The sequence below is a fragment of the Dermacentor variabilis genome, chromosome 1 (genome assembly GCF_050947875.1).
Source record: "Dermacentor variabilis isolate Ectoservices chromosome 1, ASM5094787v1, whole genome shotgun sequence".
NCBI lineage: Eukaryota > Metazoa > Arthropoda > Arachnida > Ixodida > Ixodidae > Dermacentor > Dermacentor variabilis.
Genome location: NC_134568.1, coordinates 107,512,966 through 107,657,144, shown reverse-complemented (window position 1 = coordinate 107,657,144; position 144,179 = coordinate 107,512,966). Strand labels below are relative to the sequence as shown.

Here is a 144,179-nt window from a genome sequence, read left to right as displayed (position 1 = left end):
GTAAAGATTGATGCAATTTTTGGTACGCATGCAGAAACGTTGTCACTGTCACAGCGTTTTTTACAGTGGAGCTGTTAGAACTTCGCTGGGTTTCTCTTGACGTTCGCAGCTACGCCGAGCTAGGGGAGAGAGAGCTGAGAGTGAAAGTAGAGTATAAAAATAGCATCGAGCAGCATAGCGACGCGGCGAGGGTGGGTGGAGCTTAGCGGGGGAGAAGGACTGGCGCCGCGGGGACAAAGGTGGTGTGACGTCATTGCTATCTGATAAAAATCCGCGCGCTCGCTTCGGCGATCCTCCTTCTCGCGGTGGAAAAAAATTATGTGTGGCTCTGCTATCGCAAACAGCAGACACCAGCGAAGCTGGGGGAAGCCCAACGAAAGCTAGACTAAGTGTGCAGTTTGGCACTACTTTACTGGCCTTTCCCCAGCTCCACTGGTCTCTGGTGTTCGCGATAGCAGAGCCACGCATAATTTTTCTTCGTTCTTTTTTATTTCACGGGCTTTCTTTTTGTTGAAAAAGTGTTCACGAATCCTAGGTTACTTTGAATGCTGTAAGCGACCATTTGTCAATATCATCCACAACTTTTTCATTGACATCAAATCGATTATGTAAACGTATAAATTCAGCTAATTAAACGTATTCGTGCGCAATCAACGAGAAATATTCACAGTGGCCACTATGAATAACACCCATCAAGATACAGTGAACGCCGTTCACGTAGCGCCCTCTGGTAATTTTTACTTTTCGGCGACATTCAATCAAGATAGCAGAATACAGCAGAATAAATTTAAAGTGACGTACTGGTCATTGCACGTTTACGAGTATTTCACATCGCTTGCCGAGAAAAAGCTCCAAGATATTTTTTTTTGAAAACAACAAAGTGATAAAATATGTTCACTGGCTTTCCGGTCTGCGTCGTCAACCAATATTTTGAATAAGCTCGATTATCCGGGCTTATTCGCGGTTCCGCCACAAGCGTCATAAAGCCAGTGTACATAGGCGGAAAGTTTTCATTTTTCCGAGCGGGGCTGGGGCACGACCTGCTTTCCAGACCCCACTCATGTATGCATGCATGCATGAATGTATTGAAGGCCCCTCGCCTTCGCTCAGGGGGTACGCGACCAGCACGACAAAGGACCAGTGGCAAAAAGAACAGAAACCGCTTTAATTTACGATATAATGAAGCACTCAAAAAATTACCGCAGTCTCGCGGCCAATAGAAGAAAAGAACAAGGCAAAGAAGCAAGCAGCAGAACAGCGAAGCAACAAAATGTACAAGCAAAAGGGAGCGACGAAAGAACGACCGTTACAAACCATCAACCACCACAATCTTTCGGTCGATAACAGAATGCATAAAGCAAAGAAAGAAGGGAAGCACCGAACCAGGCGCGCAGACACAGTCCCAAAAGCGAACAACAAGAGCACTCTTTCACGCGGACACAATGCAAAAACGCTTTTCCCCCGCTCGGCAGCACGCTCGGAATAAAACTTAGACGGACCACGCCCCACCAGCTCCTCCCCAGGCCCGCGCCCCCAAAAAGCCCGGAGTGCTGTCTCCGCTGGCTTCTTATCGGGCAGCCGCCTTCCCGGCAGCACCCGCGCAAGTTCTTACGATAACGCGATAGGTGCGCATGCTCCATGCGACGAGTGCTGTTCTGGTGCGCGTTTCAAAGGCTTTCCCCGTGCGCGGTGCAGAGGAGGGCCCAAGGGCCCGACACTATGTATGTATGTATGTATGTATGTATGTATGTATGTATGTATGTATGTATGTATGCATGTATGTATGTATGTATGTATGTATGTATGTATGAACGAGAAGACAGGAAACCGAGAGTCCAATTTTTATTGGTCATATCATAAGAAGCCAATCAACAAAGACACCAAGGACAGCGTAGGGAAAATTGCGCGTACGTATTAATTGAATTAAAGAAAATCATAAATTAATGGAAATAGAAGTGGATGAAAAAACATCTGACCGAGGCACGAACCCATGTCTTCGCTTACGCGAGCGATGCTGTCCTTGGTGTCCTTGTTTTTTGGCTTCTTATACTGTATAGATATACAGGGTGTTTCAGCGAACACTTTCAAAAATCTTTAAAAGTTGCCTGTGCCTTCGAGTCGCCTCCGATTAGACCGGCTCATAAACTAGAATTGAGCTATCTGCCACAGGCAACCTTTAAAAATTTTGAGTGTTCGCTGAAACACCGGGAACACCTGAATATACCGGGAAAACGAAGGACACCACAAGTGTACCACAGCAATCTACTTAAACCCTACCGGCAGAGGGAGGCCATCGTGAACATGTCGCTTAACCAACCTGAGGAGATGCCTGTCGACTATCCGGAGTTAACATCAATAACGGCGACAAAAGACATTCACGAGACCATTGACAAGCTAGTAGAGCAGGCTGAGTTGAATCCCAGTCAAAGGGCTGAACTGAGGGAACTCGTGTTTGAATGACACACCAAGCAGGACCACTGCGATCGTTCACGATATCGAGTTAACCTCATCGGACCCAGTTCGTTCGAAAGCTTATCGCGTTTCACCTTGTCAACTTCAAGTCATGCCGCTGAAATAAGATGTTAATATAATAATACTTGGGGTTTTACGTGCCAAAACCACTTTCTGATTATGAGGCACGCCGTAGTGGGGGACTCCGGAAATTTTGACCACCTGGGGTTCTTTAACGTGCACCTAAATCTAAGCACACGGGTGTTTTCGCATTTCGCCCCCATCGAAATGCGGCCGCCGTGGCCGGGATTCGATCCCGCGACCTCGTGCTCAGCAGCCCAACACCATAGCCACTGAGCAACCACGGCGGGTAAATAAGATGTTAGAGCTAGGTGTAATCAAGCCAGGAGAGAGTGATTATACCTCGCCTCTTATCTTGGTTGAGGTCCCAGGAAAGGAGCCGCGACCGTGTATCGACTACCGCAGGTTCAACTTAATCACTAAGGACCAGACCTACCCAATAACGCATATCGAGGAAAGGCTTGAGAGAGTGAGAAGTGCTATTTTCATCTCTACGCTAGATTTAGTCAGATGGTACTGGCAGGTTCCGTTGACCGAGAGGGCAAGCAGGCTTGCGGCGTTTATTTTTCCGATGGGAACCTTTCGACCGAAAGTTCTGAGCGTTGTATTGAACAATGCTCCCTATTGTTTCTCTAGCCTTATGGACCAGGTGCTACGGGGAATGGAGGACTTTGCACTTCTGTATCTCGATGACATAGCAATCTTTTCTTCATCATGGGCGGACCATATGCAACACTTGCGAACCTTGTTGTGTGGTCTACGCGAGGCGAACTTAACTGTAAAGGCTCCCAAATGCCAATTAGGGCGCGCGGAGGTAGCTTATCTAGGTCATGTAATAGGGCAAGGCCATCGTCGGCCTTCAGAGGTTAAACTGACCGCAATAGACAACTTCCCGCAACCACGCACCAAGCGGGACAGCAGGTCATTCCTTGGTTTGGCAGGTTATTATCAAAGATATATCCCGCGTTATTCCGAGATTGCAAGTTCTTTAACAGATGCTCTCAGAAAAACAAAACCGCAAACGGTAAAGTGGGATGGCGCAAAAGAAAAGGTTTTAGTATGCTGAAGAAAGCACTAAGTCAGCCAGTGTTGAACGCGCCGCCCGACTACTCTAAGCCATTCATTCTTCACTGTGATGCCAGCGACCGGGGTATGGGAGTGGTGCTTTGTCAAAAGCGAGATGACGAAAATGAGCACCCCGTACTCTACGCCAGTAGAACTTCGGGATCGGCTCACGTATGGGGAGTGCTTAACGCCTGCGTCACCTCCGCCGTGGGTCGGCACGGTATTGTAATATCTTCTGGATCGGCCCACTTTAAGCTTTCAGTTCGTGAGGAAGCATACAGTGCATCAGAAAAGGAATGCGCCTGGGTGGTACGGGCAGCGCAGAAGCTAGCTTACTATGTCGCTGGTTCAAGGTTCACCATAGAGACTGACCACTGTCCCCTCACATGGCTGCAGTCCATGTCTACAAAAAAAAAAGAAAGAACGGCCGTCTTTCGCGCTGGAGTTTGGCTCTTCAACAGTACACCTTCGATATTAGCTATAAGGGTAAACTTAACGGCAATGCCGACGGTCTGAGTCGTTGCCCCTAGGGTAGCGAAAGCCTGATGCTCACTCTGGTTTCCGTATCATTTTTACGTTGGCATTTTTTCCCTACGTTTCTTTATTATCGCGAAGTTGTAGTTGATTGTTAGCTGGTTTTAGTAACCACGTCTTAACGCTTTCAAGAAATGGCTGTTTTTAGCGTTCAGGGGGGGGGGGGGGGGGGGGACGCGCGAAAGGGATGCAAAGCAGTAGCAGGTTTTCTTTTCTTTTTTTTTTGTAAAGCCTGGTGTGTATTGGGGTAGGGTGGCCTTGTGCTCGCTTGCTTTGTAGTTGTGGGTCCGGCACTGTTCTGGAGCGACTGCGTGCCCGAACAGGAGACGAAAAGTTGCAAGACCGGTTTGCAAGTCCAGTTTCACCGGACCGGATTAGGGAGAAAAGGCATACAAGAGCGCCACGAGGATTGATGAACGACTCCAGGGAATCTACAAGCTACGAACCAAGGGTTCGTGGCCCCGGAGGGAAATTCTGCTGCTGAAACACCGATCCCTCGCCCAGTGGCTGCTGGCCCCTACGCGTTGGGATCTTCCTCCCCCGCCAGAGATGCTATTACGACTGGCGTGTAACACCCCGTGCAAAAAGGATGGTCGAAAGACCCTGTCTAATCGAAACGGAGGATGGGTCCCTAATTTGCTATGGTTGTCTCGAGAGGCTGCCGGACTGGCGGGCGCCCCGCAGTGATTTCGGGCACCTTTGTGTCTGTGCGACTCAAGGGGAGAACCCTTTCCGCAAACTGTGCGCCTCTAGGGGGGAACCGTTTCCGCGAACTGTGCGCCTCTAGGGGGGAACCCTTTCCGCAAGCTGTGCGATTCAAGGGGAGACCCTTTCCGCGAACCAAACAGGACCCACGGGTTGCCACCAGCGGAGGCAAGCACAAGCAACGTCGCCTCGGAGAGGGGGAGCAGCCGTAAAGCACCGACGGGACTCAGAACATGTAACGTGACGTTGACGTGAGCAAACTCCCGCCTAGGATTTTATCAGGCCTATTTAAGCGGCCCCACAATGTATTTTAATTCATTCATTCTCTTCTTATATATCCTTCACCAACCATGGAATAAACAGTGCAAGTTTCGCACTGGAAGTCGTCACGCCCATGCCTGGTCGCCATGGTCTACCGGACGCCTGCAGCCTGTCGACAACGCCACGCTACCCAGTAGTAACGCCGGTCGAGGTTCGAGTAACCGGCGTCGCAACACTGCCTGCCTGCCTGCGTGCGCACGAGCTCCCACTGAGGAGCTGCCCCACTAATGGGAAACGACAGCGTGTGGTTTCATTAAGGGAGGCCGCAAGCGGCGTTCGAGGACAGTGGCACGCGGGAGATCGACTACCTTGGCTGTGCAGGCGACAGAGTGATCTTCTTTAGCTCTGGACACAAGTTCGCCCCTTAATATATAGTTTACTTTTATAAACCTGTGTTGACTAACGTCGCTATATTTCTGGTGGAGGTGCAGGGTATGATTCCGATTCCCACAGACCGAAGATAGCGTAGTCCTGATCCTCGGCGACTGGAACCCATGGAACTGATGCCAGTGCACCAACTGACCAGCCGTCGTCTTCGAGGGGATTCGCCAGAATTCGGACCTCTTCTCTTCGCGGCAGAGGACCCAATTGACACCGCTATCATGACCAGCCAAGTTACACCGGCACAACTCATCGTGAGCCAACCTATCACACCACAGGCCTTCCACGGCGACTCGTTCGAAGACGCCGAGACCTGGTTGGACCATTTCACGATAGTGGCAAGGTCGAACGAATGGAGTGAAGAAGGCAAGCTGCGCAATGTGTACTTTGCTTTAGAAGATTCTGCACGAACGCGGTACGAAAACCACGAGGCTTCTCTGTCGTCTTGGGAAGAGTTTCAGCAGTAGCTGCTGGCTACGTATGGTAGCAGCGATCGCAGGGAGAAGGCAGAAACTGCTCTTCGGCACGGAATCAGCGCACTAATGAAAGCGTGGCCATGTACATGGAGGACATGTCCTGCCTATTCAAGCTCACCGACCCCAACATGAGCGAAGACAAAAAGGTACGCCATCTCATGCATGGAGTAAAGCAACGGCTTTTCGCGGGTCTCGTTCGCCAGCGCCACGCACCGTTGCCAAGTTTTGATCGGAAGCAACAACGATAATACAACAGCGACCCGATAATACCCGGCAATACAACCGCGACCTAAGCTGCGCGTCCGCAGATATCTTTTCTGCGTGCACTGAGAATAATCTGCAGACACTGCGAGAACTCGTCAGGTCTGTAGTTAGGGAAGAGCTACGCAAGATGCAGTCTCAAGGAGCTCCTCCGGAACCATCTATCGTCGATATCGCCAGAAGCGAAGTGAGGTAAGCCATACGGGGATCATAGTGTGCACCACTACCGACACGACCGACGCCAACGTACTCCGACATGCTGAGGCGACCCGCCGTTCACAGTGCGCCTATCGTTCAGAGTGCAACGATCGTTCACAGTGCGTCCATCGTTCACAGTGCGCCCATCGCGAGGCTAAGCAAGTACGTACTGATAGCACGTAGTGCGCCCCGTATGGCTGAGACAAGGCCCAGAAAAGTGATGTGTGGCGTGGCACCTACTGTTTTTTTTATTATTATAGGGTTTTACGTGCCAAAACCACTTTCTGATTATGAGGCACGCCGTAGTGGAGGACTCCGGAAATTTTGACCACCTGGGGTTCTTTAACGTGCACCTAAATCTAAGTACACGGGTGTTTTCGCATTTCGCCCCCATCGAAATGCGGCCGCCGTGGCCGGGATAACATCCCGCGACCTCGTGCTCAGCAGCCCAACACCATAGCCACTGAGCAACCACGGCGGGTATCACCGACTGTAGGCCTCTGTGTTTTGACTGCGGAGAAGCTGGTCATCTGTGCCGATTTTGCCTGTATCGTCAAGCCGGTCTTAGAGGATTTCCTATGAATGCACCATGCCCCCGAAACGGTGAAAGACTACCCGACATCGAAGGGTACTTATGTATGCGTGAGAGTTTCAACGCACCTCGTCTTCACCAACCGCGGTCGCCATACCATATGCGTTACCGATCGCCAAGCCCACACGTCTCTTCTAGCACGGCTAGGCATCGTTCGCCTAGCTCAAAGCACGACAACTGAAGCGAGCGACCTGTGGAGGCGATGCCACTGACAATCAGACATGCGAAGATCCTCCAACGCGGTACTGCAGGGTGACATCGACGATTTGTTCCAGGTAAAGAAGTGCAGTAATGAGAAAATAGCTTCAGACTTGCCTTTGCTTACTGATGGGTACGAGCTGAATGCGTTAATTTTTACCGGGGCGGATTATTCGGTGATAAGCTATGAACTGGCGAAGGAGCTAAAAAAAAGCTTTTACGGAGTGGAATGGACAGCAGGTGGTCACTTTATTGTGCCTCTGTGCAGGTTCACCGCAAGAGTTCGGACACGAGGATTTACATACGTTGGTGACTGCGCAGTACTTTCGAAATGCTCAAGGGATGTTATATTTGGGATAGATTTTCTGAAGGCTAATGGTGCCATTATCAACTTACAGAAGTCAAGCGTATCATTCTCGACCGAACAAGCTATAACCTGGGAAAAATCAGAACCATGTATCACTCCAATGCGAGTCGTCAATGACGATGTAACTGAGCCTCCACACAGCAGTGTAATCGTTCTCGTCAAAAATGACACATTCAACTACTACCAAGGTACAGCAGATAGCAACATGAAACTTTTCATGAACAGGAGCGTGTGTGTGGCATGAGGACTCGTTCACCTCCGTAACGGATGCGCAGATATCTTCCTCAGTAATTTTGGGAACGAGTTTCAGCACATCGCGAAGGGAACAACTATCGCCTTCTTCAATTAGTTTTCTGAAACGACAGAATTAGGCAGCCTAGAGCTAGCATCAGCGGATGTGCCAACGACCCTCAAAGTCCGCCGTTAATCCGAACCTTTCAGTGCTTCAAAAACAATTTACACAGCCTGATACAGGATTTTAATGAGTGTTATCTAGTTCTTCAAAAGTGCAGGGCACGACTATTGCAAAACACAGAATTATAATAGCGGAGACAACCAGGCCTGTATGCCAACATGCGTATCGAGTGTCGCCGAAGGAAAGAGAGATTATCAAGAACCAAGTACGCGAAATGCTCGAAGACGATGCCATTCAGCCTTCCGACAGTCCGTGGACATCGCCCGTAGTGCTTGTTAACAAAAAAGACCGTCGCACTGCGGTTTTGTGCATATTACCGTAAATTGAACAGTGTGACTTAAGCGAAATGTGTACCCCCCTCCCACGCATTGATGACACGTTAGATCGGCTACGGTGTGCAAAATTTGTCTCCTCCCTCGATCTGAAAAGCAGATATTGGCAAATTGAAGTGGATGAGCGAGACAGCGAGAAGGCAGCATTTGTCACCCCGTATGAACTCTATGAATTTAAAGCTCTCCCAGTTGGCCTCTGTTCTGTGCCGGCAACGTTTCAGCGCATGATGGATACTGTACTTTCCGGTCTAAAGTGGCAGTCTTGCCTAGTATATATCTAGATGACGTGGTCATCTTTTGCGCAACATTCGAGCAACATATAGAGCGACTGCGGTTAGTGTTAGAGGCAATCCGTTCAGCAAACCTAACAATTAAACCGGAGAAGTGTCGGTTCGTATATGAAGAACTTCGATTCATTGGACATGTCTTTAGTGCTCAAGGTGTTCCACCAGATCCCGAAAAGACAGCAGCCGTCGCAAAGTTCTCGATGCCCAAAGACAAAAAGTCAGTACGGCGCTTTTTGGGTCTATGCGCTTACTATAGACGATTCATCAATTTTTTTTTTCAAAAATAGCAGAGCCTCTAACAAAACTTACAAGAGAAGATGTACTCTTCGTGTGGCAAAGCGAGCAACATATTGCGTTTAATGAGTTAAGGAAACGCCTGCAAGCACCTACAATCCTTGCTCATTTTGTCGAGACAGCTGACACAGAAATACACACGGACGCCAGTAATGTCGGTCTCGGTGTAATCCTGGTCCAGTGGCAAAATGGCGAAGAAAAGGTTATAGCATATGGTCATAGCCTACGCTAGCCGGACCTTATCGAAAGCAGAGACCAACTATTCAGTAATTGAAAAAGAATGTCTCGCCGTCACCTGGGGCATAAGTACATTTCGTCCACACTTATATGGCAGACCATTCAAAGCAGTCAGCGATCACCATTCACTTTGCTGGCTGGCGAACTTCAAGGACGCATCTGGAAGACTAGCAAGATGGAGCCTCCGATTGCAAGAGTATGACATTAGGGGCAGTATACAGATCTGGAAGAAAGCACACCGATGCCGACTGCTTGTCACGCGCACCAGTAGACGCAGCACCATCAGAGGAAGAGGCATTGTCGAGACAACTCAAGTAGCGGAACGTCAACGCGCTGACGAACAATTACTATCGCTTATAAACATCTCGAAGGATTCAACATCCAAGTACCCCGTATTTTTTCCAGAGGCCTGTCAGCATTCTGCCTCAGAGGAAATGTCCTACACAAGAGGAACTTCAAGCCAAACCGCGAAAAGTTTTTGCCTTGTAGTGCCTACAACTATGCGCCAAGAAATCCTACAAGCATGTCATGATGAAGAATAAATTTAATTACTGTAGAATTATGATGGGCCTCTATAAAATGCACAGAGTCATTCTCATCCCACCTTGACTTGCTTCCTATGGAGTCTCCAGCCCCTTGGCATAAAATTATGTAAATTTCACATATTTACCAACGGTCGGTCGCAATTCGTGATTGAAGGGGCGAATACTAGTTCACCTTCCCGGCGAAACTGCAGCCTCTTTTTTTACAACGAAGCTGTTAGCCGCTTGTTAGTCTGCATTTTTCGTGTCCGCGTACGTGGGCAAAAATGTGGGCCGATCCCGGAGGTATACAATACCGGGTCGAGCCGCGGCGGAGGTGAGGCAAGCTTCAAGCACTTGGACAAGTGAAGCGAAAAGTACATACATTCTTTGGAATCACGTATACAACCATACACAACAGCATTCGTTACAATAAAAAGCAAACACAAAACAAGCATATGAACCACACAATTGATGATAAAGCGCTCCTGATAACCATGCGAAACACGTAGCGCTCCCCGCGTACGTTTCCCTGTAAAGATTACCGTTCCGCAAGCTGCCGCGGCGACGGCAGCTTGCGACGCGGGGAGTGACGTCGCTGGCCTCTCGTATATAACAGAACCAGCCGTGCAACTGATTTCAATTGTTTTTGTTGTAGCATGCACCGCTGTGGGTAGGCAACGCATAGTTAGGACTCCAGAGGAGCAGCACGAATATATACGAGGAGCGGCAAAGGGGGGAAAAAAGCGGCAATACGACCAGCGGCGGCGTGCTGTCAAAATTACCATTACTCTAAGTTACCATTACTACCAATACTTTAATGCAATAAAGCACGGCCTACTCCTCTCAGCAGTTGTAATGGTGGTTTTCAACAGCGTCACTGGACATCCACTTTCGCAAGCCCGGGCCGGGATGGCGAGTCTCCTTTTTTTTTTTCTTTGCAGAGAATCCGAGTATAAGTGCTGCTGAGCATGACTGCTACTAATTTTGAGTTCAAGTGAATCCGGCTTGGTCTCATTTCGATTGCTGAGTGAATTACACATATTTATGACCTCTGCATGCAAGTACTTAATAAAGGGGAAATTAGACATCCACCCCTTCGTAGCAATTACTACAAAGGAAACCTGTACGGGTTCCTCGAAAGAAAAGCCTCGCAGTTGAAGAAAAATTCGTCTTCGGATTACATCTACGGCGTGTGAAATACACGTTAATTACATGTCTCAGTATTGCTTCTCTTTCCAGTAGGCAATGCTAACGACTCATAAAATAATAATTTACAACATTTATTAGGGATGAAAACATCGCCACGTACTTGCATGCATAATAGTTCTGCGGAAACCCGCAAGATGGAGAGAGTTAATTAATGAAGGGAAAATTATACATCAACCTGTTCGCAGCAATTGCTACAAAGAAAACCCATACGTGTTCCTCGAAAGTAAAGCCTCGCAGCTGAAGAAAAATTCATCCTCGTCCGGGACTCGAACCCAGGACCACCGCTTTTCCGGGGCAGCCGCTCTAACATCTGAGCTAACCAGGCGGCTAGCAGATGGTAGGGCGAAGTCGAATTTCCCCGTAGTAGGCGCCTATGCCAGTGTAAAACGACAACCGATATCTCGTGCGCCGAAAGATGGTTTGTTAAAATTTTTGGACTCGATCTGCGCAAGTCGCGTCGTGAACATCATTGCCGCGAACGCAATTTTGGAGGCTTGTGGTTTTGCCGAACGTTTAATTACGACATCAATTTGGCCGCTAAGGTTGACTAAATATGAAACACTAAATTCTTGGCTTGCGTTCTGCGGCGGCAAGAGCCTGAATTTTTCTGATGTGGCCGGAAAGAAAATAGTGTAGCCTGAATGCAAATTTGAGTGACGATTGCGGTTGCCATCGGGTATATGTGACCAAGAAGCTTCATGAAAGCAAGCAGGTCATTTTTCGGCGTGCCACACCATCATCCCGGCAAGCGGACGTGGTGCACGTGCGAAATAGATCTAAAACGTCACACGCACGGCGTTCGCGCATTAATCGACGCATATCTACCAATATGGCGCAATATCGAGTGCTAAAATGTATAACGACACTGATGAGCTACACACTGAGCAGACTGAACAACCTTATTCATTCAGCGCGGCTTTCCTTCCCAACCGCCCCATCAAATGAGCGCCAGTTAAAATCATCTTTAGCTGGTCCGCATATACGCAAATTAAATGCGTAACACTCTTGTAAAACATCAGTAATACATCGTTTAAAATAAAACGGTTTTAATTTTCTTGTCGCTTTGCTACAGTTATGCCACCAAACACACCCACACTCCAAAGATGCCGACGCTGAAACGGATTATTTAGGCCTGGATTGCAGGGCTAAGCGCTAGCCAACGCATGTCTATGGGCGTCTTGCACTGGAGTTTGAGGTATAGTAGCGGCGCCTGGTGGCGGCGCGCGAAACGTTATCTGGGTAGTACCGGCTTGGGTAGTATTGAGCCCTGGATGTGCCGAAGCACGTTTATAGCCCGAGTTTTGCGTCGATTCGCACTTTTTTCTGCCCTGTTGCGAGTGCGAAAAGGCTCGTCACTTCCCACAGAACATGCCGACCACGCTGCGAGCTAGCTGCAGCCTATAGTTTAATGAAAACGGACTCTCCGTGAGACGTAATGCTGGAAGCAGAATGAATCGGCGCCGCCGATCCGGAAAGACCTAGCTCAGCCTCGAAAAAGCATCACCGTCGTTACTTCTGGGTCGTGGGCTGCCATGAACAAGAAGGCCTGAATCCAAACATCAGATTCTACCCTTTTCCTTCAAGGCCTCACGAAGCGGAGCGTCGGGCGCGCTGGATAGGAGCAGTTCGTCGCGCTGGGTAAGCGAAACTTCGCGCCATGCCGACTGCTTCGCCTGTCTTGAAGATTGCTTGATTATCTGCGTTCTAAAATTCGGTCTTTTGCGCCTACAGTCCCGACGGCAGAGCGACATATAGCAGCAGGCATGGCTGGTGATTCACGATTCGAGACCCGGCCACAGCGACAATTAACAATTCGACTGGTGCGAAGTGGTGAAGTGACCAGGTGTGTGCAAATGACCACAAATGGTCGGGCTGATTCGGTGACAATTCACTACCGCACTACGAGCACCACAGGTTAGAGAGTTCAATTTGCTCAACCTTGACCTCAAGCCAGCACGTTGAGGCAGCGCAGCGAGGTAGTATTGATTGCAGCACATGGATGTTCGAGCGCAGTGATTAAAAGCTACATCAAATGAGCAGCGCACGAGCTCGCGCTGCAGCGCGATTCGCACGTACGTCACTGCGAGCTCATATGCATTGCATCAGTTATTTATCAGTTGCTAAAGGGACAGATGGCCGCTACTACAGTGCAGGCATAACTACTTGTCTAGCGGCATGCAGCCAACAAAGATTGCAGGAAGCCCGCCGTTTCGCGGCATGTCGAAAGACCGCTGCCGTCGCGGCGCGTACCGTCGTGCGCTCGAGCAGTTCCGTACACATGATGTCTGCTTGTCGCTGCTGTTAATTCATTTATAGCAAGCATTTCCTCGCGTTTGTGCGCCTGAATTTAGCAGCGTGCAGACCTTACCTGAAGTTCAGCTTCGTACGCGACTCGCTTCACTTGCGATTGACACCGCGCTAAAACGTCGCCGCTTATTTCTTGAAAGGCATATACGTATTCGGCGTTGCATAATTTATTGCCTTTACGCAGCGCGCCACCCTGAAAAAAATCTTCGGCGCCTGATATTCGCTGCAAGCCATGGTACAACAAAACCGAAAGTGGAGGGTCCGTATTGTAAACGTGCTTTCCGAAGCAGACGACCGAGCTTGGTACTACCCAGTTCAGGACAGAGGGTGTTTTTAGCACCATTTTCGCAGCGCCCCCTGGGCAATGCAAGAGCCCCATGGACTGTGAGATTGCCACTGAACAAGCACATCCTGCTAAATTTGGCAACTTCATTCGAAATTAGTGCTTTGGCGCAGGTTGCCACAGGTTAGCGCAGCTCGATGGTTTGGCGCAATACGGCGCAATATGGCGCAAATGGCACACCATAGCCACTGAGCAACCACGGCGGGTTTTATTCATGGGTGGAAACCTCATCCACCGAACCAAGTAGCCACGCAATGTAATCTGCAGCTAACAGTTTGAACGCTTCTCAAATTATAACAGCACAGCTTTTATCGTAGCATAACGGTGCCCACGCTGTTACGGTCGTCGCGTATGTTTCATTGCTCCTAAACCGCAGCTTAGAACTAGAGGATAATACTGCAATAAGGTCACCTTTGTGAATGGAACTTTCATAAATACACAATTGATCTCCGAGGCTGATTGTAGGCTCCAACATGCGCGCACAAATCGCGCTGCATGCTTCGTCCGCCTCAATGACAGCAGAAAGTCCGGCCATACCGACTTAAACCACTTCAGTACGTCTCACAAAACCGTTTTGCACGTAGGAGACGCCACGTCACACTAAATAGACCGCGCGAGCGCGAGGACAAACACCAAAAACCAGCGCCGAGCGTACACCTGCCATGCAAAACGGCGCGGTCACCCAAGCCAGCATGCCGAGTGCTCATAGATGGCGCCACTGCGTAGCATATACGCTGGCGCCCACGAAAAAACGGCGTATAGAACACCTCCAATCTCCAACACTTCTCCAATCTTGTGTCTGAATAAAACTTCCCTATGTTCGAAATTGGGAAAACATTTACACTTTGGTAGTTTGTGCAGCGGCAACGCCTACAAATGTTTAAAGAAGTACTAACATCACATTTGGAAAGAATCAGCGTCCAAATAATTTACAAGTCGAACACGCTTATAACCAACTCAATAGTTTCCTAGAAAAGTCATCGTTGCATCAATAGTTAGTTATAATTAATTAAATTCTGAGGTTTTACGTGCCAGAACCACGCTATGATTATGAGGTACGCCGTATATAGTGGGGCACGCCGGATTAATTTTGAACACCAGGTGTTCTTTAACGTGCATCCAATGCACGGTACACGGTCGTTTTTGCATTTCGCCCTGAAATGCGGACGCCGTAGCTGAGATTTGATCCCGCGCCCTCAGGCTGTTGGAGTTGTAGGACGATCCCAGCGCTGACATCCAGTCGTTGGATCTGGAGGACAATCCCAATTGCTGTCCCCCAGATTTTTGGACCTTGCCGTTGGGTGCGGGAGTTGGCCGAGGTTGAGGAGGACTTTGAGCTGAAAACTGGAGGTTTATTTACATTATTTACGGTGAGAGTACACAGAAAATAACAGTCATAAAAGTCATTACGGGCCGGCAGCAACTCGGACGCTGCGGCCCGTGGCAAGAAGCTTGAAAGAGATGAATGAAGGAATGCTCCTTTTTCTGCTCCCGGTCTCTGGCTTTTAGCCCCTTCGGTGTCTCGAAGTCACGTCACGTTCGGCCAATAGGCGAGCCCGCTCAGGTGGCGTCATTTTCGGCCTATGGTAGGCGCCCGTGCGAATGTAAGTCACACCCGGCGCAGAGCGTCGCTCCTTGGGCTCCAATTGTCCGAGGGATTACTTGTCTGCGGTATTGTCTTCCTGGTCTGCAACTGCCGTTACAAAGGCGGACGGGGGGGGGGATTGCTCCCAGAGCTTCACGGTGCATTACGGCCGTCGTTGCCTCGCGGCCTGCAAGCGCCGTCACATTAGGCGGATGGGGGGAGACGGGTTGTCTTCGAGCGAACTTTCAGAGCTGCAAAGCAGCGTTGCTCGGGACCCACGTTACCTGGAACCGTGCCAGGCTCCCGCTACACTTTCGGGAAGAGTCAAGCAGTGGGACAATAGCTCCACATGCGGCGCACGAGGTGGGGGACGCCAACTTGTTTGGACGTGCCGCGCCTCGGGAACGTGGTAGATGTGCTTCTGCGCTTCTTAATTAGGCGTGACGCGATTCGATGTGGTCTGGTGAACTCGAAGGAGGCTCAGGAAAAGGTCCCGTATCTAACAGGGCTTAGCAGCACAACGCCGAAGCTACTACGACACCATGGCAAGTAGTTCGTTATATGTGAACTCGCCCTTCAAAACTCGCAAAAATTAACGACACTGAAGCTAGCGTCGGCAGTTACGATTCGACACCCTCGTCGCAATATCGGATTTTAGTATCTTCTTGTTTCTGGCACGTTTCCACATCAAGCTGCAAGTTTTTCGTTGAAAACATCCAAATGACGAAATGCGGCGTAGTAGTTCTTTCAAAACGGCGCCCAGCCGGTTTAGATCACCTGCCATTTCGAAACTATATACGAGCGCAGCCGCCGCCATTTTTTCGAGAGCGTGTAATATACTTAACAATCACCTGGACACGAATTAATTCTTAACTCCATAGCGAAGCATTCTAGTTGGCTGGAAGCAGAAACTACTGCGGCATGCCGCCATCTTACAAAGGTGTTGCCGTTACGGCTGCAACATCAGCGACATGAGCGCCACGAGTTGCGAAGTCACGTTTTCTGTCGCTTCTGCTGAAAAATGACGACTTTCGAAAGTTACAACGCCATCGCGAACCATTAGAGAGTTTTAGAATAACGTTTGCAACCAAACGTGAACTCGTAACGTGCGTAAAGATACACTGCGTTTTTTAATGCGAACATCGCCGGGATTCATGACGTAAAGCCCCTTGATAATTTTAAAGCACCGCCACTCTTTGAACTCTGCCGCCGCCGCGCGACCTCCTCGCCTCCTCCTCGCCCCTTGCGCCCCCCCCCCCTGCCGGCAACCAGAAGTTTTGCCCCGTTTTTCTGCACGACGATTGGCCTCCCTGCCGTGGCCCTTAGAAACACGCGGATCGTGCGTTTTGCTTGCGTTTTTCTTTTTCATTCGCGCCATTTTTCTCACCTCGGCTGGCTCGGCGCTTTAGTTCGGCGCAGCGAACGTTTTACGCTGTTTCCTGCCCTATGTGCAAGCGCTATGTCGTGCTGTTGCGCATATAACTGCAGCAAGAAGCTTCAAGATGGTTATGCCGTTTTTATGATACCACAAGGAAAGCGTGACGGCTTGCGCAGGAAGCAGTGGCTGCATAGCATTGGCCGAAAGAACTTTGTTGCGACACAGAACAGCGTTGATTGCGAGCTGAGGCATCTTTCTTATTGCTCGTAGCAAAGCATCCCGTAATGCTGCTTTTTTTTTTTCATTCTTCCGTGGAAGAATGAAAAAACGCTGCTCACCAGCGTTCTTGTTGCGGCAATTTGTACGTTGCATAAAAATGCGGTTGCACTCAGTATGCTTAAAATGCTGCGGCGGCTCCATCACCTCGCACGTCGTCAACTCTTGTTATTCAGTCGGAAACGCAGCACTATAGATTCTGCTTTCCGCTGTGAACAATTATATGCGAAGATACAGCCTCTTGATGACACTTTTCGCGATTGTTAGGATCCGCTGCCTGTTTTACTAAAAATTGAAATAGCCACTTGTAGTGGAGCTATTATTTCTAGCTTAGATCGATCTGTGCGTCAGTCAGATATAATGAATGCAAGCCCTGAAAAAATAAGTGGCAAATATACCTGTGGTATTGCAGGTGATGAGCGCTAGCTAGTCCACCTTGCGTTTTTTTCAGTTTTAAGGCGAAAGCCTTAGATCTCTGTGCTTCAAAGGTGGCGTGGTGAACAGAAAATATCACGTGACCTAAGGAAGGCCAGAGGCGACCCAAAGCATTCCTGTATAAGAGAATGATTACAAATTAACTAATGATTCATTAGTGATTACGGTGGACTAGAGTGTATTAAGAAGGAATAAAGCGCATGAATAAGGATTAAGGTGTATGAACAAGGATTAGGGAGGATTAAGGTGGGTGCAGGAGGATTACGGTCGATTAGGGTAGAATAAGGTAAACTAGGGTTGATAAAGGAGGATTAATACCGATTAGGATGGATTAGGGTAGATTAAGGTGGATTAGGGTTGATAGAGGTAGATTAGGGTGAATACGGTGGATTAAGCAGGATTACGGTGCATGAATAAGGATTAGGGTGGGTGAAAGAGGATTAAGGTGGACGAAGGAGCATTAGGGTGAATTAGGCTTGAAGGAGTATTAAGAAGGATTAAGGTGGATTAGGGTGCATTGAGGAAGATTAAGGTGCATAAACAAGAATTAAGGAGGATTTGGGTGGATTATGGTTGATGAAGTACAAACTAAGGTTGTAAAGCCTACTGTAATAAACCTTAATCCAGCTTATCCTTCATTCACCTTAATCGGTATTAATCCTTCTTAATGTACCTTAATCCATCTTAACTCACCTTCCTCCTTTCATCGACCTTAATCCACCGTAATCCTCCTTAATCCTTCTTCATTCACCTTAATCCACGATAATTCTCCTTAATGCACCCTAATCCACCTTCATCGACTTTATTCCACCCTGATCCTGCTTAATGCTCCTTAATCCTCTTTTATCTACCATAATCTTTCTTCATTCACTAATCCACCTAACCCACCATAATCCTCTCTAATGCACCTTTATCCACCTTCATTCACTCTAAGCCACCTTCAACGACTTCAATCCACCTTAATTATCCTTAATACGCCTTAATCCTCCTGAATAAACTTAATTCATCTTAATCCAATCACTACTCAATCATTACTTTGTTAATCAGTAATCATCTCTTATACACGGCTGCACGTGCTCTGGTTCGCCTACGGCCTGCCTTCGGTCACGTGACATTTTCTGTAGCTCACAACGCGACCTTGAAACAGACCTAAGGCTTTCGCTTAATAAGCCACACACAAAGGGATGCGCCAAAGCAATATTAGATCAGACGCACAAAGTAAAGCATCTCATCATGTGGCAGAAAAATTGTCTGGAGCATAGAACTCGCCTCAAAGCTCGTTTTACATCATGTTCCTGTGGGTGGGCAGCGCAACCCGGACGAAAGACAAGAGGAAGAACACGATACGAGCGCATACTAACAACAGTTGTTAGCCTAGTTGTTAGTCTGCGCTCGTATCGTATCGTGTACTTCCTCTTGTCTTTCGTCCGGGTTGCGCTGCCCACTGTTAGGAATGGCCTGCCAGGGTGGCAAAGTGCAAGTTACTTCAGCCCGCTGCACGTGTTTCGATCCAAACGGGGTGGTGGCGCACTTCAGAGAACTGCGGATAACCGGCAGCCACGCGACGAGGGGTCAGCTCAGGGAGTTCTCGAGGGGAGGTAATTCGCGGAACCTCCCCATGCGCTTTTCGAGACACCAGACAATGTGCAGCGGCGGAGGCCGCTGTGCGAGGTCCGCTCTGGAATTTAGAGACGCCGACTGGGGTCGGGCGTGACCACCTGACTACGGGGACGCCAGACAATGGATACCATGGCGACTGTGCTGCAAAGGTCGTCGGCCCTCGGAGAGAGCACCGAAACCTGTGCGGCATGTGTGTGTGTAAAACCCCTACCCTCTTCTCACAAAGGCGACCACGAGGACTTTCTACGGTGACGTCAAACGATGACGTCGAACGATGACGTCGAACGGAGTGGTTATAAGCGGCTGTTGTCTGCTGCTAGGGTGTGCTCGTCGTCGCGCTCGTCGTCGAGCTCTGTGCTCGATATGTACTCGTGAGCTGTGTGCTCGTAAGCTGTGTGCTGTACGTTCGTCTTGCGGGCTCCATTTGGGAGTCACGCTAGACTGTGTCGATGTATGCCTTGTTTAAACTGTAAATGATGTAAATAAATCCTACTCGCCTAAGTCCCGACGAAGAGTCAAGGTCCTCCCAACGACTACGACTGCCAACTCTAATACCACCCATAGGAACATGTTCAATCACCAATTCGCCCAGCTTGCCGTGTTAATTCCTTTCTACATCATTATAGCCCGTTCGTACGGCTTTAAGAAAATACCAACCTCCTCATAAACGTCGTCTTCAGCATTATCAATGCTGTTATAAGCATTCCTCAAAATTTTCAACACCACTGGGGCGCGCAACTAGCCCAAAATAACACGCCTCCATAGAATGCTGCGGCCCGTCAGCCAGGAGCCCAGGAGAAAACGCGTGCCGTGCGCAGCAGGCGGGCGAGGAGAATTGAGGAGGAAAGCGCCGCGAGGAGGAGAGTGTCGGTACTTTCAAATTATCAAGGTGCTTTATCGTGACCATGCCTGCGGTCTGGCTGTTCCCTTGCCGAATAAGCGAAGCTAAAGCCCCTCCATCCATAGAGTTTCCTACAAAATTACTAGAGGGAACTCTGGCGCTGCAGTCGTTGTCCTACCATGGGAATGATGGGAAGTACATGGATTTGTCTGATCTTCGTGCTTGTGGATTCAAACGTTCTTGTGGCTTTGTATATTACGCTATATAAATCTTATTGTCGTATATTTCAGCGCAATCTATATTCTTCGAAGTGTAGAAGACGCCGGGGAACGCGTACAATTGCTATTAATTGCAATGATTGAGCTTGTTTATGTGCCCAAATCGAAACGCACCAAGCGTCTCAAAGCACTGGCATGCCCGCGATAAATTCATAAGTGCGTTTCATTCGCTTGTCGATACATGCATCCGTGGCTTAATGGTTTCAATATCAGGCTTCTGTACTAGAGTCCCTGTGTTCGAATCCTGCCGCCGGGCAATTTTAATGCTGTTTATTTAATTATTTATTACGCAATAAACAGTTGAAAATGACGAGTTTACTAAGTCACAAAGCCGTTTGAAGCCAAAAAGGACGAAGTTTAGGCAAATCCATGTACTTCCCATAATTCCCATGCTGGGACAACCGCTCCCATTGTAGCTCACGTAGACACTAGCGCCAGAGTTCCCTCTAGTAATTTTGTAGGAAACTCTATGCCTCCATCAGCTTACTAGTATAGGCTCCATCCAGTGAACAGGCGGCGCCACTGAGCATCTGTGCCGTATACTGTGCCGCACTGCTCAGCGCCGCCTGTGGCGAGCGGCGCGACACTAGGAAGGTGGGAGGACCGCGAGATTTAGACTTCGTGCACGTCGCCGAAACCCGCCCGTATATCCCTGATTCGCCGTTTTTTTGTGTACATGAAGGTGCAAGCGTGGCGCTCGGTGATGTCGCAAATACTTTTTGCGGGTTTAGGTATATTAAAGGAATAGGAGAGTACTTTCATGCTGCTGCGTTAACCAGCGGAGACAGGCTATACGCTACTTCACATGTTCCCTCCGCGAAAGAAGTGGCCGGCCTGGACGTTCACGCGAAGTGCCGTTCGCAGCAGGAAAAACAATTTCACGAGGTCATCCCGCACGTCAATAAAGCCTACTGTGACACCAACGTTGAAGTCACTAAACTGGCACCCTGAAAACGTTGTGCTTCTAATAGGTTAACAGATTTTTAATCGACGCCTCGCTGTTGGCGGTGCATGCCTCATTGTGCTCCTGCGCGTTGTAAACCGCAGCCTATCATTTGATGCCCATGTCACATTGCTACTTTAGATCGCCATACAGCTCGATCTGGACCGGGTACAGCTCGATTTTGCTCGATGTGTTCAGTCGATCGCGATCCGCGCATCGAATTCGAGTAGGCTGTCGTCAGCACCGTCATGCCGAGTGAGCTAACTCGATTCGAATTGTTGGACCGTGTGGCAGTGACCACGCTTGATCGAAATTGAGAAATGTGATCCGGTCGGGCGCAGTCTTGATTGAAAGTGGCTGTGTGACACCACGGTACTCTAATGTTCTCTGTACTTCGTCGTCTGGCACGGCACCAAACGAAAGGTTTTGCGGTTTCGAAGCAGTTGTAAGCGGTCTGTCATCGCTCACTGCTGAACACAGAACCGGGACCTACTTGCCAACGTAATCGGCGCAACTACGAGTCGCTTCGCGGCAAGTCAGAGAAACGAGCCCTTATTTATCAGGTCTTTTTATTCCTCAAATTATTCTCGTCAGCTCGCCGCACATTGTAAACGTCCTGAAAAAGCGCAGGGTTGTTGTCAGGATGAGTTTCGATTTTTTCTCCATTGACGAAATGGTTAGAGCATATCCTGGTACATTCGTTTGGGACCCATTCGGAGCCATCTCCGAATGGCTGAAAAATGAGATTTATTAACCACAAGATCAGAATTTAAACGACGCGAATGTTCGTTTTTCATTATGTACAATGATCTAAGGTTCAGTATGCCTTTTTCACAAGGTCTGATTTCGCTTGCGAATTCGTTTGCTTGTTTATGCGCTTTGCTTTTGCAAGGCGATTTCGCAAATGTAAAGTCGGAAGAAAAATCGCACCACGTGAAACTGCGCCTCTGACGCCAGCAGCCGAAACAAGTATCGTCAATGAATTATAGCGCTCGCCAGAATAAAATAAGCTTCCTAAGCATAAAATATTGTTCATCACACACGCCTGCAGTGTTATCCTGATCATACCAAATACTAAGGCTACATACACTAAGCAGTCGTCAAATCAGCGCAGACGTTGAGCAGCTGACCCTGCCAAAGGTTGAGCAGCTGACCCGGCCATGACCGCTGGCGTCGCACAAGCTGCGAAACACGCACGTGTAGATTTACAAAACAAACGCTTCTCACAAATATGATGACAGAAGCTGACTTAACTCCCCTCACAGCTTCGATCCATTTCTTTCGCCGTTCTAGTTCGTAAGGCCTGCCAGGCAACATGTACCAACTTATCCCAGGCTGGCCTTCGTGGCTGTTAGTCTTACGCAGCAGTATCGCCGTTTCCTCTTGTTCTTTTTCGCACCTCCGTAATTTCGACGCTTGTCCATGAAGCGCATGCCATTGCACTGTCGCAAGATGTATCCAAAGAAAAAGGGGAGAGATAACTAAAAAAGCAAAACGGCCCCAACCGTGGCCGACACGAAGTGAAGTGCGCGTGAATACGCGTCGAGCCGGCCGAGCCGCAGAGTCACCTTCCCAGTACTGTCGCATCGCTGCGGCAGATGGCGCCAGAGTAGCCGCAAACTCGACCTTAGGCCAAGTAATCACAGCGGAGCACGCGCATCACGCGCGCCGCTGGGTTCTTTGCAGCAGCACCAGATGGCGCTCGCCTCCACGCATCCTTAAAAGCACTGCACGCATTCTAAATTGGCATAGAAAATTTAAGACCAGCAAGTGGCGCGGCCTAGCGGTGAAATCTTAGCATTTCGGATGTAGTCTATAAGAGAACTGTAAGTCGGCTGCTATTAATTACAGCATACTTATTGCTTAAAGTTGCAGTTCATATATTATTAGACGCTTGCGGCTTTATTCTATGCGAATTACGAAGAAAGTCCACCCTAACGAGCGGTGCTCGCGTCCCACAATGCATGGCGGCGCACATGCTGTTGTATATGCACGAATTTGCGAGTACGTACCCAGAGGTGTGTGGTCTCCCTGCGAGATACAAAATGCTATCGACTAGTTGTGCCGTAAATTGGTGCCAGCACATTAGCACACGCGTGGCTATGGCAACACGCTGAACTGCGTATCACGTGTAGAAGCGGTTTCAGTTTCGGGAACTTGGCTTGGCTAAAGACACACTCTTGACTGGTTAATGACTAAAGCAGTTGGACAGGAAATCACGTAGCTATTGCAGGAGAAATAATTGATACTTAGTAAGAATGAATCGTAGGGACATCGGCTTGATAAACAAAATAATACTTTCTGCCACAGTTTACACCCTTTGGAGTGCCCCTTCTGATAACGCGCGTGCCGTTCGTTGCCCCTTCTGCCACACAACGATAATCGTCATCTGCCTTGATGCGTTTCCTTTTTTAACGCTGCGAGCCCGGAACTTTCCAGTAATGAACGGCACGCGCGTCATCAGCACCCTTTGGAGCATAGAGTTTCTCACTACATTACCTAGAGGGAAATCTGGCGCTGCTGCGCTGTGGTACGCATGGGAATGCCGGTATATTGTGGATTCGGATTGGCATCGTTCTCGTGGAGACAGGACACCTTGAAGACGCGCTTGGCAAGTACCGTTCCGTCTGTCACAATGATTCATTTTCTACTAGAACAGCACGCGAAAAGCTGTTTTAGTTTTATTATTACACGAAAACATGTTTTGTTTAACTATGAGAACTTGTTATTGTGTGTACGACTACATGTTACGTAAAAAGTATCAGCAGGCCGCTGAAGTTGGAGGACAGACGACAAGGCTCGCGCTCGCTTTGAAACAGTTGGTCGTCGGTTCTTGCTTTTCTTCGCTTGGTCATGCATAGTGGGTGAGTAAAGATGTAATATGCGTGAATGGAAACATTTTATGAAGATTTTACTTTGAGAACGCGTTATTTGCGTAGCCATATCCACGTTTTAGACGAAGCCTCTTGCAACACCAGCCAACACGAGCCTCGCAGACACATATACCGTCATTCCCATGACGGCACGGTGCCCCCTTAAGAAACTCCCATAGACGGTGGCGCCAGATTACCCTCTAGGTGTTATAGTGAGAAACTCTATGCTTTGGAGTGCCCCTTCTGATAACGCCGTTGCCTTCGTTACTGGAAAGTTCCGGGCTCGCAGCGATAAAGAAAGGAAACGCATCGAGGCAGATGACGATTATCGTTGTGTGGCAGAAGGGGCACGCGTGTAAACTGTTCTTATGGCGTTTTTCACTGGTCGATCTGGAGCGGCCGCCGAAATCCTGGAGCGAGCGCTCGGGTTTCAGGAATCCGAATCGGCCAGCGGAGCGCAAAAACGCTCCGCGGCGGATCACACAGGAAGTCTGTGTACACGTCGCACGAACCGGTTCTGAAAACCATGCCCTACTTCCGTTCTGTACGTTTCCACGGCAACCAAACTCGCCGTCCCCCCTGTGTAATTTGACCGTGGCAGTCGCATAGCCCGTCATTTCCATGTCGCGCCAGCAGGGATTGTGCATGGACAACGCGCATAGAAGTCTTCGTACAGCACCTGCGTCACTTCGCAATCGCTGTTGTCCGCGCTCTCGTCGCTAAACGCGAGCGCTGCAGCAGCACCGAACGCAGCCATCTTGCGAAGCAACACACTGTTGTGCGCACCATAAACTCAATGGTGCGCACCAACCGGGTACCGATTTTGCTTGAAGCCGGAAGTGACGCGAACTATTTCCGCCCGAATCCGCGCCTCGGCGGCGGAGCAAGTCAGAGCGATCCGGCGCGGAGCGAGTTGATCCGAAACGACCAGTGGAACGCGCGAACCCGCTCCAGATCGACCAGTGAAATTCGGATTCGTTGCCACGGAGCAAGAAATCCTGCTCCGAATCGACCAGTGAAAAACGCCATTAGAGTGTATTGCTACGCAGTGGTGGTGTAGCAATATAGACGACCGCACGCCAAGTTTCATCCTAGACGCCAGCGCTCGTTTCTCCCCTGGCGGAATGATTTCATCTCCAACGGGTGTAGGCTTCCGCCGCCGCTTCCCTTCACGGTCGCGCGCGCGTTCAGTTCGCGCTGCGCGCGAAACGTCTCGTGTTCGCGACGGCGCCTCTTCGTCTGCTACGGCGGCGCGCGCTGGCCGCATTGTCGGGAAGCGTGCTACTGCCAGGGGCAGTGCACCGATTTCATCGGTACTGCGGGAACTGAGCTGATATTCTTTACTAAACGTTGTGCCTCGCCAAACTCTGAACCTTCATCGGCGATAAAGGAGTTCCACAAACTTCTTTTGACAGCATGCTTCGTTTGTTCTTTCGAATGGCCGGGGTACTGAGCGCGTGCACGTATTTCTTCACTGTGTGTGCTACCGTAATAAGCAGCGACAAGACGCACTAAGATGTGCGCGCAACGTGCTCAGTCTTTTGTTTGACTCGAAAGGAAAACAAAGCACTCAACAATGATAACTGTGGGGGTCGAACACGATAAAACAAACGGATACGATTAAAGGAAAGGTTAAGACAATGAGCTGGAAGTGATTTTTCTCGACAATCATTCGCGGCACCAGACAGACCCTGCTCGCCGGCGGGGAATTGGACACGTCACGCTCGGAACTTCAGTTAGTATCTCGTCATGTCCCCAGCGGCAACGATGACAGCGCTCATCCTGGAAGGCAGTGAAGTGTAAAATGACTTGATCAGGGATGTGTTCATTCGCAGCACGTCTCAGTCGCTGACGATGGTGGATCGAACCCTATCCGCGGGCGACTGATAGAGGGGATGGTGCGGCAGCGATACTTTCAACGAGCCCCAGACATTTTAAATGATGTTGGCGCCCGGGGATCGAGGCGGCCACTCCAAGAGAGTGACTGCGCGCTGCTCTTCCAGCAGATCTTGCACAACACGAGCAGTGCGGATCGGCCACCTATCGCGTTAGAATATATAGTCGTCTTCCAGAAACGGGCCGTCAAGAATGTATGGAATCAGTACGTCATCTATGACTGCCCTGCAGCGATGAACTTACCTTCGAGGCGTATCAGTAGGCGTCGCACAACGTTTAGTAAAACATACTGGCTCATTTCACGCAGTAACGATGAGATCGGCGCCCTACAACTGACAGTAGAACGCTTCCCGACAAATGCGGCCAGCGCGCGTCGCCGTAGCAGACGACGCCGTTCAAGATCCCGCCCCTCGAGCACCTGCGCGAGCTGCTGCCGCCGCCTGACTCAAGCGCTCGCCGTATCGCGATGCAATGCGCTCCGAGTTTTCCCCTAAATGTGAAACAGACTGTACTACACCCTTCGAATGAAATGTCCACGCGCGCACACGTAGGCACACACCGCGCGCCGCACGAAACGTGCCCAAACACGCGCAGTGCAGGAGGCAATCAAGGCGGTGCGAACGAGAGGTGGGAGAGGGGTACCACCCGCTAATAGAATTTTGCTTCGCATGCGGCGCTCTCAACGCCGGCGCAGCAGCGCCGCTCTCGGTGCCGTTCTTGTCCATAGGCAGTCTATGGGCAGTCGGCATGCAATCTATGGGCAGTCGGCATGCTGGCTTGGGCGAGCGCTCCGTTTTGCATGGCAGGTATACGCTCGGCGGTAGCTTCTGGCGTTTGTTTTCGCGCTCGTGCGGTCTCATATGACGTGGCGTCTTCTACATGGAAAACGGTTCTGCGAGACGTACCGAAGTGGTTTAAGTAGGCATGGCCGGACTTACTGCTGGCGTTGAGGCGGACGGAGCACGCAGCGCGATGTGTGCGCGCATGTTGGAGCTTACAATCAGCCTCGGAGATCAATTGTGTATTTCTGAGAGTTCCATTCATAACGTGACCTTATTGCAGTATTATTATCCTCTCGTTCTAAGCTGCGGTTTAGGAGCAATGAAACATACGCAACGATCGTAACAGCGTGGGTACCGTTCTGCTACGGTAGGAGCTGTGCTGTTGTACTTTGGCAAGCGTTCAACTGTTAGCTGCAGATTACATTGAGTGACTTGGTTCCGTGGATAAGGTTTCCACCCATGAATAAAATGGTTTTGGTTAGTAATAACAGCATATCTTACAGTGTGAACTATGCTTGCCCAGCAATGCTACCGTTTACGAATCGCGCGAGCATCCTAAGCAGTGGTAGGTACTGGATTACAGATGTCTTTGTTCTATCTAGCGCATGGTCCAAGCATGCGGCATCAACGTTTATAGATATATAAACCTTGTACGGCGTGGCTATGCATGGTTGTAGTGCCGTGTTAGCCCGTTTTTTCTTTCTTTTTCGAGAAAGAGGATAACCGAATTTTTTTTTTTTCGGTTGTGTTCGTTCCGTTCTCTACGACGCACTCACACGTATTACGGAAATGTCCTAAAAAAAATAGCCATCGCATTCTTTTTATGCGATCCATCTCGGATATTATGGCTTTACAGGGCAAAAAGGCAATACCGAAGCACATAGCTTATATATGTATCATGCTGGTTCACCAACCGCAGTGATCGCTGTGTTGAGCAGCGCGCCATCGGCCTCATGCAGGAGGCTAGCGTAGACATATAGTGATTTCAAGTCTACTAGGCTTGAAATGCGCGAGAACGATGTCGGTGTATTGCAAATATTTGTTAGCGCCTGCCGCTTATATGTTTCGTGGTTGCCTTAGGTTGTCCGTACACGAGCATGCGCTTATGTTTTAGTCGCTACGCCAAGCGATCAGATACTGAGCAGATTTACCATTTCATACTGGCAATACACAGACGCCGGTTCTCTTCGTTGAATTAAAATTAATATACGCAAAATAGTTCACAACAAATACACACACCGCGGCTAATAATGCGCGTCACATGTTTGCGCCCCCAAGAGATATTTCCGCGTAGTGTAGTTACCGATGCACCGAAAGGCTTCCCTGACGACCTTATATGAACGGACATTGCGTAAATTTCGCTAAGTACGATCTAAAACATCTCGAAATCGTTCCGCAACATACGACAGCAATACTTTCAAGCGTGCCGCGCCGGATCGCACAAGCCAGAGAGGAGGAAAGGCTCGCCGCGGACCCTTTCCGCTTCGCTCGTTGAAAGCGACTATAATCGTTATCGCGCTCACCTATCTGTTTTCAGCATGCTTCCAGTAAACGACATCCTCAGTGCAGATCGAAATATTCTGATAAAAACTGTTCCACAACATTCTTCCCGGACACTGACCTGGTAAGCTTTTCATTGCACTAAAAAAACAAGGGTACAATGAAAATTGGGTCAGTCCCTTTAAAGCTTCTCTACGCATCCCATCATAAGAAACCAACAAAGATATCACGGACAGCATAGGGGAAATTACATGTACTTATTACATTAATTAAAGAAATGATAAATTAATGGAAATGAAAGTGGATGAAAAAACAACTGGCCGCAGGTAGAGCAGTAACCAGTCTTCGCATTACGCGTGCATGCTCTTACCAACTGAGTTACCGCGGCGCCGTTTTCCCACCCACTTTCTGAGATATTTATGTTTATCTATTAAAACAAAACCCGAGAGTGTTAGCCAGCATCACCCCTCACGGCCTTGACGGCGGATGTGGAGCATCCTTTTGTCGCATGCGTCACGTGTACGTCATCTTTTTGGGTGAAGGCAACTAGTTAGTGATCCTGAGTAACTCGATCATCATCATCATCACAGCAGCGGCAGCGCCGGCCGCGCGAGGCTGTAAGGGTTGGGGTCGGGCATGAAATAAATGGTAGCTGGCCCATGCCGTCGTCCTACTCATCCACGCTGAAGTTGTTGAAGGGAGGGACTTGTTCTCATCGAGAACGACGAATATGAGATTTATTTACAATATCTACATGAAGGGTGGAGAATGTTAGTTCATCAGTCTAGCATGACTGAAAGATAATATACCCCGAAGAGCCGGAAACGGCTGCTTAAGAACACTCTGTCCTCCCTAGACCCCTAGGAGAGGGTAAACCCGTTCAACCTTCCACCAATGGGAGCGTCCAAAGTCATCGTCGTCAACCCGCCTTTGAGGGAGAGGGTTCACACACTCCCTTCCGCACTTTGGTTTCGCTGAACACACCGAGGTGAGAGGGTTCTTGTAGACAGGAGTCTCGACCCGAGCAGGCGCCTCGATCCCAGAGCTGACCCCGCAGTCAGTAGCCACCGCGTCTGTCCAGACTGTGGCGACCTCTGGGAAAGCACCGCAAAACATCCCCTTCCAGGAGTTCCCCTGCTCCAAGCAAACCGTGAAGGCGTCAGCGTATCGACTAACAATACACGGCCCGCCGAACGTCACTAGACATGCCGGCGTCGTTTGGCTGTTGAGGTGGCGCATTGTCTTTACAAAGCGAGCCGTCGCAGCGGGCTGGGAAGGGTTCGGAGATCGCTTCTCCGAAGATCGCCAGCCCCCGCAGGCCGATCGTAACAGGGCAAAGAAACAAAAACCAGAAAGCTCGCATTCGCGGTTGCACGGTAATAAGTAAACGCTTCTTGCGGATAGAATGGATTCGAATTGCGCGACGTACGCACGCTGCCTCTGAAATCATGATGCGTTCAAGGCATCCATCCTACTGGCCAGTAGTAAGCAGTTCCACTTAAAAGGCTCGGTATAGTGCGTGCGTGCGTGCTCAGACTCTCTATATACTAGCACAACGCTTCGCTGTATAAATTCCCACTCATTGGATCTGCAGCAATTTTTATTTGTGTGCCTTTTTACGTTTTCTTTCTTTTTGCAAAAATGGCTGTCCAGTATGATGAAAAATCGTATTCTTCCCATATGTTGTGCTCACACCGTGCTTGTGCTTCATTCACAGCGCGGTGGTCTTCACATGCTCCACACTGTGCTAAAGAAATTTTTTTTTTCTTTTTTACATAGCCGATTTTAATGGGTCTTAATGCTGCATGTTCTGCAGTTTCACTAAATATGTTCAAGTGACAAACATTGGCAAGCATACTATTTGCAATAAAGTGTACAATTGGGATTTTAGGACGCAACAGGTGCATAATTAGTCGGACAGACTCTAGAAAAGCTTAAATTTCGGAGTGGCTGGGTTCATTCATGTGAATCTGAACACGCTGCTCTCGTTTCTCATGGCTTTTGGACAGATCAATACTACATGAAGCTTCCAGGTGGGTCAAGGGGCAGAAAAATAGGATTTGACCTACCACGGTCGGGCTGGAGCGAGTGTGGTACCTGAAAAAGTAGCCCTGCGCTCCAGACCCACCTTGTTGACCTACATGAATATACGCAGTGGTCATCGCCATATTAACATACAGCCAAGCGTGTGTCAAAGAATATTGTTCTCCTTTCACGAACGCCAAGAACTACAAAATTTGCAGGGATGTAGTAGTCCAAGTGCCTTAATTTCCATGCTAAGAAAATAGGGTTGTCCCCGTTTGTTTTTTATTATGGTAAAACAGTGCAGACAGGACAGCACACCGTCCTGTCCATTTTCACTCGCCCTGTCGTCTGCGCTGTTTCACCATAATGTACATAAACCAGCTAGCCCTGCTCAGAATCCTTAGGTTTCTTTTAATTGCCCCAGATTTGTAACCTTAAATCTGAAGGTAAAAGCAAACTGTGCATCTCATTCGTTATGTAGATTTAATAGTAATTTGAAAACCTCTATACACCCTAACATCAAATTTCCTCTTTCTTACATGCATGGACATTAAACAAATGTGAAATGCTTTGGTAGATGATTTATGCCATGTTAGCATATGCTATACAGTTGAAACTCGATTTAGCAAAGTGATGATGCTCTAATGATTTTGTTAAATCAGGAAGTTAGTAAAATCAAGAAAGAGATTTTTCGGTCCTTCGAAATCTAAAATTGTAACGTAGTGACATGCAAAAGCTACAGCATCACTGTATTTGCTGCTAATCCGGCCATCTGTCGCACAAATCATGCAATAATGAAAGCAACCACAGCTGGCCCTACCGAGGCGGTATTGAGTCTGCTGTTCCATGCAAATAAAGCTAGGGCCGTGACTAGGGCACCTAGATGTTTTAACGCGATAGCTTTAGAGCGCACACTCAAAGAAAGCCCCGTCTGTGCGAAAATTAGAAAGAAATTACCACTTTTTTACTCATTTCAGGAAAAACTTTGTTAAATCGAGTTCAGCCAAGTTAGTTTCGTTAATTCGGGTTGATGGCGTCATTGAACCCTGTGGGTGCCTGCCGGGGAATCGAGATTGCTTCATTAGATCGAGAACTTCGTAAAATCAGGTTTCATTAGATCAAGTTTTAACTGTAGTTTTCCAAAATACCTCATTTATTTAAGATTTACTCAACAGTTTTAATGATAGATTTAGCAAATTTAAATCAGAATTCAGTGGAAATTAGCAACTTTGCTGCCTCAGTTAGCAACACAGGTAAAGAAATATGATAAAATTGCTCATAGTACTACGTATATTGACTTGTAAAGCCTCACATCTTATGAAAGTTTCTAAATCAGTTTGTTCTGAGCATTAACAAAGCTCATGTGTGTCTTTTATGACCGTTTCGTTATACTGGACCCTTGGCAACTTGCTCAGCACTTTGCTGTTTTACCACCATGCAGTTTGCATGGAGTGTTCGTCCTCGACACTCTAATGAGGGTTGGCGACATACTGGTAGGTTGCTGCCATAAGGCTGCACATGCTATAGAAATCCAGCTTTCCCTCACGTAGGTGTCTAGACATGATTTAGAAGGTTACAGTAGGTATGTTTTAAAATCACATGTGACTAGGAGAGTTCAAGTACAACTTAAAATCAAGAGTTGGAAGTGACTCCTATGACCGTTTTGCAGATTCTCTTCATCACTGCTTGCCATGTGATGTGCAAGAGAGACTCCCAAGGAAGAAAAAGAGCACCTGGTTGCAACGATGCTGTGCGTAACTTTGAACCATTTGCAAGAACGTTCCAGTGTGGCAGTAATGCTCCCATGAACCCAGCCAGCAAATGCAGTTTTTTTCGAGTGCAAAGCCAAACCCCCTTTTCAATGTTATGAATAGAATGCGGAGCATGGTGCGCACACATATGTGTGAAATTGACAAAATGGAGCCCAGAAATGTGACTGCTGCTATTACACTGCAACTGCACTGTAAAGACTATTCAGCAAAAACATTTATGTTCAATAAGATCAGTAATCTATAAAATCAGCTATACTTTTGTTCCTCGGAATCTTGCAAATGGAATATTCAGGTAATGTATGTCAGACACACTTTGCAACTTCCTGTGATTGTGTGATTTGAACAAGGGGAAATGTTATAGCCACGACACACTTCATGGGTAAGTGCCAGCCTCGGTAAAACTACAGTGGCTTATAAGCTTCACATTACGTACTCTTGTCAAACAACTGCATGGTCTGGCCACCTTCAATGAACTACTTCTAATTAAGTGCCGAGTATATCATGCCTTGCAAATTACCTTCGTATGCGAAATGGCTGAAATAAAGTTGCACACATACAATGAAACAATCCATCTGCGAAAGACAGAAGTGCTACTATAATACATAGCAACACACAACATATGCAATTTGGGCTTATTTGTAGACCATTTGGGAAAGGATGAACAGGATACATCTATAGACGTACATAATATGAAGGATTTATGAGGAAATAACACAAGTTAGGGACACTCGCAGCACTTCAAGAAAGGGCTTATATAGCTTGCGTAAGGGGGCCACTTTAGCTTTAAGTGCAATAGTGATGGCCTAATTTAGACATCAGTATCAAGAATCTGCTGCTCAGTTGCTTCAGCAAGTTGTTTACTGCATGAATGCTTTAACATCACATTTTTGTGGACTATTTCCTCTCTAATCAACAAATTTATAAATGCAGGTACAAATAACATTTTCTAAATTCATGTTGGTTTCTAAAAAAATATATGATTTTGTTATTTCATTACAGTATTATAGAAATAAAAACAACAAACAGTGATTGAAAGCATTGTTTTTAATGAAATAAGAATGACTATTACATAACTGCCAGCTTTATGTTTCACAAATACACTCAATTTTGACAAGCTCACAACATGGTTTGCTGTTTGACAAAATTCCACCAGTGCTCACATGGCTAAAAAATTTTGTACTCAAAAGATACTTTTCCAAAAGAAATGCAAAAGATGATCAAGTGTCTCAGTTAGGAGAGATGGCATGGAGTGACCCAGAAACAAAATGGTAGTGCAGCAATGCACCACGGGCTCTGACATGGACCGTGAAGTGAATATATAAAATACAAAGAGGCTTAGCATTGCTTCATAGAATGTGCCTGGAGGTGCACAGCAAAAAGCAAGTATACAAACAAAAAATGTGGCATGAATATAATCGCTGCGCACGCTGATGGTCGGCAGACTGAGTTTGCTGGCATCGCCTGTCATACTACAAGGACTTTTTATCGCCTGAGCTCAATGTGGGCGGCCCGTTTCTCACCAACAAATTCTATACAGATCATCAGTGCCCTGCTGGCATAGTGCGACCGCACTTTCACATCACAAAGTGAACAGTGCTCAACCAAAAACTGGGATTTATACAGCCTATTTTTTCAGGACCAACTCGGCTTCTCCCTTGGGGGGTAAATCACAGATGGCAAACAGTACAGATTTAAAGATCACAATGATAGGAAGAGGTGTTTCATGTACACTAGTATGCTTGCTTCCTAGCATATGATTGATAGACAGGGAAGGAATACATGGATCAGGGGATGGTGACGATGCTGTAGTGTGTTGCCTCCATCTCTCCTTGTTTTGGACATGGACATGGGGGAGGTTATCCTTGAAACAACTAATGTCACTCAGCATGGCACGGATGTACCATGACACTAACAACAGCATTCTTTGGCGGTTTCCATTTGCCGAATTTGTTTGCTTTAGAGCACCATTGTGGTCGGTATCTTTGAATGTTTAACAATGGCACCATGCTTATTTCAAGCAAGGGCCCACACTACTTTGTTATGTTGCCCCGATTCTTTCATTCATATTTTTCGTTTCTCAAGTATATTTCACTGGACAGTCAGCCCATTGGATCCTACAAAATGACAATTCAACGCTTTTCTCTTGTGGGGTGGTCTTTTGACATCAAAAGGAGGTTATTCACGGTATTTTTACCAATGGCCTCGCTGACGCTTTTGAACTATGGTAGGGAAATACGTTTCTGAGGCAACAGCAAAGCGAAAGGTGGTAGCATCATCAGACGGTTTTCCAAATCAAGTACTGGTAGTCCTTGTCTGAACACAATGAGGATCGTTGTTTTTTTCCTTGTTTGTGCCCTATTACAATGTTTAATAAGTTTCTGCTCCTTTCAATAAACTATCTATAACTAGGGACACTTGAATAATGAAATTTTAGACTCAATTAGGAATATCTGAGAAAGGAGACATCCGAATAATGAATGGAATATTTTCTAATTTCTAAACTAAGTGAAAGATGAAGCTTGCGCGGAAGTTAGTTTTGTTATCTGGAGCACCACGGCAATATCAATAACACAAGGGAACAGCATGTCAACAGATGCACGTACAGTGCTGTATTCGTTGGAGAAGTGTGATAATACAGCACCCCACATTGATTTAAAGGGATGCACACATAATGAGAATGTCCGAACAGAATCGGAGACAACAAATTGATGTATAGTCTGCTTAAAAGTGAATTTTTACTGAGTGACTGAAAATTATTCAGCTAACTTATCTGCCCCATGTGTTCACACAGAAACTGGTGCCTTTGCGCAACTGTAGCCCTCCTGCAGCAGAAACACTTGGAATGTCCTCACTTGCACTGGTTTTCTCCCTCCAGAGTGTTCGTGTCCCTTATATTCAAACAGAAACAAATATTCCACAATTTAGGATACTGATTTCTTGAATCGATAGCAACAGTTCGATTCATATTTGAAATTTTGAAATTTACACACCCGTATTTATAATTGAGACTTTGCTGCATGCTGGATGGTTTAATTTGCAGCGTAGCAAGTGATCAATACGAGTTGGTTTATGGTAGATGGAACATTTTTAGAAAGTTGCCACTTTGGTTACCTTTTGTGTCGAGAAATGGGAGGGAGCTAACTTTTTTACATTTCAATGTGAACTTTATGCAAAGTTCATTGGCATTCATGTGGTTGGGAAGGTTTTCAGCTTATGATTTTACGATACAGAAGCAGTCATCTATGTACTGAGAAAAAATATGGAGTTAAACGTATGCAGTATTGAGCATTTCCTCAAAGCCATGGTGACCAAAATTGAGGCCTTTGCAAATGTTCTTTTATCTGGCCATAGTATTCAACTCTGAATGAAAATTAAGTACGCAAGAGTTAGAGTTCCAGGAGGTGACAGATCTCGTGCACTAGGGAGACTGGACAACCATCATATTCAAGGCATACAATCAAACTCAGCTAAATGAAGTCTTTTAAATTCCCTGTCAGGCTCCCATAGACTTCAATGTACCAAAGTTTCCTCCACAGCAAATTACCTTTTGAAAGCTCTCCCAGTTCAATAGAACTTCTTGAGGTGAAATCACTCAATCTACCAGAGAAGAAACAGAAACACACATAAAAGCACAGAAACTATATTTATGATGTTATTTAACACTATACTCCGTCTCGCAGGTCATTTGCAGCATTGCCAAAGGCACGAGGCATACAAAGGCAACATCTTTGTGTAGAGGAATATAGTTCCTGGCATAACTGCGATTAATGGCACGATCAGAGAGTTTTGTTTTTGCTCGGTACATGATAAGCTACAGCGATACACGACATCTTAGAACGCTTGCACAGGCACATCATATACGGCAAATTTAGCAGCCGCTGAGCAGATGATATGGCATGGATGAACACATCTCAAGGGGCATTCAGCCTTCCTATTGGCTAACGAATCCTGCAGCTTCCACAGTGATGCAAAAGACTTGTGAAATTGAGTAGAGCGGTCAGGAAAACAAACTCATTTCCCGATTCCAGACCCTAAACAGCCATAAAAGTGCAAAAATCATACAAGACCTGCCAAAATCGGGCAAAACCATGGGGGACACCATTATGTATTATGCTCGGCTACTGCGTTGACAAGCTAGCTTTATCTGCTGTTAGGGTTCACTGGAAAGCTAGTACACTGCTGCTTCACTAATCTCCGACACACTATTCAAGCTCTTTTTCGTCTCTGTCATCATCATCATCAGCCTATTTATGTCCACTGCAGGACGGGGGCCTTTCCTGGCGACCTCGAATTACCGGTGTTGTGCAAGCTGACTTTATCTTATGCCTGTAAACTTCCTATTTCACCACACCACCTAATTCTCTAATGTCCTGGACTGCAATTCCCTTCCTTTGGCACCTATTATAGAAGTCTAATAGACCACTAGTTATCAGCCCTATGCATCACAGTGCCTGCCCGTCTCCATTTTTACCCCTTAATGTCAACTAAAATATCAGCTACCCCGTTTTCTCTCTAATCAGCACCATTGTCTGCCTGTATCTTAATGTTATGCTTAACATTTTTTGTTCCATCGCTCTTCGCACGGTACTGATGCTTTGGCCGGAGTCCAATCTTCATCAGGAAATTATAGTATGGATAAAATGCAATGATTGCACACTTTTTTTTAAACCAAAGCTTTCTTTGCCTCTTCCTTCAACTTCCCACTGCTGCTGCTGCTGCTGCCCGGCACACCGCGACGCCGGGGGGGGGGGGGGGGGGGGCTATGAGGGCGTTGAGCGTGTGTATACATGACAGGAGCGAGTCAGACAGGAAAGACAAGAGAAACTCATTTTCACCCCACCACGTCACAATGCCCTCTGGAGCTCCCAGGGCGTTGCTACATTAGCCTCTTGAAAGCTGTAATTATCCGTGACTCCCCTCAGAAGCATTGCAGAAACTGCAGTGCTTCCTTTTCTGCTAAGGTGGGAGTCCAGAGCGGAGGTAGATAGAACTGTAGGGAGGAGGAAGGCGAAGAGACAGTTCCCATACAAGGGAGTGGGGGGGGAGGGGAGGTGACGTGAGAAGGCAAGGAAACCCTACTACTATACAACAGCGGTTGCGGGGAAACCGGATAAGCTTAAGTTCAAGGTACAGTACGTTGCTGCTATTTCTGAAAAAATAAACACCATGGAAATATGTCAAGCGGACAAACTATGCAGGGTGTGCAAAAGCAGAGCCGCATTAAAGTGCACCGCAGGCTCCAGGCAACACCACGACAAAACAGAAGTGGTTGACTGTCAAATCGACACTTCTGTGCCCGCTGCAGTAGCTTTGCAGCTATGGCATTGCTAGAGGTCGCGGGTTTGATCCCAACCACAGCAGCCGCATTTCGACGGGGGCAAAATAGGAAACGCACGAGCACTTCGATTTTGGGACACATTAAAGAACATCACGAGTGTCAAAATTAATCCGGAGTCTGCCACTACGGCGTGCCTCTTGATCAGATCGTGGTTTTGACAAGTACAGACCCATAATCCAATTCAAGTTTAATGCTTCTGCCACGGTGGGATGTGCCATGCGAGACAATGACAATGCTCAACCCTCTCAGAGGTTATGAAATATGGCGCACAATGCCTCAAGCAAACACCTCTCCCTGTGTGTTCTGTGTACTACGCAGACAAACACCAGTGGTGCACACAAGGCAACGTTTAACATCAACTCACGACTCTCGCGTTAGACTAAACGTTGAAGAAATTAAGCTTTAGCCATCAACATCAACGCCAATTATCGTCAATCAAAGCATCCAGCATGGAAAGCTTCGCTTGCATCGAATCCCACAGTGCGTGGATCTGCATAATTTTTTTTCAAAGATAGCGGTAAGCTCCGTAGCGAGTGCTAATGGCAGTAGCCCCAAGTAAGAAGAGAAAAATTCATTCATAAGAGTGGAAGGCTCGAACATTTGCCAAGGCAGCAACCAGAAGGAAAAAAAAAAACACTGCCAAGAAAATTGGTATCTCAGCTAGGTCATTGTCAATAACACTCAAATATAAAACAAGCATCTCGAAGGTGCTAGCATTGGGTGCATCCGTGCAATGAGAGAAAACCACCCAGCTGAAGGCATGAAGATTTTGACAAGGCACTTTACACCTAGTTTTGTGGAATGAGGACAATGATGATCCCGATCAGTGGAAGCATGACCCAATAAAAGACACTCAACTACATCTGCACACTGGGCTTCAGTGATGACCTCAAGACAAGCGAACGCCAGGTGGTTAAACTAGTTCAAGGAGTGTCATCACAACATCAGCAAAGTGATGTGCGGCGACTCTGAAAGTGTGTCATCCTACAATGCACACAAGACCAATCTGTTTTACGAGATGTTGGCCAGGGCACTTCAATTGAAGGAGCAATGATGACATGAGGGGAAGCAGAGTTAAAAACAGTGCAGAAACCAAGATTGTCAATGTAAGCGAACAGCCCAAACGAACTAACAAACAAATGAACAAGCGAACAAACATTTTCCTTGAAGAGTCTGACGACTGGCTACCAGCAAACCACAAAACTGGAAAAAAGAGGCAAAGAAAGCTATTCACTTTAAAAGCACATCATTGTTCTGCTCTGCACAAATATCGATGGGTTGAATAAGCAGCCTCCACTTTTTCATCGACAAGAGCAGCAAGCCATGCTGCTTTAAAAGCATGTGAAGCCTGCTGGCGAAGAAAGTCTCAAATAGCCGTTTGTGGATGATTCAAGCCACTTTTGTTCACTGGCTCATTGCATTTGACAAGGATATTACGAGGCAAACCCGCAAGGTTTGTTTGGTTGTGAACTGTTCGGCACATGACATGGACATTCTCGAACTCATGAATGTTAAGTGAATTTTTTTCCACCTAAAAGCACTTCACTCATCAGCCTCTAAATCAAGGTTTGATCCAGTGTGTGGAGCATGCCCACCATTCAAGGCTAATTGAGTGCATTTGGCCGTGCCACCAAAGTAAACTTGTTCATGGGAGTGCAGATGATTACGAATGCCTGGATGTCGATGCGGCACGAAGTTATAAACTATATTGTGCGTGTGGAGTCTCATCCTGAAAATCAGCCCCCGACTAGTCCAAATAATGATGCATAAGCCCGCAATGAAGGCGATGTTGGCTAGGAGTTAGCCCCAGGGACAGCCAGCAGTGTTCCTGACAGAGTTGCCATATGGCGTCGCAACTCCACGACTATGTGGACACCAACATGGACTTGATTGACCATGAAGAGCTGGATGACAATGAGATCTTTAAACGCTTTCGTGATGCTTCCATCGCGCATAATGTACACAGCGCATTGCAAGTGATGGACTCCTTTGACACATTCCGCTGCATTCTTGGCGCTCACGACGACGACGTTGCAATGCAGCTCATCAACTGAAAGCAAAGCATTCAGTCACTGCTGGCGCAAAAGCATAAACAGGTGAAATTATTTATGGAAATAAGCAGCTGCTAGATGCTTTTCATTTTGTTTTTTTTTTTCACTCGATTTTCACAGCAATAAAATTCCCACTACAACATTTTTTTCCCACAGCCTGTGAATTTCATTGTTGCGACATTTTACTGTATTTTTAACATCAGGTCAAATAAGAACTGCAGACGTGGAAAGCTGCCTTTCCAGGAAGTGGTAATATAATCCAGCATAAGTGCGTGGATGCTGACTGCACTAGAGAACATGAGAAGTAACAATTAGGCGCAGATGAGTTCAGCATAGAATTTCATACAATAATTACTACAGGGAACTCTGGCACTAGTGTCTAGGGGAGCTGCAATGGGAGCGGTTAAGCCAGCATTGGAATTATGGGAAGTAGATGGATTTGCCTAAATTTCGTCCTTCTGGCTTCAAACAGCTTCGCAACTTTGAAAACTCATTTTCAACAATGTACCACGTCATAAACAATTAAACATTATTAAAATTGTACGATGGCAGGATTAAAACACAGTACCTCTAGCATAGGCACCCAATATTGAAACCATTACAACACGGATGCATCAACAAACGACATGTAAGGCCCTTACGAATTTACCGCAGGCAAGCTAGTGCCTCGAGACACTTGGCATGTTTTGATTTGGCCACCTTGACAAGCTGAACCGCTGCAAGTAGTAGCGATTGTGTGTTTGCAGCGTCCTCTACACTTTGAAAAATATAGATTGCTTTGAAATTTACGACAATGAAGGCATACAAAGCGTAAAAAAACAAATCCACAAGAACGTCTCAATCCACAAGCATGAAGATCAGACAAATCCATGCATTTCCCATCATTCCCATGATGGCTCAGCGATTGCAGTGCCAGAGTTACCTCTAATACATTGTAGGAAACTCTATAGAATTCAGGGTTTGTGAATTTTTGCTAGGCCACAGAATGTTTGCACTCTGCTCCTCCATACTAAAGGGACACAAAGAAAAATATTAAGCTCCAAGTTAGTTGACAGATGACTGTGTGCCAATTTCCAAATTTGTTGCACAGAAAAGTGCCACTGAAGCTCTCTCTGCTGCTTCTCAATTTGAATCACCTATACTGAAACAGACGAGCTGACATAATCACCACGTGAGCTCCCTCTCTGCCACTTTCTGTGTCTCAGCCAGTGTGCTGACATGAAATGACAGGTACCATCGTCTGAAATAGAAGACGCCAAGCCAATCTGCTATTTTCTTTCTTACAAAAGCTCTGTCCTCCCTACAAATGATGAATTTGTTATTACAGCAGCCTAACCTTTTAATCTAGCTTGCCTTAATATGTTATTTTATTGTCCTTTTAGCTGCCATTCAAGGTTCCAAAAATTGGGCTGTTTATGAAAGATCTTGGGCAGCTTCTTGTTCGAGACTTACTGGGTTCTTGAGGTGGGACCCTTTTGTTTTTCATTTGCTCGACTGTTCTGTAATATTAATACCTTCTTGCAGTCCTGTGTGTTGAAAAGAACTATGCTGTTGTCCCTTGTCCTCCACAGAAATTGTTATACTCACGACAACTTTCTGTTGTAATGAAGAGAAATCTACAGCAGTGTAGCTTTTGTATGTGTTACTGAACCAAGTAGTATGACATGGCTTGACAGCAATTCCTTTGGTTTATCAGGGCAGGTAGTGAATCAGCATTGCTTACTACAGTAAAAGCTCGTTAATTCGAACCGCAAGGGGAAGCCACTTCAGTTCGAATTAACGAAAGTTTGAACTAACGAAAGTGAAGGAGAACAACAGCACACTGCAATTTGGAAGCAGTAGTGCATGTCAGAAATGGAATGCTTGAAAAAGTCCGTGATCATAGTCTGCCTTTCTTCCTTGAAGGCAACAGCTAGCACTTTTTGCTCTAACGAGCGAATGTGGCGGAAGGCCTCCTCTTCGCCTTCTTCAAAACTGAAGAAGAAACGGGTAGCGTTCAATCTAGTCATGACCTCCGCAGCGGAAGACCGCACTGAAGCTTCGTCTTCCTCCTCCACCTCGTCACTGGCAGCGACAGGTTCAGCGCTTCTGACCTGAGAAATTTTGTCCTCATATGCCAGCGCAACACACACCACTGCACTCTCGTCCACGTTGACATAGTCAGCAAAGGAGATTTGCAAAGCCCCCAAGATTTGCGACAGGCAAGAAGTCTCGGAGGTCAATGTAGAACGGAGAGGAGGCAAGGCAACGCAGCCTTGTGTGTAGGCAGTAGGCGCATTTCTCTGGCCGTGTGCCAGGCACCAAGCTGCCGGCACGGTGGCGCGTAGTTCGAATTATCCATGGCGGAACATTCTCCCGTTTGAATTAACGGGCTTTTTTATGCATAGACGTTTGTGGAGCTTGGCCGGACCAAATCGTACAGTTTGAATTATACATAAATTCGAATTATTGAAGTTCGAATTAATGAGCTTTCACTGTACTTGCAACAGCTTTGCATTTGCTAAGACATGGAACAAAGCGAAAAAATATTTACTGCAGAGTGGCGCATGTTGGTAGGTCTTATTTTAATATAGACACAATAGTAAATAAGATATATGTTTTTAATTCTCAGCTTAAAGAAATGCAAATACTGAGAGGCTATTTAGAGGAAGGCTGTAGACTGTAGCTTTCCTTTCACTGCCAATAAATGTTTTCCAGAAATTGGAATTTTTCCCACAGTGAGTGGCAGGGGAAATACTGCCAATGCTCCAATTTATCACCCACCCCTTTCAGGGAGAACTCTGCAACTATAATGGTTAACTTCATAAAAAATTTGCAATTACATTATTTTTCTGCAATTCTGAGGTGTTATATTATGGTGTGGGCAAATATTCGAAAGAAATGCAAAGTAGAATATCAGAAAATAGCACATTTATAGTGTGCAGTCGACAAAAATGGGCTGTGGGAGATGCCATCATACTGTGGATCCCACGGCTTTTCGTCAGCACAACATGACCCTCTTGATGCCGTCATAAGAGGAGAGATCCGAGCTTCAGATAGCCACATCATCGCATTTCACCGTGCAAAAACAAAAGCAAAAGATGAGAGTGAAAAAAGGAAGCCGTACTGTCACTATTCATTACTGATGCCTTGGTGCACAGGAAGTGCAGCTATTGGCTGACGCATATTTGAATCGCTGGCACGCATTTCACACAAATTTTGACAGCAGTGTCCTGCGCACTTCTTTGTCTCGGCAATGTTTGGCATGTCGCTGGCTCACCTTTCTTCCATTAATGCATCCAAAGTGCAAAATTGTTGAATGTACCATTCAGAATGAAAAAAAATAGACCAAAAAAAAAAAAAGAGCTTCAGAGCCAACACACATGTTGGAATCTCTCTGAAGTTACTTATGTAAAATGGTTAATTAAATGCTTTACAACTAACAGCGATGTGCACAATTTTGTTCGTTTTATGTTTATGCACTGCATCATTCAAAAGCTATCCCGAAATGCAAACTCCAAATCTGGTGGATGAACAGTGTGAGACGCATACGGAGCAATGTCACAAGGGCGATGTATGATGCTTGTTAAAAGAAGAATAGTCATGACAGATGTATGCACAGGAAAGTATGACACGCATCAAGCAATTTTTTAAGGATTGTGTACCCATCCTGGAGAAATAGCAAAGAACATGCACACCCCCTATGGTGCATACCAAATGGCTAAATCAAAGTAAAGTAAACCAAAGAATCTGTGAAATATAATGCACAATTCTATTAACAAATCAGTGTGCTTCAGAGATATCGGTGAGCCGACTTAAATTGAGGTTTTATATAGGAATCGTAGCAGGACATATGGGGGAGGAGGGGCACGAGATGCACGCCCCATCTGCCCTCACCCCTAGCATACTCCTCTACTCTGGCCATGGCTGCGAATGGCTGTCCATGCAGCTGAGCACATACGCAGTCCATGTTCCGTATCATGGAGGTAATCTGCAGCCAAATGCAAAGGGCAAGTCAAGAAGACTAATGCCTTGACGCGCATGTAACCTCAAGTCTCCAAGACGCAGTGAAGCGATAGGTAGCACGAATTGTTCGAACACTGCTGTCGGCACTCTTCATCACCCTAGCGTTGTGACAGTGAGTGTTCATGGTCACTCAGAGAAAAAAATTGTGGGGTTTTATGAGGCAAAACCATGATCTGATTATGAGGCACACCATAGTGAGAGACTCCGGAATAATTTGGATCACCTGGGTTACCAGATACCATCCACCAGGAAAGTTCTGGGAATTTGTGAAATTATTATTTAATGTGCACTTAAATATAAGTACACAAGTGTTCTCACATTTCATGATCACTCAGGAAGACCTGTTCATATTTGCCTCTGCATGTGTTACACCGAGCTTGTTAATTTATTTAGCAAGTAAATGTTTACTGCAATTTATACAGCCATTAAAACTATGAACCTTACTTTGTGCAATCTCTATGTTATCACCATGGATGCTTTGCCTCTCAGACGAAACTGTGGCTTTCTTTTTTCGCTACAAAGACGAATTATTCGCAATTTTTTACTTTTGTTTTTAATTTAAAGGCACCATCTGATGGTGGCTGCGGGCACTAAGCAGGGCCAGCCATGGCGTCCCAAGATTTACGGAACTGCACAACAACGCACAAAACCTCGAATGCCGTGAGCCATGCCGATGCATTGCTCTTAATGCAATCTTCATAGCAAGCCCCGGTGCTCATAATTGCGCAATTACGGACTGACCTTCTTGCAATTTGTTTATAAGTGCTCACTGATAAGATACCATGCACCAGGAAAGTTCTGGGAATTTGTGAAATTATTTTTACTAGTGCAAATTGAAAACATCGATTAATAAAATTACCGATTTAACAAAGTTTTCCGCTGCAAGTATTACAACTGTTATATTGAGGTTTGACTGTATAGGTCACTTTGCGGGTATACTTTCTTGTAGCTTTTTCATCTATATCCACAAATATATCTACTGACATAGCAACAGACCCAACAGACAGGCAGCCACGCCAAACTCTGGAAAGTAAACAAAGGAAGCTTCACTGTAAAAAAAAAAACTTATTTACATGCGTATCCACCCCCTCCAACCATCTTATTAACAAGATGTCCACCCCTCAAAAATTTGAGGAGAACCCTGCTGGACGTATATGCTTGTCTCCTGCTGAAGGTCCTTGATTGCACATACTGTATTTACTCGCATAATGGACGCACTTTTCCCCAAAAATATGCGCAAAGTTGGGGGTTGCATAGATTATGCGGAGTAACATCTTGAGTGATATTTTTCTTTTCCGCAGCCACCTCTAAAAAGTCCGTTTCACCCGAAATGCAAACCATCGATTGCGATAGCAAATGTGTAGAGAGCTACACGAAGTAAGGATAGTAGCTTTATTAGCCGGATAAACTTGCAAACATTCGCTTCAACGCAAATTGAGCAGTGAAAACGCAGCACGCACAAAGGTAAGAGCCCGCCATCAACTCAGCCTGCAACGCGGCAGCTGCGCAGTGTACAGTTGCTGGCTGCCAGAGTAAAATACCGCGCACCCCGCCTCCTCCCGGCGCCATGCGTGCGATGGAAGACGGCGTGTTTCCTTCCCGCTTTCCTCCGTTGTACGCGGGAGAATGAGCCACGATCGTCGGCGCCCCTCAGGCACGGTTGTGCTATACGCAGTTGCTGCCAGAGTACAAAGCTGTCCCCCCGCCTCCCCCCCTCTCCGAGGCCTTTTGCACGACAAAAGACAGCGCGTGAGATTGAGCCATGACCGTTGGCTGCCCTCACATGCTTTCACTTATATCTACACCATACGGCACTCGGCGACGGCGGCGACGGCAAAAAAGTGCCTGGAGCATCCATATAATTATTATCGCAATAAAAGTAGGAGACGCACTACAATTTGGCGTCCGACAAGGCATTGGACACAGTCGTACCCGCTGAATGCCATATCAGACGCCGAATCGTACCATGTATCTCCTACTTCATGGCAGCAAGTTCAGGGTAAATCATTATGCCAGAAAAAGAAAAAGAAGACCACACTTCTTGAATGGAAAAGTGGGGGCTGCGTTCCTTATGCAAGCGTGTTTATTATGCAACTAAATACGGTATTTCGTCAGGAGACAAGTCCTGTTTTCTTTTGTGGTTGCAAAAGGAAGCGACAATCCCTATTCAGAAGATGCCAACAATAAAATTGCCTTTTAAAAAGCAAAATCCTACAATGATTAAACCCTGGAAAAAGATAGATTTTTGCAGAGCATTACGCATTCGGCGGGCATGCAGTCATATACTGTGCCACTTGGTGGTAGAAAATGAAACAGCAGAACGTATATAGCAAATTCAAGTTTATCAGTGCCAAGCGATGATATACTTTTTAACGTTGCAATTTTTAAACGACTGATGATTCTTTTTTTTTTTTTTTACCCGGGCAGATGCATTGTCACCCGAAGGCTGCGAGACTGGCCGAGTCGAAGGCACTTGATATTCCACTTGTGTACCTGTCAACAAATCATTGTATTCCCAACTGCATTTTTTGCGCCAAGTTTTACCCTAATCTCGTTTCGTTAGGCACTCTGTCAAAAATGCAAAGTATCTCCCAAGCAGATCAGCTGACCTGCAACAGTGGTGGCAGCCATTTTGCATTTTCGTTGGTCAAGCTCACCGCGCTTGCGCGCTCCTCTCTTGTTCACGCTGCTTGGCGAGCTCTCCAGCGGAATGGAGGCACCCTTCCACTCACACACTCGCGGCAGAATATTCAGCACACGCACACTTTCATTCCCGCTCGCTAGTAGAGCCGAGTGCAGGGATTGTTCTGCTAAAACTATTACTATAGTGAACTTGCACTGATTTGACTCCGTTTAATTACTTTTGGTTAATTTGATACCAACCAAATGTCCTGCCCGGTGCCTATACATTTATTTCTATGGGCCCAAACTTTCATTATTTCAATCCTAAAATTGGCCTCGACTTGGATAATTCAAACTTGACTGGTCTGCACGCGTGCGCCTGACCCCAATGGTGACCGTAATAGTGATTCCGTTAGCAGCAGAGTCTGTCTCGGCAGTGATCATGGGACAGTGAATGTCTCGCACACATCCATTTTCACCAAAAATGCTTATTTTTAGCCTGCCCAGCGTGATTTTCAAGCAAATCGTAGCTCACCAATTAATAATTACAGTATTTACCCAATTGTAATACACACCTTATTTTCCAAGATTGGTCTGAAAATTGACTGTGCGGTGCCATTTGGATACTAAATGAAAACCACATTAGCAATCACAACAGCCTAATACCAGAGCCTGCAAAGCCAGTGTCATTGCCACTGCTATCACAAGTTGGCGACAGAGAAAGTTCTTGTATGGCTTAAGACAATAATGATGAGTCGCTTTCAATCATCAATTACGAAAGCGCATTCAAACAATTTTATTTTACATGCTAAGCCAGCAGAACAAGTCATGTCACATGTTTTTGGTGTTCCAGAGAACCACCCATGTCGCAGGATGAACTAGCAGAGCGGTTAGTCTAGGTGTGGGTTATCATCCCATTTGTGATTATTGCAGAGTCGTTTCATAAACTCAGAAGGTCCAACATGTAATGTAGTGGTTCATGGCCAGACAAGCACGTTGTGGTTCATGGACAGTGATAAACTGCTGTCTGAGAGTGATGACGTTGGACATTTAGGGCAAATAAAGTTCCATTCTGTAAAGGTGAAATTTGCTGGTTTCATCTTCTGTATTTTAGTAGCACAAATTTTTTTTATTGATTTAAATGAAAACAGTACACCACAAAACTGTTGGGCCGATAGCTTAAGCAAGTGGAAGCCCCTACTTTCACACATTAATAGCTCATCACGATAAAGATTAAGAGATAATAGAAACAAGCACTATGAAAAATGTACATGTGGAATTATATCCTTGCCAATAAAATGCATTTAACTGCAAGTCTGAAATTTTTAGTCACTTTAGTGCTAAGTAGCAATATATTCCAGATTTTCACACTATAAAATTGCAAAGACCACTGACCACAGACATTAGGAGTGGCAGAGAGATTGAAATTTACGTTGCTCACCTATCTAGTGCTAGAGGTTGGTACATTAAACAGGCTTAATGTCAGTGGGTGGTTGTTTATGATGCTATGGTCGTTACATGACACCCTTAATCCAAATACAAGTAGAAATGGTAGTATGCGGGAGTTCTTGAATAAAGTGGTCTGCTTCAATTGTATGTGCTAGGGAACTTCATAATCCGCAAGGCTCTTTTTAGAGTGCAGCACTTAGGCGGCCGTTCCTGCAGCGAGCACCAGTATCGGCATAACTGAGTGAACAGGCAGAACAGTGAAGGATGAATGAGTAACACAGAGCGCAGCAGGCAATAAAAGGCGGCGATGGCAAAGGAAGCGCGAGGAGTAAAGCAGAGAAGGAGGGTATGGCAAAAGCATGTGAAGAAAAGCATAGTACCACGCGAGACGTGCTCTGTGACAAACGCTACAAAATGGTGCCAGAGTACCACTCGTCGTCTATTCACTCCTCTATCTTTCTTCAGTCACTGCTTTTCACCGGCCAATAAATGTTAAATGTTATCCCTCGACACGACACACCTGCATGTATTGAAAGTTTCTCGAATTTTATCAATAGTTCTATCCGTTGACTGTGTCACCAAAGCGTTTTGTAATCCGATTGTATGCATGACGCAAATTGTGTAGTACTTTTTGGAAGCCACGCAGGCACCAGCGATTACACTGTAACCTTCAACGAGTCATGTATAAAAGCCGACGCGCTTGAACCGCAGATCAGATTTTCGACGATTGCCGACTCCGCTCGCCACTATCTTTGTGCTTGAGTGTTACTTTGTTTTACTGGGCACAAGTTCACCCAATAAAGAGTTAAATTTGTAACTCACACTTTTGACACTGTGTCATTCTTCACTGTCCCTTCCACGTGAAAATATAATCATAATACAAAATAATGTCAGCCAGTTCTTTCTAAACAATGGGCGACGCAACTGGTGGAAGTGCTTCATCTGCCGCAGCTGCCAAACTGCTAAACGCAGCTGCCACTCCCCTGCCTCAGGATGATGAAACCCTATTTGTGTAAAGGAGTGTGCGACTATTAAAATTTTCTAATACGAATAAAATACTAATTCTTAGCTTTGAATATCAAATAATGATATGCACATGCATTTATCAGAAATTTCGGTTAATTTGTAATGTTGGAACCTTGCTATTGAGGGCATGGTTTTCCGGCAAAGATTAGACGTTTAGTGGCTAAGTGTGCTTTACAGGCAAAATTTCGCTAGCAGCACAAAATTATCCTGAAATTCAGTACGAAATCGCCCCAATATTCTTAGAGTAGATAGAAACAGATGCTAAGAACCATGCTTGCTCCCGCACAGTGAACAATATATTAGATTTGATCCAAATATTTGTATCAAACTGAATATCAGAACATTTTCGAATATCCATTTTTTGAAGCGAGTACGAAAATTAAAAAATATAATATTCACACACTCCTAGTTAAAATTATGTAACCTGGAACGTGTATTGGTTCACCCCTTTTTAACCAAGTTTCTGATAAGGCTATTATGTCGAACTTGAAATCATGCTCTGATAGTAATGCCAGAAGTAGATTCTCATTTTTACGAAAACTTCGAATATTACAATAAATTAAGAAAAAAATAGTGTCTGCAGCATTCAGTGCTGACCTGCTCCAGAATTGTCAGAATCGGAGGCAAGCTATATTTTTATTGCAAAAGAATAGGATGTACTTTTGATTTATACTTTGTTTACGAGCTCTGTCATTTCTACAGTTTTCTACACTGAACACATAGAAGGTAGGTGGGCATTCGATTCAGGGGCTTGTTAGAATCTGGAAAATAATGGCATAAAAATCAGCGGTATGCTTCAGCACTGTCCTGCCTTTTGTTTAATTCAACCTGCCAAATAACTAGATCAATTTCGTTGGTCCCATCAGGGTCAAATTAACAAAAATCAATTTATACCCACTTTCTTATGCACGCACCCCTTCTCTGTTTATCCCACCTGTCAATCATATCGAGACAACAAACATACAAGCCCACGTGCAAAAAAACCTCTCCTTATCAAAATCTTTTATAAAGCTGCGCTGTTTGCCATCTGTCATTTAACACATTAGGAAGGAGCCAAGATGGCCCTAAAAAGTCAAGTATAATAAATCCTATGTTTTGGTTGGACGTGTCACTCACTTTGTATATTTAACACAACCAGACAGGTAACTGTCAATCGTTTAGCTTCGAACGTCATGAGGTATTTTTTTTTTCAGTCCAGAAACAAACAAACCACTGCACTACACCAAAGAACATCTCTCAAGGTATCCCCAGATTAGAACATACATTACAAAAATAAACCTTTACTTTTATTCTGGAGTCCAAAGCTTAAATGTGCGGTCAAAGGATGATGTCGCCAAGTATTTCCCATTAGGTGAAATGTCAGCACCCATAATTTTGCCATCGTGACCACTGAGGCTATGTATTGGAGTCCATTCAGGATTGGACCAGATCTGAAACAGCAGAACAATATATCAGCAGTAAAAATTGAAACCTTCATTGCTCACAACAGTCAGTGCTCGCTTTTGCTTTGAAAAGACTACCATATGACATAATTTTACATTAAATCTTATAACACAAAAATTAACTGCCCCATTATTAATTCAATTATAAGAGGGTACAGCTCTGCTGGCAAATAACTTCATCGTGAAGAAGTGAGTAGGTGACATTTTTTGACATTATGATGTAGGTAGTTTGGCGAAAGGACAAGAAATTGACAAACATTTAAAGGGGCCTTGGAATGCAAATTAAGCATGCTGTTTTTATTCCTAGTTTGCTTACTATATGACCTGACAATGATTCAGCAGCAGTGAAAGTGCCAAGATCAAAGCATATAATATTTTAGTTTCGCCCAAGAAATCAGTTTCCATGCCAACCACAGCATCTCACACCAACAATTTTTGGCAGAAAGTACACAAGTTTATGCTGTTCATTTTTATTGGTTGGGCATGAAGATCACACTCTACATTTTAATGCTGTGCATGTGAAAAAAATGTAATGTTTTTTTCAAAGCTGTATAGAGGTCACAGCATTGCACAAAATAAAGACCTTTTACAACTGACATATGTGCACTGTCCAACGATTTACACAAAGTGTGTGATTCACCTTGTGTCGCATTAAGCCCGGTGACGATTCAGGTTCTTCCAAAAGTGTTTTATCGTACAGGACGGCACATAGTGCATCACTAATTTTCAGGATATTGCATTCCAATTCCGTCACGAGAAAAACTCATCAGAGCTTTAGCTTACCCATAAATGTATTGCAGCTGTTTACCGGTACACAAAAGATGGGTGTGCACAACAGCACTGGCAGTGCCATCTTGTTACTTCAATTACAGTACGCCTTCCAACGGCCATGCTTACAGCCTTGTTCTACCTATGCTGCTACTGCAAAGGTGTTCGCAGCAACAATAATTAGTGCATACGTATACAATGCACGGTATGTGCACTTATCGCTTCCTCCACTTCCTCTTTTTTGCCATGCTACAAATGTACTGCTGGTGAAGTGCAACTTCAGTGTGTGACGACTGTTTTACACACTTGAGTTCCTGCACTAAACGCTTCAAAACTGGAGTACACAAATAAAGTGAAATTCTGCTTATCCCAAACTTGTGTTAAAACATTCCATTCGAGATAAATACTTAAAATACATTACAATATGCTGGGGTAAGCAAAGTTGTTTCTAAGCATTAATTCATTGCCTACATAACTTCAGAGTTCAAATGCAGATGTTTGCACAAGTCGCATGCTGGCTTCACATGAAAATCAAGCCTGGCGGAATGCAATACGTGTGCTGCTCACAACGCAGTGGAAAAGTGGAGCCACGCGTTTATTGTGGTTGTAGGCAGCACTGTTACACTTGATGATTTAAGCTGTTATTAACACCGAATGGTGGAACCAATCTCAGTAGTACTAAGCACACTGCACATGAAAGAAAGCAGCCCGTGTGCACCAACATTACAAGCAAATCTACATGCCATTGCTTTTCTCTATCACTGTGGAGGCAGCACTTGCAAAGAAAATTGTTCACTGTGCATACAGTAGTCATGAATCGAGACAAGGGCTGGAATAATGCAGCAATTCTATTCCAATGCAATTCCTTTTTGCACATCATCAGTGGTCCGAGTAGCAATGCGCCTACATTATCACTGCAATCAGCATCACCAGTACATTAAGCACATCAACTGTACAAATTAAGCTAAGCCGGCCACGCTTTTGCGTGCACTCCGCCCCCGTGGCTAGTAGCGTCGCCCGCACTAGGACGACGCTATCAGGAAAAGCGCCAGCAGCGGGAAGCAAATGTTTCGTCTGCCTCTCGCTCTAATGTGTCACCGAAACTCTAGATTATGCAACCTCTAATACTAATGCACAGGAAGACAGCTTACATCGTGCCACGCCTTCTTGGCATGCCCACTCTTTTGACACGCGGCAGATTACCTCTAAAGGAGGGTGTGTGGCTGCATATGCACTCAGCCGTGCTTACAGCCATGTGCAGCCACGGCCGGCCGAGACGTGCGACAAAAATCGAGTCGCGCGTCACCTTACTCTCCACTCCACCCACTCGCGCGCGCTTGATCGCGTTACGAGCTCACTCCCCTCCCTCTCTTTCCCTTTACTTGCGCGGGAAGGCGTCACTCGTGAAGCCACCATCTTTCTTGTCTCACCCTCGCAACTTTCACTCGCACCTACAGCACACCGTGCGCGGGGCGCGATAGGATCTTATCGCACTTGGGACTTTATAGGGAACATGATGCGGCTCCACTTAAGCGGTGGGATCTGAGAGGTGTTTGCAAACAGCCGCTTGTAAGTCAATCGTTTAACCATCTGCGTCCACAGAAGTTTCCATTTACTGTCTTGGTATTTTTTTGCAGCGGCAGTGAAATTTCATTATATTGAAATCACATACAAACACACTTCGTTATATTGAGGATTTAAATACATGGTGTTCTATGGACAAGAGGTAATGAAAAGTTAAATACTTCATTATATCGAGAATTTCGTTATACTGAAGTTCATTATATCGAGATTTAACTGTATATAGAGTTGCAAAGGCAATCATGGCAGACGCAGGCATGAAGCTGCATAAGTGGGCCACAAATTCTGCAGAACTATTGAGGCTTATTGGAGGACAATGACATCATAGAACACCCCGACAGGATATGTAAGGTTCTTGGTCTGCGCTGGAAACCAGAAAATAATCTCCTTTCCATTCCTACAGAAAGCATTCCGAGTGATGTCAGATGCAATATAAGCACCAAGCGTACAGTACTGCAAGCATCTGCTAGGATTTTTGACCCTCTTGGAATAGCCAGTTCATTCGTTATCCAAGCAAAAATACTGTTTCAGCATTTGTGTGAAAGAGCAGTCAACTGGGATTCACCATTGCCGGATGACTTGGAGAAAACGTGGAAGATGTGGTGCAATGAACTGCCTAACCTTCAGCTACTCATTTTCAAGCGATGCATCACAAAGTAGGTTGAGATAAGTCGCTTCAACATGCACATGTTCTGTGACGCGAGTCCAGAAGCGTATGGTGCATGCGCCTACATGCAAAGAGATGATGGCAATAACAGCTTTAATGTGGAACTAATTTGTGCCGAATCAAGAGTAGCACCGTTAAAGTGTCTTTTGTTGCCTAGGCTGGAGCTAATGGCAGCTGTGATAGGAGCACGTCTAGCAAGATACGTTTCTAAGTAAGTGGGCATGTCTGCAACAGCATTTTTCTGGACAGACTCCACTGTTGCACTGCACTGAATTCAGAGCCACACTACCAAATGGAAAGCATTTGTGCAACATAGAGTTAGCAAAATTCAGAGCTTGAGTGCCCCTCAACAGTGGAAACATCGCCCTGGAAATGCAAATCCTGCATATTGCCTCACGCGAGGCACATCAGTTCAGAAACAGTCAGCACACTCTGATGGAATGGTCCTCCTTGGCTGCTCAAAGACTGGCAAGAATGTCCATTTGCGATAAAGAGACTGCACGAATGACTGAAGTAGAACCAGAGAAAAGGAAAGAGAAAATGGTGCTGCAGGTGTCTTCAGTTTCTAAGATGGAGACCATCATAGACATAATGAAGTATAGCTGGTTGTTCAGGCTTCCTCGTGTTACTGTTTGGGTCTTTTAATTCCTTAGAAAGATGAAAGGTGAAATCTTTATGGTGGTCTCAGTGCCGAAGAGCTCAATCAGGCAAAGACTTATTAGATTAAGAGTGCCCAAGAGGACACTTACGGAGCTGAAAAGCAAAACCTGATTGAAAACAGAGCTGTATGTTAACAGTCAGAGATCTACACTTTGAGTCCCTTCACTGACAATGACAGACTTCTGTTGGTGGATGATTACAGCATACTAGAGAAGAGGAGTCAAGCATCCCATTCTATTGCCTCCTGCGCACGCATTCACTAAGCTAGTTGTGAGAGAATGTCACCTAACTAATGCACGGTGGTGTTCAGGACACTGACCGAAATAAGAGAGAACTTTTGGATTCCAAGACCTCAAGTCATGAAACAAGTCGTTCAACCATGCAATGGCTGTATACGAGAGAGACTACGAGCAGCTAATGCACTGACAGCACCGCTTCCCACTGACAGAACCTTGCCAAGGAGTTGCTTTGAAGTCATCGGGATTGATTTTGCAGGTCCTCTTTTTACAAAGGGAAAAACGCAACGAAAATATAAAGAGCATTATTCACCTGCGCCATTACTCGTGCTATTCATTTGGAGCTCGTATCAGACCTCTCTGCAGAGAAACTCCAGTTGGCCTTCCAACGTTTTACAGGGCATCGTGAATTACCATCAGTTATCTACATGGACAACACTTTCACATTTAAGAAAACGCTGAAATGCCTTTCGCAGTTATTCAACTCAATGAAGAGAGGAGAATTATACTAGAAGAAAGAGAGGAGAAAATATACTAGTTACTGTGCAGAGCATCAGATACAATGGAACTACAGTCTTGAAAAAGCAGCCTGGTGGGGAGGCTTTTGGGAGCGTTTAGCAAAAAGCGTCAAAGTATGTCTTTGGCGTGTACTAGAAACGCACATTGGAGCTTTGAAGAGTTGATGACAATGCTCAGTGAAGTTGAGGCCGCCATTAATTCACGCCCCCTAACCTTCCTGCACTCATCACCAGACTTAGGGACTGCCTTGACACCGTCCCACTTTCTCACCGGCAGAAGATTGCTAGCGCTTCCCGATGGTCATCTTCCATCTACAACTTCAGCCAAGGAAATGGTGTGAAGATGGAAACATTGCCAAAGAATATTAGACCATTTCTGGCGTCGGTGGAGAAACAAATATTTACTGCTGCTAAGATCGACGCACAACTCCGCCAGCAAAGAGAACAACTCACTCAAGAAAGGCGATCTTGTTTTAATTCACAACGAAAAACTACCTTAGCTTCTCTGGAAAAGAGCCGTTATTTACAAGGTACTCCCCAGTCAAGGCAGACAAGTCCTAGCCTGCACAGTGCGACTGCCAGATGGCAAATTTTTTCCCCGGCCTGTGCAACTGTTATATCCAGTTGAACTCGGCAACTCTGGGGAAAAATGAGTTCGCTCATTTTTGGGGGGCAGTGTGTTGCATTTTTGTATTGTTTTAACTGCATGTGCGCACTCCAGACACGCACTCCAGGCCGAAATGGGCCCCTCGTGTCGCCAGAATGGTGAGTGGAGACAGCACCACCTCGATGGGAGCAACCTTTGCCATCAGTGAGTGACGAAGAGTAGGGCGGCACTCCCGACAACAAGAAGGGGTGGACCATGCGCATGTGTGAGAAGAGACAGACGCTCTTTAAGAGTACTGACAGAGCAGACATGTTTTACGCTGAAATGTTTTTGTGTTCTCTTGTATTGCTGAAAAGGATGGCAGTTTTTAATTTCTCCCTTCAAACCAAGTTCTGTGTTATCAATCTTTCATACATGGCACCACCAGCAGATGGGTAGCCCTTTCTAACACACTAATACAGAAAAGATATGCCAAGGCTTACCTTAACAGTGTTGTCGTACGATGTTGTGACAAGGTATTCCCCAGACAATTCTGAAAGAACAGGAGGCTTTTAAGTACTAATTTTTGGGTACACTTGAGTTTGCATGTTTAATTTGTACTTCCTGAAGGTGGTTGACTGCAGTCAAACACAATTTAGCAATCTTTGATCAAACAAAATTTATTATATTATGAATTTCTTCATCCCTCTAGAACAGAGCTGCACAACTCAAAATCAACAAGAGCCTAAACCAACACATCTGGGAGCCTCACAGGCCGCACTTTACGAGGAATGTTGCATCCTGGTAGAAAGGAATTCTGTTTGGTGTCATTCACTGACGTCCTCAGCAATGGCAGATCCAGAGGGAAGGCTAAGTTCTGTAATGCATGTCACACCTGTCCTTGAAGACAGTATGCTCTTGTTCCGAGTAAAAAAACTAAAACAAACTGCACCTCACCGCCTTTCTAAAAAAGGCATCAGTTTCAATGCCTTGTTAGCTATGCTTACGTATTCGATTTTATCAAGGTTCCTACAAAACCGAGCCAGTAGCTGGTTTCTCTGCATGCCTTCTTGGTCTGGTGAACACTGTAGGTCGATGCAGTTCTATCTAGGCTGTGTAGTAGTTGCAGTCTTCTGGCATCACCGAGAAGCATTGCAGAACAGGTGGTCACTCTGTTTCTCATCTTCAAATGACCCGAGTGACACTAGAGTTCTTGAGCTGTTCTAAAGATTTCTTCACATGCAATGAAGCTTACCTTTAAATTGAAAAACACCCGATATCGATAGTTCAATTGATATAATTCAGAATGGCAGCATGGTAAGAAATTAGCCCACCAGGCGGTGCTCACTTTGTTACGAGCTCCTTAAAAAGTGACAATGAAGAGTAGCAAGTTATTTGTATCAGCCTAGTAGAAAGTCTTGATCGACGTCATTGGTGCCAATGTTAACAAATCCAAACAACCTTGACTGACGCTTACTCCCAATGTGCCACAACATGAGAAAATTTTTGTGGACTGAAGTAAGGTGAAGACAAAAAACGAAAGCATCTATTTGAAGCAGTGTACCGAACCAAACCCGAACTGAAAATCGTACCGGAACCGCACTTTTGGGTGGAACTGAACAAGAACCCAAATCGATATTTTTGGAACATGCCTAACCCAAACCAAACATGAACCAAAAAAAATAACAGTTACCAGTTCAGCACGAAACAGTTCAAGCATGTAAGGTGACAATGGGTGCTCAATAGTTTGCACGATTGTTCGAATGCTGTAACTACTTCAATGAGCACACCCTACAAGCAGATTGTTACGACTCAGGAGTTTCGTTGTGTGTGAGAATGGGGATAGACAATGGGTATGTACTGGCAACTTTGGCCACCTCAACAGAGACACTTGCACTTCTGAAGTCAACAATGCCAGTTGTGTTCTGTGGCAGAAAAGTTGTTTGAAGAGGCTTCATGGAATCCACATTTATGGTGGCACTCTGAATTCAGTTGTTACGTCAATTTGTTACTAAATGCAGATAAACTAGATAAACACAGAGATCGGAAAAGATGATGTCATCGAGTGATATGAAAGAGCTCAGCTGCATGACTTATTGTAAACATAACACTACGGTCGCTAATGAATGTTGTCACTTTCTCAGTGAGCGGCAAACAATGCTGCAAACAGCACACAAAATCTGGTTTTGTTGCGTGCCATGGTTCAACGCACATTAACTGCTTAACCAAGCAGAGTACAATGCTCTTCGAGTTGTACAATTTATTTGTGGGGCACAATGTGCATGCTTTTGACATCTTTGTCCTCCCTTAACCAGCACAATACTATGTGCCACGTGCTGATGCGCAGGAAAGATCAATGTATGGTTCAGCACAAACCGTCCTTGTTCATTGTTCAGAAGCATCAATGTCCTCACCTCTTCTAAAAAAGCAGCAAACTGAGTCAAACGTCAAATGCTGGCTTCTTTCTTTGCTACAGACTTGGAAGTTGTAATTTAAGTAATACAATGTGAATTCACACCGTATTTGACACCACAGGTCATATGACCAGTTTGCCCACCATCAGTCCTGTAGTAAAGCAAGGTTTGAGTACGGGCTAGTTGGTATTCCATGGTTCAATCGTCACTTACAGCGCATACACAGATGGAGGACAAAAAAGAACGACGTCCTCCGTCTATGTATGCGCTGTAAGTGACGATTGAACTGTTGTAAAGACCTGAAGCAAAACTAAAATTAACTTACTCTGCTGCTGTCAAAGTAGCGAGTATGGAAGCTATGCAGACCTCACGCTCGCACAGAGAGTCTCAATCAATTACGAGGGTTGTCCATAAAATAAGGTTCCCAAGAAGCTGCAGTTGCAATGAACACTGTTACGCGGGATCCGCCACCACTGGCGTGTAGCTTGGTTCCCTCTCTCCCAGTCACCGCCCCAGCGAGCTGTCTGCAACGCTCAGTCTAGGCTTGGCAGCCATTAGAGATAGAGCGCCCACTCGCTTCTCCCACCAGGTGCGAATTACAGTGGAACCCCGGTTAAATGTCCCCCGGTTTTGCGACGACCTGGGTTTTACGACGGATTAGCGCAGTCCCGGCAAGGTCCCCATAGAAGCGATGCATTGAAAACCCCAGTTATCCGACACAATTTTACGCCTGACCCGCATAATACGACGACCCTCACGAAGCGCGGGACAGAACGGCGAATGAAAGAAAAGTGCTGTGGGTTTCTTTCCTCGCTCAGTCTCTCCGCATGCGGAGCGCTTGACACCGCTCGACCGATTCGCTCCGGCGCAGCTTCCTTCCGAGCCTCGTCTCATCGTTCGTTTCTCTCTCCCCCACTAGCAGCTGCTCGCGACACTCACTGTGCTGAAATAGCGCCTTTTCTTCTCCACAATCACTTTCTCCCTCTCTTTTCGGCGGTGTCGCCTCTCGTCGCATTGGGGAAGCGTTTCCCTCCTTTCAGTTTCCCAGCAGCAGATCACCGCCAAGGTAACGCGGAGAGGCCTAGGTTTATCGCATGTGTTCTTCGTCGTAATCCTAGCGGTCAGCATTCAGCGGAGATTTTGAGTTGTGTGAAGCAACGCGACGCACCATGTCCCGAAAGCGGACAGTTTTGTCGCTCGGCGAAAAGCTGAATATTATCAAGGAAGCGGAAAAGCGGCATGGAGCCACAAAAGCCAGCATTGCGCAGGACCTTAACATACCTGAATCTTCGCTTAAGAAGATCCTGGCAAACAAAGCGGCGATATTGCAGAATTCCAACAAGTTCGGGCTCAAGCGGAAAGCGGCAAAAGAAGGACAGCATGAGAAGCTGGAAAAAGTTCTCGTCAAGTGGCTGCATCAAGCATGGAGCTCTGCAATCAACGTTGACTGCGACATTTTAAAAGAAAAGGCCGACCTTGTGGCATTGCGTCTGGGCATCGACGACATTCAGGCATCGAACAGGTGGCTGGATTGCTTTAAAAACGAAACAGGATTGTGTACAGCCGCTCCTGCGGAGAAAGCACTTCCGTGGACGTTTTGACAGTGAACGAGTGGCTGGAGTCGCTGCCGGAGACGATTGTTGCATACAAGCCCTGCGACGTTTTCAACGCCGATGAGAGTGGTATTTTTTACCATATGCAGCCCGAGCAAACCCTTGCCTTTAAGTGTCACAGCTGTCATCGTGGCAAGTGTAATAAAGAGCGTGTGACGGCACTATTCTGTGCTAATGAGGACAGTTCCGAGAGGCTGCCCGTGCTCGTGCAAAGTCACGGTGCTTTAAGAACTTGAAGACGCTGCCATGCAGCTACAACTTCAACAAAAAGGCATGGATGACGTCTTCACTCTTCAGCAATTTTTTGCAGCAGCTGGATAACAAAACGGGTGCTAAGGTGAAGAAAATATTGCTTTTTGTGGACAATGCACCGTGCCACCTGCCCGATACGTCCAGCCTGAGGAACATAAAGATTGTTTTTTTTTTCCTCCCAACTGCACAAGCCGGCTGCAGCCGCTGAATGCCGGCATCATTAAGTGCATCAAGCAAGGGAAGTGGTTAATGCAGCGTCGGCTGGCGGCTATGGAGTGCAGCGAGTCGGGAAAAAAGATCACTGCGCTCGACGCCATGCATTTTATTGCCAGTTCGTGGAACACAGTGTCACGAAGCACAATCGCTAACTCGTTCAAGCACTGTGGCTTTAAGCGAGAGACTGCCTCCTCTGCTGGGGACGCAACAATCTCAATGCCGCTCGAGACCGATCCAGGCTTCGGCGCCGACGATTACGAGGGTTTAAACCTCACCACGACCTTCACCGAGTACGTGGAGGCCGACGACAACGTTGCGATCTGCGTGAGGTGTCGCTGGATGACGCCATCGAGGAGGCTTTGCCTAGTGCCGACACCGCTGCGACATCGGACAAGGACAACGACGATGCCACAGATGCCGTGCCTGTGCCTACCACGTTCGCCGAGGTGCTATGACACATAGACAGCATCCGGAACTTCATCTGTTTATGCGACGCCGCAGAGGACCTCCTTTTGTACATTGCCCAACTCGAGCGAAAGCTCTTGGTTCATGAATCAAACAAGGCCCAAAAGAAACTTATCGACTTTTTTAAAAGTTCGCGCCGGCTGGCGGGAATCGCGGCAGTAGGCAGCGGAGTGCCATAAAGGTTCATTTGAATAAAGCATTATGGTACCTGTACTGCAGCATTAATTCTTATCGCATTTACTTTTTCGGTAATTTGGTTTTCCAAGCCCTGCAACTGTGTTAGTAGTTTACATTGAAGTTTCTCGTAAATCCGTTGCACGAAATAAGTAGTATATTTATAGGCATAATTTATGTTCAGATTTTATGATGCCCTCATTTTACGACACTTTTTCGCGGTCCCAAGAAAGTCGTATAATCGGGTTTCCACTGCACGCTCTGTGGTTCGTTTTTTGTGTGCAAAAAACACTGTGCCGGGGGACATTCATTCCCAACTGTGTGAAGTCTATGGAGAAAAGTGTATGAGCGTACAACACGTGCGCAAATGGTGCAAAGAATTAAAAGACGGACGCGCAGACGTACATGACAAACAGCGTTCTGGACGGCCATCGGTTTTCGGACGTAACGATTGCGAAAGTGGAAGAAAGAATGCTGAAAGATCAAAGTGTAATGGTTCGGGAGCTCTGCGAGATGATCCCTGATGTCAGCAAGACCTGCATCGAAAAAATTTTGACGGACCATTTAGGGTATGCCAAGGTTTGTGCAAGGTGGGTCCCGCGAATGCTTATGGAAGACCACAAACGGCAGCGTGTTGAAGTGGCCTGCGAATTTATTCAGGCTTATGAAATCGATGGCGGGGAATTCTTGGACTCAATTGACACTGGGGACGAGACCTGGGTCCACTACATGACACTGGAAATGAAACAACAATCCTGTCAGTGGAAACATCCAGAGTCACCGAAGATGCGGAAGTTCAAACAAGCACTGTCTGCCGGCAAAGTGATCACGAGCGTCTATTGGGATAGGAAGGGGTTATTGTGCGAATTCATGCCTGCAGTATAACAATCAATGCGGACTGCTACTGTGAGACGTTGCAGAACCTTCACCGTGCGATTCAAAACAAGAGGAGAGGCATGCCTACGAAGTAAGTGCGTTTCCATCAGGACAACGCTCGTCCGCACATCGCCCGTGTAACAAACGATCTCATCAACAAATTTGGATGGAATACTGTCACACACACACCCTACAGCCCAGACATAGTCCCAAGTGACTACCATCTCTTCCCTGAATTGAAGAAACACCTGGGTAGGATGCATTTCAGAACAAGAGAGGAGCTGAAAGAAGTTCTAAGCTACCTTTACAGCGCGGCAAGAAAGTTCTACGATTCAGACATAAAGAAGATGGTACACCATATGCAAAAATGCATTGATCTCAACAGTGATTATGTAGAAAAATAGGGGAAAGTCTAAGCTTTCCAAACATGTATTATTCAATGGCAATAAACATGTTTTTCATTGTGGAAAAGTCATTGGGAACCTTATTTTACGAACAACCCTCATTTCTCTGTTTTTAACATCTACATGAAAATTTCCACGTATTTATGTAATAGGCAAATTTCAGCCTCCTCTTGACGAAACTTGCACATGCACAATGCAGACAAGTCAATAGTACTTTGCAGCATATTGCCATGGGGAAGGATAAAATCGACTGCACTGAACCACTTTGTGAACTGATTCAGGGAGGGTTGCGAACTGTTATACAGTCGAACCCGGCTATATCGAACTAGCAAAAAACCGCCTATCAGTTCGATATAGAGCATAATTCGATATAAGCCTGCTAAATAATTGGACGTCGTAAAAGCACATACCATTTATAAAATCACTTTATTGATTAAACTAGCTTAGTTTCGCACGAAATAGTCCTGCATTTTCTTCTGCTTTGGCAATTTCGCTGCCTGCGACGCACGCACTTTTCCACATTAAGGAGTCGGAGCAGCTGAGGCCACAACTTTCCGCATTCGCGCAGAAGCACCGGACTAGTGCAAGCGCACCAATCACTTTCGGAGGATGTGGGCCAAGGACCGTCGTTGCTTTCCTCATTATGCCCACTTTCACTTGTGCTCGGTACGATGTTGGCAATGTAGTCTTCGTTTTCGGGCTCTCCCGTGGTCGCGACACATCATTTGCGCTCACAAACTCATCCACCGTTGATTCGTCAACAGCTTCCAGAAATTCTGACAGTTCGCTCCAAACTTCGGCAACACTGGCAACGGCTTCGTCGCAGTCATCAGAATTTACGGTCATCACCGAGCACGCGGATGTCGGCACGGCTGAAGCAATTTCAGATTAACCAATCGTACACGGCCGTGCGTACGGGTCGGGCGCCACGGGCACCGGGTCGCGAGTTTGGACGCTTTAGCCCTAATCTCCCCGTTATTCTTCAAGATCGTGCCGAGAGTGCTCCTCGGAATCTTGTGCTCTGCGGGTACATCCGACTTCTCACCGCGTTGGACACGATTTATGATTGCGAGCTTCACGACGAAAGGCAAATTCTGCCGCTTCATCACGGCAACACTGCGGGAGAAGGCCTACAAGGCGCACACAAAAACAGCGAGACAAGTCGCACTTTCGCCACCTTGCACGACGAAGGCACAAGAGCATCTGATTGGCTGTCTGAGCAAGCGCTGTGGGCGGGCCAGGATCATTTTTTGCAGGGGGGGTGCCGACGGCTCGTCCGAGGCAGCGCGGTCGGGCGCGGTCACGGTAGGGAGAGCGGTTGAATGGAGCCGTGCAGCCGGGTTTTCTACGCCACCGCGAGGGAAAGCCAACTTCCGGGGGCACTTTCCGCCGCTTGACGTTCGATATATCAGGTGTCGCTGCTATTTTTGTTCGATGTAAGCGTAATTTTTGCGATATATACTCATTGTAACTATATCGTGTCCAGAAATTGTTCGATATATAGAATAATTCGATGTAAACGGGTTCGATATAGTCGGGTTCAACTGTACATTCTTATTGCTCTGAACCAGTACTGAACCGGAATGAAATTGGAGCACGTTGAACCGAAACCAAGCCCACATTTTTTCGGTTCAACACCTTGATATGCACTCACTATCGTTTGCTACCATTGTATAGAAACATTTGGGAAAAGCGCATGTTCAATTATGGATTCTGCACAAATAATTGCTCTGCACATCTAGGCTATGGTAAATCGAATATGTTCGGTGGTCATGTGCTTTTATTATCTGCTCCCTACAGGAGATTGTATGCTCCAATGCATTTTTTTGTTTTAATGTGCCTGTTAACGCAAACAGTTCATGATGAGAACATCGTCGTTTTTGTAATTCTACAGTCGAAACTCGCAATAACGAAATCGCCGGGGAAAGCAAAACATTTTACTTTTGCGGGAATTTCGTTAGCGCGAGAATGAGGCAGAAAAGACAGGGAAGGAAATTGGCTTGCAAAAAAAAAATATTATTGCGAAAAGTCAGTCAGCTTACTTTGCCGAGCCTTGCCTTGCAGCAATTTTACTGCTCTCGACTCGCACTGCAAGAAGTGGTCCATTGCCACGTCGTCATCATGCTCACTGAAAAATGATCGAATTACATCGAAGGCATTCCACACATCCCACGGGTTCGCAGTCCTCTCTTGATTTGGTGTCTGGTGGCCGTCGGCGTCGTCGGCACCTTGGCAAACGCTACTTATGATGACCTCATCAGTCATCTCTTCATGGACGACAACACCTTCATCCACACGAACGAACTCATCGATGCTGAGGCCATCCGGAACACCATTTGTCACGGCAGAAAGTTCATCCCATGCGTGGGCCAGCGATGGCGGCACTGCACCGTCAGCACTGTCAACTAGTGCACCTTCAGGCAAATCTTCTTGCGATGCCACTGGATCAGCGCATGATGCTTGCTGAGTGGCGATGAAGCCGGCATGATTAAAACAATTAGCTATCACGGCTGGCAACGTCGCAACCCATGCGGCGGCCATCATCTCAAACACCATGAACATGTCCACTACAGTGGGACGCTTCAACTGGAGGTTCAGCAGCAGACGCTGAATCGGCCTTTCCTTGTAGGCGCACTTGACGCTACGAATGATGTCTTGATCAAGCGGCTGCAGCACGGAAGTGCAGTTTGGTGGAAAAAAAACCAAGCGCACGTTTCCCAGTTCCACGTCATCGACATGATGGGCACTGTAATTGTCCAAAAAAAGGCAGACCGATCTGCCTGCCTTCCGCACGTCCGTATCGAAGGCCTCGAGCCAGCTGCCAAATATGGCCCAAGTCATCCATGCCTTCAGGTTCGCGGTGTACTGTACGGGCAGCCGACGATTTCCCTTGAAGCAGCGGGGCTTCTTACTTCTGCCGATTACAAGCAGTGGTCGTTTATCTGTGCCGTCCATGTTGGTGCACAACAAAATTGTTACACGCCGCTTGCTGTGTTTCCCCCCGCGGCATTTCTGGCCTTTTAAGTCCAGGGTCTTCTATGGCAGCATCTCGCAGAATAAGGCCGTCTCATCTGCGTTGTAAATGTCCGAGGGCTTGTACCAGTCCAATACTTCTTTGTTGGTCAGCAGCCACGACGTTGTTAAAGGGTCGACGGCTGCTGCCTCCCCGGAAATGACTTTGGCCACTATGTCATGGCGGGCTTTGAAACGGCACAACCAGCCAGGGCTAGCCTTAAAATCAGAGTGCCCGAGAATGCATGCGAAGTCCAGCGCTTTCTGCTGAAGAACTCTGCCAGACAGCGGCACTTTGTTGGCACGCTGTTCACAAAACCATGCAAACACCGCCTTGTCAACGTCTGGAAAAGCCGCAGCACTCACCGTTTTGTTTTTCACACTCACACCATTTCCGAGCGCGCCGAGAATGGAGGCCTTGTTTTTCAGAATCGTCGATATCGAACTGCACGCTATTCCAAATTCTTCGGCGATATCTATTTTCTTCCTGCCCTTTTCAGCTTGGGCAATAATTGCAGCCTTATCCTGCAGCGTCATAAATTTCCTCTTTTTGGCTGGAGGCGGTATCTTAGCAGGCTGTCAAATGGTCCGATTGGCACTGAGACACACAATTGACACACTCTAGCACCAACGACACTGAGCACACGACCATGTGCGGCGGTGCCTAAAGCCCACTGATACTAAAGTGTCATCCGGGTTACCGGAGCCTTCACGTGTAGTAGATGTCGATTTGGCTGCCACGCACACAGGCGTTTCGCTCCGCATTTAGCACAAGCTGTAATGGCACACAAGATTGAATAAAATGCGCTCACTGCGAGGTCGCCTACGGTTCTTGTCTTTTTTTATTTGTATCATTTAAATGCTAATTGCATTTTTGGCCCGGACACTGCGCAGTCACCCGTTGCGACGGGCGAACGACCACCATCATCATCATCATCACTGTAGTCTCTCACGAGAGGTGGTGCGAGGCTTTTTTTATTGTAAACAATGATGGCGGCGGCCACGCAAGTGTGCTGTGGCGGTAGTTAATGCAATTTAAGCGCACAACGAATGCATTTGAGCAGTTTCCGGACACATCTAGTGTTACATTAGTAGATTATTCGCGGACTGTCGTTTCAGAAAATTTCGTTGATGAGCGATTGCTATAGAAAAAAGTTTTGTTGTCGCGAGATAGGAAATGCATTGACTCCTATGGCTGTTCGCCGGGGATCCGAAAATATTTCGTTGCGGCGAGAATTTCGTTCCCTCGGGATTTCGTTACCGGGGGTTTAGACTGTATAGCCATGCTGATTGGAGCAATGGCATACCATAGATGTCAGGACTCGGCTGCATGCCGTATGCTGTGCAGCCCTGCTCTACAGCATGCGCCCATACATGTGCACGTGCAGGCACGAGCGTGCACGCGTGCGCACACACACACACACGCACGCACACACGCGCACACACACACACACACACACACACACACACACACACACACTCTCTCTCTCTCTCTCTTTTCAGTAGCCTCTCTGAGAGAGCTACCCACATGAAAGCACTGAGAAAAATGCTTTGCAACACTCATTTCATTTGTAGTCTTTGTACACTGCCAGCACTGGTACCATTTGTGTTCCATTTGTGCTCAATGGGTGCTTGGAAACATGTAAGCAGGAGCTGACAGATTCTGTGAGCTGGCAGCAACAGCTGAATCTAGTGGTATTTAGTTTACCTTTGTGACTGACTATACTAGCGGACGACTTCCTTGGCTATGAAGCAAAAGCGATGGAGGTGGAACTCCTGCACATCATTGTATTTGTACGCAATGTAGTCCAGGCAAGCTCAGCACCAGTTTCGGTTTCTCCAACCTCACACAACTTCTTCACTTTAGTGAAGGCAGAGACAACTCAGCATGAATCAATCAATGTTTATACACATCCAATATATACAGAGTTCCAAATAGCGAGGAACGCAGCCTGCGTTGAAGTCTTGAAGCAACCATATGACCTCAGCTTCGGTTGAGACTTGGATGCGCAACTTACACTGGTATCTGTAGAGCTGACGCCGCAGTCAGCTCGCTCACTCATTTGCACATACAGTCGAACCCAGTTATATCGAACTCGCAAAAAAACTCCTATCAGTTCGATATAGAGCATAATTCGATATAAGCCTGCTAAATAATTGATGTCATAAAAGCACATACCATTTATAAAATCACTTTATCGATGTTTTGCATAAATTAGTACTGCATTTTCTTTTGCATGGGCAATTTCGCTGCCTGCGACGCACGCACTTCCCCACATTGTCAAAAGGAGTCTGAGCAGCTGAGGCCGCAACCTTCCTCATTCGCGCAGAAGCACCGGACTAGTGCGACTGTTCCAATCACTTCGGAGGATGTAGGCAAAGGACCGTCGTTGCTTTCCTCATTGTGCCCACTTTCATTTGTGCTCGGTACAATGTCGGCAATGTAGTCTTCGTTTTCGGGCTCTCCCGTGGTCGCGACACCGTCATCTGCACTCACAAACTCGTCCACCGTTGACTCGTCAACAGCGTCCGGAAATTCTGACAGCTCGCTCCAAACTTCGGCAACACCGGCAACGGCTTCGTCGCATTCATCAGAATTTACAGTCATCATCGAGCACGCGGAAACCGGTACATATGAAGATCCACTTGTACACGGCCGTGAGTACGCGTCAGGCGCCACAGGCACAGGTTGCGAGTTTGGCCGCTTTAGCCCTAATCATGCCGAGAGTGCTCCTCGGAATCTTGCACGCTGCGGGGACATCCGACTTCTCATCGCGTTTGACCTGATTTATGATTTCGAGCTTCACGACGAAAGGCAAATTCTGCCGCTTCATGACGGGAACACTGTGGGAGAAGGCCCACAAGGTGCAAACACAATGAACTAGAAAAGCAGTTACACAACTCGCACTTTCGCCATCTTGCACGAATGTTTTGCAGGGGGGGGGGGGGGGTGTCGACAGCTCACCCAAGCAGCCCGAGGCAGCGCGGTCACGGTAGGGAGAGCAGTTGGATGGAGCCACACCGCCGGGTTTCCCCGCTACCAAGAGGGAAAGCCAACTTCTGGGGGCACTTTTCCGCCGCTTGACGTTCGATATATCGGGAGTTGCTGCTATTTTTGTTCGATGTAAGCATAATTTTTGCGATATACACTCGTTGTAACTATACCGTGACCAGAAATTGTTCGATATATACAATAATTCAATGTAAACGGGTTCGATATGGGTTCGACTGTACTGACGGCTAAGATTTCCAGATGGGTTCGCTTTGTTTCTGCATAGATGCTGCAAACACTTGTTTTGTATGCTCTGACAGTATTTTGTTGCTCAAGTCGGTCAACAGTCTCTTAGCGAGTTGACTGGTGAGACAGCAAGTGACAAACACTCACCAGAAGACACCAGGCACCAGGCACCATTTTGCCTTTGAAGAATGCGTAATACATTGGACAGTCTTGGGTATGCAAAGGCTCGAAAGGGCAAACTACAAATACAATACCAGAAAGTGACTGGTAAAAGTTATGCATAATTTCAAATTATGTGCTGTAAAAAACTAAAAATATTCTTTTTTTATTTCCCACGTAAGAAAACGTCAACTACGAGACTGTTTCTAGGAGTGGTGAAAAAGGCGCACGATGGTTTCGTAGCCTTTGTTTCATAGCCAAAAAAAAGTTGGCCGTAAGTATGGTGTAGTAAGCAATACATGGCGTAGCTTTCTACATGATTTACAAATGCCAGCCTTCGCATGGTGATGTTTTTGTGTCACATGACATGCTTTTACAAATTTGACAGTTTCTTCATTAGTGAGACGAAAAGATCAACTTTTGAGTGCCACAGCAATATTAGCTAGCTATGAAATTTATATGCACAAAATAAATTGCCTTGACATCAGCAGCGCTTACATTTTTGTTCTAATGCCATTTCCAGTGATCAGTGGCCAGTGCATTAGCAGAAGGGTCATCACTGTTGTGTGTTCATTATAAGGTAGGGCACCAGCATACACTGCATGCTGGTGCACGCAGTACAGTTCCACAAGCACAAGGCACCTTTCGAGCAGTTTTATTTTTCAAAGGCCATTTTCAATTACCGTTATCTCACCATCTCAAGCTTGGGCCTCGGGGAAGTGTATTGGTTATTCCTTTTCAGGTAGCGTTCATATAATGATTAGTATGGACACTGACCAAATTTTTATGCATGTCTCACACAAATGTGCTCACTGACGTGTTAGCCAACAGTTGCTTCGAAGGAAACAGAATTATTTAGACGGCTAACAGCACTGAAACCTTCACTTCATATAATTTTTATGTGAAAGCTTTTTGGGTTGCAAGCAGAACTTTGTTAGAGCAATCTTTAACTTCTAATATAAAGAAGTTCCATAGGAAAAATACACATTTGATAAGTGGATTCAGTTAAGAGAGGTAAGCAAAGACAATGCATACTTTCAAAAATTACCCTTGACACAAGGTTGTGATGAGCAGGAATGGTGTATTCACACTTTCTTTGCCTTAAGTCCCACAGCTTGATAGTGTTGTCTTCACTGCCAGTGGCCAGGACATAGCTGAAATCCAACACAGTCAGGTTAATAACGTACAAGGAAATTATATACATTGAACTCTAACTCAAACATTTTAGTTTCTTCCATGCACTAATTGTTTGCTCATACAAGAAGTGTCGAATAATTGTTCTTGCACATTAACTTGAAATTTTTAGACTAACATACTGTAATTCTGATTCCCAATTCAATTAACTAAGGTTGTTGCAACTTTATTAAGATTGTAACATAAGTTATGTCACTTAAGCTACCACCAATGCTTTGCACTTTTGTTGGCAATGAAAGTTGAGTCCTCACACATGTCAGATTGCTTTAGTGCATGCCAGGACATGGAATCAATATAAATAAAAGTTCAAAACAAGTTTAAGAATACTTTATATATTTTACAGTGAAGCACATGTGCAAGATGACATTGCTTATTGAAGGCACAATGCTCAAGCGCTTCTCTGTGTTTCTTGTCATTTCGTCTTCGTTCAGGCTTTAAACTTATTAGAATATAGAATACCAACTATACCAACTATACCAACTACCCAAACTGCCACCCCTCAAGTTTTAGCCCCATAGAAGATAGTAGCAGAGACTGCAACGCAGAAAATCACAGCAATAGTTATACAGGATGTTTCTATGACAACTAAGCTTAAACAACTAGCTGACAACTAAGCTATGACAACTATGTTTAAAAATAGCCCTTTTGGAAAAAAAAAAAAGGATGGTTCTTTCAAAGAGGTGTCAGAAGTGGCGACCACAGGTTGAGAGGTGATATGTGGTAATTAGTCACAAATGTAAAAAATAATAATTACCTTATAACTTTTAGCTGCGGTGGGAAAATCGTAATTGTGAAACTCAAGCGAGCTCTCCATATAAGCCATATTAACTTTGGGCAGTCAGAGTGCATGAAAGCAGAACTGGAAGGATGCAGCAAGAGCAAAGCCATGCCCCTCGAGGCAACATTCTGCTTACGTCAGCCAGCAGCAGGCAGCAAGCACGCTGCAGCTCCATACTACTAGCTGTCACAGCTTGCTAGCTGCCCACTGCTGGGTGACATAACAGAACATCACCTCAAGGGGCGCAACTTTGCAGTAGCTCCAGCCCCCCAGTTTGTTTTACGCGCTGGGACAGCTGAATTCGTCGTGCCACAGTTCCACAGCTAATTGAATTTTTCCAGATCCACAAGTTGATATGGCATGTACGGAGAGCTCGCTTCAATTTCCCATTATAATGATCCCACTGAAACTAAAAGTTTAGAAGTTAATTTGTGTTGACTAGTGACTAATTACTACATATCTGTCATACCATGGTCCACAATCAACAGCATGTTTCTGAAGACTTGGTCCTTTTATTTCAAAACAGCTATTTTTAACCTAGTCTTCATAGAAATACCGGGTATTATTATGCAACAGAAGAGACACCCAACAAGCATGCATCACCGCTTCCACTCACCCATTGGGCGAGAAGCAGAGGCTTAGCACAGATTTCAGATGACCATCTAGAAACATGATGCAACGCCCAGTACGGAGGTCCCAGACACGCCCGAATGCATCCATGCCACTAAAAAACATGAAGACAAATGCAGTTATATAGACAGAAGATATACAGCAGCTTTCTTAGACTTTTAGGAAGCTAATATTAGCCAAATTGTCATGAACTGTGGCTCAGCAACTACTAACTCTTCACAGAAAATTTAGGAAGAAAGTAAAGCCGTCTTCAGGGATGCTGCAAGTAGACTGTGATGTAGCACTATACCAGTTCGTAACTAAGAGTTTTCCTACATTGTTTTTCATTACTGTTACTTCAGTCGCAGAAACAACAGAATAAAAGATTAATTGGGTCAGCGTGTCTGAGATGTAAATGTCACGTAACACTAACGGCATTGCCAAGAATAAAAAGAACAGGTTACACTGCTGTGAAAAATTTTAAATAAAGAAAGCTTTCATACAGTAAAGTTTGGTTAATTGCAAAGACTTGAGGTTCAGCCTTCATATGTTGCACAGCAATACACACCATGGCCAATGCTGTGGTGAGCTTCAGCAAAAATGGGAACATGCCACCTCTGTAGCAGGGCAGTGAGTGTACAGCCTGGTTATCAGCAGTAAAGTGGCACAACTTTGCTACATAGAAAACAGCACCACATTATAAAATGGCAACACTTCCAATGATTATGTACCATGATCACCCTATACAGTAAAACCTTGTTAAAATTCAGATTTGACAGGACCGAAGAAACGACCAAGTCAACCAAATGTTGAATTGTTGAGGGTATCAAGAATGCAATATATAAGTACTTACTACACCAATCAGTCTTTATTTACTGAATAGATTCGCAACCCTTGCTTCTATTTCACAGAAAATTAGTGCAGAAGCAGCAATTCTTGTCATCTCGCGACTTCCTCAGCAGTGCTGCCCGTTTGGCCGTGGCACAAGACATGCGTCTTCATTAGAGTAGACATGGTTTTCCCAACTATGCACATATCCCATCCAGATTATTTTTCGCCAGTGCGCTGGTTGGCAAAAGGTCTGGCCATCGCGATGTAGCCTTTGGTCTGATGCCAGCATACCGGTAGCGGTAGAATAAAGCACCATCCTCGACAGCTTCCGCCGTGTTTCTGACATTATGCTGAGTCATAAAAAAACTACTGCTCGCCTCAACCGCAGCAGATGAAACCACCGTCGCTACCAATGCAATCAGGCGTGGTGACCGCGTAGTTCCGTAAACATGGGCACCAAGACAAAATGAAACTACTGCTTGCCGCAACCTCTGTGAGTGAACCCACGGTCATTATTGATGCAATTGTGAATGGTGACCATGCAGATCTGAAGGCATGCAGCCAACGCATGCACCGAGTCCAAATGAAATTACTGTTCGCAGTCGTTATCGATGCAATTAGGGATGGTGACTACGCAATTCTGAAGACACGTATGGCCAGCGTGAAGTCATGTGTGGCAGTTTAAACTCACAAAAAGACACGAAGCATTTGGTGTTTCTGTCATTTTCGTATGGTTTCCACTAATGACTACAGCTCCTTCATTTCAATTGGCTGCTTTAGCTCTTTTGTGTTGCACATTTGCGGCACTTCACACTCGCCACATTCCGAGGGTTGTACAAATTATAAACGCTGTGCAGCCAAATACGCCTGAAGTAACCGGAGTTTGATGCCATTAAATAATGCATTTGCCTGCCGGGACCAAAGGCAGAGTGAGTTAACGAGGATCGAATTATTGAGGTTTTACTACAGGACGACCACTTCTTCCAGTGACCTCAGTAACTCGTCCTGCATCAATCAACTCTATAGCCACAGCTACATTCTTGCCCATGCTGCTGAGTCAAGTGATGTACATCGAGACAAGTGTTAAACAGGTCACACTTACCCAGTAGCAGCCAATGAACCATCACATTGGAAGCTAATGTCATAAACAGCTTTGCTGTGCCCTTCTTGGTGTAGCACCTCTGTTTCAGTTTCCAAGTCTATTAGGCGCCAAGAATGATCAAATCTAAAAAAAAAGGCACAAGAGATTTGAGCGTGCATACAGACTAGGGAGCAGAAATGAAAGGTTACATACACACAGCTTGCTAAGAAGCGTCCGGAAGGGTGGAATGCCACTCTGGAGACCCTGTGTGGGCACAACCCTCTCAATGAGCTGATTGGTTCTTCACTAAAACAAAGAAAAGAGAAACAAATAATTGCATAGTAACGCAGCTCAGTCTTTAATGCATGAAGCAATGAGTGCAGCATAAAATAGTAAAAGAGCACGATATTAACACAAAAGCCAGGACTGTGTAGACTGTGTATAAAAAAGTGGACTGAAGCACAAGAGAAGCTCTCAGAAGGTACAGGCAAATTAATCACAGAAATCTACACTATCCACCCAACATGCAGACATAAAGGGGACGTCCTAGCTTACATAAGATGTTTTAAAAGAATGCTGATGATGCTGTCCGTTCAGATAAAACTGATGCAGCACTCTTTTCAGTTAACTTGTGGAATTCATGGTAGTTTATTTTTGTATTCTGTGGAGTTAGTCAATTGGATATGGTTAATTAACAAAAACATTTCAATCTTTTTTTCCAGCTATCGTTTCATGTACCAGTTTTAAACCATAATGAAAAACTAATTCTTTTTACCACACTACCATTAACACATTTTGCTTTTCCGTGGAAGAGAAAATGCTTGAATGTGACAACAGTACTAATAGTACAAAAACGAGACACAGAGAGAAGAGGCGAGACACATAAGTGCTTGTTTGTCCTTTTGCCTCCTTTTTCCATGTCCCATTCTTGAGCTATATTACTTTGTCATAATGTACCAGCAAACCCAAAACTGCTCTTGTCAATTTGGATGCGCGAACAACTAAGTCAAATAATTAATGAACTCTACTTAGTGCCTAGTTCAGCATCTCCATCAAGGTTGACCCCAATATTTCTTGGCAGCAAGTGACTGTGCACACAGTTGCTCTTTAATCCATCTACTGTCAGTACTGCATGGAGTGTTCCAACTTCATTCAAGAAATACAGTAAAACCTCGTTGATAGGTTCCTCTTTGTTAATTTTACCTGGCTCTTATGCTCTGATCCACCAGTCCCATTTAGTTCCCATGAGGTCATGTGTGTTAGTTTCTCAGTTATGCCCTAAAACAGTGATGGCACACCACTGATGTGGTGATGCCTGTAAGTGGTGCTTCCACTGAACGCCCCATGTCACTGCTGAAAATGGTTACCTCACAGCATCTGCAAGGCAACACAGTAGAATTGCCATTGCCGTGTTGAGATTGTCACCAATATGAAGATCACTCATGACGCCAAAAGCAAAGAGGAGGTTGACAAAGACACAAGCAGTCGTGCCACACCTGTTTGCAGACACTTTTTGTGGCATTCAATATCTTGCACATTTACTTTGATATATACACGGCTGCACATACACTGAAGAAGGGTTGTAAGTGCTCGAAAAGAAGCTATAGACTCGACCGAAGTTCCACATGGTAATCACAAGCTTCATTTATGCAAGTCACAGCTATAACTGCTCCAAAAAACTTAACATTCAACCTACGGTAACTGCCAGGCAGCAATAGAACGAGCTTCACTTAGCAGGTTTTCAATAGTCTGACGGCTTTGCATTCAACTTCAAATCAAGTTCCATGTAGGAGTAGCTTTTTGCCACATCTGTAGTGCTGCCGCAAGTGTTACTGGATGTTACATTTTTCCTAGCACATATTTTCTTCCTGTGGCCTCCCAAACAACATATTAATGGGGTCCTGCTGTGATTACAGTGGCGGCATTGATGGACTGGTTGGAATAGCCTAGCAGACACGGCTAGGCCAGGAGAATGCTTCGCACCACCATGCATTTACCCTTGCTACATTTACAAGCGAGTTGCGTGGCATGACGCTGACCGTCATGTTAGTCCATGCTCCTATATAAGAACTTGTTAAGAACCATACATATAGCAAACCTTTGTTATAACGAAATCACTTTATTCAAAGTTTATCGTGGGTCAACCGAAGTGCACGCTAAAGGCCAAATTATCCAAAGCAAGTCGTTCTGGATCTTCACTTAAAGTGGGAAATTCACAAGAATGGTTGGTGCAGCATTGGCAGTGACCTATATTTTCGTTTGTATCAATTTAATGAGGCAAAGAAAGCTACGAAGGGAACTTTACACAGTCCACACCCTGTTTCAGTGGATTCACTTACGACATACTTTCAGATGGAAGAGACTATTCTTCTCACTTAATTGGTCTGCCTATATTATCAATGCAACCAATTCCACATTTAAGGGACCCGGCTACAACAGAGAAATTGTTGGGCAAATTTTGTCTAGATGGCGTAAATACAGTTAAACCTCGATATAACAAAGTTGGTAAAATCGGCAATTTGTTTCGTTATACGAAATTTCATTCTATTGAAATTCGACCCTTTATGCAAATAAGTACAGTCACCAATTGATTTTTCTTACACAGAAAGAGGCCACAGAATTTTCCAAATTATTGGGCAATCGAAAAAAAAAACAAACAAATTTGAATGAGAAAATTAATTTTGACAAAATTTGGGAGTCTGCAACGAATGGTACGGTTCCATGCCACATACGTCAGCGATATCTTCTTGGCGGTACAAATTAAGCGAAGCTAGCCATGCTTCCGCGTGCACTCCCCCCCCCCCCCCCCCCCCCTGCTGATGGAATCACCTGCAATGGGACGACGCTATCATGAAAAGCACCGGCAGCGGGGAGTAAATGCTTCGTCTGCCTCATGCTCTGATGGGTCACCAAAACTCGAGATTACGCAACCTCCAATACTAAATGCACGGTAAGACAGCTTACATGGTGCTACGCCATCTCAGCACGCCCACCCTTTGTACATGCGGCAGATTACCTCTAAAGCAGGGTGCGCAGCTGCATACACACAGCCACGCTTAGAAGCATGCACCACATGTATTAGTTTCTCAGTTATGCCCTAAATCATTCATTTTAAACAGTGCCAAAAAACACACGGACAAGGAAGAGCACAGGACCAGTGCTGACTGCCAACATCTTTATTAAAGCCCTCACAAATGTATACTATTCGCAACGGGCTGAAAGAGAAGAGAGAAAGGAAGAAAGAGAAGGCGAGTCATCGTCAGTCAATTCCTGCTGCGCATGCTTCACAAACGTCGTCATCATCATCATCATCAGCCTGGTTACGCCCACTGCAGGGCAGAGGCCCCTCCCATACTTCTCCAACTACCCCAGTCATGTACTAATTGTGGCCATGTTGTCCCTGCAAACTTCTTAATCTCATCCGCCCACATAACTTGCTGCCGGTCCCTGCTACGCTTGCCTTCCCTTGGAATCCTGTCCGTAACCCTTAATGACTATCGGTTATCTTCCCTCCTCATTAAATGTCCTGCCCATGCCCATTTCTTTTTCTCGATTTCAACTAAGATGTCATTAACTCCAGTTTTTTCCCTAACCCAATCTGCTCTTTTCTTATCCCTTAACATTACACCCATCATTCTGCTTTCCATAGCTCGTTGCGTCATCCTCAATTTCAGCAGAACCCTTTTCGTAAGCCTCCAGGTTTCTGCCCCGCACGTGAGCACTGGTAAGACACAGCTGTTATACACTTTTCTCTTGAGGGATAATGACAACCTGCAGTTTATGGCCTGAGAATGCCTGTCAAACGCACCCCAGCCCATTCTTATTCTTCTGATTATTTCAGTCTCATGATCCGGATCCCCAGTCACTACCTGCCCTAAGTAGATCTATTCCCTTACTACTTCCAGTGCCTCGCTATTTATCATAAACTGCTGTTCCCTTCCGAGACTGTTAAGCATTACTTTAGTTCACAAACGTAAAACTATATAAATGTAAAATACATAATAAGAACACAATCAAAACTAATTAACTTCTAAAGAACTTAAGTTCCTTATCACAAAGAGTTATAGAAGAGGCGCTTTTGCAAGTGGCTCTTAACTCACAAATTGAAAGGCCTCAAAGATTTCAGTACTGGTCCTGTGCTCTTCCTTGTCCGCGTGTCTTTTTGCGCTGTTTAAAATGAATGACCCGTACCAACTAGCTCGCACCCAAACGCTTCTAAGCCCTAAAACAGTGATGTCACACCACTGATGTGGTGAAGTCTTTCGGTGGCGCAGCATTCGCAATGACCTTGGCTTTCGTTTGTATCAATTTAAGGAGGCAAAAAAAGCCAGAAATCGAGACGCGTACAAACTTACCCCCTCCTCCCCGCTCCCCCTCACTCCCTCGCGCGCGCTTGATCACATTACCGTGAGCTCACTGCCCCTTTAAGTTAGCACACCTTCAACTTGAATTTAGAATTTAGCTTTTTTGCTTCATTTCCTTCTGACGTCACAATTTCTCTACCTCCACCCTTGCTGCCTTGTATGGGAACTGTGAGTGAAGTAGGAAAGGCTGTTTTCGCGACTGCGTCGGTTCTACCCATTCTCTGCGTCCTCTCTCCCCTCCTATCTAGCTTTTTCCTCTGGACTTGCATGTTAGTACATAGAAAGGTAAGCACTTCAATTTCTGCAATGCTTTTGCAGGAGATCACTGATTACAGCTGTCAAGAGGCTAATGTGGCAACGTCCAAGGAGCTCCAGAGGGCATTGTGCTAAGTCGACACAGTGAAAAGGTCCACACAAGTTTCCCGTGTTGCCTTTCCTCTCTGCCACGCTCCTATTATGTATACACTCGCTCTGAGCCATGCCCCACCACAGTGTGCCAGACAGCGGCAGCAACAGTGGGAAAGTCGATGGAAGAGGCAAAGAAAGCTTTGCCTTAAAATGTTAGTTACAATTGAAGCTTTACTTGATTAATCTCCAGATTAATCAATCAATAATGCAGCCCTAATCAGATGAAACCTGCAACTACAGTGATCTGTGAAAGTGTGTACACAAGGTTGCTTCCAAGCACCTCCAAGTATGATTACAATACAGACACTGCTGTGTTTATGTCATGGACATAGGAATCACTGCAGATGTATTAGGCACAAATTACAAAGTACAAATTGTGGCAAATGAAGAACCCCGACAAATATTCTCAATGTCAGAGACTCAAACCTATCTTTGCTTCAAATCAGGCTCAGCATAGTGCTTATGCATAGGAACTTGTCATAAGACGCCAACAAACAATGACACAGAGGACAACATAGGGGAAATTACTTGTACTTACTAAATGAATTAAAGAAATGATAAATTAATGGAAATGAAAGTGGATGAAGAAACAACTTGCCGCAGGTGGAGAACAATCCCACGTCTTCGCATTACCCATCCGATACTCTACCAATTGAGCTACCGCGGCGCCATTTTCCCATCGACTTTCTTGGGTATTTGTTTCCTACTAGAACCCTGAGAGTTCACACAGCCAGCACCACCAATCACAAACCTTGGCGGCAGATGTGGAACATCTTTTCTGTCGCAGCCGTCATGAGTACGTGATCTCTTTGGGTGAAGGTCAATAAACCCACACATGCTATCTGAAGGCATCAATGTTGCCGGATTCAAGACCCTCGTTATGTAATAAACGAGAAGGAAGGAGGTTAACAGAGGGGTCTGATTTTTATTTATCATATAAGAAGCTAACAAACATTGACACCATTTATCATTTCTTTAATTCAGTTATTAAGTACAAGTATTTTCCCCTATGTTGTCCTTGGTGTCAATGTTTGTTGGCTTCTCGCATAGAAATTTGGGAAGATAAGACCTCTGGCATATGGAAGAAATGTTCAACAGCTACTACTAGTGTCTTTATTTGCTCCAAAATAAATGCTGTCAAGTTTTTACTATCAAGCACAGCTTTGTTTCAGTATATAGTATACATTTTATAAGCTCCGGCACTGTTGAAGTGCACTTGCAAGATTACTATGGCAGTATCACAAAATCTCCACTTTAATAAAGTACCACTTACAATAAAGTCCATTTCTCAAATGACTTCATTATAATGAAGGTACGCCACAAAACATAAACAGAACTATACCAGTTTATTTGTTAGGGTCACAAAGGGTCACCAGACGCACTACGGCGCAGCGATCACGTCAGAGGCGTCCCGCAATGGACGCTGCACCTAGGAATCGCACTGTGAGCGGAAAGAGGAGCCGCGTCGCCTAAACACGAGGGTTCGAGTGACGCACGCTGAAAGTTGGAAGGGGAGAGAGTGAGAAAACTTATTAAACGCAAGGGTATTGGGGCATCCTCGCACCGGTCCCCGCACGGCCGCAATGTGCTCAAACGAGACGGAGGAGAGAAGCGGGCAAGTAGCGCGCCACCTGTCGAGGCTGCGCCGTACACTGCGAGGAGGGGGTCTTCTGTGTTTGCCGCAAGATGACTCTGCGTGTGCGCAGAGCGCAGAAGAAATGTAGCGGAAACGTACTTCGCTACTCGTGAAACTGCGACTTCTGTAATTTACATGCTCATAATTACCGATATACACCGCAGTATAACTTTCTACGGCACATTTCTAAGGCAACACCGCATTCACTAGAGGTGCTTTTGTCCTGCTTTGAAGCATCGAACTCACGGCTGAGTGGTAGCGTCTCGGTCTCCCACTCCGGAGACCCTGGTTCAATTCCCATCCAGCCCATATTGCAAGTTGTTTTTAATTATGAATTTCCTTCCGCCATTTTTCGCTCATGGCCAATGCTGCTGACACCGATGACACCGGCTTTTCTGCGACACGAGCTCCTTAACGCTGTCGCATTAAAACCTGTGGGTATTACTGCCAAGTATTTAAATTTTGATTTTCTGCTTTCCTCAACCTTCTTCAGCCTACTCCTGCCCTCATGTGATATTTGCAGTCGCAAAGTTGCTCCATACCATATGCAATGGTTGTTTGACAGATAAAGTTTAATGTCCAAAGAAATCGGCTGCTGCAGGGCACAGAATTATTTTACCACCTGGGGTCTTTAAAGGGACACTAAAAGCAAATACTAAGCCGATGTGGACTGTTAAAATAGCCTTCCAGAAACTTCGCAGCTGTTGTTTCGTGCCAAGAAAAGACTTAGTTTATGAGAAAAGTGCGTCTGAAATGTCTGAATACCTTTTGCGCAATTCAAATCACCCGCCCTCAAAAAGGGTGTGGTGACGTTACATATGCCATCACAGCCCTTTACTGCCATCAGAGTGTAAAATGACGCTCGACAGGCGGCGCTACAGTTTTCTGCACAAAACGCAAATGCGCAGCCATGGAGAAGGCGAGCCAAGACAGTGTGTTGGGTTTGCCGCTGCAGCTACTCTTGCTCAAGTGGCGTGGACCGTTCAAGAATCCTGCGACGTCACATGGACATGGCATTTTCTGCTACTTGCAGTTTGTGCGAGTTTCACAAGCAAGCAAAACCAGTGCAGCACTACGCGATAACGAAACTACTGAAATGCAAAAGTGTGGGGGGTTCAGAGTGGAGAAAATGAAACCTTTAAACCATCCCCATTGTTGTCAAGAGTCGCGTCATTCATTTTCTAAAAAAAAAATCTAATAGAACTCGACAAGAAGCATTTTCTTTCGCCTTATAATACAATACAATGTTCCTTTCATTATGAATGATTTAATACTAGAGATAGAATTATAATGAAGAGTGCCTTTGTCATCGGGCTAGTACTTGAATGTCCCGGGGGAGTCTAATTGTGTCCTGCATTTACCTCAATTTCTCTATTACTAAAGCTCTGTTCACAATAACATTGACGTCTTAGATGTTCTCAAGCACTAATCTATCCCTTTAGCTTGACTTAATATTTGCCTTTAGGGTCCCTTTAAAGGGCCCCTCACCAGGTCTGGCCAATTTGAACTGACGAGCGCAGTGCACATAACACATGCTAATGATCGTGCCTGCAAAGTGTTACACCACTACGCACCGCGAAAAGAGCTGAAATTTCAAACCATATGCCCTGCGCCCTTTTCCTAGTGGGCACCATGTTCCCAGCTGGAGAGTCGCAATCGTGGAAGTGCGCCTACGTAGTTCGCCATGCTAAGACATCACTCACAGTGGCACGTGACTGAGAATTATTCAAGGCAACAGCAGTTATTTATTTGATCTGTTGCTTCAATAGATGAATTAAACTTTAGAGAAATTATATAACCTACAAACCGAATGTCGGCAGTTTGGTTTTACTTCCTACCGTAGCAAGAGAGATGTACTTCCGTTTCGTCTGCTTGTTCCCATGTTGTGCAGTCGTGCGCACAGATCACTTGCAGGTGATCCACTTGCACCTGCCTCAGTATTCGTGTAGCACTGACTTATACCACTAGTCAGGTGTTCTCGTGCACAGCATGCACAATTGTGCACTGCGCAAACTGAGACAAATGCAACAGCTTCTGCATGAGATCGTCAACGGAAGTGTACCGCGCAGTAAAAAAGTGAGAAAAAAAAAAAAGAAGGTGGGGCTCATGACACATGCAACACTCAATCCTCAAGCTCTGGTATAGAAGAACGCAGGGCCAGAATTTCGCTTACGAAGGCTAGATGTGGGCAAGTGGAGAGAGAGCTTATGTTGGGGGAGGGGAAGGGGTGACGCTCACCTCTTGAAATCATGGGTTCACAGAAGTTGAAATAGTTCTATCTCAGCCTTCAATTAAACAATTTGGAAAATTCTTGCAGTAGAAAAACACCCCCTACAGGGCACGTAATAATATCCAGTGTATAACCAAATTTTGCTATGTGGCCTGGTCAAAGGCCCTTTAATATGTGCCCAAGGCAAGGCGCGTAAGTGTATTTACAATATGCTTTCACCAAATTTTGCTATGTGGCCTGGTGAGAGGCCCTTTAATATCTGCCCAAGGCAAGGCACATCAGTGTTTTCACAATCTGCTTTCATTGGAATAAGGCCACAGTGGCAGCAAATCAAACTGTAGCCTCATGATCAGCCATGGAATTCCATAGACACTGAGCCACCACAGGGCGTACTAACAATTTCCAGAATAAATCTCCACTGCAAAGTAGCAAAAAACTCTGAAATCTGCACACTACGTATAGTAACCATTGCAATTCGCAAAAAAATTGTACAACGAAATAATTCGCTGATTCTATTTTGGTTCAATGCCTTTTGCTCTTTGTGCTTGTGCTTTGTGCTTTTGCTACATGGTCACCAGGACTGGCCAGCTGAGAGGGGCAAGTTGATAAGAAGGAATAAAATTGAGAAAAAGTGATCATCCCCAGCCCAGATGCCCTCAAAGCTGAAAGACTCAACAATAAATAGCACATAACTTTTTCTTTTTTTGTGTGTGAAGCAGCACACTTGGAGAAAAGAATGTTCACACAAACGTGAATGATGTACATACAGATGCTAAACTGCAACTATCCTCTGTCCTCATCATTCATGTTTGTCTGAACATCTTTTTTTGCAGGTGTGCTGCTTCACCAAATTCATCATCATCATCATCATTGTCAGCCTATTTTATGTTCACTGCAGGACGAAGACTTCTCCCTGCAATCTCCAATTACCCCGGTTCTGCGCCAACCGATTCCAACTAGCACCCGCAAATTTCCTAATTTCGTTGCACCACCTAGTCTTCTGTCGCCCTCTACTGCGCTTCCCTTCTCTTGGTATTACCAAATTCATGGATCACCAACTAGTCCGTCATACCTATTAAGCAAGTACATAAAGACTATTGAAAACATGCTGACCTATTGCAAAAATGTTACACTATACACGGCCGAATGGTGGTCCATGGCACTGCTCTAAAACTTTGAGAAAAATTTTTAAACACTCAAATCCAATATGGGAAGTGTCTGTTTACTGTATTTTTGAGCTTATAACCTGCACGAAAAATTTTTTAAATGTAACGGTAAAGTCGGGGTGTAGATTATATGCCAATTTCCCTTTAAAGAGGAACTTCCCGGCAGCCTATGCCACGCTGCCGTGTACCCAACCTAGGAACCCAACCCTTTCCCCACACCTGCGTGTTTAAGCTTCCTTCTCCTCTCCTTCATGGTTACCAATTCTCTTTACAGGTCACCATTACGTGTTTAGTAGTTAGCAAAAAGTCCACGCAGTGATGCCTAACTCATACGTCACCCGTTCACATGGCACTCACTCCGTCTGTGTGAAGCGCTTCTAAATATGGCAGAGTGCCAAATCACTGTTCGGATTTTCAGGTCAGTCGCATTTGCTTCATCGCCATTACCCATGCGAGGGCTACTCCGTCCGCGCAGTCATCCTCTAGCTGTAAAGTGATCCAATTCACGTCACCTGTCACGCTACTGATTCACCCGCAATCATGTCCATTGTGTGAATCCAGCTTTATCAGCATCACTGAAGACGGGGGCAAAAGAGCCGCTGGCAGAAGGTACAATGTGGACAAATCCTGCATCCACGAAAGAAAACTGCTTTTGGAAATATTTTAGCATTGTTGTAAGCATTTATCTGCACGACCTACATGCGGATTTCTTTTTCCCCCGGGCTGACCTAATTAGGGGTGCGAGTCATACGCAGTGGCGGGTTATGTGCAAAAAAAAAAAAGTATATTTACTTTTATATACAAAAGTAAAGCCACAGTTATCTGCATCTGTAGTGTAAACCTCAATTGATAAAAATGTTGCCCTGCCATTTACTTTCTTTCCAAACTCCTATATAATGAATAATTGTCGAAGACACACACACATGTTACATCCAGTCATTACTTTCAGCACTAGATACACTGTAGTGCATACTGCAAATAATGCTACAGTCGCCGACCGACTTTCTGGACCTCGTGGAGACCGAAAAATAGTGTGAAATATCTAACAGTTCGAAAAACTCATTCAACCCAAAAAATAAAATTGATTAAGCTTAGAGTGGCTAAAAAATATCTAATAATGCCCTGCCTCATACTATGCTTGGAGGCGATCAGATTTGCTTGGATTTGCGTGAGAGTGACGTCATCAGTCGACAAAAGCGTCTATGGACTATGGACTATGTGAGAAAGGACTATGTGAGACATATCATAAAGGAAACAACTCGATCGGTGGTTTGTGAAGGTGCTCTGCATATCTGCCTATCATACTTGGGGTCCTCAGACCATAATGAAAAACTTGGGTAATTAAACTTAATTAGTGAGTTATGGGGAAAACAAAATATTGTCTGAGTTACTATAGGCTACTGCAAACAGTATGCGTTCAGTTCAATTCGCTTCCAACACGCCTTTCATTTTTGAATTCTTGGCTCAAATTATGTGGGACACCCTGTAAATAATTGAACCCATGACCTTGTGCTCAGCAGCAGAACGTCATACCATCTGCATAGTTGCAGAGGGGAAAAAGGCAAACAAAGCACCAAATAGCGAGTAGAGTTTGCAAGCCTTGTGAAACACAGACAAGCGGGCTGGCCTGGCAATTGAAATGATGCATGGTTCAAAATGACATCTGTAAGACGGCCACACTAGCCCTTTCATAGACCAAATGAAATGTATATGGTACTTTCTTTTTTTTTTCATTTTACGAAGCCCTCAGAACCTACAAAGTGCTATTCAAAGGAAAAATGACATCGGAACAGTAAAGGTAATGACCACTCAGCATAGGAAGACATTTGAGAAGATGACTCCAGCACCACTGTACCTCTTCAAGTTCCACAAGTTGACGACGCCATCAGCAGAGCAAGAGGCCATGTTGAGTGCATTCTCAGACTGCAGGTAAGTTGACCGTGGGTGGAATGTGATGGCACCCACATTACAGTTGTGTCCTGGGCACAACAGCAGAAGGTTAAATATGCAGTACTCTTGGATCTCAGTCAGTAAACTTGCATACTGCAAATTAAAATCATGCTTGGCATGCCATCATGCCACTTGGTGCCCTCCACAGGGCTAATAAATGTGAAAAAGAAGGAAAAAAATTTATACAACTATAGCAGTCCACTGGGAGACATTGATATCCACACAGCCTATTATGAATTTACGTTTTGCTTTTCTCTTTGAGTATTTCCTTGATGGATTCCATGTCTTCAGTGCGAAAGTCACCCTTTGGAAAGTCCACATCAAAAGACACCAACAAATATGGAAGTAAAGTTGCAAACTAGCAAGTGGACGAAGACAAGATGGGGAGGAAAGGCGATGACCAACCCTGTAAGTGCCACGAGCCGCCAGTGTCTATGTGCAACAAAGTTCATCAAATCTTTTTAGTCCTGCTGTGTCACGATTTACAACAAGTGCACCCTAGTTACCTGACTAACACGGCAACGAATACGGATAGAAGTACTGTGGATGATTAGGGCCTACAAAAGAATCACAACAAAAACGAAACCGCCTTTTGTGCTTAGACAACACAAATGAACAAAAAAAAGACTATGTAAACGAGCTGTCGGGCATTATAAAAAGGAAATCTGGTCTATTTATTGTTATCCAGTAGAGAAAAAAAGGAAAAGTTGGGATATTTGGCCCTCCCTACAGGACCAAGTCAGGCCTGTCTTGTTAAATTCTGGACAGTTGGCAACCCTACACACAAGGTTCCTTTGCGGTTATTGTTTTCATAGTTTGGCACGCCTTCCACAGAAAGGAGATACAGTCTATGCTCGTTACAGCGGACCGTACAACAGACAATGGACCATATTTCAACTTGTTTGCTCTACCAATTTTAGTAATGCAACCACGCTACAATGGACTATTGGCTACAGCAGACAAATTTGAGTCGATTTTTGTCAAAATCGGGCATATAAAACATACTTTTGTCGTGTTGACACGGGCTGACAAAAGACTTGACCACGCAGTATTTATGCACTTAAGCCACAGCAAGTTTAAATTGCGGCTTGCCATATAGGCGGCATGTGGCCAAGCCCAGCCTCTAGCCAACCCAGTCTGAGGGCCGTTCATCACACGCGGTATGTTATCGCTTGTTGATGCCATTTTATTTTTATGTTCCCATGCTAGTCGGTTGTGCCAGACCACAAGTGCCGAGACAATGGCCTCTAAAAAAAAGGAAGCAAATTTCACTGAGCGACAAGATTAAGATTATGGGTGCAGTTGCACATGGTGAAAAGCAGGCAGACACCGCAAAAACAATGGGACTGTCGAAGCAGAATGAGAGTTCAATTATGAACAACAAAGGCATCGCCGCCAAGCAAGTGTCGGGGGAAATTAATCCTAAGTGCTTAAGCTCCGTGAGGCCACATACCTGGATGTTGAGTCTGCACTTCTGATTTGGCAGCGCCATGCCTGAGCTCGCTATGTTTCAGTGAACGGACTACTGTTAAGGAAGCAAGCGGAACAGCTAGCTGTGGTCCTTGGACATGATGGTGTCACTTCCAGCGACAGATGGCTGAACCATTTCAAGGTGAAGCATGGAGTGACATTCAAGCAAGTCTGCGGTGAACGCAATGCAACAGCATTCACTGTCTCAGTGTGAACGCCGCCTCAGAATGGAAGGCAAATAAGCTGCCAATGCTTCTTGCCAGGTATGAGGACAAGGTCATATTTAATGCAGACAAAAGTGGCATGTTATATAAGGCGAAACCAAACAAAACGTATGTGATTTCCGGCAACCACGGTGGTAAGCACACCAAGGAACATTCAATCATGTTTTGTTGCAACATGGACGGGACAGAAAAAGAAAACTGCCGTTTATCGGAAAATCAAAACAGCCTCGTGCCTTGCGACATTTAAAGGACATGCCAGTTGGCTGGACTGCCGACACAAAGGCATGGATGACAAAAGACCTCTTGAACGCCTGGCTGCTGCAGTTCGATAAGCAAATGATCAAGCAGAAGAGGAAGGTGTTGCTTTTCTTTTTTTGGACAACTGCTCAAGCCACATGAAGAACCCAAGCTCGAAGCAATTCAGCTAGCTTACTTTCCCCCAAATGCGACATCAGTACTCCAGCCAATCGACCAAGGCTGCCTATCGTACACACTTTGTCGAACGCCTGCTCTTCAACATGCAAAGCAGTGGGGAATCGAAAATAGACATCAGATTCCCAGCCTAAGCGTTGGCGAGCATGTCGTCATCATCATCAACCTGTTTTATGTCCACTGCAGGACGAAGGCCTCTCCCTGCGATCTCCAATTACCCCTGTCCTGTGCCAACCGATTCCAACTAGCGCCCGTGAATTTCCTAATTTTATCGCTCCACCTAGTCTTGTGTCGTCCTCGATTGCATTTCCCTTCTCTTGGTACCCATTCTGTAACCCTAATGGTCCAACGGTTACCTAACCTGCGCATTACATGACCTGCCCAGCTCCATCTTGTTCTCTTGATGTGAATTAGCACATTGTCTATACCCGTTTGCTCTCCGATCCAAACCGCTCTCTTTCTGTCTCTTAAAAGTTATGCCTAGCAATCTTTGTTCCATTGCTCTTTGCGCGGTCCTTAACTTGTTCTTAACCTTCTTTGTCAGTCTCCAAGTCTCTGCCCCATATGTCAGCACTGGTAAAATGCACTGATTGTACACCTTCCTTTTCAATGATAATGGTAAGCTTCCAGTCAGGAGCTGGCAATGGCTGCCATATGCGATCCAACCCATTTTTATTCTGTGAATTTCCTTTTCATTATCAGGATTGCCTGTGAATAATTTACCTAGATAAACATACTCCTTAACAGATTCTATAGGCTGATGACTCGCGATCTTGAACTCTTGTTCCCTTGCCAGGTTATTTATCTTTGTCTTCTGCATATTAATCTTCAGCCCCACTTGTACACTCTCCCTGTTAAGGTCCTCAATCATTTGTTGTAACTCGTCTGCATTGTTGCTGAATAGAACAATGTTATCGGCAAACCGAAGGTTGCCGAGATATTCACCGTCGATCTTTACTCCTGAGCCTTCCTAGTTAAACAGCTTGGAATACTTCCAAGCACGCAGTGAATAGCATTGGGGAGATTGTGTCGCCCTGTCTGACCCCTTTTTTCATAGGTATCTTCCTACATTTTTTGTGCAGAATTAAGGTAGCTGTGGAACCTCTGCAGATATTTTCCAAGGTATTTACGTAAGCGGTCTGTACTCCTTGATTACGTAAAGCCACTATGACTGTTGGTATCTCTGCTGAATCAAATGCCTTTTCGTAATCTATGAAAGCCATATAGAGAGGCTTATTATACTCTGTGGATTTCTCGATAACCTGATTAATGACATGGATGTGAACCATTGTAGAGAATCCCTTCCTGAAGCCCGCCTGTTCCCTTGTTTGACTAAAGTCCAGTGTTGCCCCTTATTCTATTGGAGATTAGTTTGGTAAATATTTTATATACTAGTGGGAGTAAGCTAATGGGCCTAGAATTTTTCAATTCTTTAGCATCTCCCTTTTGGTGGATTAGTATAATGTTTGCATTCTTAGTTTTCTGGGACCCTTGCAGTTGACGGACACTTTGTATAAAGGGCTGCCAGTTTTCCAAGCATTACGTCTCCTCCATCTTTGATTAAACCGAATGTTATTTCATCTTCTCCTGCCGCTCTTCCTTGTTTCATGTCTTGCAAGGCCCTTCTGACCTCATCGCTAGTTATAGGAGGAGTTTCTGTATGCTGTTCATTACTGTTTCTAATTGAGGTATCCTGACTCCTCTGGGTACTGTACAGGTCAGTATAGAATTCTTCCACTGCTTTTACTATATCTTCAAGATTGATGATGATATTACCCTGCTTATCTTTTAGTGCATACATCTTGGTGTGTCCTATGCAACAGTGTGTCCTATGGGTAGCAACAGATGAAAACTGATGTCAAAAACTACACCAGGAAGGCTGGTTTTCAGAGAAATCATGAGTGCCTGCGAGGAGTCATCCGTCCTAGATGAACCATCAGACTCAGTAGCGTGACCTCAGGTTGGGAAGGCATTCGGAGCAGAGAGCTTTTCTGGGCCCTGGGCCATTTAGGTTTAGCTGGGTACGAAGTGTTTCACGACACTGCCTGAGAAATCATTCACCGGGCAAGTAACCTGTCAACGGATTAGCGACCCCCCGAACAACCCACAGCCCAGCAGGCTGAAGACGAGGCAGTCGTCTCCTGGCACAGCCACACGAAAGACAGAATGGTTACGTATTGTTAGATACGGGTCCGTTTCCTGGGCCTCCTTCGAGTTCATCAGACCACATCGAATCGCGTCACAGCTAATTAAGGAGCGCAGAAGCACATCTACCCCGTTGCCGAGGCACGGCACATGCAAACGAGTTGGCGTCCCCCACCTCGTGCACCGCAGGTGGAGCTATTCACTGCTTGACTCTTCCCGAAAGTGTAGCGAGAGCCTGGCACTGTTCCAGGTAACGTGGGTCCTGAGGCAAGACGGCTGTAATGCACCGTGAAGCCCTGGCAGCAATCCCCCCATCCACCATTGTGAAGGTAGTTGCAGACCAGGAAGGCAATACCGCAGACAAATAATCCCTCGGACAATTGGAGCCAAAGGAGTGACCCACTGAGCCGAATGTGACATACACTCGCACGGGCGCCTATCATTGGCCGAAAATGACCGACACTTGAGCGGGCTCGCCGACTGGCCGAACGTGACGTGACTTCGAGACACCAAAGGGGTTAAAAGCCAGAGACCGGGAGCAGCAAGAGAGCATTCCTTCATTCATCTCTTTCGAGCTTCTTGCCACGGGCCGCAGCGTCTGAGTTGCTGCCGGCCCGTAATGACTTTATGACTTAATTTCTTTGTACTCTCACTGTAAATAATGTAAATAAACCTCCAGTTTTCATCTCAAAGTCCTCCTCAACCTCGGCCAACTCCTGCACTCAATGGCAAGGTCCAAATATCTGGGGGACAGCAATTGGGATTGTCCTACAGATCCAACAACTGGATGCCAGCGGTGGGATTGTCCCTACAACCACGACCGCCGACTCCAACAGTATGGTGAAATCCTCATGCATTACCGCAAGGCAAGACTGAAGTACCCACCTCCTGACAAGTCACTCAATAAGTCCGAGTCGAAAACATGGCGATTATTAGAGACACGCACTTTGCCCACACCCTTCCTGTACAGTCACATCTACCCAGATGTTAACGTAGCACAATCCAAAGCATGCAGGGCGGCTAAAGCCAAGCTCGACCACATTACCTGGGCATGTCCCGCAGCGACACACACCATTAAACATAGCACCAACCCTACATTTCAAATCACTATGCCCGAGCAGTGGGAGGCTGTGCTGTTCAGTGCATGCCCGGAGAACCAACTCTCGGCAGTCCAGCTGGGTGAAGAAGCCGCTAAAGACTCAATGTCTGGCCATCGCCTGAGGAAGGGGAACTCCGGTGAGGCTCGTCTCTCAGTCTCCGCCCAACCTTGACCCCAGCAAGGACATTTAATAAAGTTTCATTCTCTCTCTCTCCAACTTTGTCACATTTGACACCGGCGTTGTTGACAATGAGCAACTGACGGACGAGGAGGTGATAGCCATGATCGAAACCCGTTCTGAGTTGTCATGAGACAACAACAGCAAGCAAGAAAATGAGCCACATGCAGTCAGGCCAACTTCACAGGAAGTGATTGACCGCATTGAAGAAGTGAAAGAATACTCTCAGCAGCAGCAAGACTGCTGTTCCGTTCAAGTATTGACTGACTGAAATGCAGCGTAAAGTGACTGCATCTTCCCTCAAAGGCGCCACCAATCTCACGTCGCAAAGCTTTTTTTGAGCTAAATGTGAATAAAAAGTTTTTGTTTTTGTTTTTTTTTACTTTAAACATTCGTCACTCACTCTTTGGAACAACGCTGTTAGAGATTTGCGACCAAAATTTCGGAAGTGAGACATTCCAATGCTCCAACCCCTTGTCCTGGTGTATTCCACTGGCAAATTAAAATAAGTGATTATTGCGAGACGTTCGTTGGTACGAATATGTTAGAGCTAATTCAGATTAGTAGCATAGGTAAGAGCAGGGGTGCTATTGGAGATCGTTATTGGAGATTGTTATTCGAAGCACGCATTCAGTTTCACCACGCGCGACTGGCCTAGGGCCAATCGCGCACTCCGAACAACGATCTCCTATCGTGCCCCAGCAGTGTACTGCACACAACTTTTTCTGCCAAGCATATGAAAAGTACACATGCATGTCTTCGTGAATGCTTCTTTTTTTTTTTTATCTGACAATGTTTCGCGGCGTTCCAGCAGTAGTTGAAACATACAGACTGTTTGACAATTTTTTTTTCATTTTGGCAGTGGCATCCAGTTTCGGATACTATTACGATTTAGTATATTATGAACTTCAGATAAAACGACATTTTATGTTGGATTATCATGGTCTGTTATAATAAGAGTTGACTATATACAGGCTGAATATCATGATTGAAGCTAGTCGTAGACACTGGTCACAAAGTCCTGCGGCTGTGCAAGAGTCTCAAACAAAAACAAGTTGGACTGACACACTGCATGGCATCCAAGTAAAAGCAAAGCAGGGAACACTTGTTCAGTTGGCAGGATATCACAAAATGTCCCATGTGTCAATCACTAACTATAATGTGCATCGACATCTAAACATGATAAACAAGCCTCAAGCACAATAAGATTATAGGGTTTTACGTACCAAAACCACAATCCGATTATGAGGCACACCATAGTGAGGGACTCCGTAAATTTGCACCACCTGGGGTTCTTTAACGTGCACCTAAATCTAAGTTCACGGTAGTTTTCATAATTCGCCCCCATCGAAATGCAGCCGCCGTGGCCTCAAACACTGACTTTCGCCCTAGTAAAACAGTAGTCATGAATACTGCTACATTTATTATTGCTAAGCAGCCATTATTTCCCTTCTACTAATGCATTCCTGAACAAACCCTGTCCAGGCATAGCTCCAACTATACCTCTTACACCCTGCAGCAGGAAAACTCTCTACACTAACTACAGCCAAGAGTAGAGACTGCTTTTAAGACAAAATCTGTTAAAACAAATTCTGTGATGAAGTGGAGAGTTCAGGAACTCTTGTTTCCTATACATTCAGTGCACATAACTTGAACTCAACTTCTGCTAAAATGGACATATTAGCAAGATATTCTACATATAGAGTAGAACCTCATTGATACGATCTGTTTTGTACAATTACCCAGCGCCAACATTCACAAACAAAAATGCAAAAAATGACCCATTACAGTTACACTTCTCTTTTACCGGTAAATAGGTTCCCGGAAAATGCAACCTTTCAGCACCAACGTTCAGTACATATATTGTCAAACTGTGATTGCCTGATACATTTTCCAGCTACTAAATGCCGTGTAAACAAGAAAAGGTGTGAGGCACGCGCGATCGAGAGCAGTAGGCAGCCGCAATGGCAGCTTCCCTGCAGTACTCGCCCAACCACGTCAGGTGAAAATGCTGCCACGCACTCGGTTTCCTGTTTTGGTACTAGCAAACCTCCTCAGGGTCGTCGCACTTCTCCCTTCACAGTTATTGCTGCAAACCCATCGCAATGAGAATCTTCACCAGCAACTGTTTCATCACGTATGTAGTATAGGAAGCGTACCGCACACTTTTAATAGGCGATAACCCTAATGCACCGTTGTTCCCTGCTGCAGGTGCCACAAAGTGATTATGTTTTGCTCTGCCTGCATTGCCCGCCAGCTCAATTTCTTTTCAGTTTCCAATCGCTGTCTTAAATGACGAGCATCTTGGGTCACTCGAGCTCTATGAGCTCAACACGTGTCAGCATTTCATGCTGCAACAACTCTCACTCAATGGGCACGCCAAAATCCTGCCAAATGCTCCGCCCAAATAAGCTGCTGACCCAAGTCGAATTCAAGGAGCGCAAACATAAGCTTGCTGAAGCTGCAAAAATGATAATGCACATCTCAGGTAGGTTGGGTCCCACCAGAGCGAGGTGCATCATCATCTCGTGCTGACCCTTCACACTTCGCATTGCATGAATCTGAGTTGAGTCTGTTGAATTTTTTTGTGACTTCGAATCAGACGTTTTCCTGGTTAACGCATTTTTGCTTGCATTTTATTCAAGAACGAATGAATGAAGTTCTATTGTATATTGAAGCTCACAGCACACCAAGTTTATAAGACTAATGTTGCCATGTACAATGCCCAGAAAAAAAATTCACTTGTAAAAAAGAAAATGTAAGGCTTCGGCTATATTACACTACTGTGCTGCTTCAAGAATGTGAAATGCCTCCTGGTCCAATATATGCATTCCACTACAAAGTGTGGATAACGCTATCTTTTAATTGACTGGCTCTGAGCGTGGAATGCTGAACTGGAGATGTTTTCAAAAAACTGAGTTTGTCTTCTTGTAGACCAGGGGTTTCCACAAATGGGATTTCAGTGTTCCACAATTGGGCAAAACGATTACAACCGCAAACCCACCACTACCGCAAGCCTTATCTGCACTTGTGTCTTCGTGGAAAGACCATGGCAGCAGCGGTGTGCAAGGCTCATCACTGTGTAATTCGCGGGTCCATGCTGAATGTGTTTCACTCGTGTTTCAATCGCAGGGTTACACACGAGTGAGAATTTACTCAGATGTTCTGCAAGCTGAAAGCCACTTCCAAATGTGACAGCAGCAGCGTAGATTGACTCATTGTTGACATATGATGAACGATCAAAAACGGTGCACTGGTGGCAGCACGGCACATATTACAGGCTGGTTTGCTTTCACACTGCATCCATTTTTACCTCACCTTGAATAAAAATCACGACAAGCACTTCAACCCAATGCTGTCACTGCTGTCTCACTGCCGGATCGTGATTGTTAGCGACGTGATCAGTATATCAAAAACCATTCCGCAGCCCATGTGACTTCTGACATTTGTGTACAAACAATAAGTCAACTTCTGTGTGCTCGACATGGCCTTGGAGAAACAAACCAGTTAATTCCTGCTTTTCAATATCTCAGGAAACTGTCCGAGACATGCAGAGTTTTCAGATAAGCTTCCGATAGGCATATTTAATATTTTGAATTACTGTATTTACTCGAATCTAGGCCGTCCCCTATTCTAAGCTGACCCCGAAAATCCGAAGCCAGAAAAAAAAAGAACTTACCTCGAATGTAGGCTGAACAACAAAGGGAGAACAGCGTTCACAAAATGAAAACCGCATTTATTCAATATGAGCATTCAGAGCTCATCTTACGTCATCATCGCTATCATTGCTGTCATGGTCTGTTAAATGGCATCCTCATGGCAGCGCACATAAAAAGCATCTCCCGTTGCCCCCCTCCAGCGACTGACGCTTTTCTCACTGATGCCGAAGTACTGCCTGGCTTGAATGTTTCACGGTGCCTCTGCGGCTAGCACAACTTTAGTTTGAAAGCAGCACTATAGTGTCATTGCCTGTTTGGTGCCATTACGATAACACCATGCTGCACGCTGATACGACACAGGTCAAAATGATGACCGTCGCTCACGTACTTCAGTTGGCTACTGGTGCGGCTAGTAGCGGCTATGATACTGACTTGTTTAAATGGCACTAGCTGGTGCATTTTTTTTAAATCCTCAAATCTAAGCCAACCCTAGAGTATATGATTATATATAGTATTATTTGGTATATGATTATTTGAAAAATAAAACAAAAAACTATCGGCCTAGATTTAAATAAATACAGCATCCAATACATCATATTGCAATCCCTTCGAGTCAGACTGATCCAAGAGCGACTGTATCTGCAATATCATTTATGGCATTCTTTTCTCAAACTTGCACATGAAATTCAGTTTCAGGAAGTAAATCTTAAGCCTGATAAAAACAATTAACCTGTGCACACAGCAATGCCTCATATTTTCAGCATAACTTGTTTGGCAATGAATAGATCGAAGACATCATACAGCTGACACATAACTACAAGGTGGTCAGCTTGGCAGAACCCTCCCTAGGAAAATGGTGTACTAAGGAAAAGATTATGTTTCAGCCTTATATAGAAATAAAGATGGTGCTGTATTTTCAAAAAGTACACTGAGCGCTAATGGATTATGCCAACCACAAAAACACTGCCATGTCTTCAGATGGCTGCCAACAACATAAAGTTGGTTTCATCTGTATAGATGGCTTTCTTTTTAACCCTTTCAGGGTCAATGACGTAAATATACGGCCACGCGAACAAGTCCAAAATGGTCGATGCCGTTCATTTACGGCGCCGTCTGTCATGTGCTTTCTGTCATGTGCTGCTACTATGTGGGAATAAGGGGAATTTCTTTCGTGCACCTACCTCGCTCGGTTTTCGTTGCATAGTTTGTTTTAGAGCTAGTTTGCGCTGGTGGGCAGCGGTTTGGGTTTTGTTCCATTGACGATTTTGCCTCCTTGTGCATGCAAAACTGATGGCTATCTCGTTACTAATCGCTCAAAGGGCAACCGCTAGTTTCTCGCTCGTTTAGTGCTCACAGGGGTGCACATAGGAAGGATGCCACTGTGCATGTGTTTCCGTTTCTTTCCTTTTCTTTCTTTTTTTAGGACTCGCAAAAACTAATTGCCTCTGGTTGCTGATAAGATGAAGATTAGTGGAAGTTTGTCACACATTTTTTTTTTTTTTTTTTTTAATGGGCACACAACCACACAGGTTCTTTTAGTGTGCACACCTACGCAGTTCGGTTACGCTATGGACATACATATTAGTGCAAGAGCAAGAACATTTGAGACTTGCGAAATATTCTCGTGTGTGCATTTTCAAAGCCTTAAACTAAGTGTATAACAATGCATCAAATTTTAAATTCTAAGTTTATTTCCTTTTTTATTGTTATTTATGGATGAATACATATAGAGCAAGGCAAAATATGTTTTTCTCACTTGAAGGTCACCCTCGATTACGGTAAATTTTTTCCTTAATAGGTCCCTAAGAAGAATTAGAATCTGCAATAAAAAGAAATCGACCCTGGGCGGTCACATATGGCGAAAAAAATCAACCCTGGAAGAGTTAAATATTGTGCATCATAGTTAGGAACATCCTGGATATGTATTCAACATATAAAATGCGGCAGAATGAGATGATAAAAAACAAACAAAACAGATGGAATTATTCTGAATGAAACAACAAAAATAACAGAAAAAATCAAGTTACTACCTCTTAAGGTCCTGATGGGGTTGCACTCTGGGATCGACCACAGCTTGCACAGCCCACTCCTTCAATGAATAAATACGACATTGTTGTATTGTGGCACAAATAGTCTGTATGGCTACACTAGCAACATTGAAGCCAATTTTCACATCAACCATATAGTGCAGAATATAGGTCGAGGTTCTTTCCTAAAAATATTACTAAAAGTTCACCCCTCAACTTGTATACCTGCCCTTGGCACAACCTGAATAGTCGTCTGGCAACATGTGGGAGCCGCAGACCTTTTGGCATCCGCATCGTTATCACCTCCATGTTGACCGATGCGTCCTACACAGTTGCACCGACACCATTTTTCCTTTTTGTGTAGCAATCGTTCCTGGTGTTGTTAATTTCATGACAACTCACAAAATAAGTACTGGTACTCAACGTCAGTTCACCATGGCGTTTAAAAAGAAAGTGATCGAATATGCTAAGTGGAAGGGAACATGTCCACTTAGCGGCACTTTGCCGTCTTGGAAAAAAACATCCGGTACTGGCGAACGCAGAAAGTCAAGCTGTCTGCCTGCAATGCGCGGAAGACGTCCTTTCGCGGGCGCAGCGCGGTACACCCTGAGCTCGAAGACAAGGTGGCAAATTTCATCCGCAAGCATCATGCCAGATCCTTGGCAGTGACAGCGGAACTCCTCTGCATCAAAGCTATCAAGCTCGCCCATGAATCCGTACTGTCTAAGGAGCAATTCAAGGGTTCCATTTACTGGGTTCGTTGCTTCATGCAACGCAAAGGATTCGCACTTCGTCTGTGCACATCAATCTGCCAGAAGCTGCCAGAAGCATACGAGGACAAGCTGGTCGAATTACAGTGCTATGTTATCTGTCTCCGGCAACAGCATGGCTACGCGCTGGGACAGATTGGCAACGCTGATGAAACGCCAGTGTGGTTCGACATGCCGTCGTCCACCACAGTGTGCGAACGTGGCACAAAGGAAGTCAAGCTTCTTTCAATGGGGAACGAAAATTCGTGTTTCATGGTGCTGCTCGCGTGTACTGCAGACGGCAGAAAGCTGCCTTCATATATAATCTTCAAGAGGAAGATGCTGCCGAAAGAGGCTTTCTCGCGGGACAATGTCATTCGCGTGAACGAAAATGGCTATATGGACGAGGTCATTATGGTCAATTGGATACATACCTCATGCTTGTATTGGACGCTTTTCGCGGGCACTTGACCACAGCTGTAAAGCAGGCGCTCCGCGACGGGAGGACGGAGCTCGCCGTCATTCCGGGAGGCATGAAATCAACACTTCAGCAGCTGGACATCGTGCTCAACAAGCCCTTTAAAGACCTTGTTTGTGAACTGTATAATCAGTGGATGGCCAGTGACAACCTGAAGACCCCAACCGGCCGGCTGCACAGGCCGCTTCTTGCCACTGTGACCACATGGGTGTCGCAGGCTTCGCGCTTGCTGCCTAACGATATGGTGGTGCAGGCATTCAAGAAATGTTGCATTAGCAACTTCTTGGACGGCACCGGGGACGGCAAGTTGTGGCACACAGCCAGTGAGAAGCAGTAGTCTTAGGACGAGAGTTCAGACAGCTCGAACGAATGAGCAGGCGACGAGTCTGGTGGCACCAGTAAATAAAACAAGTTTTCTGCCTTATAATTTTTATGTTCTCTTCTTTGCTTCAAGGTAAGGGGTCGACCTGTATTCTGCCTCAACCTACATTCCGCATTTTACGGTAGCCAGGCTGCATAACAAGTTGCAAATACTAGTTGCAACTTTGAAATAATAAAAAAATGTTAATGCAACCTTAAAGCAATATTTTTTATCAACACAACACACATGCAAAACTTGAAACACTGATGCTGACAATCCACTAATCGCCATTAAAAAAAACAGCATGCCAAGGGTAGCATCATGGTAAACTGATTGTAGCTGCCATGCTTGGCGGAGTGTCAGCAACAGTGGCACGTACTTATACAAATGAAAACACTCACCAGGAAGACGTTGCTAGCATTTGCGAGTTGGGACTAAACTCACAAAAGGAGATTGGGCGTGTATCCCCAATTTGGCTGCAGTTGATATTCAAAGACTGCAGAAAAAAAAGATTGCATAGGAAGTTCAATGCCAGCCAGAAAAGTGCAAAAATGAAAACATGTTAAGTAGTAATTGCTACAAAAATATACTTTCCAGCATGGCATTATAAGACAGGGCAACACAGCTTTCCACTACCATGAACCTAGCTTGAAAATCGACCAGCTCCAATTTATCAGCGTTTTCAATGTACAAGTCACAAAAACCTTAAATCCAGAAAAACAACCCTTAGGGCTGAATTCCAAACAAAAGTAGTACAGTTGACGTTTGTTATTCAATCTCGACAGGACCAACAAAACTGACTGAATTATCAGGCAGGTCGCAAGATACACGAAAAATGCCAAAGCACACCGCTGCTTTATCTGGCAGTGTTTGTCTAACACACCCCCAAATCCAACAGGCACCCACTTTGTGCACAAAGTAGAAAACTAACGTACAGTAGAACCCCGCTGTTACGTTCCTCACTGCTGCATTTTCCCGACTGCTACGTCGTTTTCATCCGGTCCCGGCATAGCTGCCATAGGATCCAATGTACCGTAAAAACCGGAATATAAGTCCAACTTCTTTTCAAAAAACCATTGAGAAAAGTCGACCCTCATCTTATATAATGGACATTGGCGGAAAAACTACGGAACTCTTGCAACAATGGGCGGATAAAGTAAAGAGCCGCCTTCGCCATCGCCATCAGCAGTAGCGTGGCGTGGCGACATTGTGGCACTGCCAATTTGCGTTTACATTGTCACAAAGTTATATTGGTTAAAGGCTGCTTTTTCACATTTTGTTTCAAAATGAGCGGAAGCCGACGGCAATTCACTGCCGCCTTCAAGAAAAAGGCGATTGAGTGTGTGGAAGCCCACGGCAACCTCGCTGCACAGCACGAATTTGGAGTATCCGAAAAGAGCATTCGGTACTGGCGAAGGTAGAAGCAGCAAACCAACAGAAAACGTCATTCTGTGGGCGGACCGCAGAACTGGAAGACAAGGTTGCGGAGTTCGTCCGGGAGCTGTGTGTAAGATCACTGCCTGTGACCGCCGAACGCATACGTTTGAAAGCGGTAGAGGTCGCGCATGCCTCTGGACTGGGCAGCGAGAAAGAAGCACTTGTCATCAGACTCTAGTTCTGGCGACTCTGATCAAAGGCGTTGCTCTGATTTGGAGTAGCGCTTGCGCACTTCGTGCCCTTCTGTGTACTGTGTACCTGTGTACTTCTGTGTACCTTCTGTGTACCTTCTGTGTTGTCGGCACGTTATCATCACGGCACAGAGCGGCGAAATAGCGAAAGTAAGCGCACATGTACACATGCACGTATCTTGTTTGTTTCGCCGCTCAGCGCCGTTAATAAGGTGCTGACAAGCACGCGGGTCGATGGTCACGCGATACTGTTAAAAATTGGCCGGGTGCACATGCGAGCAGCATTTAAATAAATACTGTCACTATTGTACATGAGTCGCATTTGCTTCAAGGTAAGGGTGTCTTTCGGTACTTTTGCCACTGAAAAAGATTTTTTTCATTTTTAGAATTCGCTAGTTGGGGGATCGACCTACATTCCGGTCCGACCTATAGTCCGTTTTTTACGGTATAAGGAACCCCGCTGTTACGTAGCAGCTGTGAAAACGTTCCCGCATGATAAGTCGCAACTTAGCACCCCGAACCCACCTGGGCTAAAGTAGGCAATGCGCTCCAACCGCCATTTTGGCTTCTGACGAGTTTTGGTCGGGCTTGGCCGGGCTTGGCTATGGAACTGGCAGCAAGAAGCTGCACGCCAGTTCGTGAGGGCGCCACTAGGTGGCCATTCGTGAAAAATGCTCTCACTATCACCACTGTGATTACGGTCACCGCATGGTTGTTGGATGGGTCGACTCCTCTTCTATCGTGCTATCATCATTGTGCATTAAGCCTTGTGAACATACAACGACTACGTCGCCGTGGATGCTTCCATCGTCGCGTCAGAGTGTCAGAGCATCACCGAGATCGTTGAGAACTAGGCCGCAAGTGAAGCCATGGACTGCGATGACGACGAGCAGCACGAGCCGCATGATGCCGGGGAGTTGTCAAATCCTAGCTTTGGAGAAGCCGTCGCAGCTCTGGACCTCCTCCGCAGGTACGTCGCACCTCACAGCGATACTGACAGCAACGCGGCCTTCCAGGCTATTGAGAAACGTGTGGCGATTTCTAGCGAGTGAAAGAAACGGCAAGCCACAATTCTGGACTTTTTGAAGTCCTAAGCGCACTCTGTGGAAATAAATTGTCTATAGTTGAAGCTGCACTTTTTTAATTTATTTTCGGAGCTTTCCTCACTGTTGCGTTTTTCCGGCTGTTACGTTTTTTTTTTCCCCCAGTCCAGTGAAAAACGTATAAATGGGGTTCCACTGTACTTTTTACTTTCAGCATGACTTATCACTGCTCTTCTTCCCATGTTGCCAAGCGAAAACTCTTTCCGCATAGTACAGTACACTGTGTTCGCACTACTTTCAACGGGCCTAACCCAGACTGCAAATGTTTCAGATTCGTTCAGTCGTGGCCGAAAATGGACTTGAATGCCGTGATACTTGTCACATCAAACAAAGCTTGCCTGCGGCACCATTGCAATGATTAAAACTAAGTCGATTCCGAGCGGAGTCAATAAAAACCCAACACAATTCGTTACTTTGTACATCTGCCAGCATCGGCAGATCGTGGCAAGGTGAGAAGCTATATTGCTCCTCTGCTGCACCACCTGTGTCGCGTGCGTGCACACCCCGAGGTAGAAAATGGACGCTTCTATCAAGGCATTGGCAAGGAAGAGTTTATTTGGGACTTGTATTGAAAAGCAGAAGCATCGCAACTAGTCTAGCCCGCAACATTTTCTGCCGCCTTGCTGGAGCTGCCTACAGTCTCAGAAAGACAAACCTTACGAAATTGCCTATGGGGACTTCATGCATAATGACAAAGGAGACAACACTTCAGTGACGCATGAAGTAGGCAATTTCATAAGGTTTTTAGACTTGGGATTGTACCATTCTCCACAAAAGGTCTGCTGGAGTTATCAGCAGAGATGCAATAAGCCAGTCCTACCATTTCATTCAGCTCGTTCAAAACTCGTAAAATGCGCAGTTGTAACATGTTTCAATAATTCTCTGGTGAAGTCATGTGACCCCAAAGTGGAAATCAGTTTCAGAGATCAGGCCAATCGCCTGGCAGATTCTGGTTACTCGATGCATATGCTCACCTCGGCTGCGGAGGGCTTGAGCAAGAAGTATAAAAACGCATCGAAGGCAAGCAGTACCACTGCTAGAGCAAAGAAAGTTGCTGTGGTACCATACATTCATTGTATTTCAAATAATCTCAGAAGAATAACGGCAAAGTACGGGGTGGACATGGTTTCTCTGCCCCTGAGCGTCCACAGCACCTATGCAAACAGGTTAATTCAGACAATAACAAAAGGAACACATGTTCTACTCAACATCGCAAACAATTTGTAACTTGGTCTCAGTACGTCGTCAACGCCATTCCGATTTCATGCGGAAGAATGTGTGTTGGTCAAATTGACAGATGCATCAATGAGAGAGAAAAAGAGCACCAACATAACGTCACTAGCGTAATCTCGGGCCATATGGGCATTCATTGTCGAGATTGTTCCTAAAAACCCATGTTTGAAAGTACCGTATTTACACGATTGTAAGTCGACCACTATCTTAAAATTTGAAATTCTGAAGTTGGGGGGTCGACTTACAATCGAAACCAAAACATGTCCCCGCCAAAAAAAGAGAGACCAACGGGAGCTACAACATAGTTACAATTTTATGTTTGCTCTAAGGCCCTACCCGTATCTTTTCGCTATCTCGCGTGTTTGTTCGCTTTTAGGAAGGGTTTTTCAACATTTTTAAGAACTTTACAGTGCACGCAAAAATCATGGGGGGGGGGTGTCGATAGTTGATGGAAGTGCCGCTGTTCCTATTTGCGGCGGCACCCTCAGAACGGCGGCGCTTGCGGGGAGTATCAGTAGTTCATGGAAGAGCAGACACCACTCGCGGGTTTCTCTTTCTCTGCTGAAAGGCATTGGCATTGGTTTGACGCGTTCCACTTGACTGCCGGCTACGTGCTACTTCTATGCTTCCTCAGTCATCATGAGTGCTCCAGGCCCACTAATCGTTCGGCACTCGTTCACAGCAGCGTTCAAGAGGGCTCCCATCCTTTACGCCAAAGAAACAAATCACTGCGCAGCGGTCCGCAATTTCTATGTTTCTGTACAGGTGGTGCGAGAGTAGCAACTGCAACGAAGCGAAATTTTCACTTGTGACGGCAAGTGAAAAATTTCCCACGTGCCAAAGTGTGGACGCTTTCTGGAGCTGTAGGCTAAGCTTGTGGCGTACGTCGCTGAAATGCGTGATCGGTCCCTGCCAGTGAAGTGCGACATGGTCATTTTCATGACCATGACAAGCCCGGACCTTCGCCTTTTATAAATGAAGTCAGTAAAATCGGCAATTCGCTTCGTTATATCGAAATTTCATTGTATTGAAATTTGACCTTTTATGCATATAAGTACAGTCGTCGATCAATTTTCCTTACATGGAAAAGGGCCACAGAATTTTTCGAACTATTGGGAAATCGAAGAAAGCAAATTTGAATGAGAAAATTCATTTTGACAAATTTGGGAATCCGCGACGAATGACAGTTTCATGCCACACATGTCAATGATAACTTCTCGGCAGTACGACTTAAGCGAAGCCAGCCACGCTTTTTCATGCCTTCCACCCCCGCAGCTGATAGTGCTGCCCGCACTAGGACAACGAGGCGCTATCAGGAAATGTGCCAGCAGCGGGGAGTGAATGCTTTCGTCTGCCTCACGCTCCAACGGGTCACCAAAACTCGAGATCACGCAACCTCCCATACTAAATGTGCGGTAAGACAGCTTACATGGTGCCACACAGTCTTGGCATGCCCACTCTTTTCACATGTGGCAGATTACCTTTAAAGCAGGGTGCGCGGCTGTGTATGTGCTCAGCTGCACTTACAGCCATAGGCAGCCACAGCCCAGACGCGTGCCAAAAATCGAGACGCACGCCAACTTCCCTCCCGGCCCCTCGCGTGCGCTTCATCGCATCACCACGAGCTCGCTCCCCTCCCCCTCTTTCTCTTTGCTTGCACAGGAAGGCGGCACTCGTGAAGCCACCATCTTTGTTGTCTCACCCTCACACATTTTCACTCCCACCTAAAGCACTTATTGTGCGGGGCGCAATAGAATCTTATCACACTTGTACTTTATACAGAACATGATGCAGGTCCACTTCGGCGGTCACTGTTGTCATGCGGCACAGGATTTGCATGGTGTGTTTGCAAGCAGCCACTTGTAATTAAATCACCTAACGATCTATGTCAGCGGAAGTTTCCATTTATTGTTGCGGCATTGCTTAGCGGCAGAAGTGAAATTTCATTATACTGAAATCACATACAAACACACTACGTTATATTGAGGTTCTAAATACATGGTGTTCTATGGGCAAGGGGCTAGGAAAATGTAACTACTTTGTTATATCGAGAACTTTGTTATATTGAAGTTCGTTATATTGAGGTTTAACTGTACTTAGTGATGTGTGTGAAAATAAAACCTATAGTTGAAAGTTAGCGCTGTCTCAGTGTACCCGTTTCTTTCTACATCCTCGTTCAGTAGCACTTACACATTCTATCATGAATACAGTTGAAGTCATGTGGCACTCTTCCCATTCCAAAACTATGGAGAGTGACAACTGCTAAACTCTTCTTTTTAGCATCACAAAAATAGTAACCTGCATACTTTTGACAAATGCTACACAGGACTCCAGAAGCCCTTTCTTAGCACAGTGGACACCTTGCAGCTTGTTCACTCGTAATTTCAAGCAAGTGACAAGTGTCTTTTGTTCCTGTAAGCCATAGCAGGAAATAATTGGATGCAGCTTACTCTGAGAGTCTTGTACAGTTCCTGCCGCTTGGCATGCAGCTGTGAATCTGATGCAGCAGGACCTTGGGCTTTCAGTTTCTCTTTGGCTGTGGCGATACGGTGCCGGGCACGAGGTAAGGAGAAGCGTGCTATCCAAAGACGGCACTCGCGCAGCTTCTCATTACTTTCATGATACCTGCATCCATGAGAAAGTGTTCGGATTTGTAACAAGTCACTGTCTGACATACAACACACAGAGCACCAAGTGACAAATTACTCTTGCTCTTCTGCTTAAAGCTTCTCAGCAGCAGGACACTTTGAGGGAAAAAAACAAGAAAGCGCAAAAACGGGAAAAGAAAGCAGAAATGGACACAGCGCCGGCAACCAACTGTCATGTCAATAGCACTGAAGGAAATATATTATTTATATATATATATATATACATATATATATATACAGTATACGAGGAAAAAGAGAAATACGAAAGCCCGAGACCCTGAAAAACAGAGAAAAAAATTTTTAAAGGGGGGGGGGGAACCATTTTTGTATATAGTATTGGCTTTAACATAACGGACACAGCAACTTGTGTCTTCTTTCTTGCCCCTTTCTGTTGCAATTATTATTATTATTATTATTATTATTATTATTATTATTATTATTATTATTATTATTATTATCTGCTTGGTAACTAGCTCACTTTTGTATTTCCAAGCATACTTTTATTTTTTTTACCAAAGCAGCTTAACTTCAAGAATAAAAGAAACTTGGAACTAATAAAATGCTTCCTGTAGCTGGCTACAGTTGCAGAAAGTAACACTGAAGTCTCAAATAAAAGATTTGCAAGTCAATGTCATACAAGCACTGTGTTTCTCTTTAGGAACTATGTGCTTGCAATTACGTTGCAAAGCATTATTCAGTGCATCTTTAAATAAAATTATTATTCATTTCATTTTGGCATACTGTGATCCTATTGGGCTACAGAAGGAGGAGAAAAATAAACACTAAAATGTTGGTGGACCTAAAAAAGGCAGATAAGGCACTGGTCAGGCCAACAATGAAAATATGTTATGAAAGCAACACATCAAACAGCACAGCTCTTTAAAAAATTGAAATGCAAATAAAAGAAACCAAGAATGCAGACAGGTTGGTGCAAAATGTTAGCTGCAAATTTTTTCAATAGAGCTTGGCAAAGACAAGGAACAAGTGGAACCAGATAAACAGTTCCAAATGTCAATGGAGAGGGAAAAAAATCTAGTTGAATATATTTGTTTGAGGAAAGAAGGGAGTGACATTAAAATTGTGATGTCAATGAGCTGTGTGAAAGTTATATTTGCTGTCAGTGATGGGGCAAGTTTTTCTATTCACAATTGCATGCAATAATGGTTAAGGAATAGACATACTGGCAACAAGAAAGTGACAGTAAGTTTACAGATTAGGGAGCTGATGCCAGCAAAATCTGATGCAATCTGATGCCAGATTAGGGAGCTGCCAGCAATTGCAGTCATACCTGTGGAAAATGAAACTTAAAAGTTAAAGAAACACTTAAAAAGCACATTCTAGCATCAGGTGGACTAACAATTTATATAAAATCAGCTTAGCAATCTTTAGGTGCTGAAGTTAGTCCGAAGATAACACATTTTTGTAAAGCTTTACAACAATTTTTGTGTGTTTATACTGCTACTTTTATAGAAACAACATTACAGGAGTAACAAAGCATGATGAGGTTAGTTTGATGGCAAATGACATCATAACTGTTTTCCTAAGGTTTATATTCATCTGCTGTGTATCACACACATACCAAAATATGAGAGAGAATCATTGAGACAATGATGATCACCTATACAAGTAATTATATAAAAGAACACAAGTATCAGCGCATAGTAGGATTTAGATGCAACTTCGCATGGGAGGTCATAATTTAACTTGAAAACAATACAAGATTACGGATTTATTTTTGTGGTACCCTTGAAGACAAATTAATAAACAAGGACTAGATTGAACCAAAGTAAATGAAGTGGTAACAATTAATAACAAAACTCGAAATCCAAGATACTAACCAAGCACTGTTCAGCATGGTGTCAAGCTTTATCAGTACTTGACACGTATTATGGTACCAAAGGCTTTAGAGAAATCTACAAAAATAGTGTCAATTCCTAGGTCATGTTTAAAGATGTCGATGTTTAATGAGTAAATTCAGTGAATTGCGTTACTGTGCTGAATGCGCAGTGGTAACCCTGCTAAAAATGCATTAAAATTTCATTTATTTATAGGAACTCCACTATATGTTTCTGACTAATATGCACTAACATCTTACATGAATAAGTTCTAAGGAGAATAGGTGTATAATAAGACCAGACTTTTCTGTCATTGGCTTTATGTAGTGGGAGGGGAGAACTACCTGCTTTTAAACAGGCGGCACAGAGCCTGAATTTAACAATTTCTGAAATATGATAGCTGATACTAGAAGGTCTATAGCAAATATCATACCAAAAAGCAGTTCCCAGGCATTTGCATTCATGAGGATATAAGCCTGAACTTAGACACGGTAAGACTGCAGCATGCACAAGGTACACAGGAAGTTAACAAACAAGCGCCGACTAGCAACTCATGCTTCCTGTGTTCTTCGTCCTTGGCACGCGCTGCAGTTTTACCATGAATAATTATCAACTCAGCCAGCTTTCAGTTCTTCTGCAATTTAAACTTAGATTTAAGATGCCTTTCACACTAAAAAAATTATTAAAGAAAGACGCTTGGCCCTAATTGATTAATGTGTCTCTCCATTATCCAGAACAAAAAGACTGAAAATAGGAATTATTATTATCTATGGTAAATGAGGAAGTAGTAGCTTTGCAAGATGAGAGAAGTCCAAAATTTACAAGTATTGGATTTAAATAATTTAGACCAGATGCACTTTGCATAAAACATCCTTAACTGCAGCTGCTATTAAATAGTGTTTTGTTTAATATGAAGAACAAGTAACATGCATCACTGCTGTTTGAACAATTTGAGTGACTTAGTTTATGAACTCACTGTAGAAATACAATGAAGTACAAGTTAAGCAAGGAAACTTAATCTTTTTTGTTTTTAAGGAATGAAGCAACCAATACACAATTTCACAATTCTCTTGCAGCAAACGAAACCTTCAATATAAAGTATTATTATATTGTTATTGATTCACTAAATATTAGAAAATTATGTCCTTTGGCAACAAAGAGCTGCACAAAGTTCAATAGGTCACAGTCAGCAAAGCCACTGATGCTCAATTCAGGTAACCAAGTCTCTTGAGGCTAAAAACAAAAGCTGCATGAATATCATGTCTCAAGTAGCTAAAAAAGGAGGGTGAGGGGAGAGTATAACACAGCGTTACATAAATATTGCAACTAAATCAACTTCTCATCAAACCAAAGTTGATAGTTATCAGACAAAGATTAAAAACTTTCGTAGGCATGCCTAAGAACATATCATATTTGCATACCTGCTAACCTGTGCAGCTTAAAATTCATAAAAATCCAGCAGACATGATAAGGGGGGTGTGATAGCACGCATTATTTTAAAAGATTTCCCTGAACACATGCCTTTGGTGGGATACATATGCACTTTTTTAACAAAAATTTACCTTTAGATGCAAAACACATGCAGCAACAAACTAAAAACAGCACAAATTGAAAAGTAACTGACACTGTTTATAGATCACACTGACTACAGCGACATTGGTGTTACCCAATTTGCCTGCTTCCGGAATTTCAATAACCTTGCTCAAAGCCCATACCCCTCTAGTATATGGCATCTTGCACAGCCATAAAAGGTATCCTCAATTTCTTTCTTATATGCTTTTTTTTTTGCAATCTTTCGCCACCCAATCCTTCAACAACTTTAAAAGATTTTTGCAATCAGAAACTACTTTCCGCAAAACTTCATACAACATCTGTAAAATTGTAGAACGAGCACAAATTCATAAACTTTACAAAAAATTCACAAAGCTGGCAGGTATGCGCCTGCTCCCAAAAGTTTAATTGAAACTCTGTGCACTGAATTTTTTTTTTTTTTGCAACATAAACTGGAGCCTCAAATTTCTTGTGGCAGCAATCCCAAAAAAAGGATGTGCTGTCTTTGTGGCAACAGTCAATGTTCAGAGTAAGGCACGTGGCTCGCACAGCATTGGGCAACCTTATAAACCAGCTGCAAGGTTTCCACTTTTGAAAAACTAAACTTTTTATCATCGGCCTATCTATGTCAATGCAAGACAAAGGCCTGTCCCAACATCACCAGTTACCCTTGTCCTAATCAGGCACTCATTCTGTTATGCTAGTAGACTACTTATCTGCTCTACACATTACATGGCATGTTGAACTCCACTCCTTCCTTTTAATCTCAACAGAAACACCAGCTACACCTCTATGCTATCCAATACGTGCTGCCTCCTTTCTGTCAATTAATATTACACTTATTTTTTATTCTATCGCTCGCTAGGTACTTAGCTTCTTAAGCTTCCTTGTTATTCTCAAAGTTTGTCATACTGGTTAGAACTGGTAAGATGGATCGACTGCATAATTTTCAAGAATAATGGCAAGCTGCTGTTCATGCCTGCCCATATGCACTCCAACCCGTATTTACTTGGCTGGAGATTTCCTTCTCTTGATTCAAGCCCTCTGCAGCTTCAAGAAGTTGACTACCAATGAATTCTTATTTCCTTTCCAGATAACTGCACATTATTTTGGTTTTCTGCACATACTAATATTTAAACCTACCCTCAGACCATGCCAGTTCAGGTCCTCAATCATTTGCTTGAAGTCACCTCCAGCATTGCCACACAGGACAATGTCATCTGCAAACAGCAGATTGTCAAGATATGCCCTGTTAATCCTTATACCTAATCGTTCCCGATATGCCACTTTGAATACTTGGATAAAGTCAAACTCGAATATCAAAATTCCTGTACAGAGAATTATGCTCTAAATCAAACACGAAAAACTTTTTTATTGATATTCATGCACAATACCTCCATTACAACAACCTTGACACTGGATACATCAAACTCTGAATGCCCACAACCAGCGCCATAAAGCTGACTGCCGCATGTGCACCTTTTTTTTAGCATGCTTCTTTAAAATTTATTATAGCATTTATCATTTAATAATAATAATATTTGGGGCTTTACGTGCCAAAACCACTTTCTGATTATGAGGCACGCCGTAGTGGAGGACTCCGGAAATTTTGACCACCTGGGGTTCTTTAACGTGCACCTAAATCTAAGCACATGGGTGTTTTCGCATTTCGCCCCCATCGAAATGCGGCCGCCGTCGTCGGGATTCGATCCCGCGACCTCGTGCTCAGCAGCCCAACACCATAGCCACTGAGCAACCACAGCGGGCCGTTTACCATTTGGACTGCTGCATCGCCTACATGTGCTGATGCAACATTCAGGTCAGTGGAGGGTTTCGGCATGATCACAAAGTTTTGCATCACGCTTATGCACTACATCTGCAACTGGATCGAGCCTAGTTCTAAGTAATGAGTATAAAAAACACATTAGAATAGTTCACCATAAGTGAGTTCAGATGTATCGAATTACTTCATATATATCAAACTATTGCTAATGCACCAAGCAGTTTGTAATAATCAGGTTTGATTGTACTTCCTGACCCCTAGACTGTCTCTAAACATGTGCAAAACCAAGCTCTTTAGAGTGTGCCATTTAAATAGCAGAACAAGGCTGAGCCAGAAAGACGAAAGGAATCGCAGACCTCCATTCAGGACTTTAAAAGCACAGTTATCTAGTGCACTTTAAAGGAAGCCCATCACACGAGTAAAGCACCTTGTTGGGCTTTGTCCCACAAAATTCAAAACACAGCCAAAAGTGATCAATCAAGAATGAGGTCCCACATATTCATGAATTAATTGCCCAACAGCGTAAATCCTTTCTTCCATCCAAACGACAACTGTACCAAGTTGTTTCGTATGTGTCCTTCCGCAGCTCTCGCTCTCTCTCACGTTCTTCTTCCTTCTTGCGCCGTATTGCATCTTGTCCAACCAGTGCCAGAAGGTGACGCAAGCGTTCCCGCCGGTCTGCAGGGCCCTCCCCAAACAGGCCTGCAAAAAAAAATCGAAAGAAAAAAAAAGAATCAACTGATTTTAGTCAGGTAAATGAACACATTTAGAAAGAAAATTTTTCTATTTGAAAATGCCCCCCTCCCACATACTTCACAAACTTGTAAATACACTGGCCTATTCTCTGCCCATTAAATGGTGGTTTCAACAAGCTCCATTTCAAACATGTTTGAAAGTACTATGACACAACAAAAGTAATTTTGCAGCAGTTAACATGGTATGTCACAGGTAGTTCGCAATGAACTTTGCTTGCAGAAAGCACAAACATTAGGTTCCTATAAACCTCCCTAGTAGTTTTGTTCTAAACTTCATTCTACATGTAACATATCATCTAACGTACATAGCTATACTCCCATTCAGATACAAAGAACTCACTCCAGTCAACAATATGAATGCCATTGTTTTGTTTCTTTAATAGCCCAGCTTTTAGACAAAGCTTGAATTAAAGCTTATTTTACAAGTACTTTACTTTCCTGCCTTCACAATAAGAGATATGCAATGCAATTCTTCGGAAGGCAAAGAACAAAAGTGTAATGCATGTATCATGATATCAGAGACTGCACTCAACCATTTCCAGGAATACTGCTATCAGTGCATGACCAACTGGATTAATGTAAAAAATGCACAACCAGCTGGTAAAGAGTTTCCAAGTTGTAGAAACCAGACAATTGTTTATGACACTTTTGGCCTCCTATTACCGTAGAACCTTGTTGATACATTCCTGTTTGTAACGTTTTCCTGTCTTGCACAACTTGTGTAAGCATGTGTATCAGCTCTCATTACATTTCTCTTCCTGGTTGTTGCGTCCAAAACCTGCTACAAGACACTACTGATGTGGCATCATTCATTGATCTTTACTTTTCATGGTGCAGGTGACAGTGACAACCAGACCTGGTTAAGTTGACATTACATCTTCCTGTATCATGTGTTTTTTTTTTGGTGGTCCGCTAAAAATACATCAATGGTGTCTACTGTATACACTCCAAGAGGTGCAATTCAGCATTGCCAGGCTGAACATGGCATCCACCATGGTCACAGTATGTTTCAACATAAGCCAGCAAACAACTGCTCTCATCCATTTATATTCTCTTGCAGGGCACTATCTAGTAATTTGGTTTTAAATAAAGTTGTTTTGTGCTGCTCAAGCCTTTATTGCAGCTAATATAAATATTTAAAACTAAATATGTGAAAAGTATTATTTCAAATCATCAGGATGATATAACAGCAGAAGCTGGGATCATATATTTTTGTTTATATTTCGGAAGTTAAGATGCCCTAAGTTAAAGGGACACTGTAGCAAAACACTAAATCAGCTTAGATAAACTGTTGCCCTTGTTTCGAAATAATAGGTTGATTATTAGAAGAGAAAATGAAGATCAAAGTTTCAGCTTTTGAATTTTGCACCGAATCCCCAACAGAGTTACATTACTGCGAAGTAATGGATATTAAAGTATTTTTTTTTTTGTATTTAGGCCCCGTTGGCTCAGCAAAAGTTCCCAAAACTCACCATGTTCAATGTTTGGCTCCTTAAAAAGACAATGTAGTTTATTTTTACTGCTAAAGAATTAACTAAGCCCTAGAAGACGCTGTCAAGATCCATGATGTCACAGCGAACTGGTGCAGGAACTTCAAGGAGGCACTGCCACCGTCTTTTATCGAACTTTTTCTGGCTTACCAAGCATCTTATCACGGTAGGGGTAGTGTTCTTGTTATTGTAAAAGGGTAATTTACTGATACCGAAGAACTCATTCTTCTCTTTAGTGTCACATTTAAAAGAGGATAAGCACTTATGAGTTGTGAATGCAAAATCACTAATGTCCAATTAAACGCTGCTGAGCAGTCCAAGTTATGAACTACTCGTGGGCAAGCAAGTGCGTTAAACACTTGACGCACTTTGATTTGGCATTGCAGATGCACAGTTAGAACGCAGGCAAGAGCTTGCGCAGCCAAGCGTCCGAGAGCAATTCGACATTGCAGCAATGCCCTCTCCTCTCACTCAACACGTGGTGCACTACTGTGGCAGCAGGTGTACCCTTTCACCCGCTCTGCCCCGTTGAGGCATGCTCATGCCGTGGCATTGCAGCAAATGGGAACTCCATCAAGGCGTGCTCGTTATGTGGCATCGCTGCCGATGGAAATTAAGGTGCCGTTTCGCTGCTACAGATGCTGGGCGCTGGCTTTTTCGCTCAACGAGCCATTTGATACTTTTGCATCAATAAAGTATGATCCATAACAGAATTAAATCTTGCTACAGGCACAGATTTACACACCCTGCAGTCTTCACATGTATACGTATGCAGAACAGGTACACAGTCGACTTTCATTAATTCGACCCTAATGGGACCAATGAAAGTGATAGAATTTACCAGCAGGTTGAATTAAACAAGATGCAAAAAATACTCCAAAACACACCACTGGTTAATTTGGCAGTAGTTGCCCAATTCTAATATGCCCTGGAGTCAAACACACACATGCTTTCTACGAGTCCAAAGTAGGAAACTAACGCAGAAATCACATTAAAGCGCCTATACAATATAGAAATGTAACATGCACCCAATTTTTTAGCAAGAATGGGCAAGGTTCTAATATGTGTTGCACAATGGCAGCCAGTTTTCTAAAGTCAGCTTTGCTGCAATACAGTATTGATGCAGTAATGCATATGAATACCACGAACACAGTTTTACATCCAATGCGCAGGCAATTTTCGGCCCAATTGTATTTTAAAACAACAAAGGCAGTGCATTAGAATTCAGACTAATACAGTAATTGGACATTGTGAGCTACCATTGCTACTTCAATATCTTCTTAGGCCAGGCCGAAAACAGGCATTTTCGGCAGGAGATTACATGTGTTCAAAACATTCAGCGTCCCCCAAGTTCCACTGAGACATGCTGCCACTAAAGGGGTCACTATTGGGGTCACCATAAGTGTCATGCACATGCGTGCTGACTGATCAGGTTCGAATTATCCAGCAAAGGCCAATCTTCAAGATCAAAATAACGAATATTTGGGCCCACAGAAACGCATGGGCGCTGGCTGGGACCTTTGGTCAAGATCGAATTAACTGAAAAATTCAATTCACCAGAGTTGAATTAATAGAGTCGACTGTACAAGAATACGTACGCCACACCCAGACATGTCACAGCATGTGAATGTGTTTTGAGATTATAGTGGCGATGTAAAGGTTGCGACTCGCAATGATAGGAACAAGCATAACCTTACCCCGTAAATAAGTAATTATTTCTGTAAATCAGCAATGAAGCTTGTGCAAAATTGATGGGCAGTGACATTCTGCGGCGAAATGAGTCATCAGCCCTTGAAAATCGTGTCCATTTCTAAATAAATGTACAGGCTTCCGTTGGTCTGAACAGCTACATACATTTTTTATTTCTACATACTTTTTTTTTAGTTTCTTTATTTCATTAATTAAGCACAAGTAATTTCCCCTATGTTGTCCTTGGTGTCAGTGTTTGTTGGCTTCTTATGATATACATATATATAGTCACATAAATGTTTATTTCCTATTGCAAATTATCTCCATTTCTTGTGCATTTGTAATGTAAAAATAGTTCTACATAAAAGTGGCAGTGCCTACACACAAGGAAGCGGAACCATTAAATGATGGAGCGCGGCCATCTCGCAAGCTTCTAACAAGTACAAAACCAGCCACTGTACTGCACTGACTGTACCCCGCAATGACATGCAGGCATCTGCACGCCAGCTGACAGCGAGTTTTCAAGATGACCACGCTAGCGGTGCAATGTGCTCCACCGCCTGCCTCAGCTGACTTGATCCATTCGTCCATTGGTCAGACACACAGGTAGCAACGATTTCCTCCAAGATGCCCTCTCTGAATAACAGAAATAGATCCCGAAAGCTATGACGTCAAGGTTGCCATGTTTTATTCTGTCACCAGTAGGAAATTTTCCAAAACAGAAGTCTCCATGACACCTATATACAGCAATAAAAAGTTGTTGCGGATGTATTTTAGGCCCCAGTCTCAGCATTTAACAGCTATTTCGCTGCCTAATCTGCATGTGTTTTGAACTGCTCATTTCTATTGCTATCAATACCAGTTATCACTGTTGCTGGCATCCGTATACAGTAAGTAGAAGAGACTTCACAGATCGAAAAATTACATTTTAAATATTTCCAGACATTTCCCGGATGAACTGTTGTAGATACAGATGCTTCAAATAGTAGGCTTTCCATGGCGACAAGAAAAGGGGAATGCTTGAAAATCGGCTGTCAGTCCTTTTAAAGGGCCCCTGAAACAGTTCAGACAAATTTTGTAGACACGTAGGGTACAGCTAAAGTTAATGATTCACACCATAGTTTTTGTGAAGAGTCTCATATTAAGAGAGCTACGGATGATTACAAGTTACCCTCCTCCACAGACATGCATTTTCTCAACTCGTTCGCCAAGTGATCGGGGCTAAGCTCCGCCTTCACTGGCACTGCGTCATGATGGCACGCCGTGTCGTCTACTTCCGGTTCTCTAGGAGCATGCGCGCGAAGCCTCTCCAACCTCTCCGCCAGCCAGCTACTTGGCAGTCGACCCCAAGCGAGAGCTATTGAAGCAGCGTGCACTACGAGCATTCTGTCACAGCACCAAACTTATCTGGTATTCTGGTAACCACAGGCAAGCAGGGCATTTCAACGGATGGTTGAGGCATAAACTCAAACTGATGAAGCAAATTTAGCGTAGACGTACGTGAGTGGCCTGATCGGTCTGCACGGTCCAGCCACCTGTTGGCACAGAGCTTAACCAGCCAAACAAAGAGCTAATAACGCTCTAACCAAGCGTAACACATTTACAAAAACAGCATATAAACGATTACGCTCCTGCGAAAAAATTTACAACAGCAGCAAGGAAGAATACACTTTGTTACTGCTACTGTGGTTGAGCTCTGTGCCACTAGATGGCTGCACCATGCAGATCATTCACATTTGCACTTCTGCTCATCCCGTGAAATGGCATGGTCAAGCGGCCAGGCCCTTTCGCTTTGCACTTGCATTTACCCGAATACTGGACTCGCGAAACACTATTGTGGTAGTAATCCTCCAGTGTAAAGTGACGGCCGCAAACACGTAAATCCTGGCGCCCATCAGATACTGATAGTCCAATGCGCTGCAGCTACTCCGCTCGTCTGCTGCCTTGCAGGAGGACACTATGTCGCAGCTTGGCATACTGCCAGTCGCTACGTTTGCAGCCCACAATACAGCAAAGCCGATTCATGGTGCTAATGAAAAGACTGAGACCGACACTGACCGCGGAGCTCTCATCATGACGGAGCACAATGTAACACAAGCAGACAACAATTGCTGTGTACCGGAAGTGCTCAAGTGTACTGAGAAATTGTTCTTGTGCATGCTCTTTCTGTTACTTTCTTTTTATAGAAAGAAATTAACTAACATTCCAACTATTATGAACATCTGTTCACCATTAGGTAGGAAAAATTATCAATGACGGGCACCCAATTGGACAGCTCGCCCTACTGATATCATTAGGGCAATTTACGTCAAATGGGTAGGTGCGGCTGAAAATTCAGCTGAGCAGTGTGCTGTGATCAGCAGTGATGCACATTTTTCAAACCTTATAATAAACTACACACTTCACGCGGAGCACTTAGATGGGTCAATTAATGATCACGAGGACCTACTCTAACGACTCAGTATGTTTGTACAAAATCGTTTCAGGGTCCCTTTAAAGGGTCCCTCATCAAGTCTGGCCATTTTAAGCAGAAAAGTGTAGTAACAGACACAATAGTGTCTGCTAGGTACTGCATCACTATGCGCCACAGAAAGAGCTGAAATTTCAAACCAAACGCCGTTTGCCCTTCTCGTGAGTGCCACTCTCCAAGCCAGAGGGTTGACATATGTGTGCAAGTGAGCCTACGTACATATGTGTTGTGATGTCGCTCATAGCGACACGACTTCTAGAATTATTCAAGGCAACATCTGTTACTTGTGTGATCTGTTGCTTCAATAGACGAATTAAAGTTTAGAGAAATAATAAAACACACAAACCGAATGTCTGTGTGTTTTTGTTTTACTTCGCACTGCAGCAAGAGACATGTACTTCTACTTCATGTGCTTGTTCCCACGTCGTGCAGTCGTGCCCGCAGACACCGGAAACTATGTCATTTTCTACCGTGTTCCAGCGCACAATCATGTTCTGTGATCCGCTTGTGTCTGCCTCAGTGCTTGTGTAGCACTGACTTGTACCACTAGTCGTCAGGTGTTCTCATGCATAGCCCACAAAATCATGCACTGCATGGAACAGGACAAACACAACAGCTCGCGCGCGACACCGTCAGCGGAAGTGCGGCATGCAACAAAAAGGTGGGGGAAAAAAAGAGAAGCTGGGGCCTATGATGTATGCATCACTCAATCTTCGAGCGCCAGTATGGGAGTACACGGGGAAGGAATTTCGCTTGCGGAGGCTAGATGGGACCAGTGGAGTGTCTATGTTGGGGTGAAGCTCACCTCCTGAAATCATGGGTTCGCAGCACTGAAATATTTCTATCTCGACTATTAATGAACCAAATTTAAAAATTCCTGCGGTAGAACACTCCCTAGAAAGCATGCAACTACTTCCAATGTATAACAGAAATTTTTTATGTGGCCTGGTGAGCAGCAATTTAAAGGGACACTAAAATGAGCAACAAGATGAATTCACTGTCAAAGTATTATTTCAAAACTTTATTTTTACTAACTTCGCAGTAATAATAATAATAATATTTGGGGTTTTACGTGCCAAAACCACTTTCTGATTATGAGGCACGCCGTAGTGGAGGACTCCGGAAATTTTGACCACCTGGGGTTCTTTAACGTGCACCTAAATCTAAGCACACGGGTGTTTTCGCATTTCGCCCCCATCGAAATGCGGCCGCCGTGGCCGGGATCCGATCCCGCGACCTCGTGCTCAGCAGCCCAACACCATAGCCACTGAGCAACCACGGCGGGTTTCGCAGTAATAGGTTGATTACTAGAAGAGCAAGTGAACGTCCAAACTTCTTTAATTTCTTGATTAAGCCTTAGCACCAGTATGCCAGTGCGACATCAACAGGATATCAAACCAAACCCAAATTAGAATTTTTGCTAGAATTGAACCTGAACCAATGTTCTTCGAAAGTGCCTGAACTTGAATAAAAAAAATTAACTGTTACTGGTTTGGCATGAAACGGTTCAAGCATACTGGGCAACAGGTGCTCACCAGACTTGCCATTCTTTGAAATGATTAACTAGTTCTGTACTTGAAGCAGCTCACTAGCAGACTGTTTTGATTCGCAAGTCGCGTTATGTGCGAGTATGGGAATAAAAGTTGAATATAGGCTGGTAACTACAGCCACTTCAGCAGAGACAATTGTGCTTCTGAACTTGTCTATACCAGTTGTGTACCACAGCCATAAAGTTGCCTCAGAGGCTCCTTGGAATCTCCATTTTTGTTGAAACTCCACCATTAGGTCAGCTTGTTACTATAACTAGATAAACCGTAAAACATCCACACCAGGATGCATGGAGATCAGAAAGCATGACAGCCTCGAGGAGAGAAAATAAGCCTCGAGGAGAGAAAATAAGAATATCAGCAACTTCAGCTGCATGGCTGAATTGTTTTATCTATAACACTGTGGTTGCCAATAGATACAGCCACTTTCCCAGTGCATGGCAACAGCGGCTATAAACAGCACTTGAAATTTGCTTTTGTTACAAGCAATAATTCAATGCACATTCGGCACCTCTAAGCAGAGCAAAACACTCATAAAGTTGCAAAATCTTTCTCGGGGCACAACGTAAATGCACGGTTTAGATTTTTTGCTCTACCATTATCCATGCGGGGCTCAAACCATCCTTTTTTATCATTCAAAAGTATCAATTTCCTCACCTGCTTATAAAAAAGCAGCAAACTCAGCAAACTGCGAATTGCTGGCTTCTTTCTTTGGTACAGACTGGAAGTTTGGAGTTATAAATGATGTAATACAATGTGAATTTGCACTGTCTTTGACACCACAAATATGCCACTATTTGCTCCCAACCAGTCCTGTACTAAGTACCTGAAGCAACATAAAAAAAATGTGCTGCTGTAATGAGGTGGTAATGAGGAAGGTAATGAGGTGTGTAAGCTATGCAAACCCCACACAGAGGAAGCAGTTCTCACTAATTGCTCGTTTTTTATTATTATGAACATGAAAATTTCCCTGTCATGTGCAATCCATTCCTCAATAGCAAAAACATTCCAACAGAACCCATCTCACAACGACTGTCAACGTTATCGTGATACGTATTCAAGCAATGCAACGACACGCCATATTGCTGAAGACACATTTATTAATAATCTGTAGTGGTCATTCTGAGACTGTCCCCGGTATCAGCCCACTTTTGATATGCCTGTCGCTTGCCAGGGTAAGCCATGGCTATGACATATTGACGGCAATATAATGACGAAGACGGCTAAAATTAAGTGCCTGAAATAGGCAATGAATACTAGGGCCCTATAACGTAAAACTATTCCAATATGTTTTTGTTCCAATCTCCTGACGTCAAATTTGCATAACTGCCGATGCAAGCATCGAGTGGTGACCTGCACGGTTGTTAAACAGACCAATCAAACGCTCTGCTCGTTTATAGGAGGTCACTTTTGCTTGCTTTAAAAACGAATGACATTGCCTACACTGAGCGGCTTATCTTACCTAATTGGCTGACAAGAGGCGAGGAGCACGCTTAAGTGGAGAGGGATTCGATGGGGCCGAGCCAGTGCACTGAAAAATTTATGACCGAATGAAGAGGGTGGTGCCGGCGTCTGCGCCTGGTCCGTTTTCCCTTACTTAGCTTGCGGTGTCTGTTCAAAAATCACGGTAGCATGCAACGGAAGGTTAAGAATGCCACTAAAAAGGATCCTCAGCAAAGAAAAGTTGGCTGAGCGAGGTCGTAAACGTGCCGAAAGTGCTCGAAAACGTTACACGGCCACACAAAAAGTTTTATTGTAGGCAAATAAATACGTGCTATCCGGCAGATGCGAGTAGCAAGTGCCTGAGCGATCGGCGGCAGCCATCTTTATTCCTTTCGGAACAGGGCAGCCTGGGGCTATTCAGAGAAAAATTCAGTTTTGTTCGGCATACTGATGCATCTTTAACACGTACACGTCACTTTGACGCAGTGAGCTTTTGCATTTTGTGACATCGTGTGACAGGCAGGTGAAGTGGGTGCAGCCCAAAAACTTTTGACCAATAGCTGAGGGCTAATAGCGAAAAGGCGTTGAATCAGAAATAACTATTTTTCTTTTGTTCAGTCCAATCATGCATAATCAGAGTGTACACGTCATATCAGATGGGGAGCTATCACGGTTTGCATGAAGTCGCGTGACTGACAGGCAAAGTGGGGGTGGCCCAAAAAAGTTTTTGACCAATCGCGGAGGGCTGATTACAGAATTGGAATAGAAAAGCTTGGAATAGCTTTACATTACAGCGCCCGTAATCGCATAAAAAAATACCCTGCATTTTTTTTTGTGCTCATGTTCAGTATGGATGACTATAAATGCAAATGCAGGAAAGAGGAAGCGCAGGGATGGATGGATGCATTGAGGTGCCGCACACTCTCACAATGGCATTGCCTAAGGAGGTGTCTTTACCTGTATACGTGCTGTAGCTGTATAGCATTAAACTTAATAGATATGTAAAAACATCTACTGTTGTGCCCCCCCACCCCTTGACCCTATTTCCCCCATCTGTCAGAGAGCCAATCTATGACTCCTCCTGATAAAACTAGTGTACTACGTTGAACCAGTTCAGTGTTGCAAACTGGTTCATGAATTGTTATAAACTGAACCGAAACAAAGTTGGAGTGCGTTGAACCTGAACCGAACCTGTATTTCTTTCAGTTCGACACCCTGGATGTCAACAACTTTAAAGCATTTTATCAAATTTGGAGCACAGTAACTTTGTAATAGTTCTTAAAACTTGCTGAATTCCAACCTCTGATTATTGCAGAATACAATTCACTAGGTCTTTACCAATAAAGATTAGCTAGCCAGAGCAGACGCCGCACGAATCCATTACATCATGAAGGTCAAAACATTACTGATATCCTGCAGTGACAGAACTCTAAGGCTACATCGCCACTCGTCTTTCATTTTTGCAAGCCTCCTCTCACAGTAAGAATGGTTCTTTTCAGTATTGTAGAAGAGTAATTTACCAGTACAGCCCACATTATTTTTTTCTTAAGTGTTGTCCCTTGAAGTATAAACCCCATGCAAGCGATCTTGCACGCGACAGCGACAAGCGACGGAGATGGCTGTCGCATTCTCTCGTCACCTACAAGTTGTACCCCATGCGAGCGATGACTTCGAGCGACGTCTCCCCAGTGTTGCCGGTATGAGGGCAGCAATATAGGCACCGAAACTAGCGTGATGCGTGCTTTATTAACTTAAGTTGACGTGTTTTACTGTAAAAAGCAGCACAAAATATTTCTGAAAGTCTTGCAGTAGGTTCTTACCCTTGCACGTATAAAAATTCAATCGTTTGCTCGTTCTGTGCGACAATCGGAAGTACTTGAGTTATGTACACCCAGTTCCGGCTTCGCGCTATTGGCTAGTCGCTCATAGCACTTCCGGGCGACGAGCGACGAATTCTAGATTTGCAGAACCGAGCGATCGCACGACAAGACTGAGCGATCTGTTCACGCGACAGCCCGATCCGTCGCTCGTCGCTGTCGCGCACAAAATCGTACTCATGGGGTTTAGCCTTGAAGCTGCTCCCAAAAACTGCACACTACTAAAATACTAGCTTGGCTTGTTTGAATCTAGCAGCTTCTTCAAACTGCATTAGAAACATACCAGATCAAGCAAAGGTAGCCCGATCTGTCGACAGCCAAAACTTTTCATTATAAAAATTTGAATTATTGCAAGTCCACCGTACGAGAACTTTAAGCAACACTGCATCAGACGTTCAAATGTAAAGCCACATTCTACATAAATGAAGGAGTATATAACATACAAATAGGTTCTCCCATATCGCGCAAAGTTGACTTGACCTCAGTGTCATCAGTTGATACGTTGATCTGACGAGCCTGCACAAAAAGAAAAAACGGTGTAACACATCACAAACAACAAAACAGGCTTAAGGAGCCAAAACAGAACATTGCCTTTTTTCTTCTCTCGAACTCCTCAAGCAGCTGCTGTTTGTCTCGGCCACTTTCATCCTCAATCTCCATGTATTCTGCATGTAAAAAATTCACCTTAAGTGTTTACCACTAAAACACAGTGAAAGTTCTGTTACAAATAGCAAATGAAACTGCGTAAAATATTGCACTTAGACAGCACACACATCTGCACATGGAGCTAGATATGAAACAGCTTATGATACACATAACTAGATATTCTTTAACATGGCAGTGTGAATTTGTGATGAGGCCAGTGTGGTTTAATGTTTACAGGCACAATAATTTTGGAATTCCTTATGGATACATAAGAACTAAGGCTTAACATAGCATTGCTGAAATGTATTACAGAAATGTGTAACAATAATAACTGCCTGTTACATCTGTTTTTCTGAAGCTAGAATGCAGCTCCCATTAAGTGATAAAGAGAGAAGTGTACCCTCAGATATGTGAATGTTTCCGGAGGCCATGGCTGCTTTGACGTCCGTGCTTTGTGAATCATCATCACTACCATCTTCAGCTTCTCTGTCTGCCAGTCTCTGACGCTCTTTTTCTTCAAGGCTTCCATAGTGAACAACTTTCTGTCGCTTGACATATGCGACATCTTCATCGTCGGACATCACCTCTTCGTCAAGCTCGCCGAGGCTGAAAAAAATGATTCAGTATGGCATGAAATGGTACGGTTCAACAACTAGCAGTTTTGCAGCCATACGAGTTTAGTGTAAAAAAAAAACTTCACAGCCTAAATTTTCATGGGTGAAAAATACGTCGCAGAAATCGACCCACGCATCAGCAGCCGACCCAATAACTACTTCAGGTAAATACAAGTTAGCAGACCACACAACGTAGACATTTAGCGCACACAAGCCAAAACAAAAATAATAATAAATAATACTGTGGGGTTTTACGTGCCGACACCACGATCTAAATTATGAGGCACGCCGTAACGGGGGACTCTGGATTTTAACCCCCTATGGTTCTTTAACGTGTACCTAAATATAAGTACACAAGCGTTTTTGAATTTTGTCCCCGTCGAAATGTTGCCGCCGCGAACGGGTTCAAACCCACGACATCGAAAACACGACACACAATACCACCCAGCAAAAACATTCCCGTTACATCTAGAACAATAAAAGTTATCTACTGTCTTGAAAGCTGGGGAAGTATACTGGGAATGCATGCGTGCATGGGGCGTGCATTTGTGTTATAAATAACATTCAAATCGCAGAACATGTTTGCCGCCGCCGCCGCTGGCCCTACAGCACACAAAGACAAATCGCATTTAGTGCACGCACACAAATACGAAGATAGGACACCCACACACACGGCAATGCAATGATGCAACCAAAGAATAAAAGGCGACTGCAAGACAAACCCTACAAAATTGTTGACACTGCAACAAGATTCCCACCACGGCAAAGGGTTCCACAGGCCCACGCACACGACACGGAGCACGGAGAGCGTTTCTTTGCAGGCAGGCCCTCTTTCTGCGCATGCTCCAACGGGCCGCATGTCGCCTAGCAACGGAAACGCGCCTCTTCTTTTTTTTTTTTTTTTTTTTTTTTTTCGCGCTTCGTTCTGCGGTTGCAGCATTCACACTAGCTTCAAACTAGTCTACTCTACTTAGTAGAGTAAACTCTACTTCAGGCTGCTGCTAGTACTTCTAGCACTAGCATCTAATTCCATAGAGTCAGTATAGTAGTTTTATGTCTACTTCAGACCAACGCAGAGAACGTAGATGCCTGCGACGTCGCTTCCTTTCCCATTGGAGGCGCACTGTCGTGTTTGCGAGCCGGAACCGCGGAGTGACGCTCGGAACCATACCGTTGTAGAATGTAAAATGAATTTAATTTATAAAGGTACGGGGGAGAAAGACAGAATTCACTCGTATAGACCGTTGACCATTACATCGGTAATATACAGGCTAGCAATGCAGGCAATCAAATTAAAGCTTCAAGCATGGGCAGAGAATAATGGCATTTTGAGAGAGCTTCAGGATGGCTTTAGAATAGGTAGGCGTTTGGATGATAACTTGTTTGTTCTTACTCAGTGTATTGAAATATCAAAAGCAGAAAGCAGACCGTTGTATGTGGCCTTTTTGGACATTACAGGAGCCTACGACAACGTAGACCGCAACATTTTGTGGGATATTCTGGAAGGAGAAGGCTTAGGTAACGATTGTCTACAGCTTTTGAGAGAGATTTACCCAGAAAATACAGTTTGTGTTGAATGGGAAGGGATGAGGAGCGCGGAGAAAGTTCATATCAACAAGGGACTGAGGCAGGGGTGCCCTTTATCCCTGCTGCTGTTTATGATGTACATGGTGAGGATGGAGAGGGCGATAGAAGGAAGTAATATCGGGTTTAATCTCTCATACAAACAGGCGGGTACAGTAGTAGAGCAGCAGCTTTCAGGTTTATTTTATTCCGACGACATTGTGTTGCTCGCTAACAAGCAAAGTGATTTGCAACGTCTGGCAAATATCTGTGGACAGGACGGCAATAATTTCGGTTTTAAATTTAGTGTTAGAAAATCAGGTGTTATGGTATTCAATGAAAACAGTGAACAGACAGTGGAGATACAGGGCCAAGAAATACCTCGGATAACAGAATATAAATACCTTGGTATATGGATAAACGAAGGCAATGGATATATGAAAACACCGGAAAAAACCATAACAGTCAAGGGGAAGAGAAATGCAGCAATAATGAGACACAGAGCGCTATGGGGATACAATAGGTACGAGGTCCTCCGATCGGTATGTAGAAAGGGGTAATGGTTCCAGGACTTACTTTTGGAAATGCGGTTGTGTGCTTTAAATCAGGGGTACAATCAGGACTCGACGGGAACCAAAGGTCAGTGGGTCGCCTCGCATTGGGCGCTCACGGGAAGACTACAAATGAAGCTGTGCAGGGGGATATGGGCTGGACTAGTTTTGAAGTGAGGGAAGCTCGCAGTAAAATTGAGTATGAAGAACGGCTGAGGAATATGGAAGAAAGTAAATGGGCTGGGAGAGTGTTCAGCTATCTGTACAGGCAAAACATTGATTCACAGTGGAGGAAAAGAACTAGGAAGCTTACCAACAAGTATGTGGCCTGTAGGTTGGGCAACACAGTAACAAAGACGGTCAAGCGGAAAGTCAGAGAGGCTGAAATAATCTCATGGGTGGCGGCAATGGAAAGGAAACCTGCCATGAGTAACTACTTAAGGGGAAAAAACGAAATTAGGAAAGAAACCATTTATGATAACTCAAAGGGAAGCTCATTACTTTTCGAAGCGAGATCGGAATGCTTTAGAACACGAACCTATAAAGCGAGATACAAGAAGGAACAAGAAGCATGCGCTTGCTGCGGTAAAGCTAGGGAAACTATGGAGCATGTTTTATAAGAATGTGAAGACGTCTGCCCAGCGGTCGATTTAGGCACCACTGGCCTCCTTGAAGTCCTTGGGTTCAGCGGGAGCAGTGGTAAAGCAAACATGTCCGCAATAGGCATTAGTAAGAGGCGACTGGAGGATTGGTGGAAGAAAAGTAGGGAAACGACAAAAGACGGAGACGTACAAAAGCACAGTTCGCAATAGGGGATCAGAAAATTTGGTTGTGTGGGAGTTCATAATGTTTTCTTTTCTTTTTTTATTGTTTAACCTAGGTAGGACATTAGGAAGTATCAGGCACGTACCCAGGATTTTTTTTCGAGGTTTCGAGGGGGGGGGGGGCAAACCCAAGGTAACTTTCCTGTGCAAATGGGGGAGGGGGGTACTTAACAAGCATAAATGTTTATAACGCCCGCCATTCGCCATAAAGACGGGTAAACCCGCAAAAGAGGAATGAAATAAGGTGTATCTTACAGGTACGCCTGTGACATACACCTCTCCTTTGCTAGGCAAACAAGGAACCACATCAAATGGACTCGTGCAGGAAAGAAGCGCAGGAAGAACACTGCCAAGAACAATTAAAAAAGCGAGAGTGTAAAATGAAGATTTCTATGGTAGCATACAACTTAAAAAAAACAGCAGTTGACAACCAAGGCACACGGCTCACGCGGGAGTGCGCGGGGTTGTGTTGCTCCGCCAGCCAATCACAGAAGCAAACAAAATCGTCGTCATGCGGTTTTTTCAAAATGGCGTCGTACTTTATACCTCCGGAGCGTATGCTGTTCTTGAAGAGTCTATTCATCGACGGAAAGAATGAGGTGTGCAACAGGCGACAAAGTGTATGGAGTCTGAGCATTTCACTCTTCAAAAATCTACCTGCCATGGTTGCTTAGTGGCTATGATGTTGGGCTGCGAAGCACGAGGTCGCGGGATCGAATCCCTGCCCCAGCGGCCGCATTTTCCATTGGGGCGAGATGCGAAAACACCCACGTATTTAGATTTAGGTGCACGTTAAATAACCCCAGGTGGTCCGGAGTACTCCACTACGGCATGACTCATGGTTTCGGCACGTATAGCTGCATAATTAATTATTTAAATCTTCAAAAGTCTGCGGTAGAGTTCATTTAACTGCTGAGCTCGTCTTACTCATGAAACTTCACTGCCAACTGAAGTGCAACTTGACAATATACTGCATAGTTGCAGCGAAGCAAGCTTAGTATTTCAGTTCAATAAAAAATTAGGCTTTCGCAATTCTGCTATAATAAGCGAGAGAAAACGTATGAAATTACGCACCAATAATTTTGTTTTTGTGGTTACCGCCTTATTTGGGTAACAGGAAAAGTTTGATGTACGAATTATTTGCAGCCTCGGGGACGAACAGTGGCTGGTGGTTATGAGGGCGTGTGTGGGGCTTGACTGCAGACTTGAGTTGTATCCGACTACAGAAGCGTTTTTTGAATTAGCTCTGGAAGAATTATAGAGAAATATACATTTGCGGAACAATCACAGTTCTTTTGAATCCCTCGTTTACTGCTCTACCAAATTAAGTGTCACAACCGACTCGTATTGTTATTTGGAAAGTTGCGTAAAAATGCGTGGCCGCCAGTCCCATATAACCATGTAGGGCGCAGCACGCTGCGGTTATAGACGTACTGCGCCCACCGCGGAAGGTTAGAAAAACACCTATACATAGGCACAGCAGAGAAGTGGCTACGTCAGGCGGCTCGACTGATAACTGTAGAAGCGTCATTCAAAACGCACGGAATTGTTCTCCACTTCCGATGGCGTTTTCTCTACTTCCTTTTTAAATAAAAAGATGTTGATCCATAAAGATTTTCATAAACAACGGTTAAATTTGTAAATATTCGCTTTTTCTTCCTGTTTGGCTGTTGCCTTGGCTCTCTCCCTTAGGAGATCGCTTAATTTCTCAACACCTTGCGACTCTTGTTTCCAGTTGCTAGTTTTGCACGAAAAGTGGTGTACAATTATAGGGAAAAACCAGACGAGGTAATGGGTGACAGTCATATTGCTTAAGGGTTTAAGAGGAAGCTTTAGCTCGGGTCATCATCATCAGCCTGGTTACGCCCACTGCAGGGCAAAGGCCTCTCCCATACTTCTCCAACTACCCCGGTCATGTACTAATTGTGGCCATGTTGTCCCTGCAAACGTCTTAATGTCATCCGCCCACCTAACTTTCTGCCGCCCCCTGCTACGCTTCCCTTCTCTTGGAATCCAGTCCGTAACCCTTAATGACCATCGGTTATCTTTCCTCCTCATTACATGTCCGGCCCATGCCCATTTCTTTTTCTTGATTTCAACTAAGATGTCATTTACCCGCGTTTGTTCCCTCACCCAATCTGCTCTTTTCTTATCCCTTAAAGTTACACCCATCATTCTTCTTTCCACAGATCGTTGCGTCGTCCTCAATTTCAGCAGAACCCTTTTCGTAAGCCTCCAGGTTTCCCCAGGTAGCACACAAAGTCTTGAAAACGTCGTATTAAGAGATTCAACGTCTGAAACGGATTTTTGACCAAAGTCGACGCATCAAAGACGTTCCAAACAAGATAGCTTAAAAACGAGGGGTGAATACGTTTTGATAACGTTGGAAGCCAGACAGCTTAAAAACGAGGGGTGAATACGTTTTGCAAACGACTCAAAACGCCAGCGCCACGCCACGGCGCGTCAGCCTCTTTAGCGGCTTCTACAATATTCAACAACCCATCAACGCGATCCAACCATGCGCAAGGTGGCGATACCGTCGTCAAATCATGTGACCAAGGTGGCCACGTGATTCGTGATGCCGGGCAGCCGGGCGAGCCGGGCATAGTCTCGTCGTCATGGCGTCGTCGCGTCACCGCACTCGCATTGCGCTGTGGTGTGTTTGCGGCTGTTCTTAACATGCTGCCGCTGCCCTTTGCTATGTAAGTGTTGCAGTGTTTTGCTGTCAAGAAAACGATATTCTGTGATTAGTTTGGGTTGTGCTATATGTTTGTGTGGTTTTAATTTGGAAATCAGTAGTGTTTTCAATTGTTATGTGACCAAGGCGGCCACGTTATTCGTGAAGCCGGGCATAGTTGCGTTATCGCACTCGCATGGCACTATGGTCTGTTTGCGACTGTTCTGAATGTGCTGCCGCTGCCCTTTGTCATGTAAGTGTTGCAGTGCTTTGCTGTCAAGAAAACAACATTCTGTGATTAGTTTGGGTTGTGCGATCTGTTTGAGCCGGGCATAATAGCGTTATTGCACTTGCATTGCGCTGTGGTATGATAGCGGCTGTTCTGAATGTGCTGCCGCTGCCCTTTGTCATGTGAGTGTTGCAGGGTTTTGCCGTCAAGAAAACGACGTTCTGTGATTAGTTTGGGTTGTGCGATCTGTTTGTGTAGTTTAATTTGGAAATCAGTAGTGCTTTCAATTGGAGGGCGCGGAGTGGAGGGCACTAATCGGCTCTTCAAGTTCATTGTCATGTTATGTGAGGCGCCTTTTCACTGACGCTGTAATTAAGGCGTTAAGGGCAGTATAAGGACGAAAGTTAGAGGGACGAAATCGTGCCTGTGTGTCCCTAGCGTCGGGGTCGGCCGCTATGCGTGATCCTAACAAGAAAGCATTTTGCAGAATGCGAAGAAAGGCGGCAAAATTTCTGTCTGTGCGCACCTTGCCGATCTCCGCAATAGAGCCGTCATCGTGGTATTTTAGTCTCCCGTTTAGCAAGAGTGTTGCAGACAAGGGAACTGGTTCAAACAGGCTTTTTTTTTTATTGATTCAGTACTAGTGCGGTATCCCAAAAGGTGAGGTCAAGTGCTCGCCCTATTTTCTTCCCTCGCGCTACAGCGCACTGACAGAATTTTGCGTGCACCATACCGTGCTTCTATCGTTTGCGCTTCAGGTTCTCGATTGTGTTTTCGCCCCCTTTACCCACGTGACGGGTATTTCATGGTATTACCGGGTACCACATGTGTCCATATATTGTGTCCAATATATGAAACGGCCAAATTCGATTTTATTTGACGCCTCAAATCGTAGTAATGTATTGAGTCCCTTGTAGCTTTGTGCTTGTTATCAATTTTACTATTTGGCGAATGGATACGGCATGTACGCCGCATAACTCGCTCGTGGATACTGCATACGTGAGTCGAGTATGCCCTTGGTATAAAATAACTTGTATGCTTTAGGTAGTACGATTGTTTGCAGTTTGGGACATGTGTCGGAATGTACGCTGTGCGCCCTTCGCGCTTTACGGCGGCCTGCCGAGTTCGGGCGGGTGCCATGTGTGCGCATGGAGTTCGCGAAGCGCTCTCGCAGTTTATAATATGTATATGTATGTATATATATATATATATATATATATATATATATATATATATATATATATATATATATATATGTGTGTGTGTGTGTGTGTGTGTGTGTGTGTGTGTGTGTGTGTGTGTGTGTGTGTGTGTGTGTGTGTGTGTGTGTGTGTGTGTGTGTGTGTGTGTGTTCTGTTCGCGCGCTTCGCACAACAGGGCATGTCGCAGTTCTTTGTCCTTGTGCAACACATTTTCCTAGCGTACGTCTGTGCATTATTTGATACCGGTTTCACACGGGGCTCTTTTAGCCGCTATCCAGTCCGTTACAAATCGAATTTCTCGGTCGTGATTGGCTCCTCTGCGCAAGCTACGAGAGTGAGCCAGTCGCATCGATAATTTCGATCCGGATCGGGCTTGATCGCGATCGAGAGTGGTCGTGTGATACCGGTTTTACACATGGCTCCCACATAGGGAACACTTTAAGTTCAATGCTACTGAGTGAAGAGCAAGTGCATATATATGCCAGTGGTGGTATGTGGGCAAATCTTTCTGGTGAAGCCAATACTTGTGCATTCAAAACATTTCAATTACAAGCGTAGTGCATAAATGTGTCTACTTCGACAAAATGGAGCACCAGTGCAGATATCTGAGCATACCTGTCCAGGGCAGCAAGTGTGTCTACATTGAAACCACTACCAGCATGTGCGGCAGTTCTATTTCCAGCAGCGGGACTGTACAATAATCAGTAGGGTGCTCTCAAGCTGTTTATTTATGAAGCTCTGCCTGGACTGTGTGCCAAATATTTTTGGACGTGAAAGTGGGGGTGAATTGGCAAACATCAGTGGAACTGTGCCTGGACTTTGTGGCAAATGTTTTTGGATGTGAAAGTGTGAGTGAACTGGCAAAGAATTTGCTCTGGGCTACATGTGTTAAACGTTTTTCTCATTCAGAGTGCTTTTTTTTACTTTAGGAGACTGGAGATGTGCGCAAAGTGTGACATGTGAGTGTGCTAATTAATGTATTTGCTGGTTTGCAAATTATTCGTTGCAACTTTATTTTTGCCACAGAGGTACAACTTTGCCTCTTGTAAAGGGCTTTTTAGATAAAACACTTACTATTTATTATGACCATTGCTTCCTTTGTTGCACAAATGCAGCTTCCAGTGTATTCCAGTTTATTTCCATGTTTATGTAAGTTTCTAATATGAGGCTTGCATATTCATTTCTCACGTTCTGGAGTGGCAAGATGCAGCATTACTGTCTCATCGTTCGCTGTACTACAGTAGTGTTCACTTGTTACACTGAATCCCCCGTTTAAGTATTCTGTACTAATTTCACTTTATTGCTTTTTTGTTGTATGGTTATTTTTCTCGCAATTACCTTCTTTGATATATCCTGAAGGCAATATTTCCAATTTTGAATTGTTCCCATTTTTTTTAATTTCTGTCACAGGATTGTTTTATGATGGTATGCGGTGGTATTTCTTTTTGTGCTCTTTTCAAGCTTCTAGATGATTGGTAACATTGCTTGGAGGCAGTTACCATCCAATTCATACTCTTGCATTTTTCAGTCTACTTCTTCCATTCGCTCCGATGTCACTTCTGCATAACTCTAGTCCATCTAATAGCACGCGCACTTTACTATGATAAATTAGACACTTTAGTACACTCCAGGTTTTTCTGTTCATTTTTGTATGTGTACTTGGAATTTTATTTATGTGCTAGTGAATGTTCACTTTCGAGTTCATTACGAATCCTTTCTGCGACTTTTGTCATTGTTGATGTACTTTTACTTCTATTTGCATTTCTCACACAGTTTGTTCGAACCTTGCATAAGCATCACATTTTAATAAAGTGCTTTTGCTTTGTCACAATGTCCCCATTTCATGCACTCTTGGCATGAAGGGCTTTGTCTGGCCACCTGCCAAGACGTGGCCATTTGTTCTTTGCAGGATGTCATTCCCATTGTGGTTGTAAGCATCGTAGCTTACTAAAGGCGGTATTAAGGATTTATTATTCCTAACAGGCTCATTTTCGTGCGACTTGGTAGAGGATGCGCCGGCCATGCGGGGAACAGTGCTTGGCACTGCGCCATGGCTCTTACAGTCAACACCGACGCTTCTACTCATCTGGGGCGCGATTGGAGATCATTGTTCGAAACGTCCGATCAGTTTCCCCTCACGCGATTGGCCTAGGCCGTGCCAACGGGTGCGGCTGACGACGTCTGCGCGGCATAGGCCAGTCGCGTGAGGCGAAACTAAACGCGTGTTTTGAACAACGATGTCTGATCGCGCCCGTCATCCGCAAAAATTAGCTTCAGATGATCGTAAACCTTTCAAGACCACTTCTAGACCAGCTTTTTGATAACGTCCTAAAAACGTTTAGAAATTGGTTACGAATAGTTTTGGCAAAGGGATTACTTGTGTCTTTCCCAATCCTATTTCTAGACCAGCTTTTCGAATACGTCTTGCAGACCTGTTCTAGATCGTCTCAAGAAAGTAATTAAGCCGGACATTAGCAGAGATATACGACGTTTTCCCGCCGAAGTTCTCTCATTCGTGTCTTCTTTAACCCGTTTTTATCGTCTTGGCTAAACGCTACGAAAACGTTACGTATCTCTTTTGTGCTACCTGGGTCTGCCCCATACGTGAGTACTGGTAAGAGACAGCTGTTATACACTTTTCTCTTGAGAGATAGTGGCAACCTGCTGTTCATGATTTGAGAATGCCTGCCAAACGCCCCCTAGCCCATTCTTATTCTTCTGGTTATTTCAGTCTCATGATCCGGATCCGTGGTGACTACCTGCCCTAAGTAGATCTATTCCCTTACCACTTCCAGTGCCTCGCTACCTATCGTAAACTGCTGTTCTCTTCCGAGACTGTTAAACATTACTTTAGTTTTCTGCAGATTAATTTTCAGACCCACCCTTCTGCTTTGCCTCTCCAGGTCAGCGAGCATGCATTGCAATTGGTCTCCTGAGTTACTAAGCAAGGCCATACCATCAGCGAATCTCAAGTTGCTAAGGTATTCTCCATCAACTTTTATCCCCAATTCTTCCCACTCCAGGTCTCTCAATACCTCCTGTAAACATGCTGTGAATAGCATTGGAGAGATCCTATCTCCCTGTCTGACACCTTTCTTTATTGGGATTTTGTTGCTTTCTTTATGGAGGACTACGGTGGCTGTGGAGCCGCTATAGATATCTCCCAGTATTTTTACATAAGGCTCATCTACACCCTGATTCCGTAATGCCTCCATGACTGCTGAGGTTTCGACTGAATCAAACGCTTTTTCGTAATTAATGAAGGCTATATATAAGGGTTGGTTATATACTGCAAGCGTGCAGCGGTGGCGTAGAGGTAGAACACCCGCCTCGCGTGCAAGAGGTCCGTGGTTCGAATCCCGGTGCCGGCAATTTTCCACCGGATTAAAAAAAAATCTGCGTGTTGATAAAATTGCACAAACAGGCCTGGAGTGTGGCCTGATCCCAGTGACCAGAATCGGCAACGCACTCCCTCACCAGAGCAGGATTGGCCACCCTGGTGCAGTACTTGGCCACAACGTCCTATGAACACAACAATCAAACCCCGGCCCTCAGTCCCCAGCAGCTGCGAAGCAACTGACCACGGCGGCGGTCAGACCTGCGACGCAGCAGAGGGTGCTAAGAATCACTGGCTCCGGACAGGCCGCCATTGGAATATGAACCTGGCAACGTTTAACGCTAGAGCGTTATCTAGTGAGGCGAGTCTAGCAGTGCTATTGGAGGAATTAGAGGGCAGTAAATGGGATATAATAGGGCTCAGTGAAGTTAGGAGGCCAAAAGAAGCATATACAGTGCTAAATAGCGGGCACGTCCTGTGCTACCGGGGCTTAGCGGAGAGAAGAGAACTAGGAGTCGGATTCCTGGTTAATAAGAATATAGCTGGTAACATACAGGAATTCTATAGCATTAACGAGAGGGTGGCAGGTCTTGTTGTGAAACTTAATAAGAGATACAAAATGAAGATTGTACAGGTCTACGCCCCTACATCCAGTCATGATGACCAGGAAGTCGAAAGCTTCTATGAAGATGTGGAATCGGCGATGGGCAGAGTGAAAACTAAATACACTATACTAATGGGCGACTTTAATGCCAAGGTAGCCAAGAAGCAGGCTGGAGACAAGGCAGTGGATGAATATGGCATAGGCACTAGGAATAGCAGGGGAGAGTTATTAGTAGAGTTTGCGGAACAGAATAATATGAGGATAATGAATACCTTCTTCCGCAAGCGGGATAGCCGAAAGTGGACGTGGAGGAGCCCGAACGGCGAGACTAGAAATGAAATAGACTTCATACTCTGCGCTAACCCTGGCATCATACAAGATGTGGACGTGCTCGGCAAGGTGCGCTGCAGTGACCACAGGATGGTAAGAACTCGAATTAGCCTAGACCTGAGGAGGGAACGGAAGAAACTGGTACATAAGAAGCCGATCAATGAGTTAGCGGTAAGAGGGAAAATAGAGGAATTCCGGATCAAGCTACAGAACAGGTATTCAGCTTTAACTCAGGAAGAAGACCTTAGTGTTGAAGCAATAAACGACAATCTTGTGGGCATCATTAAGGAGTGTGCAATGGAAGTCGGTGGTAACTCCGTTAGGCAGGATACCAGCAAACTATCGCAGGAGACGAAAGATCTGATCAAGAAACGCCAATGTATGAAAGCATCTAACCCTACAGCTAGAATAGAACTTGCAGAACTTTCGAAGTTAATCAACAAGCGTAAGACAGCTGACATAAGGAAGTATAATATGGATAGAATTGAACATGCTCTCAGGAACGGAGGAAGCCTAAAAACAGTGAAGAAGAAACTAGGAATTGGCAAGAATCACATGTATGCGTTAAGAGACAAAGCCGGCAATATCATTACTAATATGGATGAGATAATTCAAGTGGCTGAGGAGTTCTATAGAGATTTATACAGTACCAGTGGCATCCACGACGATAATGGAAGAGAAAATAGTCTAGAGGAATTCGAAATCCCGAAGGTAACGCCGGAAGAAGTAAAGAAAGCCTTAGGAGACATGCAAAGGGGGAAGGCAGCTGGAGAGGATCAGGTAACAGCAGATTTGTTGAAGGATGGTGGACAGATTGTTCTAGAGAAACTGGCCACCCTGTATACGCAATGCCTCATGACCTCAAGCGTACCGGAATCTTGGAAGAACGCTAACATAATCCTAATCCATAAGAAAGGGGACGCCAAAGACTTGAAAAATTATAGACCGATCAGCTTACTGTCCGTTGCCTACAAAGTATTTACTCAGGTAATCGCAAATAGAATGAGGAACACCTTAGACTTCTGTCAACCAAAGGACCAGGCAGGATTCCGTAAAGGCTACTCAACAATAGACCATATTCACACTATCAATCAAGTGATAGAGAAATGTGCAGAATATAACCAACCCTTATATATAGCTTTCATTGATTACGAGAAAGCGTTTGACTCAGTCGAAACCTCAGCAGTCATGGAGGCATTACGGAATCAGGGTGTAGATGAGCCATATGTAAAAATACTGGAAGATATCTATAGCGGCTCCACAGCCACCGTAGTCCTCCATAAAGCAAGCAACAAAATCCCAATAAAGAAAGGCGTCAGGCAGGGAGATACGATATCTCCAATGCTATTCACAGCGTGTTTACAGGAGGTATTCAGAGACCTGGATTGGGAAGAATTGGGGATAAAAGTTAATGGAGAATACCTTAGTAACTTGCGATTCGCTGATCATATTGCCTTGCTTAGTAACTCAGGGGACCAATTGCAATGCATGCTCACTGACCTGGAGAGGCAAAGCAGAAGAGTGGGTCTAAAAATTAATCTGCAGAAAACTAAAGTAATGCTTAACAGTCTCGGGAGAGAACAGCAATTTACAATAGGCAGCGAGGCACTGGAAGTCGTAAGGGAATACATCTACTTAGGACAGGTAGTGACGGCGGATCCGGATCATGAGACGGAAATAATCAGAAGAATAAGAATGGGCTGGGGTGCGTTTGGCAGGCATTCCCAAATCATGAACAGCAGGATGCCATTATCCCTCAAGAGAAAAGTATATAATAGCTGTGTCTTACCAGTACTCACCTACGGGGCAGAAACCTGGAGGCTTACTAAAAGGGTTCTACTCAAATTGAGGACGACACAACGAGCTATGGAAAGAAGAATGATAGGTGTAACGTTAAGGGATAAGAAAAGAGCAGATTGGGTGAGGGAACAAACGCGAGTTAATGACATCTTAGTTGAAATCAAGAAAAAGAAATGGGCATGGGCAGGACATGTAATGAGGAGGGAAGATAACCGATGGTCATTAAGGGTTACGGACTGGATCCCAAGGGAAGGGAAGCGTAGCAGGGGGCGGCAGAAAGTTAGGTGGGCGGATGAGATTAAGAAGTTTGCAGGGACGGCATGGCCACAATTAGTACATGACCGGGGTTGTTGGAGAAGTATGGGAGAGGCCTTTGCCCTGCAGTGGGCGTAACCAGGCTGATGATGATATTCTGCACATTTCTCTATCACCTGATTGATAGTGTGAATATGGTCTATTGTTGAGTAGCCTTTACGGAATCCTGCCTGGTCCTTTGGTTGACAGAAGTCTAAGGTGTTCCTGATTCTATTTGCGATTACCTTAGTAAATACTTTGTAGGCAACGGACAGTAAGCTGATCGGTATATAATTTTTTCAAGTCTTTGGCGTCCCCTTTCTTATGGATTAGGATTATGTTAGCGTTCTTCCAAGATTCTGGTACGTTCGAGGTCATGAGGCATTGTGTATATAGGGTGGCCAGTCTTTCTAGGACAATGTTCCCACCATATCCTTCAACAAATCTGCTGTTACCTGATCCTCCCCAGCTGCCTTCCCTCTTTGCATAGCTCCCAAGGGGTTCTTTACTTCTTCCGGCGTTACTTGTGGGATTTCAAGTTCCTCTAGACTATTATCTCTCACATTATCATCGTGGGTGTTACTGGTACTGTATAAGTCTCTATAGAACTCCTCAGCCACTTGAACTATCCCATCCATAGTAGTAACGATATTGCCGGCTTTGTCTCTCAACGCATACATCTGATTCTTGCCTATTCCTAGTTTCTTCTTCACTGTTTTTAGGCTTCCTCCGTTCCTGAGAGCCTGTTCAATTCTATCCATATTATAGTTCCTTATGTCGGCTGTCTTACGCTTGTTGATTAACTTCAAAAGTTCTGCCAGTTCTATTCTAGCTGTAGGGTTAGATGCTTTCATACATTGGCGTTTCTTGATCAGATCTTTCGTCTCCTGCGATAGCTTACTGGTCTCCTGTCTAACGGAGTTACCACCGCCTTCTATTGCGCACTCCTTAATGATGCCCATAAGATTGTCGTTCATTGCTTCAACACTAAGGTCCTCTTCCTGAGTTAAAGCCGAATACCTGTTTTGTAGCTTGATCCGGAATTCCTCTATTTTCCCTCTCACCGCTAACTAATTGATTGGCTTCTTATGTACCAGTTTCTTCCGTTCCCTCCTCAAGTCTAGGCTAATTCGAGTTCTTACCATCATATGGTCACTGCAGCGCACCTTGCCGAGCACGTCTACATCTTGTATGATGCCAGGGTTCGCGCAGAGTATGAAGTCGATTTCATTTCTAGTCTCACCATTTGGGCTCCTCCACGTCCACTTTCGGCTAACCCGCTTGGGGAAAAAGGTATTCATTATCCGCATATTATTCTGTTCTGCAAACTCTACTAATAACTCTCCCCTGCTATTCCTAGAGCATATTCCATATTCCCCCACTGACTTGTCTCCAGCCTGCTTCTTGCCTGCCCTGGCATTGAAGTGGCGCATCAGTATAGTGTATTTTGTTTTGACTTAACCCATCGCCGATTCCATATCTTCATAAAAGCTTTCGACTTCCTGGTCATCATGACTGGATGTAGGGGCGTAGACCTGTACTACCTTCAATTTGTACCTCTTATTAAGTTTCACAACAAGACCTGCCACCCTCTCGTTAATGCTATAGAATTCCTGTATGTTACCAGCTATATCCTTATTAATCAGGAATCCGACTCCTAGTTCTCGTCTCTCCGCTAAGCCCCGGTAGCACAGTACGTGCCCGCTTTTTAGCACTGTATATGCTTCTTTTGTCCTCCTAACCTCACTGAGCCCTATTATATCCCATTTACTACCCTCTAATTCCTCCAATAACACTGATACACTCGCCTCACTAGATAACGTTCTAACGTTAAACGTTGCCAGGTTCAGATTCCAATGGCGGCCTGTCCGGAGCCAGGGATTCTTAGCACCCTCTGCAGCGTCACAGATCCGACCGCCGCCGTGGTCAGTTGCTTCGCGGCTGCTGGGGACTGAGGGCCGGGGTTTGATTGTTGTATTCATATAGGAGGTTGCGGAAAATACTGCACCAGGGTGGCCAATGCTGCTCTGGTGAGGGAGTGCGTTACCGGTTCCGGTCACCGGGATCAGGCCGCACTCCAGGCCTGTTTGTGCAATTTTCTCAACACGCTTTTTTTTTTCAGGTGGAGAATCGCGCGGCACCGGGATTCGAACCACGGTCCTCTTGCACGCGAGGCGGATACTATACCGCCCCCGCAGGAGTTGTACGCCTCATTTAACCTACAGTGGGGCCTTATTTGATCAGTCAAGGTGGACCAATCTGAGTTCGGTTATACCGCACGGATCGCACTCAACTAGAGAACCTGGTATTTATGACCTGCACATGTGTGGCCATACATAATAGAGAAATTTCTTTAGGAGGGTCCCTGTACAGTGATAAACTAAAATAAAAGACATATTAAAAAGGGGGGAAGAAAAAAAGAAAAAAAAGAGAAGGAAACAAAAAGGAAGAGAACAGGTGATTTGAACTCGTGACCCTTGGATGTTGTCCGCGATGGTCGATTTTTGAAAGGCATATTATATATATATATATATATATATATATATATATATATATATATATATATATATATATATATATATGTATATATATATATATACATATATGTGTGTGTGTGTGTGTGTGTGTGTGTGTGTGTGTGTGTGTGTGTGTGTAGTTAAGAGAACGAATTTAAGGGAGGAGAAGAAGAACGGAAAGGAAAATTTCTGAAGCATGATTGCAGCGCCGTGGTTTTAAAGCGCACCCGCGGTAGAGAAACGGAAGGAGATATAAGCGTGCGTGGTCATGATACGCACACGACAAACTGCCTTAAAATATTCAGAGACTTGAGAGAAAGTTTCGTGAACAACCAATAACAGGGCAATCAGCACTCGAATACGACGAGAGAAATTATTGAGACGTGGAAAATTCCCTTGAACTAAGTATGGTTTGCGAGACAAATGCTTGGAATTATTGAACTTTTTAAAATATGAGGGGAATATGCGCTCACCGAGAGGACAGTGTCCGCACCAGACCACACCAGGCACCTTACTGAGACATGGAGCGCTTTGTGGCCCGAACAAAGCCCCCTTCTCTGCCGGCTAAGTGCAAAAAACGTGCGTTCCGATCGCTCAAGGCTTCGCGGACATAGTATAGCTCTAGAGTCTAGGAAAAGCTTAGACAGGCGCGAGCGCGGCACTCTTAGCGTGGGAAGCTAGCCCGAGTAACTATCTCAAGGACTGCTTCTCACGAGGGCGAAATACCTTCGTGTAATTATAATAACCCTAATAAGACTACTTTCGAAAAAGAGAACGGCCCAGAGGGCAGTATACTACGAGTGCTATGACTGATTATATATATTGACACGTGTACTTATATTTAACGGGCGACCACGCTTCATCATCATCATCATCATCATCAGCCTGGTTACGCCCACTGCAGGGCAAAGGCCTCTCCCATACGTCTCCAACAACCCCGGTCATGTACTAATTGTGGCCATGCCGTCCCTGCAAACTTCTGAATCTCATCCGCCCACCTGACTTTCTGTCGCCCCCTGCTACGCTTCCCTTCCCTTGGGATCCAGTCCGTAACCCTTAATGACCATCGGTTATCTTTCCTCCTCATTACATGTCCTGCCCATGCCCATTTCTTTTTCTTGATTTCAACTAAGATGTCATTAACTCGCGTTTGTTCCCTCACCCAATCTGCTCTTTTCTTATCCCTTAACGTTACACCTATCATTCTTCTTTCCATAGCTCGTTGTGTCGTCCTCAATTTGAGTAGAACCCTTTTCGTAAGCCTCCAGGTTTCAGCCCCGTAGGTGAGTACTGGTAAGACACAGCTATTATATACTTTTCTCTTGAGGGATAACGGCAACCTGCTGTTCATGATTTGGGAATGCCTGCCAAACGCACTCCAGCCCATTCTTATTCTTCTGATTATTTCCGTCTCATGATCCGGATCCGCCGTCACTACCTGCCCTAAGTAGATGTATTCCCTTACGACTTCCAGTGCCTCGCTGCCTATTGTAAATTGCTGTTCTCTCCCGAGACTGTTAAGGATTACTTTAGTTTTCTGCATATTAATTTTTAGACCCACTCTTCTGCTTTGCCTCTCCAGGTCAGTGAGCATGCATTGCAATTGGTCCCCTGAGTTACTAAGCAAGGCAATATCATCAGCGAATCGCAAGTTACTAAGGTATTCTCCATTAACTTTTATCCCCAATTCTTCCCAATCCAGGTCTCTGAATACCTCCTGTAAACACGCTGTGAATAGCATTGGAGATATCGTATCTCCCTGCCTGACGCCTTTCTTTATTGGGATTTTGTTGCTTGCTTTATGGAGGACTACGGTGGCTGTGGAGCCGCTATAGATATCTTCCAGTATTTTTACATATGGCTCATCTACACCCTGATTCCGTAATGCCTCCATGACTGCTGAGGTTTCGACTGAATCAAACGCTTTCTCGTAATCAATGAAAGCTATATACAACGGTTGCTTATATTCTGCACATTTCTCTATCACTTGATTGATAGTGTGAATATGGTCTATTGTTGAGTAGCCTTTACGGAATCCTGCCTGGTCCTTTGGTTGACAGAAGTCTAAGGTGTTCCTGATTCTATTTGCAATTACCTTAGTAAATACTTTGTAGGCAACGGACAGTAAGCTGATCGGTCTATAATTTTTCAAGTCTTTGGCGTCCCCTTTCTTATGGATTAGGATTATGTTAGCGTTCTTCCAAGATTCCGGTACGCTCGAGGTCATGAGGCATTGCGTATACAGGGTGGCCAGTTTCTCTAGAACAATCTGTCCACCATCCTTCAACAAATCTGCTGTTACCTGATCCTCCCCAGCTGCCTTCCCCCTTTGCATATCTCCTAAGGCTTTCTTTACTTCTTCCGGCGTTACCTTCGGGATTTCGAATTCCTCTAGATTATTTTCTCTTCCATTATCGTCGGGCGTGCCACTGGTACTGTATAAATCTCTATAGAACTCCTCAGCCACTTGTACTATCTCATCCATATTAGTAATGATATTGCCGGCTTTGTCTCTTAACGCATACATCTGATTCTTGCCAATACCTAGTTTCTTCTTCACTGTTTTTAGGCTTCCTCCGCTCCTGAGAGCATGTTCAATTCTATCCATATTATACTTCCTTATGTCAGCTGTCTTACGCTTGTTGATTAACTTCGAAAGTTCTGCCAGTTCTATTCTAGCTGTAGGGTTAGATGCTTTCATACATTGGCGTTTCTTGATCAGATCTTTCGTCTCCTGCGATAGTTTGCTGGTATCCTGCCTAACGGAGTTACCACCGACTTCCATTGCACACTCCTTAATGATGCCCACAAGATCGTCGTTCATTGCTTCAACACTAAGGTCCTCTTCCTGAGTTAAAGCTGAATACCTGTTCTGTAGCTTGATCTGGAATTCCTCTATTTTCCCTCTTACCGCTAACTCATTGATCGGCTTCTTATGTACCAGTTTCTTCCGTTCCCTCCTCAGGTCTAGGCTAATTCGAGTTCTTACCATCCTGTGGTCACTGCAGCGCACCTTACCGAGCACGTCCACATCTTGTATGATGCCAGGGTTAGCGCAGAGTATGAAGTCTATTTCATTTCTAGTCTCGCCGTTCGGGCTCCTCCACGTCCACTTTCGGCTATCCCGCTTGCGGAAGAAGGTATTCATTATCCTCATATTATTCTGTTCCGCAAACTCTACTAATAACTCTCCCCTGCTATTCCTAGTGCCTATGCCATATTCCCCCACTGCCTTGTCTCCAGCCTGCTTCTTGCCTACCTTGGCATTAAAGACCACGCTTCGCCGCCTAACAAATGTTATCGCACAGCGCGGGACGCGTCTGCATGTATCCGAAGTTTCTGGAAAGCTATCGATGCTTCTATCCGCTGTTTGTTGTCGCCGAACCTTGTGTTATCTGATTTCATCGCGTGACTCGAATGTTGTAGAACTTTGTGGAAGGCATGCAGGTCCCAACGATTAGTCTGGAAGATTCGATGACTGCTGTATAAAAGCCGACGCACTTGACCCGCTGATCAGATTTTCGACGATCGCCGACCGTGTTCGCCGCTATCGTTCTATAAGTGTAGCCAGTCTTATGGGCACAGGTTCGCCTAATAAAAGTTAGTTTTGTCGTTCACAGTATTGCTACTGTGTTCTTCTACGTCACCACCACGTGACAATATGTATATATATATATATTCATTTCATTTATGGGATCGAATGCGAGCGCTGTTGCTTTGTCTCTGCGTCTAGTAGTTAAGAGAACGAATTTAAGGGAGGAGAAGAAGAAAGGAAAGTTTCTGAAACATGATTGCAGCGCCCTGGTTTTAAAGCGCACCCGCGGTAGAGCTATAGAAACGGAAGGAGATATAAGCGTGCGTGGTCATGATACGCACACGACAAACTGCCTTAAAATATTTAGAGACTTGAGAGAAAGTTTCGTGAACAACCGATAACAGGGCAATCGATCAGCACTCGAATACGACGAGAGAAATTATTGAGACGTGGAAATTGAGATTGAGATTGAGACGTAGAGCTCGGGTGCTCCCATCTAAACACATGTAAAAGGAGAATTCGTTTTCTCGGCAACCACGGCACCAAATTTGATGAGGTTTGTTGCATTTAAAAGATATACTTAAAATCTAGTGACTGCTGTTTTCCAATTTCTGATTTAGATCGTCAATTTTTTATTAAAAGATTGTAAAAAAATAAGAAATTTTCAGAAAACGAAACTATCAAGTTTACAACTCTCTAAGTGAGCAAGGAAAAATAATATCGCAATTATGTGAATTGCATCTGACGTTTCATCAAAACGGGACAACATTTATTGTTACACATGAATCTAAAAAATGCAGTAGTATGGAAATACAGCTTTTGCTGAACCCTTGTACACAACGCAACAAATTCACATAAGACATCAATTGACGTATCGGATTTGTTCGCTTGAATGATCTATGGGTGCCGTTTACAGAACTGCAGTATCTGTTTTTCATGCAGAGCTATTAATTTATAAACTTCGTGCGTCTATCTTTTTCGAACTTTAGAATTTTTGAAAAATCTTTTTCAGAAAATTCAGGCCATAAATCGAAATTCCGCTTCACACAGTCCCTATAATTTACCTTTTCTCTGAAATGCAACACATTTTAATAAAATCGGTCCAGAGGTTATCCCAAAAAGGCGTTTTTTTGCGTTTTATATGTATTTGAATAGGCCGCGTCCGCGTTTGGCCTGAGCTAAAACTTTCTCTTAAGGGTTAGTTTGATGATGGACGCTGTTTCGCATTATTTTATTTTCCACCATATCTTACCTATATTGCGGGTATATGGTTCCAAGGATCTGCCACCGTCACGGCGAGCCGTCACTCGAGGAAATAATGAAGCACAAGGATAAGTTAAACGCAACTGGCGTTTTCTCCGGCCGCAACTCGTTTCTCGTGCATACAGACCAGCTGCCTACGAACCGAATCCCTTTCCTGGTCCCTGGATCAGTCTAAATAAAGAACGTTGAACTAACGAAGCAACAGCAATGCGCGTAACCGTTGAATAGGTGGTGACAACTGAACGCATCTCGAGTTAATCGCGCGGGCACCGAATCTATGAGAAAACTGGCCTTCACACCCAAGGAAATGCTAATAACTACCGCCATTAAATAGGAGTGAAAAAGGTAGCAAAACGTTGACCGCCAAATAGCTGTAAAGTCTCAACATTGATTTGGCGGCGCTTTAGGAATGTGTGTGAGGAGTGGTGGCGTGGGCGTGGAGGGGGGGAGGGGGTATGCCGCCTAATTTCATGGGGGCCCGGGCCCCCCCTGGGCCCCCCCGGGCCCCCCCTTCCTGGGTACATGCCTGGGCAATATAATAGCAAGAGCTTGGTGGTGCAACCCACCGCCCCGTTCCAAAGGGGACGCTCATAAAATCCATCCAACCATCCATCCATCCATCCATCCATCCATCCATTCACAGAGTTTCCTCCTCCGCTAGGGCGCTATTCTCATAGAGCTTCTCACGTGTCATAGTGAGAAACTCTATGGCTATTCTGGATATTCCGCCATTTTCTTCGATGCGTGACGTAGAAACGCTTTGATTCCATCCTTCGCTGGGGTGCTATTCTGGACATTCCGCCATTCTCTTCGATGCGTGACGTAGACGCGACGCGAATAAAAAGGCGCTGATGGCCCCATTTTGCTTTCATAACGTGACGCCAACTTGAGGTTTTGCCTAAGAAACTGAAATGAAGGCGCTGAACCTAAGGTTCTCGGTACAGCAAAACAGTTTTCCTCCACAGTAAAAAAAAATTGGAGGACACTTAAGCTTCGCCTTCAAGAGTGGAACGCGATAGCGTTATCACACCCCGTTCACACCGCCTACTCAAACAATCTACGTGAGCCAAACGAAGCGATCTACGTGAGCCAAACAGCCGGGCCGCGACGCGCCATGAAGGCGGACGCGATCATGGGGCGAGTGGCGCGCCACGTGTCGGGGCAGCGCCGTACATTGCGAAGAGGGGGTCTTCTGTGCTTGCCGCAAGATGGCTCTGCGTGTGCGCACAGCACAGAAGAAATGTAGCGGAAACGTACTTCGCTACTCGTGAAACTGCGACTTCTGTAATTTACATGGTCATAATTACCGATATACACCGCAGTATAACTTTCTACGGCACGTTTCTAAGGCAGTACCGCATTCACTAGAGGCGATTTTGTCCCGCTTTGAACGATCGAACTCGTGGCTAAAAACATCAAGCTTAAATTGCTATGGCTTCCACCTCACCTTGAACCACGACGCGTTGAAGAGGCGTTCCAGGCCTATGGTCAGGTGAATTCGGTGGAGAGAGAAGTATGGAGATGCGCTGGTAACAGTGGGTGACAGCAAACCGGGAGGTTTCCTTGGTGCTATCACCGTAAGCTCAATACCGCACATCATGTCCATTTATGGACACCAGTGCCTCGTACTTATCCCCGGTAGGCCTCTACTGTGCCTTCGTTGCAAGCGTGTGGGACACGTTCGGCGACAATGCAGAACACCGAGATGCTTACAGTGCCACCGATTTGGCCATTCAGCGGACGCCTGCGTGTCCACCTACGCCAATAAGCTTCGTTCTGGGCAATATAGCGCAGACGAGCCACAACTGGACCATCTCATGGACTCTACAGAGGTGGTAGCTAGATGCCATCGGGCAGACTACAGGTGGCATTAAGGAAGAAGACCAGGAATCCTTGAAGCCAATGCCGAGCAGTCACAATAGCTCAAGTAATACAAGCGAAGCTACAGGCGAGGATGACTCAGTTTGCCCACCTGGCCTAGCAAGCCTTAAAGAAAAGCCCCCTGATGACAAGGAAGAAGAGGAAGATGCGATGTACATAAGTCAGGCAAGGAAACGTCCGGCACCATGCAACCACGAAGCAACAGAAAGTGCACTACAGGCGCCCGAGAAAGTATCTCCTAGTGCTCAGCGAACTCCCTCTCCTGGTGATAATGTGCCGCGCCTGTTTTATCAGCGTAGTCAGGAGAGTGCCACAAAGAAGTCCAAAGGGAGCGAGACCACAGATTTACCTCTGGCCAAGGGCGATGTTACACAAAAGCTTTAGGTGAGCAAAATGGCTACCGCCTTCACCCCCCCTTATGTGTAGCCATACTCAACATACGTGGCCTGGGGAATACAAGGCGTCAGCAGCAGTCACGTGCTTAGGCAGCATGAAGTTGATGTTGGTGCAGTGCAAGAGACAAAGATATCGTCTGCTGGTAATGTCAACCTTGCGCTGCAAACTTTTCAACCTGATTACGAGGTGTGTATTAGCCAAGCATGTGGTGCTTCCGCTGGATGCTTTTTGTTAGTCAGAAAG

The 144,179-nt window shown here is 45.0% G+C and overlaps 1 protein-coding gene across 13 annotated transcripts; it reads right to left on the bottom strand.

Annotated features, from left to right (window-relative positions):
* Window positions 1–32,808: 32,808 nt before the first annotated feature.
* On the bottom strand, window positions 32,809–121,808 carry U4-U6-60K (U4-U6 small nuclear riboprotein factor 60K). 13 transcript variants are annotated; one of them, XM_075692636.1, is made up of 18 exons: window positions 121,657–121,808; window positions 120,721–120,926; window positions 120,267–120,340; window positions 120,119–120,191; window positions 108,962–109,106; window positions 103,038–103,212; window positions 97,025–97,119; window positions 95,039–95,097; window positions 83,707–83,830; window positions 72,261–72,353; window positions 72,069–72,191; window positions 70,143–70,250; window positions 68,590–68,708; window positions 67,543–67,634; window positions 55,235–55,284; window positions 49,558–49,703; window positions 35,327–35,379; window positions 32,809–34,670 (listed from the first exon to the last, which is right to left on the bottom strand). In XM_075692636.1, the coding sequence occupies exons 1-17, from the start codon at window positions 121,791–121,793 to the stop codon at window positions 35,375–35,377; spliced, it is 1,824 nt and encodes a 607-aa protein (XP_075548751.1). In that variant the 5' UTR covers window positions 121,794–121,808; the 3' UTR covers window positions 32,809–34,670; window positions 35,327–35,374. The 13 variants fall into 13 exon arrangements, 12 of the variants coding, with proteins under 12 accessions (XP_075548751.1, XP_075548743.1, XP_075548775.1 ...); XR_012828471.1 differs by lacking the exon at window positions 67,543–67,634; XM_075692628.1 differs by having other exon boundaries at window positions 32,809–35,379.
* Window positions 121,809–144,179: the final 22,371 nt, after the last annotated feature.

What these genes read in the sequence shown, in the direction of transcription:
- U4-U6-60K (XM_075692593.1), bottom strand. Translation starts at nt 121,793, where the DNA reads ATGCGGCCCGTTGGAGCATGCGCAGAAAGAGGGCCTGCCTGCAAAGAA. An exon ending in AAACATTCACATATCTGAGG is followed by an intron (nt 120,341 to 120,720) that starts GTACACTTCTCT and finishes TTTTACATGCAG; the next exon opens with AATACATGGAGATTGAGGAT. An exon ending in CGTACGACAACACTGTTAAG is followed by an intron (nt 49,704 to 55,234) that starts GTAAGCCTTGGC and finishes CTGCTGTTTCAG; the next exon opens with ATCTGGTCCAATCCTGAATG.